Source organism: Arvicola amphibius, chromosome 4 (assembly GCF_903992535.2).
Source record: "Arvicola amphibius chromosome 4, mArvAmp1.2, whole genome shotgun sequence".
Lineage (NCBI taxonomy): Eukaryota > Metazoa > Chordata > Mammalia > Rodentia > Cricetidae > Arvicola > Arvicola amphibius.
Genome location: NC_052050.1, coordinates 160714523 through 160858701, shown reverse-complemented (window position 1 = coordinate 160858701; position 144179 = coordinate 160714523). Strand labels below are relative to the sequence as shown.

The 144179-nt window shown below is 37.1% G+C and overlaps 1 non-coding gene across 1 annotated transcript; it reads left to right on the top strand.

Annotated features, from left to right (window-relative positions):
- Window positions 1–139774: 139774 nt before the first annotated feature.
- LOC119813770 lies at window positions 139775–139878 on the top strand. The gene has a single exon (XR_005285230.1). It is a non-coding gene; the product is annotated as a U6 spliceosomal RNA (small nuclear RNA).
- Window positions 139879–144179: the final 4301 nt, after the last annotated feature.

Here is a 144179-nt window from a genome sequence, read left to right as displayed (position 1 = left end):
AAGTTGGTCACATTTAGATTTATTTGAAAGCCTGGAAGCCTATAAATACTATAAAGCCTATAAATATAAATATAGTGCTGAGTAGCTTATGCCTTTGGGCCAACACTTTGATTGACATCTCAAAAAGTGAATGTTTTAGAGATTATTTGTATAAGGTTTGTGTGAACTCTGAGAAGATATCAGATCAAGTCCAATCTTTGACTAGGGTCAGAAGTCTGGAATGATGTCTAGGAATGTGGCAGGGTCCAGGCAAGGTAAACCTGTCTCTGTTTCCTGCCTAGGTGGGGGTAAGAAGATGATGGATTGACAATTTGTTGAAGTTCTCTGAACTTTTTGTGTTGATGATATTTGGTTTGCATCTCACTAAAGTTGGTGACTACAAAAACATTGTGCATTGCTCATTCTTAACCACCCACATATCACCCTGACTTATTCAAGCATAATTTGGCTTTGGTTCATTAAAAATATTTCATGATTTCCCATTGGTAACATAGACACATCCAACTGAAAGGGAGTAGGAACATTGGAGGGTGATTTCCTCTTGATAAAGAAGATAGAGTATTTTGGGGGGACTCCTGACAGTGGGAATGGGGGTGTCTCTGGCTCTTTTGTCTGCTTTTGGGAGGTTTTTCCTTCTAATAGGTTGCCTTGCCCAGCCTGGATGTGAGGGCGTGTGCCTAGCTAGTCTTATTGTAACTTATTGTGCTGTGCTTTGATGATGTCCTTGGGATGTCTGCCCCTTTCTGGGGGAAAAGTAGGGAGTAGATCCTGGGAGAGGGAAGGTGGTAGGAAATTGGGAGGAGTGGAGGGAGAGAAATCTGCAGCTGGGATACATTGTATGAGATAAGAATAAATAAAAATTTAAAAATAAAAAAGAAGATGCAGTGTGAGACAACACTTCAAGCAGATTGACACTGGGATCCCAGAAGGGATAGAAGATTTTGGAAGAACTGTGTGGCTATTGAGCCTGTAAATAAGAGAATCCCAGGCTATGAGTATGCAGTAATCTTCTGCTAAACAGGGAGTTAGGGGCCTCTGCCTATCTTACTTGCTTGAGAGCCTTGGAAGTGGTTAACCAATAGCTTCATTATACCCAGAGTCACAGGTCTGGCTCATTTGTTTTCTCTGACTTGTACACCTGTCTTCTCATTCAGATTGGAAAATACTCAGAGGGTACAGGAGTGATGTATCAAAGGCTTCTACCTAAGGGCATCCATATTTTCTCTACTGAGCCCTTTGTCCTGACTGCTATTATAAATGGCTTCTCCATGCTATCTTTATCCTTATGATGTACCCATGGGATGGATTTCTGATGTTTCACCCTGATGTTTTTTACTCTCGATATTCTTTTGGCTTCTTTGGTCTTGAGAAACCCACCTCCCAGCTCCTAAATAAATCACACACAGAGTTTTATTCTTTCTTATAAATGCCTGACCTTAGCTTGGTTTGTTTCTAGCCAGCTGTTCTTAACTTAAATTATCCATTTACCTTCTGCCTCAGGGCTTTTAACTTTCTCTTATTTCTGTAAATCTTACTTTCACTCTTACTCTGTGGCTGTCTGGGTGGTTAGGTGGCTGGCTCCTAGTATCCTCCTCTCCTTGTTCTCTTTTTCCTTCCCTTTTCACCAGATTTCTCCTTCTATTTATACTCTTTGCTTACCAGCTCCTCCTATCCTTTCTTCTGCCTTATTATTGGATGTTCAGCTCTTTATTATATCATCAGGTATTTTAGCAGGCCAAGAATCACGGCTTCACAAAGTTAAACAAATGCAATGTAAACAAAAGCAACACATTTTTACATCATTAAACAAATGCTTCACAGCATAAACAAACATAACATTCCTTAAAATAATATTCCACAACACCCTTACTGGGGTTTTATGGGTCCAACATCATTTATGTTTCCCTTTATGAAATTCTCTAGCTGGTGTAGGACAGGGAATCTTGTAGACATGACAGACTAGCAGGGAAGTTTACATCAGAGTTGTAGGGTGGAGAGAAGGGGCATTTCATAACACACATAGTCTCTTAGCTTTTCAAGGAAGACATATCTAAGAGATGCTGCTACAAAGGCATTTGAAGAGATTTACATACCCAGTAAATCAACTAATCAAAAGACAGACTATGCCCCTGTAATGAAGGAAGATTGTGTTCAAAGGTTCCCAATAGCTACTAGGCCTACAGTTCTGCTTCCTTCCCCCTGGTTCTTCCGTCTTCACTTGAGAGTCTGTACAAAGCAAGCTTCAGTACACACCATGGTGTCCTATTTGCTGGTTTCCTGAATACTGCACAGTGGTCTCAGGACTTGCTTAGCTGGTCCTCCAGCAGTTTGAGCCACCACCAATCTTACATCCTTTGTTGTTGAACCCATACTTCATCAGGTTGATACTATTTCACACATGTTTATGTATATAATGGAGACTGAAGAGATAAACATCATTACTTTGTTTTGCCATTAATAAAATTCACGAGATGAAATATTAGGCTTTACTGCTAGAGGATCACAGATTCTGCCCTGAAAAGATGATAGAGATCAAATAATAGCACCAGACCAGAATTCTGAAGGCAGGCATCAAACATATCTAGTTATTCCTGTAGTTCCATGCATAGGTATTACTAAAAGGGACAATATGATTTCTTCAAAAATTGATGTCACATTTAGTTACAATACTTTTTATATACACAGGAGAAAATGTATTCTTATTTTTCTGTTTCTGTTTTTGGTTTGCTCAGCAATAGAATGCAAAAGCCATGATTCATGGTCTTGTCTCAGCATGGCCCCTTGCTTAGATTTCTTGGCCAGTATATTTAAGAACAGTGATTCAAGTCACAAGTGTATATATCAAGTCAGTCAGCTGTGCTCTTGCTGCATGGCAGTAGAATACCACTTAGGATGATTAGGTACTCTTGGCTTACTGGGCTGCTTAAATTGGGTTTAAGCAGATATAGTAGACAGGACTTTGTATTTGACAAAGTAAGATCAAAAGGTCTGAGGTACCTCACCTGGGGCAATTTATACTCTTAGGTCAGGTAAATAAGGCTTTCCTATGTGGGTAGAGAAGTCAGCCCTCATGAAAGTGAGGGATCCTTTATAGACATGGGTATGTATCTTGTGAACCTTTAATGCAGTGATGAGACTTTGAGAGATCCAAACAGCAAAAAGAGGAATTTTGATTTTTTTTTTTTTTAGTTGACTCTGGTTTCTGGCAATAGGAAAAATGTCTGGTAAGAAAGTGCTCAATTACCATTAATTAAAACACAAAGTTTAGAGTCGTTTGCATATCCAGAAACAGCAAATCGGCAAGCAACTTTATCAGAGAACAGTGGGCAGAAATATACCAGCTCCTAAGTCATCCTTGAACTCAGGTAATAGGACTTTACTTAGGAAAGTATTGGGTTTACTAGGCTGTGTTAAGAGCAACACTCTGACTCTGAAATCTATCAACTGCTAAAATAAGAGAAATCTAGTCCGGTCTGTGGCATTTCAAAACTTTTCTCAAAGAGGTTTCCCTAAGGTATAACGTAAATTTCTTCCATAACTCTAAAGAACAGCTACCATGGCCAGGCTTGACTTCAGGGATTCATTTAGCAATAACTTCAGTTTGATTGTTTTTCACAAGGCCATAATTACCTGGGATGCTTTCAGTCTTTCTAAGTGATTTTAAGGTCATTGGGGGTTTGCAAACAGCTATAATGGCAGAGATAGTATTGAGATACTGGGAGGCTCTGGGCAGAGAATCTCTGGGGAAAGCTGTTCCACTGTTTCTTTTGTGATCTCCAGGTCTGGGTTCAGCCCTCTTTCTGTTTGAGCATAGACTTGTTTGGACAGCCAGATCCATCTTACAACCTCCCCATTCTTTGTTTTCATCCCAATGTTAGAGCATTAATTAAAGATTCCCTCTCAATTTATTTGGGCAGATTCTGTCTGAAAGTTCAAGGCTGTCTGCAGAAATGTGTCATCATGCAATTCCAGTATCCTAGGAAAATACCAATAAGCACACTAAACAAAAGAGGAGTTAAGAGGCAATAAGACGCATTTTCTAGATATGGGCCATTTACCTCCAAATCCACTTTAATATCCTTCAGGTTACACTTGACTTGAGCATATAAAGTGTGTGCAAACAAGAGCTGAAATATAACAATTCAGAGTAAGAATGTAATGTGGCAAGGTTCTCATGCCTGAAAATGGAAAAGAAATCAATTGTTTGTTCTGCTGGGCTAAGAGAATAAATTGGATCTCTAGAACTTTAATTTAGGCAGGAAGACAAGTCTTTTGTAAATAAAATAAATGCCATTGCTTATCAATTATCTATGAAAGATCAAAGAATGAGATGTGGGAAGGATGACTATACACAGAATCCTGGCCTTTAGGTGCAAAGGAAGCCTGAAGATGTTTTAAACAACCTACTTAAACTTTTAGCTACTCAAACTACCTATACTTGAAATGGCAAACCTATAATCATCAAAAGCATTTTCTAAGTACCCAACTGTGCCTGGTGCTGGGGAGCTGAAAATGAAAAAAGGAGAACTATAGCATTCTAAAAGAGATAAAATCTTGATTGACGTTAGTATATTTGAAAAGTTGTACATTAATAAAAATATTTTATCTCTATTACATCATTAGTTATTTCAAATTCCAAAGTAGACTAATATTTAAATTAAAATGATATATGTATACATACTATATATCCTTAGATTAGATCTCTGTGAAAATTTTGATAGGCAAGACTATCCGTGGTGTAGAAGAACAATACAAACTGATAGTACAGAGTACAGAAGTTCTTCATTCTAAGAGCTATGGGCATTTCATGTTTTCTGCTCTATTTAATTCCCAAAATGAGTTTATGAAGTTGAAGCATTTTTGTGGCTCTTTAGAGTCAAGGAAGCAAAGTGTGGAGTGAGTACTTAACACAATGAGACCCAGGTGGTAGAAGTCAGCCTCACAACAGGTGCTGACTCCACCATAGTCTGAGCTCTAGCTAAGACCAGTCCTCTTTCCTCCAGAAAAGCAGATGCATGGAGACCAGTGCTGTGAGTGACATGTGTGGTGCTAATTCCTGAGCGGCTTGAGCAGCCTACCCTGAAGAAGGTACCACATCAATGTTGATTTACTCAGGGTTTAGTGACCTTGTCATTTGTGTGTGTGTGTGTGTGTGTGTGTGTGTGTGTGCGCGCACGCATTGGCTTTTTGAGACAGGTTTCTCTGTGTAGCCTTGGCTGTCATGAAACTCACTCTGTAAACCAGACTGGCCCAGGCTGGCCTCAAACTCACAGAGATCTTCTTGCCTCTGTCTCCCGAGTTCTGGGATTATAGGCATGCACCATCACTGCCCGGCATACCACTTTGTCATTTGTGCCAAAATATGAGAAATGGCATACCTGTTTTGCCTCACACCAAACTGAGGAGGGGGCATCCAGTCATGATCTGGCATAAAACTCCTTTAATAAAGTGATCTGGGTGGAATAGGGCTACTTTTTCCACCTTGTCTATCTGCACTGACAAAAAGTTATGGTTTCTTTCCTGAGTGAGGCTGTAACTATGATAGAGCACTTACCTAGCATTTGTGAGTCACAGTTTTAATCTTTAGGACCACAAACCAAACCAAAGCAAATGAAGACAAAATCTTCACACTGTTAAATTTTTCACAGTCCCTGCAATTGAACTTGTTTGGACTGATCTGTCCCCAGGAAAGGGAAAAAAAAAAAAAGAAAACTCTTTTGAAAAAAGGAAGTCAGGACCACGAGGGGTGCATCCACCCATGGAGACGAGAGGGTGGGACTAATCTAATGGGAGCTCACCAAGGCCAGCTGGACTGGGACTGAACGAACATGTGATCAAACCGGACTCTTTGAATGTGGCTGACAATGAGGGCTGACTGAGAACCCATTGATAATGGCACTGGGTTTTGATTCTATGGCATGTATTGGCTTTTGGGAGCCTAGTCTGTTTGGATGCTCACCTTCCTAGACCTGGATGGAGAGGGGAGGGCCTTGGACTTCCCACAGGGCAGGGCACCCTGATTTCTCTTATGACTGGAAAGGAAGGGGGAGGAAGAGAGGATAGGGGGAGGGAAATGAGAGGAGGGGAGGAGGTGGAAATTTTTAATAAATAAATAAATTAAAAAAGAAACAACAACAACATCAAAAAAGAATGGGAAAGTTGAATAGGAGGCTAACAGCATGAGGAAAGCTACTGAGACTAGTGAGAATTTTGCCTGTCCAAATCTTTCTTTTCTTCTTTGAGTGTGCTCTACTTGGCCAAAGTGTATGTGCTTCAGGCATAGGGACAACTTAAACTGTTCCATAAAGGAAACTTTTAGGTTTGTGCTGGCTCCACCAGTCCTAACTGGACAGTTTGAAGCAATCTACTTTAACATTCTGCATCTCACTTTACATAAGCCTATTCTTCAAAGAGAGAAATAACTTTGTTGGATTGTTGGTAGAGATAAATAAAATATGATGTGTTAAGCACTTTGTGTTATGCTTCCACAGTTAAGTACTCTGTCAATGCTCATTTCTTCCCTCCTTTTAGCTTCCTTTAAGCCTTTAATCCCAAAGAGTAGATTTGGGTATACACTATTATTTTGCCAGCACTTCAGGGCAATGTGTCAATGAAGCTTTTCTAGGTGAGTGAAAATAGGGTGAGAGAATATAGGGAGTTGAGGAGGAGAGTGTGTTCAGGGAGTGGATTAGTGTAAGAATAGTCTATTGAAGTTCATATGATATGTGAACCAAAAGAGACCTTGGAATGCCGTTCATGTCTTTACCCAAGACATAATCACAAAGATTAGAGGCTAGATACAAAGAAGGGAGAAACGTGGGAACTGGGATAGGTGTATAAAATGAGGAAGGATTATTTAAACAAATAAATTAAAATAAAAATTACCTGAGTAAACAGAAAGTACAAAGCAAGTAACTTCCAAAACTAAGAAATGACAGAGATGCTTGGCTGTGTTTACAGTCACTCCAAGGTTCCCCTACAACATTAGGGCATCCATCTTCAGCCTACATGCTTAGTCTATCTGACAGACTTTTCTGTGAAGCAGGAATTTTGAAGGACTGTCCTACCTCATCTTAGAAAAAATTGACAGTTGCCTTCTTGTGTGTCCTGCTTGTCCAATTTGGGACACATATTGTCAGTAGTTAAGGCAAGGACAGTTTCTTTGCCTAATGGCTAACTTTGCTACAAATGAAAGCAAACTCCACATGGAGGTTTTTTGATGCCCATAATCCACCCCCCATTTTGAAGGAAATTGGTGCTGCCAGGAGCAGATCTGTCTCACTGTCATGAAAAGCTTTATGTTATTAAAACATTTTAAATGTCAAATACTCTGAAGTATTTGAAGACCATTTATTTATCTAAAATATGTCACTGTTTGACCTTGAAAATATACCTAACATGACTACAAGCTTGATTGTTATAGATGACTAGCTACTCATCTGCATTTCTTTATTATCATAAATAACTTTAAGGACTAAAACTTTACATTGTATTTTTAAATGATTTGCATAGGTACAATACATCAAACTAGAGGAGAAACATATATAAAGTTTAAAAAATAACCTTTAGTTTATATAAATATATAACAATCCATAGAATGTAAATTATTTGAGAAAAGTAGTTGCTTTTTATCTAATAGTATATTTAATAATCTATCCTTTTGCCTATCCTTTCCAGAGTTCCCTTTTTTTCTTTTCAGAAGGAGATCCTTGAATTCAACCTCCCTTCCTTAGTCTTTTTCCTGACCAATAAAAGCAACATATATGCAGAAGGGCATACCACACCAACTCTTTATACCCATTTTCTTTTTTTTATTTAGCACCTAAGCAACTTTTAAAAGCATATTGTACCTTTTTAGAGATTTTTCTGTGCCTGGAACAGACTTTCTGTTTATCTGCAGCTTCCTCTGCACACATGAGCCAAATCTTAAACTACTGGGTTACAGCTGCCTGGCCTGTTCAGCACATGGTGCACTGGCAGCTGGTTCCACCTCCTTGGGGTCCACAGGCAGCAGCAGGAGCTGCATATAAGCCCAATCATCTCAGATCTGCCTCACTGTCCAGCCCTGGGAAGCTGCTGTGTCCACATTGCAGGCAGGCACTTCAGTAATGTGCAGGCTGCTCACGTGCTTGCCTGTATTATAGGGGCAGCATGTCCATTTGCTGCAAGCACCCAGCCTGCTTGAGAGACTGAGGTCACCTGGAAGATGCATTTGATTCCATGTCAACAATTTTTTTCTTTAGATTTTTCAGACTCTATGTGGATTAACTTGCCAGACATTAGGCACCATTTGCGCTAAGTCTTTCTCTTTCCTATCAGCCAGCTCCCAAATAATGATATGGAGCCTTCTTATTAATTGTGAAAGCTTGACCTTAGCTTCGGCTTGCTTTTTAACTAGCTCTTACAGCTTAACTCACTTTTTAAAAATGTATGCTATGTAAAGTACCACCTAACCCAATTCTTCTGTGTCTCCTGGAATTTCACATGTGCCTCAATTCATCTCCCATTCCTCTCTCTCTCTGGCCAGATGTCCCACCTATACCACCTATACAACAGCTATTGGCTGTTAAGCACTTTATTAAACAAATCACACAGATATAGCTTCACACAGTGTACAAATATAACACAACACAGATTTATAATGAAGTCTGGGGTGAATCAAGAAGAGGGCTGAAGATCATGCAAAAAAAATTTAGAAAAGTCATTAAGAAGCCTGGCATTGGGAAAACAAACCAAGTTCCTGAGTAAGGTCCCTAGGCTCAGTTGTCACAAGTAACATAGGACATAACGGACAGCTCTGTGATGCTCCATGATTAGTTCAACATGTGCTCAGCTCTTGCTCACATGTTTTTTACTGTTCTCACCCACTGTGTCTTCCTCAGCTCTCTCTCACATGTGTATCAGTTCCATTTCTAGTGCCCACATTTGTAGCCCTAAATGACTGTTCTTTGCTAACCCACAGGTAACATTTAATTCATATTCTCAGTGATGAAGTGCCTAGTTCCTTAGGCACCAGGCAGGATGTATCATTTCCACTTATCTGTAGAAATCCACCTGCCTGAAAACAAAATCTATTTACTCTTATGTGAAAAAATGGTAGCAGTTTTCTAGGGAGAAATATCAGTGACACAGCATATAGATTTGTGCCATCTCTCTCCACCTAGTATTCTGTTTTCTGAGTCCCCTTTGTGATCATATGAGCCTATGAATCCCCCTCTGGTGTCCTGAAAAAGGATGGGGCAGAAAGGTCAATGAATTTAAGACTGTCAATAATTCCATCCTAATTCTTTAGAGAAATAAGGGCAGGGGGCAGAAATGACCCAGCTAAGAGTTCAAGAATGTGCTCCAATCTCTTGTTTTTGTCATTTGGTCTGATTTGAATGCCCCCTTGACACTCTTGTTTTAATTGATATGACCAGATGTCTTTAAGAGATGATTAAGAATGTTTTAATACCATTATCTCAGGAATGGGCTTATTATGGAACCACGTTTATTCCAACTTTTCTCTGTTTCCTATGTTTTAATTTACCTATCTGCCCTGTAGAAGGCTTCTCCACAGACACTAAATCCATGCTCTAGAATGTTCTAGCCTTTAGAACTTTGGGGGAATAACCTTATTTTACTTATGATTTACTTAGCCTGAGATATTCTGTTATAGTAGTAGAGTATAGATGAAGATATCATTCTATAAAATACCCAGCTTCTGAAGAAGGTTTTCACTGGATTCATTCAGTTTTCCCTAGAGGATGTACCTTTCTTTGTCTTCAACCTTTCAGTATCTTTAGATAAATACAATATTGGCACTGCAAACTTATATGGCATGCCTTTCTGTGTCTTCCCTGGACACTTAAAAAATGGAAATTGAAAAATCTTCCAACTATGATCCATGTAAGATTCATATTAGACTTGAATACAGATTTTCAATGTTATCAGTTTGTTTCACTGAAAAACATCGTCAAATTCTATGAATGGCTAACAAATTTATGTCATGCCTTATCACTTATTACCATGATAGAAAATTGAAATCAAATTGTAATTCATTTTAGAGGGAAAAAATCAAGTAACATGTCATTATATGTTAGTTTTATGTTATTGTGATAAAATACTTGAGATAATCAACTTATAAGAAGGCACTTACATGTTTCAGTCTACTCATGCTTTCTCTACTGTTTTTTGCTTATAGAACACTGTATTGGTCATATGTGATGGAGTAGGTTGGTCATATTTATGAAGACTCCTAAGCAGTCAGAAGAAATATAGAGGGACTGGGGTCTTATTGTCTCTTTCAAGGGCATGTCCCAAGAGGTCTAACCTTCTTCTACTAACTCCACTAGTTCTTAAAGATTCCAAAACTTTTTTGGTACACAGGAGATGGCTTCATTGTGTAACGATACATTTACTCAATCATTAAGACCTGAGTTTGCATCATCAGCACCCAAGTAAAGAGCTATTTATTTGTAGCTTTAAGTATGTTTGTAACTCAATGTTGTAGATGCTGAAAACAGAAAGATTTCTGGAAACTGTTGCTGGGATATACCAACCCAGCAACAGGTTCAGTGAGAGAATCTATCTCAAAGAAATAATGTAGAGAGTGATATATCCAAACACTCTTTTATATATGTACACAAGAAGGGGAACACATGTCTTCACACACATATGATCACATACACACACACATACACACATGCAAACACACACACACAGTCCTATCATTTCTTGAAATTTTAGATAGGGAATTTTTTAACACAAGGATCTATGGAGGACATTCATGATCTAAATTCTAGCTGCGACTTTTTACATTAAAAATCTACACTAGTTTATATGCTGTTTAAGAATTTTTTAATTTTAAGATTGTTTTAGGCTGATAGCACCAAGTTAAATACAATGAAAACATGTATACAATATTCTATTCTTGCACACTTGTGAATGCTATTAATTTGGAAGATTATCTTCCAATAAAAAGTACTAAAGACTGTATTTGCCTCCTCTCTTTTATATTAAATAAAATGCCATTTTGTTTAGTGTATATTGTTTAAACTACAAAGGGATTCAAGAGACTGGACTTAGAACATCTGAGCACATGGATTTTTAAGATACTGTATTAGGTCAAAAAGAGGAAAGAAGAAGACATTGTACTTTTTCCACAAGTGCAATATACCAGTCCTCTGGCTGTTTCCCATGGGACATGCTTTTGAGACACACAAGACCTACATAATCTCTGTACTTTTAAAATCCAGAGCATATCATTCAAAACCCTCAAAAACGCTAACTCTGCTATAGCATGTAGTCTACTTGTGTCTTTTTTTTCATCACATTGCCCCTAATTCTCAGGCATATAATCAGAGGCAGGGGTAAACTCCTAGTTTCAAGCCAGGTCTCCTATTCCAGTGTCTCTGAATCTGAATCAATACAAATGTCTGTCTGTACATTGGTTACAATTCTGACACTAGTCAACCCATCACAGAAGACTGTGCATAGCAAAGTAGAACAACCCCAGGACTTGGGGAAGGTAAAAAAAAAAAACCTTCTTTATCTTCTCTAGGTTTAGAAGCTTGCAGTTGGATATTCATGGAGAAATTCCTGCATGGTGACACAGGTTGCCATTGACACTACCTCACTGGTGGCCTTAGACTCTGATTGAACATAGAACAGACTCTTTGTCAAATTCCTCTCCAGAGTTGTTGTGTTAGACATTTCTCTGCACTAATTTAAAACTCTCAACATTTATGAGTCAGTATGTTCAGTGTGACACCCCGAGACCCTGCTTTCTGATTCCCAGGAGGCCCTGAAGACTATCACAGCTCTCTTGCCTTTGTGTCACAATAACCACAGTCAGTGCATATGATCAGCAAAGGGCAGTAGGAAGCTGAGTTCCTTCTGGAAGCTCATTCAGGACCATTTAAATCCAGAATTACCACAGGATAGAGAAGGAAAGGAGTGACCCATCGGTTATTTATCAGTGAATTAATTCTTTACTGACACATCCATTCTGAGATTTCTGGGGAAACATCTCTGTCCACTAGAACTTTCCCCCCTTGACATGACTGTGTAACACAGTGAATGTTATCCACAGGCGATCTCCTACACTTAACATGTGATTCAGGCAACTGGGGAATGTCTTTTAAACTTGAGATGACTATTAAATTTAAATTCAAATATCCATATTTGGAGAATATAGTTTATAGTTTATATGCTGTTTAAGTTTTTTTTAAATTTTAAGATTGTTTTAGGCTGATAGCAGCACCAAGTTAAATACAATGAAAACATGTATACAATATTCTAATCTTGCACACTTGTGAATGCTATTAATTTAGAAGATTATCTTCCAATAAAAAACACTAAAGACTGGATTTGCCTCCTCTCTTTTCTCCCATGCCTCTTTCCATTTTCTTTCCCTAATCCATTACAAGCTCTATATAAATCCCCAAGAGGAATAGACTTATAATAGCAGAGGTTACAGAGGGGAAGGAGGCAACCCATAGGTGGCCATGTTTAAATTATCTTGAATTCTGAAACTATATTTAGACATACTGATGGGTAATTGTTTAAAGAGCTATCACCAGAGAGGATAGATGTGAAAGTTAAATATCATTTGTCCAGAAATATGACTAGAAGATTCTATACCTGGGCTCTGACATTATCAGAGCTGAGAATGAAATGGATAGAAAATAAAGGATTGGTTCAAACTGCATCTAACAAGCACTTTCTCTTGGTAGATATCTCATCGATTTTTCTATTTCAGAACAAAGGCGTTGGCAATTCAGAATTTATCTTTGGATGAAACCTAGAGGGCTTGCCTTCAGCTTCTATATATCAGTTGGATAAACTTTATCAGAAAAATTAGGAATGCTGGTGAGAGGTGGGCACCCCAGAATAGAATCTTCACTGATGTAGCTTTAGAGGTCTTCAGAACACTTGTTCCCCCTGTTTGTCTAATCAGTCTGCAAGCCTGTTCACTTTGAAGCCCCAGGATAGCTTCCCTTAGCAGAGACTACTCAAAGAGAAAAAATGGAAATAGAGAGTTATGAGCCACCTGAAGTGCGCCGATTTCCAATTTCCAAAGAGCTAATAAAACAAAAGCTTTCTTAAGAATGACATGACCCAAGAGACAAAGACTTGACCAAAAGACAAAGAGAAATGTTGTACTGTGCTAATTCCACATCTCCACAGAAAGTAACTCTTGAGTCCTAGTCTGGGATACTGTTGTGCCTTGGATTGGTATGACCCCCATAGGCTGAGGTGTTTGAATGCTTGGCCTTATTGAAGTAGGTGTGGCCTTGTTAGAGGAAATATCACTGTGGGGGTGGGCTTTGAGAGCACATGTGTTCAAGCTATGCCCAGTGTGAGACACAATTTCCTTCCTGCTGCCTGTAGATCAAGATGTAGAACTCTCATCTCCTTCTCCAGCACCATGTCGACCTGCTTACTGCCATGTTTTGGCATGGTGATAATGACTAAAACTCTGAAACTGCAAGCCAGTTCCAATTAAATGCTTTCCTTCATAAGAACTGGCATGGTCATGGTGTCTCTTCACACCAACAGAAACCCTAACTAAGAAAGATACCTCACTTTTGAATGGCTTTCACCTGTGGGAAGGATAAAGCTTGACCTCTCTTTCATAGCTCTTCACAGAATACTGTAAATGTGCTGTTATTTAGTTTTAGTGCTTAACCTACTGTCAACATTTATAAAATGCTATTTCATGATAGTCCATAAACAGCATTGATTTTTAATGATATGAAGTCTGTGATGGAACTGCGGTACAGAGGTAAGGCCTTCATTATTCATATTCTATATATAGGCTGAGTAGTTAAGCTCCAGTACTCAGTATGGGCAGCAAGGAAAAGAGCACTATAAGCCTGGTATTTGAATTTGTAAGTAGAATTAATTGCTAGAAATATCATCTAGAAGTTTAATTTTAAAACTATAGAAAAATTAGAAAATGATGTTATTGAATAAATTTGTAACTTCTGTCAGTAAGTATATAGACATCTGTGAAGATAATACAAAAAAATTTAAAAAGCCATCAAATCTATGTGTCTTAGGAATGAAGCAGTGCAAGCAAGGGTAGCATAAATAGAACCTGGGGAATATTGCTGATTATTGTCAATTTCTGAGTTATACATCCAACTTTCAGAGAATATCTGAAATCACAGAATAAATTTTAAACATGTGAAGAAATGGTCAACAGACAAAACTTTAAATGTCTTAGATAATGGTGCTCATACTTTTTTATTGCAAAATCTGCATCAGTTGATGACAGGATCAGCGCAGGAGACACAGGAAGAGAAGCAACAATGTTTTTATTTACATGCTATGTGTCAGATAAATGGTTTAATTCATACCAACATCACTAAGTCTGGAGCTTTACTATAAATATTCCAAGTTCTAACACATTTGATTTATAATGAGTATATGAGATAATGTTTTTAAAGTATTTTAATCTAAATAGTACTTCTTATATAATCGTATAAAGGCTTAGGTAAAGGATATATACAGCAATCATAAATTTAATAGCTATCATGTTAGTCATTTTTCCTGTCCCGTGACAAAGCGGGATTGTGGTTTAAGAGAATAACACCACAGCAGGGAAAGCACACTGAAGGATACACAGGTGCTGGTCTTACTTCATTTGCATTTAAGAAACAGAGGAGATGAGTGCCCAAGCAGCTTCTCCTAGTTTCCTTCAGCTCAGAGTACAGCACAGGGGACTGTGATATTTATATTCATTATGGGTCTTCTCACTCTACTTAAATCTCTTCAGAAACTTCTTCTCAGACATACCTGGAGGTATAACTTCTAGATAATGCTAAATCCTATCAAGAGGACAAGACTAACTACTATAGATATTAAATTTCTGTGTGCCTTACTAAGTGATTTATCATATTCTGTCTTATATAGGTTGATTGGAGATATTAGTCAATGATTCCTATTAGTCTGACTTCTAGTCATCTTTAGCCATTGTGCCCACTCTGTTTCCTGATTTTCTCCAATGTTGATAGCCTCCTTTGTCTCTACATGTTACAAGTTTTTAGACTTATGATCCTGAAATACATGTATTTTCTAATTGCTTTGAATTTTCAGTGATAATAACCAGTAATGGCATCTGCAGACAATGTGGAACAGGTGCTGATTGCTTTCTTTTGAATATCATTATGAATGTTAATCCCATCAACTTGATAAGTAAAAGTATCTCTGAGTATGTACTTGTTTTATTCAAAGTCACAGAGGTAAGAAGTGGATCTGAAAATTCCCACCTCGGGTCTTTTCTTTTCCCTAGCACATAATCTGCCTTGTTCTGAGTATTTAAGACACAGTATGATCACTGAGGTGCCCATGTGTATAGTTGACTAAGTTTCCTTTGTCATAGTCATGAGGTAGGGAGAGACACTTGTAAATAGCATTTCTGTTAATCACAAGACGGAACACTTTTGAAAACTGGGACAAATTTCTATTATGAAGAATAAGCAATTTATATATAGGCAGATAGATGGATACTGTAGATCCTTCTAGCTTTGCGTGACAATTGCTTTAACCTGTGATATGGGAAAGTCATTTAAATTCTCATACTCTTGATGGCCTGATCTCCACACCAAGTTTGCATGAGAATCACCTAAAAAAAAAATGGCCATCAAATGCCTGTCATGAATTATCCTCATTAAGTGCTGCCCTCCTTGTCTCTTCTGCTGTATTCTCAAGTCTTTTTTTTTCTTTTTTAGTAAAGGTACAATTTCTCCTAAACATACTATGATTTCCACATTGAATTATCCTGCTTTTAATTGTTACTCCCTGTGTTGTTGTCTAGCTTCCTGTTTGATTAAAAATGGCTGCAAGCTGCTTTCCCCCTTGTTTCTTCTAAGCAGAAACACTTGTATGGCCAGAGTTGAGCTTCTATAGGCCAAGGAAAATCCAGGCTGGGGATGCTCCCATCTTGTCTCCTTCAACTCCCCTATCTGAGACAGGTCTTCATGTTCATGCATGCTTGGCAGCCCACAGTGACACGAATGAATGCCTTTGTACACAGTGTAGCGTCTCTCTGCTTATCACCGACAGAGTCAGCAGGCTCATTGCTCTTCCTGTCTGTAGTGTTATCCTAAGCAGACACTTGTTAACCTTGACGGTGACTCTTGCAGCAGCAGCAGCCACCATGTGGCATGCTTCAGTTCCTGCATGCTGGCTCTGTTGAAGAAGAAAAGAAATCCAAGCCCAAAACAACATTCTCACACTCAGTCAGGAAACCTTCAGCCCTAAACTTGTTTTAATAATACTCATTTGGCCAGTAACTTTTGTCTTGCACAATTTCTTAAGGCAGATTTGACATATTTTGAAAGGTTGAATGACCGTGGTATTTCTTAAACAGCAATATCTCTAAGTAAATTCAGTTTAAAGTTATTTTGGAAGTGTTTATAATGTTTCTTGTAACAGTGAAGTCACAGAGAGGCATAAAGAAATGTGAGTGGTATTGTTTTCTCAGCACAAATAAGGACACTTGGGGTGGCACTCTACAGTCTGTCCCCAAAGTGAAGTACATCAGAACAGAATGGTCAGGGATTACTGAGATGCTCACTTTCTTCTCTTATTAAGGGAATGCTGTGTGGTGGGCATTGAAAAAAATCACATTTAAATTCTGTCTTCACACTCCAAAGGACAGAGCAATGAGCAAATAAATAGCACATGAGACATAGCAGTATCGTGAGGGAAAGAGGCAGAAAAATACTTTCATTTCCTGGGGGTGTTACAGCAAATTACCAGAGGCATGATGACAAGACAGCATAAAACTTCTCCTGCTGTTCTGGAGGCAGAAAGTCCAAAATCTAAGGAGCCAGAATGACTGTACTCCATTTTCACAGCTCCGTACATCATCTGGTATCTAGCGGCACTGTTTGGTGACCGTGACTGTAACACTCCCATGTCTGCCTCACTGTTTCCAGGCAGCCTCCTACAGCGATATTCACCATTGGGTTTAGGTATCACTTTGTGGATTATGGAATGATCTCATTTCAATCTTCTGTAATCCAGTTTCATTATCTGGGATGTTTTTACAAATAAAGTCATATTTACAGGGACAAGGATGTAGACATATGTTTTATGAAGACTTAAACAGGCAGTTGGGGATCAGTAAAGGAATGTTCTTAAAAGGGGTGAAGGGGGCTCTCTGAAGAGACAGTGCACGGCGGTTCTTATCTGAGGAGTGGGCATTGTAAGGGAAGGAATAGCAAGTACATATTATACGAAGTTCACAGGGCTGTTGCTCTTCTACAGATAAAAACGTAAGTTGGAATCACTGAAAGTAAAGACAAAATGAGGTCATAGATAAACCATACATGGAGAATCCATGGATTTACCAGGCACTGTGTGCCCAGCCAATGGAACCCTTCTAAAATGCCCTAAATCCATGAACACCATGATGTCTTGGCAGTAAGTAATGCTTGCTCTTCAGATGTGCTGTCATAGATTCTCATCCCCTGCCTTCTAGCGCCCTCTGTCTATCGGTCATCGCTTTAAGAGAACAGGCGAGAAGCCACTCTGTGTACCACCTGGGACATCCAGGACATTTGGTAGGACTGGGATCCTGTGTATTCATCATTTGTCTCTCATGTTCAATCATCATTCTTCATGAACCCCACCCCATCCAGACCACTTATGTGGGGGGATTGAACCTGAATTCTCAGGCATTCATTTTATTTGGAACACAAGAGCTGAGTGAAATTACAGACTTTTTCTTTCTTCTTCTTGCTATTATAATTATATATATTATATTTATATATTATATCATAATTATATTTGCTATATATTCTTGCATTTATAAAATGAAAGGAAGAGGGAGTAGTTATATAGTTGTATTTTTTACTTTTACTTATGGACAAACATTTATTTTTTTCAAATGAGTTTAGTGTAATTGGCACAAAATGCATAGTTATGTAGCTAAATACAGATTACATCAGAAGACTTCTATCTAAAACAGAAAATAGAAAAAGCTGGTTAGATATGAAATATGAATATGTTTTGTTGTTAGAAGATTTTAGTGAGTTAAAAATTGGTTCTAAATCAATCTTGAATTCAAGAACCTTAGTTTAAAGAGTAAGAGCTTGCTGCTCATGGAAAACAATGAACATGTCTGAACCTCAGTCCCCAAAGGCAGCAAGGTCACAGGCCCCAAGGGTTTCATTTTCCATCTCTCATTTTGTTTCTTTTTGCATGTTTGTTCTTTCTCATAGTGGTCTTCTGTGGCTGATCTCCCTTCATTAGAGGTGGTAAAGTTTTAAACAATGAATATTATATATATGAATATGATCTATATATATATGTATATATACAACTGACAACATTGAAAAATAAAAGTGTTAACTGATGGGGAGTGGCATAGATGGAAAAGGGGAGAGGAGAGCAGGGGAGAGGAAAGGAGAGGAGAGGAGAGGGGAGGGGGAGGGGAGAGGAGGGGAGGGGAGGGGAGGGGAGGGGAGGGGAGAGGAGAGGAGGGGAGGGGAGGGGAGGGGAGGGGAGGGGAGAGGAGAGGAGAGGAGAGGAGAGGAGAGGAGAAGAGAGGAGAGGAGAGGAGAGGAGAGGAGAGGAGAGAAGAGGAGGGGAAACTGCTTTGGTATGTAAAATAAATGAAAAATGTTAATTAAATAATAAAGTTTATTTAATAAAGTTTATTTAATAGTGTTTAGGTGTCAATTTTGATAAAGTTAAGAAAGACATTTTGACAAAAGCCTTGGTCTCTGCTCAGAATTAAAGCTTCACTCAAATGGCTCATCAATACATAACTATAAACACTAAGCTACACAAAACAGATATCATTACCTGCAAAGAGGAAGCAGAGAGAGGAGAAACCTTAGATTTCTTGTGACTAGGTCTGAGGAAACGTCCCAATGTACATGAAGTCTACTTTCAGTAACACACTTGGGGAACCCCAAAATGCACTTCAGTGTTCCTCATGTACTTTGAAACATGTGACTCATTGGGCTAATGGCTTAAATAATGGCCTATCTTAACGAGAGAACTCCATCTATGTTCTTTCAATCAGCTCTCCCGTGTTTCAGTGTGTTGTTACTTGATACACTGTCCAGTTATTCCTGAGACCCATAAACAAGAAATGGAGGGGGCACTGAGTTGGCCCAAGGCTATTCCAAGAACTGCCCTGAGGAGTGGTTCAACATCAATTATTCAGAGAAAAATTTCAGCAGTTTCATAAGAAACCTGGTTTTTATTCTCCAACTTAAACACAATCAGAGGGCATTTAGCAGACACAAAGTGGGCTAATGCTGTAAACAAGAAAATATCCTGATGTTCTAGCTAAGTGATAAAGAGACATACATTATGGTGGCACAGAAGACTAAATGCTACAATCCGGAGCATCATATGTTGCAGGAAGGTAGAAGAGACTAAGCCAACAGCTGCAAAACATTTTTGTGTTGTTAAAAGGAGAATATAGGGGCTGGAGATACAGTTCAACAGTTGCAAGTTCTAGTTACTTTTCTATGAAACTTGGGTTTAGATTCCCAGCACTGTGGTGGCAGCTCACAGCCATCTGTAACTCTAGTTCTAGGGTATCTAACACCCTTCTGGCCTCTGGGGCACTGAATGTGTGTGGTGCAGAAACATAAATGCAGGCAAATCACATGCACATAAAGTAAAAGTAAATAAATCTTTAAAAGACAAGTATTCTCAAAAGAAAGAAAGACATATGTGTTAAAGTCATAGCACACACCTTCAGTCCAGGACAGTAAAAAAATGTAAAATTTGAAAAGATTCAAAATTATAAATCTTTTTACCTTCAATGGTATAATTAAACACAAATATTACTGAAGTACAAGAATCAAATGGATTTTAGAGTTAAGTAAATTATAAACTTCTCTACTCAAAGTATTCTTAACTTCCCCTTTACTTCTTCTTCTTGAGAAATGAATTGTCAATCTAAGGTGAAGTTTCAGCAGAAAACATCATTTCAGTCTGCTTCTGCTGTGAGCAATCCATTGATCAGTGGATACAGAACTTTTTCTGGTTTTACAGTTAAATGCCTGATTTAAACTAACCAAACTAACAAAGACATCCCCTGCATCATCCGACAAAGGTTAAAAACATATCAAGTAACTTTCAAGAATTATTATTCATTTGAAAAAAAACTGGCTCTCTGAAAATCAGAAAGGAAAAATTGTACTCAGATAGCAGCAGTAACTATGGCCAGTCATCTTTGCTTCTCCAATGTCTTTTCTCTTATGTGATTTAAGAGAAAAAGACAGTCCGTATATAAGCACTTTAATCATATTCATATTTGTTTTATGATATGGAAAAGTGTTAAATGAAGCTGAAAAGAAGCAACACTTTTTTTAAAGGAATTTAACAAATTACTTAGGCAATGAGTAAAAGAAAGGGAATTTTTACAGAAGAGCTCCTTAGACCAGAACTATTATTACATGCAATGTCAGTTGCTTGGCAGTTCATGAAGTTCATGTTCATTCATGACTTTCCAAGTTCAAACTAAGTGTAGAAAATTATGATGATGATACTGTAGATAACGTGGGGTTTCCAATGCTTGCTGCTTAAAATTTCATTACTCATCATTTATCTTTGTAATTGAATTGTGGTAATGTGCAAATCAATGACATAGCCAAAAAACATGTCAGTAAACACAAAACAACAATAAAGCCAAAACAGAATGCAAGTGGACTGACTTTAGAGCAAGATGACTAGTACTTGCACCATTCATTGTGTTGCATGCTGCTCTATATTATATATAAGAGTGTAGCGGAACTTCTTGGCTCAAAATAAAACAGTTCTTAAAAAATAATTTCTTCAGAGCCCAGAGCCATTGTCCTTTGCTTCTCAGTCAGCCCCCGCTGTTGGCCACATTCAGAGAGACGGGTTTGGTCGCATGATCCATCAGTCCCATTCCAACTGGAGTTGGTGATCTCCCATTAGTTCTGTCCCACCGTCTCCATGGGGAACCCTGATGGCTCCTTGGCCTTGAGAAGGAGGGAGGGGAGGTATGGGTGGAGGGGAGGGGAGGGAAGGGGGAGAAGGAGGGGAGGGAAGGGGGAGGAGGACGGGAGGGAGGGGGGAGGAGGAGGGAAGGAGATGGAAATTTTAATAAAAATAATAATAATAAAAAAAATAATTTCTTTCTCTTTAGGCTGTTCTGAAAATGGAAAGGAGTCACAGAACTGCACGTCAGTGACCAGAGCGTGTTGATGCAGTAGGTACTTGTTTTATCTTTTCTTCATAAAGGACAAGGCAATAGCTAGCTGTTAGGGTTAATGAACAAAATATGTGCAAATAAATTATTTGAAAAGAGGGAATGAAGCAGTAGTGATAGATAGAATTATGATGCAGAGTGAGTAAAAAATGGGATACTCAAGATAGTCTATAGGAAACAGAGCAGAACTCACAGGGTAAAGCAAAGGCGAGAGCTGGGAGTGATTATTGATGTCTGTTGCAATGATGGGTACAGCCATGTTGAGACATCCTTTCTTTCTTGCTGTCCCAACATGTCTTGGTCTCTAGGTAATTCCAAAAAATGTATTTGTTCCTAGAAGCTTGAAGAAGCAAGCTAAGCTTTCACCCCCAGAGAGAGTCCCTTGTCAGCAGCAAGAAACAAAAGGCAAAAGGCTTCAATATTACTCTTTGACCTTCAATATAACCCATAAAAGTTACTAAATTTTCTTAAATATGTGAATCAATTCAGCAATGAAACCTAATCCTTTTATTTAGTAATAATTCAGTTTTTTTTTCATTTCAGATCTCAGTGGCCTGTCATAGGGGCTTGATTGCAGTCATCACCCAGGGCTTATTACACTGTCCTGCTGCATGTCTGGGTCAGATTTCATAAATGACTTTTCTGTCATTTCTTTGTTTTTATTTAGATATATCACTTTTTAAATACTATGAGTATCCTTTTAATCTAGTTTCTTAAGTGTTTATGTAATATATTATAATTTGTTTATTATTCTGATAATTTTTATAACACAGGTACTAACTATGAGAAACTATATTAGAAGGTCTGAGCTTGACTTTTCCCCCTTCTCTATGGTATAAGCCTGGCTGGACAAGTGCTTGTCAGTGTTTTACTCTGGTCACAGTGTAACAATATCTTTACTTCAGGTTTTTTTGTGTGTGTGATTAAGGAAAGATTTAAGTTGAACAGATATATCCTCAACAACAGAAATGCACATGAATTTCCTGGCTTGCTTTGGGAACAGTTCTTTTGCACCAAAAGAAAGAATTTGTGGATTGGCTACCAAGTTTCTGCTTTTTGAGATTTTATATTTTTATTAAGTAGAGCCATGAGGTAATAAATAAACTTAATTTTAAACATATGTGGAACTGAAATGCCCACAATGAAAAAAATTTAAAATATAATTTAATTGATTTTTTTTCTTACCGAAGCAAAGACAGATCAATTATAAAGTCAGTTTCAGTTAGGAAATTAATCTCTGGACAACTTCCAGGAAAATCCAGCAGCCCCTCATGAAATAGTAAATAGTTTAAATGCCTGACATTCAACTGTTTGATACAAATAAGCAAATGCAAGTGAGGAATATTATTTTTCTTATTGTTATTTTGTCATTTAAAAGCAAAAAGTTGTACTTTGTTAAAGACTGAATGCTGTGATGGACTGTTCGGGCAAAGGGGATTTTTAATCTCATTGAGCTAGCTTGTTCTAGAAAGTTCAGCCAGGTCAATTTCCATTCACTCTTGGTTTCCTGTGAGTCAAGCACCTCATTAAGTCAAGGGAATAAAAGATGAATAAGAAATATTTGTGCTCAAGAGGCTAATAGTTTTGTTAGGGAAATACAACTAAAAGCAGAGAGTTCTGCATAGAAACATGACACGGGAAGGTCCAGCCCACAGGTGTGATGGACTGAAGTAACTGTTGTTTCATCTGGTCCATCAATCAATCTGGAATGGGAAACATAAGTCACACCTGGAGCTGAGGAAGGGTTAAGGCACATAGGGAGGGTGCACGTTGAGAAGGCAGGGAGCCACTACTGAGGAAGGACAGGGCTTGGTTCTCATGACTTAATTCCAAGAGAAGAAGCAAAAGATGAGGTTAGACTCAAAGGTGGGGTCAGGTCTTGGATGGAGGTCCTTTTGTAAAGTCCTAGAGCAATAATGAAGTCAACAGAAATCTGTGACGTGATCATCTCCCACTTGGGAAAATAAATGCATATCCCTCAATATTTTATAGTATTATGTTTTTCTTTAAGCCAGAACATATGACATTTATTCAGTTATTTGTCTTTTTATTTTGTACTTCAGAACTTTTGATCTCACAGAAAAGGCAGATAAATCAATCAATTACCAAAAATGCATCTAAAATGATAATATATTTATACTATGTGCTGAACGAGCTCTGAAATGTTGGAGAATGTTCTTCATAAGGTCTCACTCAATAAATGAGTATATTTCTAATTTATTATGGCATGAGTATTGACTCAATAAAATCCTATAGATCATAGTCATTATTTGATAGAAAGTAATTAAATGCTGAAAACAGTTGAAATTAGTTTTATCTAGAGGTGACCTGTATGCTCAAGTTCCAGAATGACTGACTTTTCCTCAGCTCAGACAAATGCCTGCCTGCGTCCAGGCTGGGAGATTTATCTCTGTCAACAATGTCCTATCAGACATTTGAGGGGTTTCATCACTGTCAGCTAAGAACCATTTGTAACACCGAATGAGTCCAACTTTGAAGCTATACCTCATGTAATTCAGTTTCAGCGCAGATGGAAATGGGAACAGGGATGATGGCAGAGCTCTATTATAGGATATACAGGGCAACTGCAAGCAAGGAAGGAGAGAAATCCCCCAAGGACGTCCTGGAAGCAAATTACCTGTCCAATGACTGAGTCCCTTGCTGGGAGGAAACTAAAACAGCAAATAGGTCGCTTCAGGTGTGACAATTAGGGACAGAGCAATAAAGGTAATGCCCTGCTTTGAAGAAATAGAAGAAAAGGGAAGTCATAACTGGGCTAATCGTGGAACACTCCTGTATGGAGATATTAAAATCTTAACATAATCACATCTATTTAGGTAACTGTTTTGAAATATTTCTCACATTTCTTAACAATTGTTTTGTCTGTACAGTACAAAGAAATTCTTTAAGGGGGTTTTCAAATAAAGCATTACTTAGATCATTTCAAATTTTTAGGGGTGTTTGGAGATCTGAGATCATTTTTAAAATAATCAATCAACATTATCACATGCATAATAGAACTAAACCCTGTATGAAGGTAAAGGAAGAAGAAAAGCATTTCTTTTTTGTGTCTGAAATATTTAGGACACTCTTAAAAAGTACAGTAAGACCTTAAGTAAAGAAAGCAATAGACAAATGATTGTCATAAGCTCATGGATGCATGACAACATGAGGTCTACCTAGTATTTGGGGTGTTCAGTCCCAGGGGTTGAGATATCTGTGCTGCTTTTGGAATTGGCAATATCCAAATCTGAGACTATGGTCATTTGTTATAGACTCAGTTTGGTGTTGAACTGTAACTCCGTTGGTAGGTTGCTTGTGAGTCCTGTTACTGAATATACTGAACAAAAGTAATCCTACCAATCCAGAAGTAGAGCTAGGAGGATCAGACATTCAAGGGTTATTTAGAATTTCAAGGCCAGTCTGGGATACGTGAGATTCTAAAAGACCTGGGGAGATGGCTCAGTGGGTAAAACAACTGCCATGCAAATTTGAGGACCTGAGTTTGAAGCGCAATTAATTAAAACTCAGGGTCAGAAATTGGAATTTAACCTGAAGGTCCAAAAAGCTAAACAGTCGACCACTGGCTCTTATCTCGACCTCAGTCTAAAATGGTGACCCTGTCTCCTGGAATCTCAGAAGACTGTATCTGAGACCAGTCTCACCTCTCACCTGTTTTCTATTCCTCTCCAGGGCTGGGATTAAAGATGTGTACCACTGGGATTAAAGGCACGTACCACCCAATTTCTATGGCAACTAGAATGGCTACTGGGATTAAAGGTGTGTGTTAGCATAATCTGGTCTGGAAGACTGACCAGTGGGACTGTTTTACTCTCAGATCTTCAGGCAATTTTTACTTATTAAAGTACACTTGAAATGTCACTACATGAGCTGTAACACCAGAACCTGTTATCCGAGGGCTTAGAAAGAAGGATGAGAAATAGAAGCAGTAGAATTTATGGCATGCTAGAGTAAGCTAACCTGACATATAAGGTGGTGAACAGTAAGAAAATCTATATCAGTTTATGAGGTGATGACCATTTGAAATGTTTCTGTCTGCTCCATTTCCTACTCATCCCCCAGAACACACACACACACACAGAGAGAGAGAGAGAGAGAGAGAGAGAGAGAGAGAGAGAGAGAGAGAGAGAGAGAGAGAGAGAGAGAGAGAGAGAGGCAGAGACAGAGAGACAGACAAAGACAGAAAAATAGAGACATAGACTGAGACACAGAGGTGTGCAATTTTTTTTTTAATTACAGAAATTAACCTATGTATTTTCATATAACAGAAATTACATGAATATTTCCTACATAAAAAATAAAGGGGTTAACATATTTAACTGCAATTTATCTCCAGTGTTAGTAATGTTGTATGCAGTAATTTTAGTCTGTGTTAGTCCTAAAGAGAAAGAAATTCTATATTATTTACTGAGTTTCCAGACTTGGATAAGAAGCCCAGAGAAGATAGTTTTATTAATACATATAAATAAGTCTGTCATTTGTTATTTTGTTTTTGAGACTGTGGGCTTGCAGAGAGCTGGGCAGGGGTATTATTGGTTTGTTTTATTTGGTTTGAACCTCTACTACCTGCACAGGGCTACAGAAAATGAATTTGGTGTATGATATGCACCTCAGTGTAAAATGAATTCACTTTAGTTTTAGCAAATTCATCACACAGTGATCACTTTTAATGCACACTTCCCTGGAAGAGCTGCTAGTGTGCCATTTTATTTTGCACTTTTATTTTCTGGTGGAAACCTATATGTGCTATGGAAACAATCAGAATATTTTAACAACAGAAAGGAAACCAAGGAGTGGATTGAGCTATACATTGATATTGTGTCTTTGTTCACTTACTTCTTTCCTCTTAAAAACAAAAAATCCATTTTAGAGCCTCTGGCTAGCTGACCAAAGGGATTCATTACCTCATGATTGTTTTGGGAATTTGGACAGCCCCATCAATCCAGAAAGAGAAATGTGTCATAATATAACTGATCCCCAAGAGCTGGGGAACATTTTCTGTACATGATGTCTGATTAGGATTCACAAGTCAAGCCTTTACAGTGATCATTCAGAATCTATATGCGGATGGCTGCAAGAAAATAAAAGAAATGGCTTCAGCTATTGTTCAATGATGCTACTGACTAAGGGTGATATTTTCAGTAAGTAGAATTATTTGAATTATCTTTAATAGTCTTGCTTTATCTTTTATTTTATTATTTTTAGTGAAGAGGAAAGAATTGGGATAAGAAAACAAAATCCTAAACTTAAGACAAGCTTCTAGTCTCTACTTAAGAAGAGTATCAACTTAATGGGAACATTATATTAGGACTTTTAAACAACTCTGTTTAGATTGCACATTATTTTAATCAACTATAGTTTCAGCTTATATAATAAGATAGTTCTGGGTTTTCAGGACAATGTTAAGAAGCCAGCTTTGTAGAAAACAAGATTTGCATATTTCATTAGGAAAATATTTAGACGGGAAGGCAAGCAAGATTTTTTAAAAGAAGTAACAAAATATTTTAATTTAAATTATAAAAGAAGTGTTAATTTATTATTATACCGGTGACATGACCTGAACAAAAGCTGTCACTGAGAATATCCTTTTAACTACGCACCTGTCTAACCAAAGTCTCATCTGTTGCACCACTAAAAGTAAACAGGAGCCACAGTCTCTCACCCAACAATGTGAAACTATTTTCTTTTTTTGTTTTTATTTATTTATTTATTTATTTTATTATTTTTTAATTAAAAATTTCCGCCTCCTCCTCACCTCCCACTTACCTCCCCCTCCCCCCTCTACTCCCTCCCCCTCTCCTGTCTGAAGAGCAGTAAGGGTTCCCTGTCATGTAGGAAGTCCAAGTTCCTCCCCCTCTCCATCCAGGTCTAGGAAGGTGAGCATCCAAACAGGCTAGGCTCCCCCAAAGCCAGTATGTGTAGTAGGATCCAAATCCAGTGCCATTGTCCTTGGCTTCTCAGCAGCCCTCATTGTCCGCCATGTACAGGGAGTCCAGTTTTATCCCGTGCCTTTTCAGTCCCAGTCCAGCTGGCCTTGGTGAGCTCCGATTAGATCAGCCCCATCATCTCGGTGGGTGGGAGCACCCCTCGCAGTCCTGACTTCCTTGCTCATGTTTTCCCTCCTTCTGCTCCTCATTTGGATCTTGGGAGCTCAGTCCAGCGCACCAATGTGTGGCTCTGTCTCTATCTCTATCCATCATCAGATGAAGTCATGCTCAACCTCCTTAGTGATCAGGGAAATGCAAATCAAAACAACTTTGGGATACCATCTTACACCCGTCAGATTGGCTAAAATCAAAAACACCAATGATAGCCTTTGCTGGAGAGGATGTGGAGTAAGGGGTACACTCATCCATTGCTGGTGGGAATGCAAACTTGTGCAACCACTTTGGAAAGCAGTGTGAAGGTTTCTCAGGAAATTCGGGATCAACCTACCCCAGGACCCAGCAATCCCACTCTTGGAAATATACCCAAGAGATGCCCTATCATATTACAAAAGCATTTGTTCAACTATGTTCATAGCAGCATTATTTGTAATAGCCAGAACCTGGAAACAACCTAGATGCCCTTCAGTGGAAGAATGGATGAAGAAACTGTGGAATATATACATATTAGAGTACTACTCAGCTATAAAAATCAATGACATCTTGAATTTTGCATGCAAATGGATAGAAATAGAAAACACTATTCTGAGTGAGGTAACCCAGACCCAAAAAGATGAACATGGGATGTACTCACTCATAATTGGTTTCTAGCCATAAATAAAGGACATCGAGCCTATAATTCATGATCCTAGAGAAGATAAATAAGAAGGTGAACCCAAAGCAAAACACATAGTTATCCTCTTGGATATTGGAAGTAGTCAAGATTGCCGGGCAAAAATTGGGAACTTGGGGGTGGGGTGGAGTGGGGGTAAGGGGAGATGGGGAGAGAAAGGTGTGAAGGGAAGGATGGGGAGATCTTGGGTGAACAGGATGGTTGGGATTTAGGAAGGGTGGATATGGGAGCAGGGAAGCATATATCTTAATTAAGGGAGCCAACAATGTGAAACTATTTTCACCTTGTCTGAAGTACAGAGAGTTTCATCTTCCTTTTTTATTTTAAAATTAGGAGAATCCCTGAATCCTCTGTTCTGTTAAAAGCCGTTCACCCATATAGGCTCCTTGGATCATGGGCCAAGTAGCATCAAGTCATTTCCTATCAACTGGTTCTGGTTGCTGCATGTGGGAGACATAGTTACCCAGACTTTTCTGTCTCCTGCCATTCCTGGCTCTAGATAGTGGTGTGGGACAGACTCACTCAGCTGGCTACAGCACATGTGTGTGGACTGCACAATCTCAGAGGTAATCCAGGCCCTTGCTAGGCCATGAGCCATACTCCCTTCAGCATCCGCTCAGCAGCAACAGAGGCTGAGGTTCAGTGGGCCCAGCATCATAGCTCGTCGGGGTGGGAGGCAAAGACAAGGCCACCAGCACAGAGGGGGAGTATATTATTTACAAATTCTAAAAATCTCTGCAATTGTTTCTGCTCCATTTCAGCTCTGCTAGCTATCAAAATACACTCATGAAACTGTGCAGATAGCTGAATATGATGCCCTTGTCCCACATTTATAATTATTATTTCTGACCCACCTGTGTACCAACAGTTTTGCAAGTTCATTTTTCTTATTGTGTTATAAGTAATAATTTTACTCATTAAAAGACAATACCCAGGGATGGAGGATTATGTACCATATTCTTGACTATTATAATTAAAAAACTAAACAAGAAGGGGAATAGAGAGACAACACACACACAGAGAAAGAAATAAAGAAAGAAAGAAAGAGAGAGAGAGAGACAGAGAAAGGTATAGACAGAGAGACACACAGACTTACTGAAAGGTAGAGGACAGTAAGAGAGAGAGGGGGGGGATGAGAAGAGAAAGAGGATCAAAAAGAAAACAGTTTGAAATAACTATTAGCTGATGGTAAAGTACACCATTGTGTAAAATTTAATAGAATTCTCTTACCATTCCCACAAAAAGTTAAAAGCCCATGAAATTCTATTTCTTACTTACTCAAGATTCCTAAATTGGCTGAGAAACTGGCATCAAAAGAAGAATGCTGCTCTTTTGAAACAAGCACATGCCTTAAAAGATATTTCTCTGCTAAGACAAGTTGAAATTTCATAACAAGGAGAAAACAGAAACTTCCTCTACTGCTAAAATATATGGCACCAAATGAATTATCAGTTTCTTTTACTTGAAAGATCATAATAACTCAAGTGCAAAACTAAAACAAAAATAACTATCTCCTAGAAAAATCATGTACTGATTATCTGTACATTGAATATGTGACAGTGCTCAGTGTTACTACCTAATAAAACATAACACTAGACTGGAAAAAAAACCCACCAGTTTCTTAAAATATGGTAAGGAATTGCATTGTGCTTTGAGCTGATCAGGATTTCCCCCCATTAGACACATGCAACTCTGCATCTATAAATATCCTCTCCTTACTTTGATTTCTTAGTCAGATTATTATTATTTAAAAATACATCATCTTGGTTTCTCAGTCCTCCTCCACTGTCAGCCACATTCAGAGAGTCCGGTTTGGTCCCCAGTTCCATCAGTCCCATTCCGACTGGACTTGGTGGTCTCCCGTTAGATCTGTCCCACCGTCTCAAGGGGTAAAAGCACTCCTCGCGGTCCTGGCTTCCTTGCTCATGATCTCCCTCCTTTTGCTCCTCATCAGGACCTTGAGAGCTCAGTCTGGTGCTCCTATGTGGGGCTCTGTCATTTTCTCCATCCAATGCCAGGTGAAGGTTCTATGGTGATATGCAAGATATTCATGAGTATGACAATAGGATCTGGACATTTCTGGCACCCTCTCCTCAGCTGCCCAAGGAACTAGTTGGGGGTGTCTTCCTGGACACCTGGGAACCCCTCTAGAGTCAAGTCTCTGCCAACCCTAGAATGGCTCCCTTAACTAAGATATATAATTCCTTGTTCCCATATCTACCCTTCCTATATCCCAACCATCCTATTCCCCCAAGCACTTCCCATCCTCCACTTCACACTTTTCTCTCCCCATCCCCCATCCCCCCATCCCACCCCACCCCCATGTTTGGAGAGGGGTGGAGTGGGAGTATGGGTGGAAGGGAGGGGAGGGAAGAGGGAGGAGGAGGGGAGGAGATGGAAATCTTGAATAAAAAAATGAGAAAAAGAAGAAAAAAAATACATCATCTTTCTTCGTTTCTTCTAGGTCATTAGCTCACTATTTCTTACATCTTCCGCTGCCAGAAGAGCAAGATCATAGAAATTAGTGTTTTATTTTTCTGTGTATGCAAAGATATGCAGCAAGCCATGCACGTGTAGGGGGCCTGAGTTGAAAGAAGCTGTAACAATTTCAGGATATTAGCAAATGGTTCAAATAATTATGGCTTCAATAACATTGCTGTTCTGTCTTATTACTGCTTTGTCCTTTTCCCTCAGTTTTATTCTGGACCATGGTTTAGAAACCTGCATATTGATAAACCAAGGCTGGATTTTTTTAAAAAAATAATTTAGTTCATGCTGAAATTGCTAGGTTCACATTTATTTTTACTTTGTTTGGCATGAAAAGAGTGCCATTTTGCAGTTCAAAACCCTTCATTTCTTTGTCTAAGAAATCACCTTTAATAGTTACAATTTACACAGTACATTTTTTATCTGAGTCATGTTATGTATAAATCCTGTCTTAATTTATTATTTTAAAATTTTACCTTAAAATAAAGATAGCAACCAATTAAGGATTTTATAAAAGTGAGAGATCTCCTTAAGAGCCATAGTGAACAAAATCAAAGCAAACACATTCTGGTGACTCCTCAAAGCCTTAACAAATGGGGCTAATCACCAGAGTGACTCTTCTCAGAGGGGTTAATGCCATCATCACCTGTGCTGTTTGGATGACTGCACTGTAGGAAGGTGGGAGAAACCACTTTCTGTTGAGATTGCTCTGAATTGCAGGTAAACATCTTGGATTTTGATAAGACTCTCACAGAGTTTGCTTTAGATATGTAGGAGAGGCCATCTGATGCCTCGTTCTTTCCTGCAGCCTTTCAAACCTATAACAGTGCTCTCTGGTGTCTTGTGTCCTTAGGGGGCCACAGTCACTAAACATCACCTTACAACCCATGGAAGTTCTGATTTGTAGTGAGGAGAGCAGGAGAGGGGACTTGTTTACTCCATTGACATCTAACTTGTATTTACTTGGTTTAATTGTTTATGTGACTTGGTATCACTAAGAACCACCAGATTAGTTCCTGGCCTCCAATATTCTGCAGATACCTATTTCTACTTTTGTGTGGTTCATATTAGGCATTAAGGGATGTCTGTGTTATATTTCTATTTTAGCTTCAGTGTATATTTCTGACTGAAAGTGATTACTTATACGCAAATAACAACTAGAAGGAAAATAGAAATAATAATAGGTAACATTTAGCCAATGCTAAGTAAACATATTATTTATGTGAGGACTTAATGAGCTGAAATTTGTGAATGCAAATTCTTAACAAATGCTAAATATTGCTAGTACTATACTTACTGCTCTAAACTCATCTATGTATTTTGTACAACATGCTTATATTTACAGCCTACTTTGCCATATTACCTTGCTCCATAATTTCTAAAACTCCTCTATCATCTTAATTAATTTTGTCATTGTATGTGCTTATTTTCAAACTTCTATAATTAATTATTAATTCTTTCCTTTTGAGTCCAAGTAATAGATGGGGTAGATTCTGTAATGCTAAGTTAGACACCCTTGTTCCAAGAAAATTAGCCATTACATTTGTTTATATATTGCCAATGAAGCAGACAGAATCAGTTCATTATGTTTTTGCTGAGCAAAGAGAAAAGAATTAGGAAAAGCTGCTACATACTTAGTGATTGTCAAGGAAATTCAGTAAGAGGAGTAATGTAAGACTGTAGAATTCACATCTAATTTAAACTAAGTGGAAGTTGACAAAGTTATATATAAGTATGTACCTGTGGTTAGAGGGCAGAGATCACTGCTAAATTGCTGTGATATACTATATCACTTGGATATCAATCTTCATACTCACTAGTATCTTCCCTATACTTTCCACTGCCATAAAATTGTATTATTTAATTATTATTAATTGTTTGTATTTTTTTAGTTTTGGATACTGTTCTCTACAAAGGCAAATAACATAATTAAAGGAAGTAGTTGGAATGGGGAAATCTCATACATATGCATGTTTAGGTATATTCTTGAATACATATATATGTGTGTGTATATATATATATATATATATAATTTGTCTATTATATATCTGTCTGACAGTTATCTACCCATAAATTTATTTAAAGAACTATCAATATACTGATCTATTAATATTTTGCTTACCTTGTTATTTCAGCAATGTGTATCAGGTTAACACCCAACCAAGAAAGAGACAACAAACTGAATAAGGAGCAAAAAAAGACAGAAAAACAAATCAAAATAATGTAGTCAGTTACTCGAGCTATTCCAAATATCCTCTGAGATTTGTTTTTTCCCATTAAAAATAATAAAATAATGTGAATCAATTAACAGTGTTCTTGGAAACAAGTTCCCACAAGACCCACAGTGTGCACTGCTGTATCTTTTCTGAGTAGACAAAAGGGTAGGCTGATGAGGTCAAAACAAGAGCTACTCATTCCAAAACAACTCTCCAATTGTGGAGCTGCCAGTTGTCACAGTCGTGGCTGATCCTCTGCTCACCTCCGTGTTTTCATGGAAATACCTGGAAGGGTGGGTAGACCATTTATTCTCTGAAAGTACTCTGGCATTCAATTTTTCTGAACTGATTTCTGAGAAGCTGGTGTGTTTTCATGTAGCCTTGGCAGCAATGGGCTCTGGGAACAGCTGATCAGTGTTGTGAGCCTGAGTTATCACCATGGGTCCAATAAGAAGGAAATTTACCCATGATTGCTTGAGATGATCTCATTATTGTGCTTTAAAGTAGGCCAATATTTGAGTTAAATGATTGTCTTAAATTTGTTGTAGTGAATAGACAAATAGGTGGCTGAAGTCCAGAGATTTTAATCTTTACGTGGCATGCATAGCAGAGTTTGAACCTGGAAAGCCTTCAAGGCACATGTAAACGGATGCCCCTTATGACTCACTGAACAGCTCAGTGCTTCTTTGGAAATAGTTTAAAATGAATGCTAGTCTAACCAAATGTTACCTTGTTAAAATGGACTATTATTCTTAGACTATTTAATCTTTAATTCTTTTTATTTGTAATTAATTAGATAGGACTGATTCACATGTTCAAAATTTTCTGGTTATAAATAATAAAAAAATAAATATGTATAAAATATTATGTGGAAGTCTTATTTTCTTTGTAGTCAGGGCATGCTATATGCAACCAAATTAAATACCAGATTTTTAAAAACCAAGTTTAAAAGAAAAGAAAGAGTATTGTTCTGAGTGCTAATTTTAGACAGAAAATGTTCTTGTTAAGATGGGACAGTGAAAATATGAGGAAGGCATATGCCATTCACTTATTAGGAATGAGGTTTGAGCTAAAATTACATAGCATGAGCTACGAGTGATACTTATCCAGTAGATCAAAGGTCCAACTACAAATATTCTGTATTTGCTTCTGATTGGTCCAACAATCATTAATTCAAAAAATTGTGTGTGTGTGTGAATGTTTATTTTAAAATGGTATTCCATGAATCGAAGTCTTGAGTATCAATCCACACATATATGACCTGACTTTTGACAAACAAATATATATACATACACACACACACACACACACAAATATAATATGGAAAAAGGAAAGCATATTCAAAAAATGATGCTGGCAAAACTGGAATACATGGCATGGCACAGGAGACCATTTCCAAAATATAACTCCAGTAACACAGACACTGAGAGCAACAACTAATAAATGGGACCTCCTGAAATTGAGAAGCTTCTATAAAGCAAAGAAGATGGTCAACAAGACAAAACGACAGCCTACAGAATGGGAAAAGATCTTCACTAATGCCACATTGGACAGAGGACTGTTGTCCAAAATATACAAAGAACTCAAGAAACTTGACATCAAAAGAACAAATAATCCAATAAAAACTGGGGTACAGACCAAAACAGAGAACTCACTATAGATAAATCTAAAATGGCTTAAAGATACATAAGAAAATTCTCAACATCCTTAGCCATTAGAGAAATGCAAATCAAGACAACTCTGAGATTTCATCTTACACATGTAAGAATGGCCAAGGTTAAAAACACTGATGGCGGCTTATGCTGGAGAGGATGTGGGATAAGGGGAACACTCCTCCATTGCTGGTGGGAGTGCAAAATTGTACAGGCACTTTGAAAATCAGTATAGTGATTTCTCAGAAAATTAGAAAACCATCTATCTCAAGAACTAGCAATACCACTTTTTGGGTATATACCCAAAGGATGCTCAATCATACCAGAAGGATATGTGCTCAACGATGTTCATAGCAGCATTATTCATAATAGCCAGAACCTGTAAACAACCTAAATGCCCCTCAACTGAAGATTGGATAAGGAAAATGTGGTAGATTTACACAATGGAGTACTACACAATAATAAAAAAATAATGGCATCTTGAAATTTTCAGGCAAATGGATGGATCTAGAAAGAACCATATTGAGTGAGTAACCCAAACCCAGAAAGACAAAAATAATATGTACTCACTCATAATTGGCTTTTAGACATAAGCAAAGAAAAAATACCCTACAGTTTACAACTCCAGAGAACCTATACAACTGTAGATTGAACAGCGGGCTGTTCCCGCCACCTGGCTAGCTTTACCCGAAATAATTACACAGAAACTGTATTCTTTTAAACACTGCCTGGCCCATTAGTTTCAGCCTCTTATTGGTTAATTCTCACATCTTCTTTTAACCCATATTTAGTAATCTGTGTAGCACCATGAGGTGGTCGCTAACCAGGAGAGATCTTAACCTGCATCTGTCTTGGAGAGAAGAAGCATGGCGACTGCCTATGGCGACTGCCTGAAGTGTCTGCCTCACTGCCTTCTACCCAGAATTCTGTTCTGTTTACTCCACCTACCTAATTTTCTGTCCTATTAAAGGGGCCGAGGCAGTTTCTTGATTAACCAATGAAATTAACACATAGACACTCCTCCATCACACAACAAAGAGGATCCTAAGAAAGTCATACATGGATCTACATAGGAAGGAGAAAAAGACAAGATTTCCTGAGTAAATTGGAATTGTAGGGGTCAATGGAGAATGTCGAAGGGGAGAGGATGGAAGGGAAGGGAACAGAAAAAAATATAGCTCAATAAAAACAATAAAAAATGAGATTCCACAGTATTCATTGAACATACACTCAGAAAAAAATAAACAAGAATCACATAAACAAATGTTATGCCTGTTCTTTCCTTAAGTAAATAATAACCTAAACCGCACAAACTGTGTGTCTATCATTTACTCATGAACAAAAACATTTATTAGGGCAGTATTCCAAGTTGTATGGATATGCTGGAGAACAGGGGAGACAGAGGTTCTGACATTGAGTGCTTCATCAAAAGATAACTGGGTTGGGAAGGGAAGTGTAAGAGCTTCGCATACTTACACTAAAGAAGAGACACCGGGATTATAAAGAAACAGTGGAAGGGCTAGAGAAGACTCTGAAAGGAATGGTTCTATGGTCCGTTAGCAAGAATATAATAGGATATCACACGTTTAGTCACTGAAATAATGGAAATCTATTTTCTCATATTCCAGGAGGCTGGAAATCTAAGGTCAAGTCTATGGTGGTATGGTTGGTATCTGGTGAAACTTTTCCTTCTAGATTCCATGTGTCTAGTTTGTCTTTACATGTCGTTTTATGAACTATGACGTGGAAATGTGGAGTGGAAGAGATAGGAAGGGCATTAGATAGGCCGGCAGGCAGAGGGACAGATAGATGATGATAGATAATAGACAGATAACAAGCTATAGATAGTAGATGATAAGGAAATGGAAGATATGTAGGTTATAGATACAAATAGATGATATAAAGTTGATAGATGAGAGATGACACAAGATTATAAATGATAGATAGGTGACAATAGATGGCAGATGATGAAGAGATGAAAAATATAGATGATAAGTTTAAAAAATACATCAAGGACTCTTTTGTACAAGAATACCATCCTTATCTGGACTAGTAAAGATCTTATCATCTTATTTAACCTTCCCTTATAGAACCAATCACCAAATAGAAAAATTTAACATATGCATTTGGGAAAGACACAAATATTTAGTCCATAGTGAATTAGTAAGAATGTGCTTAAAGAAAAAAAAAGCCACCAATGGTTTCCCAGTTGCTATTTGAATGTAGTAAAGTTAGAAATATTTATTACACTTGAAATATATAGGTGATTGATGATTTTGGCACAATCAACTTTTAATTGGCATAAGAAGGGAAAAATCCAAATTTACAGACTGAAATGGGCCATGCATTGAGTAGAAACTTAAGAAGAGAGTTAATGAGCTGACAATGTTCAAGCAATGTGGTCCTTTAAGAAAGCCGCTATCGGAAAGTGTGGAAAGGGTAAAAGGACAAGTACAGGTTGTGTTTCTCTGTTTTTTTTTTTTTTTCATTATTTAGTTTAATGGAACATACTGAGCCAGTTTGTGTAAAGAAGTAGTACTGGCATCAAGAGAGGGACTGAGAGTTCAAAGAGAATTCAGCCAAAGGTCACTCCAGTCTGGTCCCACAAGGAGTTAAGTGGACACATTCTTTAGGAGAAAGGTGCCTATTCTGTTTCCACAAGAGGAAAGAAATAGAACATGGGTAAAATTCCGGGAGATGTGAGAGTAATGTGAGACAGAAGGGAGGAGTGTAGGATGAGGAATCTCGGATGGTCTTTCCAGGAATAAAATTAAGTTTTGTTAAGGATAAATGGTTATTTTATCAGGGTAGTGAATGTAACTTAGAAAAACATTAGGCATAATTTAAAAAATATGAAATGATTATCAAAATGGTGGAGGTAGGAAAGACATAGGGAGAAGGAAAGAGGGAAAAGATGAGAGACAGAAAGGGAAAGAGACAGAGAGACTGGTATTTTACTGATGTCTAGATTGAGTTTGGAGCATTGACTGATGATAAATCACCTCTTGTGTGATTTTATCCAGCAATATACAGAAATCAGATGCTTATTAAATAAATGTCTGCCTTTAACTTTTCAAGTATGAGAGAGGGACAAAGAACAAAAAAGAGTCTACTTAAAAGGAATTGACCACAATGTGGATGTGAATGCCACCCCAAAGAAAAGAAGGAAATAATACAGAGAGGAAAAAGGGAAAGAAACAGAGAGATCAACCTTTGAAGGTTTGCATGGTATTGAGAAGCAGTTTGTTTTTAAATTATTGTTATTATTAAAGGGCACACTTATAATAGATACTTTAAGGAGAAAATCTAGTGTGGTTATTAAATTTTTGACAGTGAAACCATTGTGGCATAGAACAAATATTAAGCAGTCCTCAGATGCAAACTCGGGTTGATCTATCTTTTAAGCTAACAAGTCTACAAGCATGGGGTAGGAGATAACTGAAGTAAACCTATGGTTTACTTTTAATGGAATTGGTAACAAAAGTATACTAACTTTTAAGAGATTTTGATGTACATGTTCAAATTTTGTTTTACAAGTCAATTTACTAGTATTTTTTTTAAAAAAAGATTCATTGACTGAATGATCGACAAGTCATAAAAGTTTTCCAAAGTTCCAAAGTTTAACCAAAACATAATTTGTAGGCACAGATTTTTTTAAAAAAAAATAGCATTTGAGTCTTTTTAAAATGCAAGGACTAGATATATACATTCCCTGTAAGGGTCTTATTTACCACAGATTTTTCTGATGATTAATAATGGCAACTTATGATAGCTAAGAAGGACCTATATTATTAATTCTGAACTTATTCTCATCTACATATTGATGATACCCAACGTAAATGATCTAAATGAACAAATTGAATCTCTGTAATATGGGAAACTGGCCTTGTCACAAATACTTTACTTTCAGACAATTACTTCTGACAATGAAGCAAAATTAAAGTGTAGTGAAAAATCCACTCCAATGCCTAGAAATATTGGATAGACCACAGAAACTTACCTTAAAGTGAATAGAGGACTTGTTAAGTGAATGTTATGAATAGATTTTTAAATATATAATAGGAATACTAACCAGGCCAATGATTAAGATGGCTTCAAGCTGATGGAAAAGCCAGCTCTGATATCTCAGCTGTCCTGTATTGTTTCTACAGATGGCAGACAGAATGTGGGTATTTTCTTGGGGATGCTTGCCTAAAGAAAACTGCCTCTTCCTCCTACAGCAATCACCAGTAACTTTTCAGATAGGGTTGAATATTATGAGCTCCTGCCCTGCCTCAGTTGTGATTGTGACTGATTTGTTCTTGAGGTCTTATCCATGCAGTCAAAGCTTCTGTGAGTTCCTGGGTGTAATGACCCTGTTATGTCCAGCAAATAATGTTTCTAAGTGGACCCCTACTATTTCTATTGCAGTCTTTCCTCCTCATCTCCCGTGATGATCACTGTGCCTTGTGGAGAAAGATATGGTGGTTTAGAAGAGGGTTAAGCAGAGTTCCATTCTTATAGATGGCTGAGCAGCTGAACTAGAACCAGGCTTTAGGCTAGTAATATATAAAAGATAGTTAAATAATGGAGCTGAGTTTTTCAACACTGATTGTGGGTAGAAAACGGTAAATACTAAGAGAGTGGAGTCACTGATGGGCATGCAGTATACTGAGTTCTACACGTATAGACTTGGGCTAAGTGGCAGTTGAATATAAGCAATGGTGTCATTAATAATGTGCTAGTGAAGATAGAAGCCATATGGATTAAAAATCATTATATTAAAATTCACACTAGGATAAATGAAAGGACAATGTGTGTGCACACACACACACACACACACACACAAACTTTCATGGGCTTTTTTTCTGGTCTTCCTTTTCTTTCTGCCTCTTTTCTTTTCTTCAAATCGATACCTTAACCAAAAAATTTAGAAGGGGCTGATATTGAAACTAAAAATTTAGAACACACACACATCTTGATTAAGGATGTGTCTTTGAGAAGGCCTAATCCTGAATCCAATATTCAAAAAATTCTAGCAAATGGAGTCATGTTTTCTTAAGTAATTAACTTAGACCTGCAAGGTTGAAAGGCAGTTATAATATCAAGGTATTTGGACATTTGTAATGGAAGGAAAGTTGATGGGAATGACCTGTATCTATCAAAGCAGAACAATAAATTAAAACATTGTGAAACACTCTAATGCAAAGAATGTTCCAGTCGAGGAATGGATGTAATCTTGACAAATAAGAAAAAGGAAAATAAGAGACACCTAATCCTGTTAATCTTTTGGTTTGATCAGTTAGAAAGGAGCTTCGGTGGAAAGAAAGACTTGTAGAGTAACTTAGCAGTTCTGGGCAGCGTGCTGAATGGAGAGCTGATCAAATTACTCTGGCTAAAATCCATGAAAAGAATTTCACACTGTGTCTAGCTAAGAAAACAGCTTTATCAAGTGCATGATCTTTAGTGTGCCAAGATCGTTTTTTCTTTCCTTTTTCCACTGTCTTGTTTCAGTGAGCATGCTACCTGAGAAAGTTCAGGGCATTGTTGATGACAGCAGCCTTAGAGGAAGACAAACAATGCCTGGTGTTAATGGACTGCTTGCTAAGTCTGGGAATACACTGAAAGCCCGTGCATTTCTGTTTATTTTCTGACACTAGCTTTATCTCTCATAGTTTTTCTTATCTTTAAAATGTTAAGGCCAGTATGTAAATGTATGAACATCTAAAGTCTAAAGTACCTAGAATATATATATATATATATATATATATATATATATATATATATATATATATAAGAGAGGGCTTCCCTGTGTAGCTTCGGAGCCTGTCCTGGAACTCTGGAACTTGCTCTGTAGACCAGGCTGGCCTAGAACTCATGGTGATTCACCTGCCTCTGTCTCCCGAGTGCTGGGATTAAACACATGTATCACCAGAGCCCATGAAAATATGTATTTGTACATATTTTTTACTCCCAGGGATGCGATGAGTAACAATTTTTAGGTTTAGATTTAAAAATGAGCTATTTTACACACAGTTTGGAGAAGTGTTTCCTTAAGCAATGCTTCAGTTAAATAATTGTCTACCGTGTATCATAGGCTTGCCCCCATATCATACCCAGATCTTTCCCCAGCACCTGCAGTAGGAAACGATGTACAGACTAAGTGGAGAGAGCCCATTAATTTTAAATTTTAGATCCAAGGGATAATATGAGGGTGAGTTAAGGATAAAGAAAACTTCCCAACGTCAAGTAAGAGACTGGATAGTCAGCACCAGGATGATGTTTGCATTATGTATGATGACTTTCAGGAAACTCATCTTTCAGACTATGCATAGATATACAGGTGTTGTACCAAGGCAAGGATGTGGTTTTGCACTATTCCAAAAATAAGTTTAGGAGGAAAAAATACCATTTTTTTCTGAAATATTATGTAGATACTTAGAATGGCAAAATGGGTCCTTATTTTTAAATAATATTTTCATCTATTTGAGTGTGGTATAAATATGTGTATGCATGTTTCAGTGAGTGTGGGCACACTTATACACTTGTAATGTACAGACCAGAAGCTGATTTTGCTTATCTTTCTAGATCAGCGGTTCTCAACTGATTGTGTTTCCCCTCTGTATGCTGTGATTACCATTAATGAATAAATAAACTGCGTTGGACCTATAGCAGGACAGAACTTAGTTAGGAGGGGAAAACTAAACTGAATGCTGGAAGGAAGAAGGCAGAGTCAGGGAGAAGCCTTGGAGCTGCTGGAGACAGATGTGCTGAAACTTTGCTGGTAGGCCACGACCTCGTGGTGATCCACAGATTAATGGAGATGGGCTAAATTAATATGTGAGTTAGCCAATAAGAAGCTAGAGCTAATGGGCCAAGCAGTGATTTAAATAATATAGTTTCTGTGTGATTATTTTGGGGCTGGGCAGCTGGGAACCAACAAGTAGCCTTCTACTTCACTCAACCCTTCAAATATAAATATATATATGTGTGTGTGTGTGTGTGTGTGTGTGTGTGTGTGTGTGTGTGTGTGTGTGTGTATGAAGATATCCTTCATATATACTATTCCTAACATCATTAACAAAATTATAGTTATGAAGCAACAACAAAATAATTTTATGGCTGGGAGTCACCTCAATATAAGGAACTGTATTAAAAGTTTGCAACATTCAGAAAGTTGAGAAATACTCTTCTAGGTCAATTTTTACTTTATATTTTGAAACAGAGTCTCTCACTTGTGCCTACACGCTGATTTGGTTAAATTACCTTGCTTAGTGGATTTCCTGTCTCTGTCCCTGGGGTTTCAGGTAGGCAACCATGCCCACTAAGTGTTATACTGGGGACTTGAACTTAAGATCTCACACTATCATGGTAAATGCTTTACCTAATGAGTTGTATCTTAGCCCCACTGTGTCCATTTCCAGATGACAACAGTTGAGAAATGTGTGCTCGAGTGTGTAGCCAAAGACGCTGGCAAGCAGGACTAGAACTGTGGAATCCACTGACTCAAAAAGCTGGCAGCAAAGAAAAGCTAAATGTGTTTGTGGTAATAAAGAATACTAGCTTACCAATAACAAGAGAAAACAAACAAACCTCATGAGCCAACAAACAAAATTGTTTTCTAATTTTCATAATGGCAAAATTGAAATAATCATTGGGAGAAGATGCATAATACACACGCCCCAGATTAAGAACAAAACAACAAAACATGTTCTCTCTCTCTCTCTCTCTCTCTCTCTCTCTCTCTCTCTCTCTCTCTCTCTCTCTCTCTCTCTCTCCAAACATTTCATTCTACCACCCAGGAAGGTAAAACAAAGAAAGAGACATGCACAAACAGATCAGTTTAGAACTAAAGATCAGTGTTTTCAATTTTAATCAAACTATCCATTTATGGTTAGGTTCTAAATGCTTTTTTATTGTATTCTGAACACTAGATGTTTACAAAATGTATAGTCTGTAAATGTTTTCTCTCACATTTAGATTTTCTTTCCACTTTTCTGGCAATTCTTATTATGCATGTAATCATGTACACATGGGAGGGCATGTGTGTTTATGGATGTACATACACATGTGTGGGTATACATGCCTATGTGTGTACATGTGAGTGGAAGTGAGAGGTAACCAAGTCCATTGTTACTGAGACTGTGTTCACTTTGTTTGTAGAGACAGTATCTGTCACTGACCTAAAGCTAACCAGCAAGTTCTAGGATCCTCTTGCGTTCACGTCCCCCCTAAGATGACAAGTGTGCAGTATCACACCTGGCGTTAACCATGAGTTGGCTATTGAATTCAGTCCAATTATTTACTTTCTTCTCTTTGTGTTTCTGATGTTACATTTCACTGATATCAGCCAAATATATGGTCATGAGATCTATGAATTATTTTAGAATAATTCATTAATAAGGTAATTATTTGTCTTTGTCTTGATCATCATCAAATACCAATTGACTATAGACATCAGGATTTGTTTTGAGATTCTTATTCTCCATTCATCCTTAGTATGATGCCACACAGTGTTTGTTATTATAATTTCACTTGTGTTTTGAAGTCAAAGAATGTGTGGCCTCTGACTTCTCATCTCTTTTTCAAGATCGTTTGGGGAACTCTCAGTCTTTGGGATTTTTATATGAAGTTTAGAACTATCTTGCCAATTTTTACCTGGAAAGGTAGCTATGTTTAAGCCACAGTCATATTGGAACTTCAGCTCATTTGGGGATCATATGTTTTTCAGTAATAATAAATATTTTTATACATGGACACTAATTGTGTTCCTAATTATTTACAGTGCATAGATCCAGTAATGCTCTTGTTTCATGTACCCCTAAACAAGTTAACTCTGTTGTTAAGGATAGTTTTCTGAATTTCATTCATGCTAATGTGTCTGATATTCTTAATTTGATTTTTGTTTGCTGATCTTGAAGGCTGTAATATCATTTAGTTTGAGCTGCGTGGTGATGGTACATGACTTTAATACCAGTACTTAAGAGGTAGAAGCAAGAGGATCTTTGTGAGTTCAAGACCAGCATGGTCTACAAAGCTACACAGAGAAACCCTGTCTTGAAAGACTAAAAAAAATATTGTTTAGTTTGTTTCTTAACTCAATACTGTTATGTATTATTTGTTTATTAGCTAATATTTTGGGGTAGGACTTGAACACAAGACCTAAACATCACATACAGGTAATCTACCACTGAGCTACATATTTAGTCTTTTTTTCTGCTTTGGCTTCTGATCTTTAATTCTGTTCAAATCTCCCCTCTTGCTTTCTATTAATTTTATGTTGTCCTTTTTGTTTTATATTTTTGAGTATATGATTCTGTTCTTCCCATAGCACCAAGCCTATAATAGTGTTTATGTCCTCTGAGATCTTTCTGAGAATATTAATTACAATCATCTTAATTTTTTTCCTGTTGGTTCTTATTTCTTAGAGCAGCTATCCATTATTTTCTCAAATGTTCTCCTTTATTATTTATGATTATATTTAAATGAGATTTTGGTTTAAATGAAATTAATAACTGGAAGTGTATTTCCTCAGACTAAAGAATAATTGCTTTGCCTGTCAATGAAAATAGCTTTAGATTACAGATGTTTTTCTCTGAGTGCTCAGGAGGATGAGACTAAGCAGAGATTCTTCATATCTTCTGATAGAGAGCCTTCAGATCAGAGAGGGCCTTTATGTACTGTTTTCCTCATTCTGTCAAAAAAGTCATTTAGAAAAGCAAACAGAGTCATACACCAATCGAGTGTTAGTACTGGTGCTGTTTAATTTGTCATACCCTTTAGTTATATGTACCAACCTACTCCTGGCTCCACTATCTCAGTTACCAGAATTATTTAATAACTTGTATAAAACATTTTTCTTTTCATGTTGTTTGTATTGCATTTATAGAGATAATAGTGCTTCATTTCCCCATTGTGTTTCATTGGTACTATTCTTATCTTTTGTAATTTTTAAAAAAAATGACTTACATTTGTAGACCGCTAGTCACATAATACTTCATTTCCCAGAATTATTAGGAGCTTATTGTAATCTTCATTGTATATAAATGTATTAAATTATGGATGCTATTTTAATATAAATATTAGTTTACACACACACATATATATGTATATACGAATGTGTGTATTTTTTCTGTCATAGAATGGAGGTTTTAGATGAGGATTTCTTTGACCATCACATTTAAAATAACTCTTTTCTTTTTCATTGAATTCCTGCCTCCATTCCTCACTTCTTTTTTTTTTGTGCCATGCCCTCCAGTGGTAAACTCCTTTTCCTTGCTTGTTATCTTGAGCTTGTGCATGAAATAAGTTCAGTTTTACCCATCTCTCCATCTAACATAATGGCTGCTGTGGGCACCTGACAGCCACGTTCTTTTCAGCTTGATTTCACCCCATCCTTACAGACTGTCTCTCTTCCTACCACATGCTATTCATGCAAGATTGCATCAGTATGGAAGTATTTTATTGATCTGGGCACTGTAGAAAAGTATCGCATAGTAAAACAAAATGGTGTTTTTTAGAATTGAATGAAAAACAAGTCAAACATCTAAAGAAGATGTCACACTTTGTTTTCCTTATTTCTTTTCCCATTTCTAATTCTAGTTTCAAGGTTTCTTTGTTGTCCATAGTTCACAACTACAACGTTTTCATACTGTTTTCTTCATTCTTTTGTCTCTCCAATGACTCATTAGAAATATTGAGTTGACCCATTCTTTCATGTCATAGTTTTAAAATACTTCCAAGGGAGACATCTACAGATATCTTGTTCTCTGTGTCTGTTTCTTCTCTTTTGCTCAATCTCTCTCTCTCTCTCTCTCTCTCTCTCTCTCTCTCTCTCTCTCTCTCTCTCTCTCTCTCTCTCTCTCTCTCTCTCTCTCTCTCTCTCTCTGTCACCATGACCAGCATAGCTTGAGTCCTAGAACCCTGGTTAGAGGTGGCAAGAGAATGAAGAATGGACTGACTCACATACATGTGTACAATAAAAAAAAGGATCAAATAGGAGTTTTCTAACCGACCACAAACTGGAACCTCATCTTGTATTAAGTACAGCACAGTGAGAGGGGTTACTTAGTCTGATAGATGACTGTAGGTGAGCAGTTTCTCAGGCTGTAAACATCTGGGAGGAGGAAGCTGCAGTTGCTAATCTTTGCTCACCCTGGTCAGTTGCCCATAAACACTCATATTCAGGCTAAAGAGTAATGTTTGCCATGTCTCTTGAGCCTGGCCCATATGGACAAAGGCTCTGACAATTTCCCGTGAGTCTCAGATCTTGGAGTCCTTGCCATGGTCATGGCAACAATTCATATTCACTCAGGGCTTCTTCTGCTCTCTACAGTCTCGTTTTCTTTGTCTGCCTATGACCCCCCCCCCTCTCTCACCCACACACACAAAGCAACAACATCAAGGATGTCTGTCTGTTCCCCTGTTCAACTGTCTTATTCTTCTTTGCTTAGGTATCAGCCATGTAAGTTTAGAGGTCTTGGAGGTGGCTAAGGTTCATCTGGCTCTGATGCCCACGAGCTTTTCCAAAGACCCACAATAATTAACTTCACATTTGTAACAGACGTAAGTTGTTTACTTTTTTATGTTGTGAGAACTCCTTCAGCCAATAAATAGCTCTTTAGATACCATCCCATTTTGGGCATGGTCTGAGATACTATAAGCACAGACAAAAAATGTTCATGGACCCCTTTTCTGCTGAATTTGCTTCCCAGCTTCCAGTGCCCACAGAGGACCGCAGATCTCTAGCCTTACTGTGAGTTTTGTCCCCAAATAAATAAACCTTTGTTATATTCCATTCTGAGCTATTGTGGACTCCTTTAATAAACCTACATTTTCAGTCATTTTTGAGTGATTTGTTTTGTAGTCACTGTTAGCTAGGAATCTGTATTGTATGAACATGTTTCATTGGTTTTATACACAAGAGTATTTCTTATATCACTCTGAAGTGCAAACAAATAATGCTTTTCTGTTTGAAATGACAATGATCAAGAAATTAGATGGTTTTAGTTTAAATGAGTGAAATGATGGCCAATAGTTGAATATTTAGAACCTTAAGAAAGGTTATTTCACCCCTCTGTTTAGGGAATGGCAGATGGGTGGTTCCTGCTCTGTGTAGTGGACTAACCATCACTAAACAGATCTGATATTGTCAGACTATCTCCACTAGTGAGGTTATCATGTGATCTGTGTCCTTGAACATCATTTGTAATTACAAAGGAAGAGGCAGATATCATCTGGGTCCTGAAAAACATCGCTGTAATTAGCTGAAGAAGAAAATCAATGCCTCTCACTCCTGGGTATAGATCAGCAATTCTCTTCATAATTTCTCAATTCTTAATACTACACACTTCTCTTTTATAGAAAAAAAAACAGAAATAAAGATGGAACTCCCAACTGAGCTGCCTCCACACGCCCTTTAATCATTTCTCCACTGCTTTTTCTCCCTTCTCTTTGCTTTGTATTAAGTGGAGTCTTGCCTGGGCTGATTATTTCTTTTAGTTTACAACTTACCCAAGGTTGCTTGGCAAAAATAAACTGCTTCATTCCTAAATTTGATATGTATTTTTAATTACTGCAGAGCCCACGTCAAGGAAGCAGTTCTGGGTGTTGGCGAGGAAGCATCTTACTCTTGCCTTAGAACTGTTTTCACTCATGGAAGCGATGACTTGAGTTCTGTGAGGATTAACTCTATGGAGCCCATATGTAAGTTATTCTCTTTTTACATGACGTTCTCTGTAATAATCCAGGGCTCTGTCTCTCTGTTTTCACCTTTACCTTACTCTCTCCTCATTTATGTTATGAATAACCACCCAACTGCATTGCCTGCTCCATTCATTTTGTTCCTGTCTTTCAGTAGCATTGCCCCCTGCTGTGGACGGGTATTAATTGAGGAAGGCCATCCATAGGGTGTCCCAGGGTGCCCATATAATCCCTTGCTTTTTGAGAATATTTTCTTTTAAAGTAAATATCTGCCTATCTTGGCATTGAAATTTCAAAACCCTTATGTCTACTTTGGTAGAATTTTCATGTTTTTATTCTATTGTTACGTTGTTTCATTGTAGTAAGATTTAACCCTTCATATTAATAGCACAAACACTGCCATGGGAAAGATATTTTAAGAATCGGGTAACATGACTGTAGAGGAAGTCAAGTCTTGAATCATTTGGGCAGGTGGGATACCTTGCTGAAAATTCAGAGAACAATTTATGTTCCAACCTGGAGCCAGTTTTACAGTACAGTAATTGGAGATACAGGTATTTTATTTTTTCTTGCTCTTCACTGTTTGCAGAGCACCCAGCCTTGCCTGCAGCTCTAGGTTTAGAGCAATAGTTTAAAATAAAACACATGTACATTAAAGTAGTATATAAATATATATATATATGTATAATTTACAAAGCTCCATGATATATTTTTTAGCCTTGAGCTCTCTGTTGATTTAAGTATTAATACAAAATGATACTGAGACTACTTAAATTTTTATTCTGATCATAGTTTTCTGATTTTACCAAGAATTAATAAACATATGGAATATCTTTCTGTTTTTTCCTCTCTTGTTTAAAAACTGCATCATTACTTAGTATTTTCTCCAGAAACCTTACTTATTAGTGTTTGATTTTTTTTTTGTGTGATCTCTAAAGCTTGGTTTCATCTTTTAATATCTATCATTTCCTGACAGCCAATGAGAAAGACTAAAATCAGTACTCAGCTATGTTCTTTTTTTTGTGTGTGTGTTTTTTTTTTTCTCATGGCTTATTTTTTTTATATTTAAAAATTTCCATCTCCTTCCCTCCTCCTCCCCCCTCCCTCCTCCCCCTTCCCTCCCCTCCTTCTCCCCCTTCCCTCCCCTCCCCTCCACCCATACCTCCCCTTCCTCCCTCTCAAGGCCAAGGAGCCATCAGGGTTCCCCACTCTATGCTAAGACCAAGGTCCTCCCAACTCCCCCCAGGTCCAGGAAGGTGATCGACCAAGCTGAGAAGGCTCCCACAGAGCCCGTCCATGAAGAACAATCAGAGCCCAGAGCCATTGTCCTTTGCTTCTCAGTCAGCCCCCGCTGTTGGCCACACTCAGAGAGACGGGTTTGGTCGCATGATCCATCAGTCCCATTCCAACTGGAGTTGGTGATCTCCCATTAGTTCTGTTCCACCGTTTCCATGAGTGAACGCACCCCTCTCGTTCCTGACTTTCTCCCTCATGTTCTCGCTCCTTCTGCTCCTCATCAGGACCTTGGGAGCTCAGTCCAGTGCTCCAATGTGGGGCTCAGTCACCTTCCCCATCTGTCGCCAGCTGGAGCTTCCCTCACGGTCCTGACTTTCTTTCTCATGTTCTCTCTCCTTCTGCTCCTCATCAGGACCTTGGGAGCTCAGTCCGGTGCTCCAATGTGGGGCTCTGTCATTTTCTTCATCTATCGTCAGGTGGAGGTTCTTCTTATTATCTTCTCAAGGATCCCAAATTTATAGGCTCGATGTCCTTTAATTATGGCTAGAAACCGAATATGAGTGAGTACATCCCATGTTCATCTTTATGGGTCTGGGTTACCTCACTCAGAATAGTGTTTTCTATTTCCATCCATTTGCCTGCAAAATTCAAGATGTCATTGTTTTTTACCGCTGAGTAGTATTCTAGCATGGATATATTCCACAGTTTCTTCATCCATTCTTCCACTGAAGGGCATCTAGGCTGTCTCCAGGATCTGGCTATTACAAATAATGCTGCTATGAACATAGATGAGCATATGCTTTTGTTGTATGATTGGGCATCTCTTGGGTAGATTCCCAATAGTGGAATTGCTGGGTCCTGGGGTAGGTTGATCCCGAATTTCCTGAGAAACCGCCACACTGCTTTCCAAAGTGGTTGCACAAGTTTGCATTCCCACCAGCAATGGATGAGTGTGCCCCTTACCCCACAACCTCTCCAGCAAAGGTTATTATTGGTGTTTTGGATTTTAGCCAATCTGACAGGTGTAAGATGATATCTCAAAGTTGTTTTGATTTGCATTTCCCTGATAGCTAGGGAGGTTGAGCATGACCTTAAGTGTCTTTTGGCCATTCGAACTTCTTCTGTTGCGAATTCTCTGTTCAGTTCAGCGCCCCGTTCTTGGTACTGGGCCACCTGGTTTGAAGTTAGTAAGTCCTGAGAGCCTGCTCAGCATTCTACATAGACATACCACGTGGAACAATTCAAAGGGTTAAAAGAATAGAAAGTAGAAACTGAAATATTTTAGATATGTGGCTATCAAGACAGTAAAGGGATAGACAGAAAGGGATATGGAAAATGGTTAAATGTCTGCAATCAGGTGACTGGGATCTGGACTTCCTTGATCGAAACTGGGAGACCTGGACATGGTGGCTTATCTTTCTGAATTGTCATTTCTTCATTGAGAAAGAATGGGTTTATTTTCTCTCCCAGGTTGTGAAACTAAGCTATAATAAATATCACTTTATTTTCTTATGTCTAACACCTACTTAAACCTAAAATTACAACCATAGTTTTGTTTTCCATTTTCTTTATACCCACATAATATATCACTTGGTTTAAATTTGTCCTGTTTCAGTATTTGCACAGTCAAACCACAGGCTCATAATTTTATATAATCCTTTCTTCTATAGAACAGTCTTATAAAATCTTATACTTCTGAATTTACCCTGTCATCTTGCTTCTTAGCTTGGTGACTCATTTTGGTATTAGTACTATTTTTCAAAAAATAAAATTTTCATTTTCTTTAATGTGGCAGTAGCTAACACTGGGAAGGACAAAAGTGTCAACTGTCATATTGGTTCTGCTGGGACTGACAGTCTAAGAAGAAGTCTTGTCATACCTCTCCTGTTACTCATGGAAGGGTAGAGACTACCATAAATTGACCTGAGGCGCTAGAAGCCAACGGTAGGCCATGATTTGCTTAATAGAAAACTCGGATTCAGTCTTGTGGATTACTGAGCCTCTGGTATATCTAATAGTACGCAGAGAGCAAATAAGCAAACCTGACTGATGACTGAACAACGTGAATATCTGAGACAGAGAGGAGAATGCAGATCTCACATGAAGAATGATTATTATTTCTGACATTTGCCATAAAGATGTGATGAGATGGTGATAAGTTAAAAAAGTGCCGGCGAGTGCCAGGCTGGTTACATTTTCCCTCTAAGACAATTCCTTGCATATAGTTGTACTTGGATCAGAAAATTCCTACTTAAAAGTATATTGGTAAATGATAAAATTTGTGGGTCAAATGTCAGTATCAACATATTACAAAGTGCTCTGTAGTATCATGACATACGGTACTGATTTATTTTATTGAGTTTCTAGATATTTATTAGGACTATCCTCACTGGGTGTTTTATAACTGAAAATACAATTAAGATCTATTTATAATATCTGTCCAGATAACATATTTGCAGATAATAGTCACAGAATTTGCTCTACCAAGACATCTTTTGATTAAAAACTGCATAATTTTGTACATAGTGTACATGTGTAATGTCTCTTACTTAGGCACCTGGGAGATATTTGCTCATCATTTACCAAGTTGTGGGGATCAGAGGAGTATGGTGGGCTTTTTAAAGGTCAGATGGGATTGCTTCAGAAAACTTAGTTTTTTTTTTTAACATTCTATAAAACAAGAAATTTCTTATTGTTGGTAATCCAAGTCTTATTGAAGATTGTAGGACACTGAAGGATAACACACTTATTACAGTGATCTTATATTTTTATTTACAGAAATAAGCTGTTTGGGGAATAAATTCACCGAAAATTGCAAAAATCTGTGCATACAGGAACCTAGAGAACTAAATAGACAAGTTATCAGTTTATGGCCACATTTGAAACATTTGTACATAGGTTAAATGCATGAATTCTTAATCTACACTACTATCTGCACTGTTTTAAATGGTTACTCTGTGCTACTTCACTGAATGTCCTTGAGTATGTAACTGCTAAAGTTCATAGTTAGAAAAGTTTAGACAAATGTGAGGTGAATTGATCAAGAAGTTAGGAGAAGCAAGTGTTACAAAAGGGTATGGGAAGGACAGAACATTCTATCCTCTAAAAACATTGATAGATGACAAAGCAGGTGATCAATACTAGGCCTGGAAGTAATTTTTCTTCTTTATTTTTTTATCAATATTGTTGTAAAGGACATGGAGGAAAACCAGTCATTAGAATAACTAGGTTGGAGTACTAGCCCTTCTTCAAACTTTTTTTAAAAAGGGGTTATTTATTAAATTTTTGTGAATGCACGTGTGCCTATGTGAGTTATATATAATACATGCATACCAGTGCCATCAGAGATTGGAAGAGAGACTCAGATCCACTGGAACTGGATTTATAAACAGTTTTGAGAACTGAACCAGGGTTTTCTGCTAGAGTAGCAAGCTCTCCAAACTAATGAATCATCTCTCAAGTCCTGATTTCTTCAGTTTCTACTTTACTATCAGTTTAAATATATTACTTAGGATTTTTTAAACTACAAAATTTATATCTTTTTTTTCTCATGGTTTATTTTTTTATATTTAAAAATTTCCATCTCCTTCCCTCTTCCTCCCCCCTCCCTCCGCTCCTCCTCCCCCTTCCCTCCCCTCCTTCTCCCCATTCCCTCCCCTTCCCTCCACCCATACCTCCCCTCCCTCCCTCTCAAGGCCAAGGAGCCATCAGGGTTCCCCACTCTATGCTAAGTCCAAGGTCCTCACAACTCCCCCCAGGTCCAGGAAGGTGATCGACCAAAATTTACTTGGAGGTCATGTATTCCCAGCTGGAAGATGATGCTAATTTGGAAGGAAAGATTCTATGTCAATTGGTTTGCTCATTGATTAGATGGTGAATCAAAAACATGTATCCAACCAGCCCACAGAGGGAACAAGTAAACAGTGACCTATATCATATTCCTTGGCTGCCTTAAAAATCATAAACATGTCTTGTATGTTTCTAATTTGATTTATATGGATAAAACTCAAATACTAGACTTTGTGATAGAATACATAAGGTATAGAAAAGACTCAGCTGAAGAAAAAAATCACTCAACCTTAGTATTCATCACTTTCTAATTTATTTCAATATTAAAATTATTTTCCAAGGGTTGAATCTAAGCAAAAATATGAAATTAAAAATATGACTAATGATATTAATATAATTAAGTAATATTTGATTCTTATTCACATATTCATAAGGTTTAGAAATCTGCACTGTTTAATACTGTACTGTTAAAAACTGCTGGAGTGCTCATCAAGTCTCCCGTGACCTATGCTGCAACTCACCTCCCAAGCCTCATCATTTTTTACTTCTCAGAACCCTTCACTCTTTCTTTTTATATTTAGAGCATTGATTTTTACTTAAGGACTTTCTCACCTTATCCCAAATAATACAGTTTATTATGTTATTAATCCTTATGGTCTTAGGTGATATATGACTTTGACAACCAGAAGGTTAAATTGCTTCCTCAATACTGCTTTTTTGAATTTTTCCAAAAAAAAATGAATTCCATAGAAGTACACTTTATAGTTTGATTTAGTCATTGACTAGATAGGATTTTTATTTTATTCTACTTTGATGATTATGTGTATGAATTGATGCTGTGAAATTGGAATTTCCCTTCCTTGAATAGGCTCAATATTCAATGGCAAGGCAATTATTGCGATACGTTTAACCTGACACAGATGAGGTGCCCTCAGCATCGCACGTGCTTTTGTAAAGCATGAAATTGTACCTGCATTCGTTACCTTGCTCTATGTACTTGACTTTCTAAAGATACTCAAAGACACGACACAAGAGAAATAAAATCTTGTTTCAGTTCAACCAGTATCTGGATAATTTCTAATCAGATTTCATTTGCAGTTGTGTAACACGATGATATGCATTAAAATGATACTTTATAAGAGAAAGAATTTAAATAATGATTATACCAAAAGCTGGCAATGATTGAGAAACTTGAATTGATCAGTGTTTATCTTTTCTAAGGCTCATAGCCTTGTGAGCTGGGCAATTACTACCATTTTTATATCCAGCAGCAGGTTTATAGACTGACAAGTTAAGAAATTTGTCAAAGGGTAGGCAAGATAGCTCAGTAGGTACAGGTATTTGCTGCCAAAACTGATGACCTGAGCTTAATTTCCAGAATCCACATCATGGAAGGAAAAAAAAAAAACAACTCCCAAAAATTGTGTTCTGATCTCCATAAGTGCATCATGATACACGCACAGTCACACACCTCTTACACAAATAAATTAATGAATAAATGTAAAAGCATTCCTAAAAGGCAACAGTGGTGATATTTTGTTTGTGCTCTAACAGATAAAGTTTGTCTTGAGATCAGAGTGTGGAGCTAGCCACTAGTTAGCCACGGAGGACAGGGAGTGCTGGCTCTCATCTTTAATCCCAGCACTTGGGAGACAGAAGCAGAGGGATCTCTGTGAGTTCAAGGCCACCCTGGGCTACACAAAATTGATCCAGTCTAAAAGAGAAACAGCCAGGTGGTGGTTGCTTATACCTTTAATTCCAGTTCTTGGGAGTCACGCACCTTTAATCCCAACACTAGGACTTGGAGACAGGAAGGGATATGACTAGGTGGAAAGAGGAATATAAGGCAGGAGGAGACAGGCATTCAGTCTGAGGACGTGTAGAGAAAGGATACCCCATTTGATCTGAGGATTTCATAGAGATAAGATCTGGTGCCTGGTTGCTCTGCTCCTCTGAATTTTTAGTTTTCATCTCCTAATACCTGACTCCAGATATTCACACTTCAGGCAACCTGCAGAAGATGACACCAGTACTAGAAAAGATGAAAGACCATTTGATTCCAGCTACCCAGACCACGGGCTATTATGCTAGTTACTTTCTAGTCTTAGTGGTGATGTGGGATTCCCCTCTGTATGCTCTGAATATTATTGGTTAATAAAGGAACTGCTTTGGCCTATAGCAGAGCTATAGGGGAACAGATCTAGGTGGGAAAAACGAAATGCTGGGAGAAAGGAGGCAGAGTCAAGGAGAAGCCATGGAGCTGACACCAGAGACAGATGTGCTAAAACTTTGCTGGTAGATCACGACTTCATGGTGATATACAGATTAATGGAGATGGGTTAAATTCATATGTAAGAGTTAGCCAATAAGAAGCTAGAGCTAATGGGCCAAGCAGTGATTTAAATAACATAGTTTCTGTGTGATTATTTCATGGCTGAGCAGCCAGGAACCAACAAGCTGCTCTCTCCTCCTACATAGTGGTGAAGTCCTTGAGATTTAATCTGACTCCTCGTTCTGACAAATGTCTTCCATCATGGTGGAGAAAACATGGTGGCAAGTGTGTACTCATAGTGCTGATGAAGAAGCAGAAAGAAGAATGTAGACACTTACCTGGCTTCTTCCCTCCCCCTACATTTTAATTTAGTCTAGATCCTAGCCTGCTGGGTGCTATTAGGCTACTCAAACACATTTCTCTGGAAATATCCTCTTACGTAGTTTCCAAATTTTATTTCATGGGTAATACAACCTGTAATCAAGTCCACAGTGGAAATAAACCACCACAGTTACCTTTGATCTTTGATGTTTATTCGAAAGCCAATACTATCTGCACTACTGATAATCCTGGCCCATGCAGAATTCTCACGTAGGAGGATTAATCACAGTGACTTGTCAAAAATTTTCCTAGTTTTAGCACTGACATTTTTTTTTGCAAACAACTTTTAAAATTTCTGTTTATTATCTATCTATCTATCTATCTATCTATCTATCTATCTATCTATCTATCTATCTATCTAACTATTTATTTTCTGGCAGTATTAGACATTGAGCCAGGGCCTCCTGTGTGTTGTGCAAGCATACCTCTGAGCTACAGCCTCAAAGCTTATTCATTCTTCATACCCTGCTTTAAGTGGTATGGCTTGTGTAATAAAGCTTTCATATTTCATGTATGCATTTTTATGCCCTGAATGTTGCAGATAAATATCTCCCAGCATGAGAAATCCCAGAGGAAATTGAAGAAAGTTGGCAATGACTATTTATGTCTTACAGTAGAGATTAAAGACAGTTAGACTAGAAGAAACCTTAGGGGAAACAGCCTATTTATTTTATGAATTTGGAAATCAAGGCATCAGGATTATATTACTTCCTTTAGTATCTAGCAAGTTTGTAGCAAATGTAGGCTCAGAACTTACTAAGAATAATACTTGCAATATTGGCTTTAATTAGTGTTACATCAGCAATTAATAAATATATGTTATCTTGAGAGAAAATTTTAAACTGTCACTGAAAAATTACATGATGTCAGATGCTTGTTTAAATAATGATGGAAAATGGTATTCAGAAATCCTCAGCCAGGATATACTGAATTTTTTCCTATCTACTCATGCTCAGGCAGCATAGTCAAGTAGCCGTAGATGGATTAACATTCAAGAGTTATTATGTTTTGTATTTGGTGTGGACTTTGTACCATAGCGCTCACTTTACTTGTAGTTCTATAGACTAGGCTGCATATGAACAATGGGACCAACGTAAAAATCTATGGTCTTGGTACACACTGGTATTTAGCCTACAGCACTTATAAAGATCTCTCTCTCCTCTCTCTCTCCCTCTCTCTCTCTCCTCTCTCTCTCCTCTCTTCTCTCTGTCTCTCTCTGTCTCTCTCTGTCTCTCTCTGTCTCTCTCTCTCTCCTCTCTCTCCTCTCTCCTCTCTCTCTCTCTCTCTCTCTCTCTCTCTCTCTTTCTCTCTCTCTCCTCTCTCTTTTGGGGGGCTAGGAGTTGGCATTGAGTATCTTTGCTGTATTTGGTCTTCACCTTCTTTTGAGACTGGATCTCGTGATGAACCTGAATCACATCGGATATAGCACAACTCGTGGACTAAGGAGTCTTTGGGATTTAAACATGTGGGTTGTTCCTACCCTAGTGTTCAAGTCACAGGCATGCCAAGTTTTGAACATGAATTCTGGGCACCTGAGGTCAGGTCTTCATGCCTGTATGACAAGCACTGTACCAACTGGATCATCTCTTGGCCCTTTACTTTTAATTACAAAATTCTTTCAAAAACAGTTCTTTTCCTGGTTAAAGTGAATGATAAAGGCATGGTATAATTTCTGTGGCTAAAACATGAACGTGGCACAAAAAGGGAATCTGGGGTACTCTCACAGTTGTGTAATTGTTCCTGTCAGAGAAGAGGAGGGAGATTAGGGGCAAGGGTTCCAACTCATGAGAAATTACAGACCTGAAGACAATTTGGAAGGGAATGGAGCCACAATAAAATCTACATGTCTTCATTTCTAATTCCAAAGTGAAAGGCAGTAAAATAAGGCTACAAAAGTGTTGGAAAAGTCAGCAACATATATGATCACACTCTCTAAGAATTGTCTCACTGCATTGTGAGAGCTAGGAATTTCTATATCTACCATCAACAAGCTGGAGAACCAGGAAGTGTGGTATGTTTCTGGAAAGGAAGATGAATTGTAATCCCTTTTACCATTTATTTTTTCTGAGTTGAATCCTGAATGACCAGAAGGTAACAGCCTATTACTATTCTAGGGGTGGGTGGGGGTGGTCCCTTTCCCTTAGTCTAATCATTAATATTTTAATCTCTTCTTAGAATACTCCCATAGGCACATTCAGAAATATTTGACCTATTTTTGGGGTATCTGTGATCTCAGTCAAGAAGGCACACAGGTTCAACTATTGAAGTTCTCTGAGAGGGAGTACAGGGTTAAGCACTAATGTAATTAAATTTTATCAATAAAAAATCAGGAGTCAGATATCAGGCTAAGAACCTGCAAGATCCGAGAAGCAGGAATCACTTCCGATCTCTACCATTCTTTGTCCAAAAGGGCGAGAGATTCTCTCTCAGTTCTGCCTTACTACTACTTCCTGTCTCCTCTCTGTCTGCAGTCCTTCAAACCTCTATGATCAGCTCCTGCTACCTCTGCCCTCTGACTCCAATCAAGCTTTATTTGTCAGAACACAATCAAAATATCACATACCAACAAGGTGGTATGAAAAACACAGGCTTGGAAACCCAGAAGCCTGATGCTTTCTAGCTGTGGAGCTCAGGTAAAGCCCAGGGGAACTTTATCTCATCTTCCTCACTTTCAAATGTTTACTTTTTAAAGAGGAATAAATTAGTTAAAGAAGTAAAGACTTATGTGTAGCTACTGACTGATAGTGATAATCTAATAAATATTAGCTGTGACTACATTAGGGAACAAACTTTGGGCAAAAAGGAGAGTCTGTTAGTACATCTGTTGTCCTTATCTGAATGTGAGTTAATTATCTGACAGGCAAGGTTAGCCTTCTTTGTAAATTGCATTAGTTTCCTTACATGACCCCTGACTAAATCAATCTTTAGTAAAAGATACACGATTTCTGTTAAAGATATTATTTCATCTTTAGAGTCACTCTGATTTCAAATATATTCCTAATGCATCATTAATTGTACCATTTCCCCCTAATTATTCTGAAAATCCCCCTTAATACTACTAACGTAAATTCTCAAATGCAATTTAGGGTCTTTACAGTCAGGTGGCCTTACTTTTGTCCTAAGTAGCGTCTACAGGTTCTGCTCTGGATGATCCAGGCTCCTCAGTGGAAGAACTGTTCCTTAAACAGAGTTTAAGAAAACCAATTTCTTGTTAGAATCACACGTGTACATTTGAGCCCTCCACAGTGACCTGAAGGCATATACTTCTGGGCTGATGCCTCTCTCTCCTGCACATTATAGAGTCTTCCAGTTTGGACACATGGGGTTTAGAAACTAAGAGAAAAATACCAGAAAACCATCAAGATTTATAAAGCATGTTGGAGACACGTGATTGATTAAAGAATGTCTGGGACAAGGGGTTGAAAATCAATACTCAGGAGAGAAATTCCCACTTACTTGGCAAAAACATGGGAGCAATATTGGGAAGAAAAGCTTCTTAGAATGATGATTGGACAATAACCACAGACATGAGCAGAGCAGAGCTATACAATTACAGATGTGTTCTGCCAACATCCATGGTGCCTGGATGAACTAATTCACAAAGGAGGAAGTATGCCAGCCATACACATGGTGGCCGCCACACAGAGTGCTGCTATCCAAAATCATCTAGGAAGGCAGGCCTAAGATCTAGCCTCGCTGCTATGGGCTGCTAAGAAACCACAGTTACATTGTTTTAATTTTTTCCCCTAACTTTACATTCCAGCATATAACACATAACATTGCTAGCACAGGCAGGACTGGAAACTGGGATATTCCTCTGGTTGTCAGGCTGATGGGGGACATGAGACCAAGCACCAATCCTGTCTAAAAACATATGGGGATTATCGGGAGTCTGTTTCCTGAGGGCTGTGATGCCCCACACAGACACACTAAACACATGACTGAGATCTTTGTTTCTAGGCTTTGCAAGATTAATGCCCTGTTGAGATTTGCTGCTTGACAGCGAAGCAGACTCCAGCAGGGATCACCAGAATAAAAATTACATATGAGACAAAGTATTTGGAGCCTTCCTGAAGGGATGCAGAGATGATATCCATCTCATATGCCAGGGGAATTCACTTAGAAGATAAAATATTGAGCAAACTGCATTGAGGAAAAAAAAATCATTCTCCACCAAGAAAAGAAAAATATGACATGTGTTATAAAGAGTTTTATAAAGGTGGCACTTGGCTTTGAAAGAAGGAAATTACAAGGAAGAGACCCAAACCGAAGAGTTGGGGCGGGGAATGAGTCAATGGGGAGAGAACTTGGCGGAAGAAATATTTGGAAGGAGATAAGGGAAAGGCGACTTGGCAAGAAAACAAACAAACAAACAAACAAACAAACCAAAAACAACAAAAAAAACCCACACATTCCTACACTAAGACAACTCCTAACCGGCTCTGGAGGAAAAAGGGAGTCACCTAAATAGTAGAGGTTTTTTTTTTTTTTTTTTTTTTTTTTTTTTTTTTTTTTTTTTTTTTTTAAATAAAATGAGAAAGGGCTGCTTTAAGAACGTGACGTAATTGATTAAGCAGCTGAAGATGGAGCTGAGCAGTGCCTCAGCTTCACTAACATTCCCTTGTTGTGGTTGCTCCTAAGCTTGATGTTATTTCTCTGTCTTACACAATTACAGTTTAACAGATGGACCTGGGGGGGGGGATTTCATGGTAATTTGTAAGGGAGTGTGTGATAAACTAGGCTTACAGATTTACTTAAGGTGTGTGATAGGAGAAAAAAGGTAAGCTTCTGGTGAAGAGGATTTTCTAAATAAATTGAGTGTTTCTGTTTTTATTTTCAGGATACCCGTTTTAAACAGATGACTCCAATTGGACTTAAGGAAACAGTTTGCAAAGTGACACAAGAAAGATGGAACTGGGCTGGTGCCCCAATTTGATGGAGGAATCTCATTGGTTAATAAAGAAACTGCCTTGGCTTTTTGATAGGGCAGGATTTAGGTGGGTGGAGTAGACAGAACAGGATGCTGGGAGTGAGGCAGACGCCTCCGGCAATCATCATGCCTCTCCTCTCTGGGTCAGATGCGATGAAGCTCCAGCCCAAGATGGACCTACGCTAGAATCTTCCCGGTAGGCCACCACCTCGTGGTGCTACATAGATTATTAGATATGGGTTAAAGCAAGATATGTAAGAATTAGCTAACAAGAGGCTGAAACTAATGGGCTGGGCGGTGTTTAAATGAATACAATTTGTGTGTTGTTATTTCACGTGTAAACTAGCCATGTGGGATCCGGGAGGGAAGAAAAGCAGACCTGCTCGTCTCATTGCTACACTATTTAAATAACTTAGGGAGGTCTAGTCATTCCTGCAGAGTCTGTTGATGTTGGAAAAGTAGTAGTAACTCAGAATATGCTTCTTCCCTTCTCTTTAACATCACCAAATGAAAGTAACTCAGGTGAGGAAAGTAAAGACTTTGTGAGGCATGTACTAAACACTTCATCAAGAAACCTCGTTTTTTTAAACCAATCTTTGTCTCTTATGGGAATTGGTTCATATATATTATTTACCTTTACATCAGTGTATAATTCAGATCACCTTTTTATTTTATCCATATCTTCAACAACATTGAGCCCTCACTTTCCTAAAACCATTATTTCAAACACATCTAACTGGAACTGATTTCCATGTTGTTAAGTGACAACTGAGAAAACAAACTGAGGAATTAAAGGCCCTTACTCTGATGATAGGCTATCAGACTTGCTCCAGTCCTCGGGTGAATACTACAGTGTAGACGTGTGCACACAAATATGCAGATAGGGCCTTGTTTATAGTAACAAACTTGTACATGGAGGACATTAAGACATTTAATTAATATATAATTTAAAATTTAAATTAATCTGTGGGGGTATGCACACACTCAGGTGCACAGCACATGTATAACAGTATTTATGTGGAGATCAAAGGAGAATCTCAGCACTCTCTTCTTCCCTTCCCCTTTAGAAATGAGAATTTCAAACATGGTCACAAGTCCCTCTACCTGCTTAATCTCATCAGGCACCCCAGCAGTATATATATATATATATATATATTTTACTTGTGTTTCTTTTAATTTAAAAAATTTCTGAGTAAATAGCACAAATAAGAAGAGGTAAGCAGTTTTTACAGACACAGTAAAAATTAGCAATATGTTTACTTAGCTTTGTTTATATTTAATCCTATTTACACTTTTGCTATCCTAAATAAAATTATGTGCTCTTAAGAAAATACAAATGTACTAGAAGTGTAATGGGCCACTAGACTGGAAGCAGACATAGTATTTGTGAGCATAGAGTAGCTATATTTAAGCTTTCCAATTCTGCATACGTTATAGAAATAATGCATATGTTTAAGTAACAAATTCAGGATAAAATTATCCTGATTTTATTACAGTGATATAAATAAAAAGTCATCAGTGATGTATTATTTAATATATCAGTTAGTTCCTTGGGCAGCTGAGGAGAGGGAGCCTGAAAAGGCCAGTTCCTATAACCATACTGATGAATTTCTTGCATATCACCATAGAACCTCCACCCAGCAGTATATTTTATGACATTTCATTACACAAACTTCTATATTTCCATACTTTTCATGTCTGTATTCTTCTATGATTCTAACATTCTAGATCTTTACTAGCAATCCCTGCATCTGCCTTTTTCTAAAGTTTTGATGTGTCTATGTTTGGTGTCTAACATCAATCAGATAGGAAGTGAGAGGTGGATATTGGAACTGAATCAAACTTCTTGACCACAAGCCCAGATGTATTAGCCTTCCAATGTTTTTTTTTAATGCTGACTAATAATGCTTCACTATTTAGATTTTTGTTGCAAACAAGTCTATTGTAGAAGAGAAGTATCAACAATTAGAATTTACAGTCATATAACCCTAAATTTTGAAAGAAAAACGAGAAGAGGAGAGGTGGCTAGATATCTCGACATGTCTGTATGAGATCACTTGATGGAGAAGTTTTGGATTTTGATTACAATAATTCAAAACAATAAAATAAAAAAGTAATGTATTTCAAAAGGGATCACAAATTATTAACAAATACAGATTGCTTTGGAAAAATTTTATGTGTATCTGTGTGTTTGTGTGTGTATAACAAATATGTTCTGTTGCCTACAAAGACCAGAACAAGGTGTTGGATCCCTGGAGCCAGACTTACAGGCAACTGTGAGACACATGACATGGGAGCAGGGAACTGAACTTGTGCACCCTAGAAGAGCACCATGAGTTATTAACTGCTGAGCCATCTCTCTAGTCCCTTACCCCAAAATTAAATGTAATGGCCTGAAATGTAGCCATATTTCATTTGTGTTTTAATAAATGGGTTCGATCTGAAAGTAAGAAAAGGAAATTAGCCAGTTGCTGGCACTTACCTCTATGATGTGAGAGTACCCTCTGTGTGCTGTGATTAGTATTAATGAATAAAGAAACTGCCTTGGACCTATAAAAGGGCAGAAGTTAGATAGGTGGGGAAAACTATATGGAATGCTGGGAGGAAGAAGGCAGAGTCAGAGAGATGCCATGGACCCTCCACCAGATATAGATGTGCTGAAACTTTGCTGGTAGGCCACAACCTCGTGGTGATATACAGATTAATATAAATGGCTTAAATTAAGTTGTAAGAGTTAGCCAACAAGAAGCTAGAGCTAATGGGCCAAGCAGTGATTTAATTAATACAGTTTCTGTGTGATTATTTTGGGTCTAAGCTAGTATGGTACCTGGGAATAACAAGAGCACCCTCCTTCCTACATCTCTACCTCTGTCTCAAATGGTAATTCTGCCATTTGAAACCTCAGAATGAGACTGTGTCTGAGAGTTGTCCCCTTCTATCTTTTATTTTTCTCTAGGACTGGGGTTAAAGGCATGCACCACTACTACCTGGTTTCTATGGCAAACCAGTGTGGCTACTGGGATTAAAGGTGTGTGTAAGCATTACCTGGCCTATAAGGCTGACCAGTGAGGCTATTTTACTCTCTGATTTTCAGACAAGATTTGTTTATTAAAACAAATACTTCTGACTTCTAGTCTAAAGATTTCAAAGAGGTAAGAGCTCTCTAGTGGTTTGACTGCTTTTCCTTTTCTGATCATCAGGTTGAACCCCAATATCTGTCTCTAGGTTTTTATTATTTGTGCTACATGGAAATAATGTTTTGTAGGAGAAAATCAGAAAAGACATATATTGGCTGGGCTTTTTTAATTTTTAAATAATAAATAAAGATAATGAGGCAAAGTAGCCATGTTTAGCTTTCAAGGTGGTGACAGAAATACATATTCAGACTCTAATATTAATAACTATTTATGAAGAATAATATATTTAGGGAAAAGAATAATCATAATGGGATAGGACCCACTATTATCCTGGCCATATTTAGGGTCATTCTCAATAAAGAAAAGAAACAGGAATCAAGGTAGAACACGTGCTCAAAAGAATCACCTCTCAAGGAAATAAATTGGAAAGAGCAATACCTACCTTCTCTTTGAAGTAAACATACAAGTGGATTTCTTAGGAATTCCAGTCTTGTGCCTGAATCCCTTTGGGGAGTACAGGGAGGGAAGGACCAGGAAAGCTACCATCTGATTTCTCTTCCCTTTCAGACTAGAGACATGAGAGGATCTTACAAGCCAGGTTTTGAGGCTAAATGCCCTCTGGTTTGAGGGCGGGTGTCTGTGTTTATATCCATGGGCCCACAGAAGTAGCATCGTTGTTGAAGTTACCAGAGACTGTGCAATCTTTCTGTGTGCTCAATGAATTTATAGTCTAAGAAGAAAGCTGCCTTCCCAGACTATTCCATGAGGACATCTGGATTCTAGAGTCAGCATTTCTTCAGCTTCCTCCTCTGTCTGGCTTCTAGTGGGAGAGGCAATTGGACTTACATGTAAACCTGAAAACTCAATTCATTTCTAATAGTTCAAGTTCCATGATCTAAAGGGACAAAAAACACTGCTATCAGTAAATAAAGGTCACCCATCTGGCAGCAGCGTATCTATCTGGCTCTGTTTTGTTTTTATACTCTGTGTTATAAAAATATTACAGTCTGGTATGACATTAAAAAAGTGTGACATCTGGGCTTATGCAAAATATAAGAGTTGGCAGGGGGACTAATTTTCCTTCTGAAAAATTGCCATGGCAGGGAAGAGACAGAGGACAACCGACGGCTGAGAACATGGCTCAGTACCCTGTTGTAATTCAGCCAGACTTACTTTGGAGCTTAGCAGCATCCTTCAGAAACCCTGCATGGGAAGGGGAAGTGGACCTATTTACCCCAGAGGATCACATTGATGGATTGCTATGGACCTCTGAGAATAAAAAACTATTTTAGCACAAGAGAAAAATTTTCTCTACTTACACTACTAGGTGGTCATGCATTCAAGAATTAAATGAGACTACTTTAAAAAAATTCTCTTGGCGTGGTAGTCATAAAGCTGGGCAGCTTTTCACTGGGTAGAGATGTTAGACCATGCTCTTTGGAGGGTTGAAAAATGTATAATTAAAATTTGGCATTGCTTTTAGGTGGTAATGGTTTTTATTAAATTCTTTTTAGAGTAACCCCTTTTATGAGTTCAAGACAAATGCCCTATTTATTTTCCCCTATGTTCTCTGGGTACATTTTAATGTACTGTAATTTCAAAGATATTGAGAATGTGCAAAAAGAATACATGCATTGGACAGGGCCATGTGTGCTCTCGGTTGGAAGTTGATTTTCCCCACTAAGAAATAAGAGAAAATAAAATTAAAAAAAGATATCTCTGCTCATCTCTATTAATTCAGTTTGTGGAAAGACTCAGGTACTATCAATGGCTGGTGGTACTTGTATAAGTGGGAAATTATAGTGTCAGTTTTATTTTAAATAGGGCTTAAAATAAATCCCTAAGCTTTAAGAGGTTTAGATAGTTAAAACTATAATGGTTATTCCAGAAAACAGGAGTTAATATTGTTTAAATAATCCAACATTATTGAAACAATGAAAGTCCAGAGAGCTTGTAAAAGGCTCCATGGGAGTAAACAGATTTAGGAATGGGAATGTTACACAGAGTTTCTGACTTTTCTCAGGTAAGAAACAGGCAAAGATGCAACATCAGGAGATTCTCTGTACTGCTCTCACATCTACTTTGCCTACCCATCCTTCCTCAATCTGAAACAGTCTCTGGTTCAGGTGTGTCCTGTTGTGGCTCTGGCTGCTCTCAAGGCAGAGAGAGCAGGACCTGCTGTTTCTGTTTTCACAGGAAGAGCATAAAGAAAAGGCTTCAGGGAAATACCAGGTCAATGAGCCATTGGGGAACCATGCCTGGAGGTCAGATCTTTAGGATGAAAACTATTAGCTCTTCCCAGCTAATTACAAACACTCAGACCATGGGGTCTTGTCATTTGTCATTTATCAGACTCAATAATTTCCATTCCTGTAGTCAAGGGACCATGTGCATTTTCAGTTTATGGATATGGTCACAGAAGTCCTGAAGAGATGCAGGCACTGGGTGGAGCTGACTTTCTGGGATGGGATTCACCAACTGATAATAGCTTCACACAGGACTGGCTTACCTCACCCAGGACTTTTGTTACTTGAGAGAATCAGCACGTGCTGTGAACAGATCAGCTGATGCACATATTTGGCGGGGACATTTTTTTGTCCTCTATCAGACGTGGCTGCTTTCCACTTTGCCCAAATTCCCTGGCCGTTGGAAACTGCCACTGCTGATTCTCTGTCACTAGAAACATTCTGGGGCATCCGCATCAGACACCAATCCTTTGGGACAAAGGGCTAGATTAAGTCAACAGATTCTTCCTTGACCCCTTCCTTCACTGGGTACCCCTTGCCAATCTGCTGTGTTGTTTCAGTCTGTTTTCTTATGTGTGAAACGAATGTGATACTCTAAAGAAAATACAGCTTAATGAGATCTTGATTTTCTTCTAAATAAAGAAACGTTCCCTGTCCTTTCGTTTTCAACTATGCTTCTACTAGGGTGTTGGCCTTCTTTTGCCTGCATGTAGAGCAGATTCCACAGGTCTTCCCATTCATTCTGCTGCAGAATTCACAGTGCTATCTTCAGGAACCAATTTGGCTAACCCCATTAACAAGCTCTGACTTACTTTTTGAATGTATCCCATGTGTTAGTGAAGTCTAGTTCTGAGAAAATGCAGCTCCTCTCTCTAGGGTGCCTGTTGACTGCCAGAACCAGCATAGTGGCCTGCTGAATATCCTCAGATATGGATTCTGAAGATACTTTTCTGATGCCACACTGCTTTCTAATGGCATAGATGAGAGTGGAGCAACCTGAGTGTCTTCCCTTATCCTGAATTGAGAAACAATGGAGGAAAGAAAAAAAATCTCAATATGTATTAAACATATTGACAAAAATTTATAGACAGGAATGTGGATCTGTACTACAAACTGAAAATACTGTCCTGCTCACTCCTTAGGATACTGTAAGATAGACAAATTTTTGTCTAAGTGGGAAGACAGAGGCTCAGAGATATTCAATGATTCATTAAAATTATATCATAGTAAAGGGTACATTTAGGGTCTAGTCTTAGATAAAAGTGATATAAAAGTTCCTATTCTTTCCTAGACACCTTGAGCTCAGCTCCATAATCAATATTTTACTGTAACCTTCATGCCACATGAGTCTGGTTTTATCAGTTCTCTCTAGGCTGTGCTGTGTTCAATGAACAATCTCAAATCATAACGGCTTACAACAACCACAACTGATCCTCGCACTCAAAACTGTATCTACATCCAAGTTATACATTTTCTCCCTGTGGTATTTTGTTGAAGAAACATGTCCTACTTGGGATACTAATGCTAATGCTAAAGGAGTGAACTTCTTTGAGCTTCTACTTTAGTGCATGGCTCATTACTTCTTTTTTTTTTTTTTTTTTTTTTTTTTTTTTTTTTTTTTTTTTTTTTTTTTTTTTTTTTTTTTTTTTTTCTTTCTGCTGTTTATTGGGCAAAGTAATTCTTTGAGGGTGTTCATGGCAACCTTTCAGGGGTTTGTGGTCTATAAAACCATATTAGTCTGGAAGCAATCCATAGATTAGCACATTGTAAATGGCTGTTGTATTTGTTTTTTTTTTTTTTTTTTTTTCTCATGGTTTATTTTTTTTTTTATATTTAAAAATTTCCATCTCCTTCCCTCCTCCTCCCCCCTCCCTCCCCTCCTTCTCCCCTTTCTCTCCCCTCCTTCTCCCCCTTCCCTCCCCTCCCCTCCACCCATACCTCCCCTCCCTCCCTCTCAAGGCCAAGGAGCCATCAGGGTTCCCCACTCTATGCTAAGACCAAGGTCCTCCCAACTCCCCCAGGTCCAGGAAGGTGATCGACGGTGGGACAGAACTAATGGGAGATCACCAACTCCAGTTGGAATGGGACTGATGGATCATGCGACCAAACCCGTCTCTCTGAGTGTGGCCAACAGCGGGGGCTGACTGAGAAGCAAAGGACAATGGCTCTGGGCTCTGATTCTTCTTCATGGACGGGCTCATTACTTCTGATCACACCCATTGGCCTAATCACTGGTCACTTGTAGCAGTGAATCATTCTGGTGTACTGAATAGAAGAAAAAGGTAGTGAATATTTGGAACAAATAACGTAACTCGTTACATCTAACTTCACCGTTATGCATACCACGGATTTAGGGATACCACATCTTTCTCCATGTTCTTCTACTTCTCTAGCTAGTGTATCTCTGCCTCTTTTTATAGATCTTTCTTTTTTTTCTATCAAAATATTAGTGTATTCTAACATATATTCTTGGCCCTACTCTCTCTCTCCACCCTGAAACTCGGGTGACTTCATCCAGCAAGGATTTAAATGCCATCAACATGCTGATAAGTCTAATTTATCTTTTAAGTCCTGACCTCTCTTCAGGCTCCAGATATCTTCTGTTATCTCAACTTGGAATCCTAATACATGGCTCAAACTGAATATTTCCAAACTGAGATATCTGATTCCTATTTACCTCTCTCCTGGCTGGCAATGTTCCCTGTTGCAGAACATGGTACCATTCTCCACTCAGTTACTCAATCAGTATTCTAGGTTGCCTCCCTTTCCTTCCTACACCAAGCCCATCAGAAACACAAATTATTTACATCATTCAGATAAGTTCCCAAACACCCACATCTCTGTGTTGCACATGACAGTATGCTGACTTGAGTACCATCACCTCTCACCTTGAACAAAGCAATAATAAGGTAGCTGTTTTTTTTTTGTATTCTGTTTCTTTTTTCCCTATAATTAATTATTCATGTACTAATCCAAAATATTTTACAAAAATACAGTTAAAACCCTACATTTTCTAAAATTCTAATTACTTTATATTGCATTTAGGAAAAAAAAATTACACTATCCAGGCCCTGTATAACCTAACGCTTGTCCATTGTGCAGGATTGGATGGTGTTTACCATATTAATTTTCACCTAGAACCTCAGAGGGAGTTTTTCTTCAGAAATAGGATCTTCAAAAAGGTAATTAATTATGTCACCATGAGGTTGGACCTTACTAGCATACCATAAATCCATCACAATGGTATTGCCATAAAAGAAGATACAGACACATAAAACTAAAACATGAAGAAAGATTTATGCAAATAAATACAGACGATGGAGTGATGCAGCTATACGAACAGGAACACTAGTGGTTCTAGAGCCCACAGCCATAAAAAGAGGCATATACTGAGTATGGTAGTTTGAATGTAATTGCCCTATAAAATCTCATGGTGTGTGGCACTATTAGGAGGTATGATTTTGTTGGAGTGGGTATGGCCTTGATGGAGGAAGTGTATCACTGTGGGAGTGATCTTTGTGATTTCCTATGCTCAGGATACCACCCAGTGTATTACCTCACTTCCCGTTGCCTTTTGATGTAGTCAACACCATGTCTGCCTTGCTCCTTGCCATGATGGCAATGGACTAAACCTCCTCCACCTCAATTAAATGTTTTCATTTATAAGAGTTGCTGTGGTCATGGTGTCTTTTCACAGGAATAAAAACCATAAATAAGACATTGAGTCTCCCTCAGAACTTCTAGTAGGAGCCATGAGAAAATATATCCCTATTATTTTTTTTACCTTTCTTCTGTAAATATGGGATTAGAACTCAAAGCCTTCTGCATGTCACAAAAGCATTTACTTTTGAGTTATATCTCTAACACTTAAACATCTGATTTAAGCTATCAAGTCTATATAAGTTTGCTACAGCAGTCCTGACAATCTAACAAAAAACTTTTTGGCTCATTCATTCCCTTATAAAATGTTGTCAAATGTCTTTCTTTTTCCTCCATAACCTATTCTTCTTCAGGGCCTTTAAACCTGATCTTTTCTCTGTGTCCCACAGCTTTCCTAGGATTGAATCCTTCCCAGAGTATATGCTTCTGCTCCTCCTTTAATATTCTTATTTGAGTATATTTGGAAGGTGTTGACATCATCTATTCTTGTCATCTATTTCCATAAGTAAGAAATTTCAAGTAGGAGAGGCATTTGTGTCTGAAGCCTCAGTACCAATGACAGTACAAGTTTCTGTATGAAGGATAGCACACTGAACTAGATTGGCTACTTCCACCCCAATTCTTGTTTACCTGCAACATCAGAAAGAGATCCTATTAGTGATAGTCTTAAAGGATGGTTAACTCCAACTCAGGGTGAGACTTCTAGAGCACTAAGGGTTTACTCGCTGTTTGAAATTCACTATACATTTTTATTCTCTTAAAAAACTAAAACAAAATCAAAACTGGCAGCAAGCAATCTTTCTTTGCATTGTTATAGGGAAGAAGGGGCCATGTCCTTCACAGAGAGGAGTTTCCAGGTGATTTATCTTCCACTTCCAGAGGTCATACATTAGAAGATATTCTGGTATTAACGATGCAGTTTTTGAATGACTCCTAAATTGTGAAGTAACTGATTTAGATTAGAAGTGTAGATATGAGAATTGTAGGTATGAGAAGTGTAGATATGTAGATATGAGAATGGTGTGACAGACTTCCAGGCCAGTTTTTCAACACATATCTCTAATAACATGGAGTTCTGATGATAATGAGTAACTACATGGTTCAGATGGTGGGCTTGACAACACAATAATGACCCTAGCACCTAATTAAGAAAATGGAAATGTAGCAATATGAGCATTATTTGTAGTTTGTAAACACAAAGCTCTGTAGTTATAATAAACTAAACAGCGTAGAGTATTCATTTCATATGGTTGTGAGATTACTTTCTAGAAGTTCTTAAAACATTAATAAAACAAAGAGCCCCTTCATGCTCCTTACATGTATCAAAACGGAGTAACCCCTAATAGTTACAGGTTAGTATCCTAGGTCTCAAAAAATTCATAAATGGAAGTTTATAATCAGTTGCATGTTTTTGAAAGGACACATCTGACATCTCTGAGAGCAAGACCTAGAAAGGGCAAATGAAATGAGGCCCAGGAGAAGGTATAAATTTATCATGTAGATCTTCATGTGATTAACATGTATTCTTTCTCCTTGCCAAGAACCACAGCATTTGTCAATGCTAATCATTGATTAGCATGCTAAACTTCTGTGGTATCTAAGTTCATGAGTTCTTTTTTTTATTTTTATTTTTAGTTCATGAGTTCTAATGAGCAAAGAAAGAGTCAGCCTGAGTGAAGTTCTTCTCATTGCTGTCTGTCTTAGTTAAATTGCTGTGACAAGATACCATGACAAGGCAACTTATAAAAGAAAGCATTTAGTTGAGGGTTGGGTAGGGCTTATATTTCTAGAGGGTTAGACCCCAAGACCATCGTGCAAGCATGGTTCTGGAGCAGTAGCTGAGAATTTACTATTGAGAAAACAACAATGATGTAGAGAGAGTAGGGTGAAGGAAATTCTGAGTTTAGAAGTGGGCTTTTTAAACCTCAAAGACCACATTCTGTGACAACCCTCCCCACAAAAGACCACATTTCCCTAATCTTTCCAAAATGGTTTCATCAACTGGGGACAAAGCATTCCAATAGATGAGCCTATGGTAGGGGAGGAAAGAGGCATTCTCATTCAAACCAAAACAGTGTCCTTGATTGCAGGTTGCCGATGGGCAACAATACGAACATGATGAGAATTAAAAAGGGAAAAAACACAGATTGAAAGTATGAAGGGTTGTGTGAACAACTAGGTACAATAACAAATTCTTTGTGACAGAAAAATTTTCATCAGATTTTAAAAGTGGAACATGTAAAAAATGCATAATTCTCTTTCATTATAAATCTGCTTCCACTAGGGACCCCCATGATGGAAGTCATGTAACACATGGTCTCTGAGGGCTGTTACAGACTCATTCCAGAAAGAATACTGTTCTCCATCCTGGAATAGAAGGCAGCCAGCCCTTCAGGCAATAAGCCCTGTGAGGGCATTCTGCCTACGTTTTCTTTCTCCCCAATTTCCCTACCAATTCTCTTGATTATTTACTTCAAATTCTATCTAAAAAAGTGAGCTAAAGCAAACTAAAATTATACAGCTGAATTTAAAATAAGCAGTGCTCTATTCTTAAAACATTTTAAAGAAAGAAATCATGTCTTTGAGAGCTATTAATCAAACCATAGACCTGATACATACAGGATGCCTTTAACTTCATTTGTGCTCCTGCCAGTTGCTTTATTTATTCATTTTTATTTCTTTATATAATTTTCAGTGTCCAGTTCATTCCTATTCTTGATTCCTTTTTTAAATATTTCATCACTGGTACATGAAAATGCTTCTGATTCTGTGTGCTGACATTGAATACTGAAATCTTTGCTGATTTTCTTTTTTTCATGGTTTATTTTTTTATATTTAAAAATTTCCATCTCCTCCCCTCCTCCTCCCCCTTCCCTCCCCTCCTCCTCCCCCTTCCCTCCCCTCCTCCTCCCCCTTCCCTCCCCTCCCCTCCACCCATACCTCCCCTTCCTCCCTCTCAAGGCCAAGGAGCCATCAGGGTTCCCTACTCTATGTTAAGACCAAGGTCCTCCCAACTCCCCCCAGGTCCAGGAAGGTGATCGACCAAGCTGAGAAGGCTCCCACAGAGCCCGTCCATGCAGAAGAATCAGAGCCCAGCACCATTGTCCTTTGCTTCTCAGTCAGCCCCCACTGTTGGCCACATTCAGAGAGATGGGTTTGGTCGCATGATCCATCAGTCCCATTCCAACTGGAGTTGGTGATCTCCCTTTAGTTCTGTCCCACTGTCTCCATGAGTGAATGCACCCCTCACGTTCCTGACTTTCTTTCTCATGTTCTCTCTCCTTCTGCTCCTCATCAGGACCTTGGGAGCTCAGTCCAGTGCTCCAATGTGGGGCTCAGTCATTTTCTTCATCTATCGCCAGGTGGAGTTTCCCTCACGGTCCTGACTTTCTTTCTCATGTTCTCTCTCCTTCTGCTCCTCATCTGATTTTCTTTACGGATGTTCACAGTTTAAAACCAAAAAGGTTAAAACTTTAAGATTGTTTTCAGCACACATGCACATATAATTATATATGCACTCATATACATGTATATATCCCTATGTTACTATGATTACTGCCTCTTAATTTAATATTAAAGTATTACTTTAGTAGTAAAACTGGTATATTATAGAGACAATAATGATGATATTAGTAAAATATGACTATGAAGATATTTTAATTATTCTGTGCACCCACTAATAAGTTGTTTACATACAGAAAGAAGATCACTAAATTCACATGAGTAGGTATATCTGGGAATAATGACATTGTTAGTATGAGCATAAACACTATATCCTTGAAGTTTCTGAGCATCACAAGATCTGAAGTAGAGACTGCCCTCAAACCATGGTTACAATGGAAACACGAAAGATCGTGGATGGCATAACTCTTTTTAATTTGCTCATTTATTTCATTAAACTGCTTCAGTGGTCTTCACATAACTTAAGATACAATAAATCATAATTTGAAGTATGCTGTGCTTTTGGCCGAATTCACTTTTGTTAACTCAAATTGTGACTTAAACCATGAGTTTTATTGCACCTGCTTTAGATCAAAAAGGGTCACACATTTTGCTTTTGTTTAAGTCTAGACTAGGCATGTATTTTTATTTTGCACCATGGTAATCATCTAGAGTTCCGCATATTCAAACATGTAAACTTAACCCCAACCAAAAAAGAAAAAAAGAAAACTTACTAAATGAGATATTTTGGTTTGGGTTGAAACTGGATCTCCTTTTTCACTTAAATGTTTATATGTTTCTGAGATTCATCTGTTGTAAATTAAATGATACATTTATAAAAATGAAGAAAAACAAAAAAATAATTTCCTCTCAAGAAATTAAAGTGTTGTCAACTGAACTTTCTGACCTAATCATAAACTACCTTAACCCCATTCATTCTCCCACCTGTGTTATGGAATCCCCAGACACTGGCTTGCTCACAAGACACTCTGAAGTTGGGGAGTTCCAGAACTTCTTTGAGAGAATTCCTCGTGCCTTGTGTACATGATTCATATTGATAGATTTCAAATTGACATTTCATCATGTGTCCCACCAAGCATTACGTTAGTCTGTGACTCATTGATGTCATTTGGAAGTTACCTCAGAGCTAAATTATTTCATATTGACCGCATGTGCATGTGGCTTTTGCTCTCATAATTTTTCTCAATTTGCTCCAGCAATTCACAAGGTCCAGATGGAAATGAACATATTGAACACTTAAAAAGAAATGTTTGTGTTGTTTGTGCAGGAAGCAGGACTCATTTCATAGCACACAGAAAAGGTTGTTTTCCTTTTTATTAGAAGTTCCAAATGAAATAAAATCTTGGCCCCTCTGTTCCCCTGTAGTAGTTAAGCTGATGCAGCAGATACTTTGGTTTTAATTATTTATGGATGAGCTATGAGAAAAGCCTGCCAAGGGTAGCAAAGGAAAACTAATGGCTGGCATTGCACACCTGACCTTGAATCCAGCTGATAGAAATTAATTACCCAAAGTTTTAAAATCACAGCTTCTTCTATTGGTGGTAATGTCCTTCTCAGGTGGTAATGAATAACCCCACTTTCTCACTGTGAATACTGTTTATCACAAATATTTATTTCACAGTATTTAGTGCATTTGACTTGGCAGAAAAATAATCTTAATTTGTTTTATTTTTCTCCCTAGTTTTTGCCTACTGTATTATGCTGACTTTTAGCCTATGACCCTCTGTTAAAGTGTTATTATGTGAAATGTTTTTTTAATTTATATAAATCTAGCTATATTTGGAGCTGAACTCTAAAATATTTTGCTCCACAGAGGAACAAATTGATTGACTCAAGTCTTTTCTTGCATGGACAGTAGTGTGTTCTGAATGAGATCATCTAGACAGGGAAATTTATTTTTATTCCTGCTAATTCTAATTAGTCTTTAGAGGAGAAGGTATCTGGTGAGAATGGGCATGGTAGTAACTCATGAATACATATTTAAAATATGGTGGTTCAAACTGTTTGTTTTTATGTGTTAATACCTTAACCAAGATGTTGCCATCAGCATTCCAGGTTTCCTGTAGTATTTGGTCAGTACCTTGGGAGCATATCATTGGCAGCTAGGCTAGGGCAAACGTCCACAACAGAAACTTCACTTGCGAAGGAATGAAAATCGCCACACTGGAATGCCAGAAGAATCCATGTATAATAAACAATAATTAAACAGGGATTATTAGGGTGGCACATTTACAATGTGAGAATTGAAGTTCTGTCAACACCTTATAAAGCCCAGAAAGTAATTCAGAGGAAACATTTGCTCTGGACTGAAGAACAAGGTTTTATTCTTGGAAAGAGAAGGAGGTTTGCTGATAGTCTCCTTTGGTCTTCGTTATTTAGTGTGGCTTTTCCAGGGTTTAAGATCTTGTAGTGTTATGGAATCTGAGACTGTTCTTGGTGGAAAGTTTCTCATAGCCAGCTTGGTCCTGTCCACATATTTCTATAAATATGTAAGTAATGGAATATTTTGTTTCAGATCAAAATTGCAAGCAAGATGACAGTCTTAGAACGCCTTCTTGTGAAGGTCATATTTCTCAATTTTGTCTTTGTCATCTATTATTTTTTTTAATTTATTCTTCAGCATACTCGCATTTCCTATCATGCCAGCTAATCTGTGGCCACAAATATGAGCAAGGACACTTCTGTAGATCCTCAACATTTATTCAAACACTCCCACACTCTTTTTCAAAACCATGTTGAAGCTCAGTTGGTTTGAATGAAAAACACCCTGAAATGAAATGAATTCATGAACAAGAGGTAGGAAGATAGCTTTCTGTTCAATGTGCTTACATCTACTTTATGTTCAAGAAGCATAAATATTTTATTACTTATATTTCTCTCTTCTCTCTCTCTCTCTCTCTCTCTCTCTCTCTCTCTCTCTCTCTTTCTGTGTGTGTGTGTGTGTGTGTGTGTGTGTACTGAGTAGCATGCATGTGCCACGCTACATGTATGAAGACCAGATAACAACTTTCAGAAACTGGTTCTCTCCTATCATATGAATCCTGGAGGTTAAAGTCAAGTCATCAGTCTTAAAGTCAAACATCTTTACCCATTATTCAGCCTTGTACAAGGCCCATTTGTACAAAATTCAATCCTCAATAAAGAACAAAACAAACTGACAAACCAAGTTCCAGTGACAGGTGAGGAAGGAGCAAGTATATAACAATACGTTTTACTCCTTGTTTCTTTGAGGAGAAGCTCTCTATTTTTGCATTGTACATTACCTACATATCCAACTTACCCTATACTGTTGTAGTAACAACTCACTTTAATAAAATCAGATTTGAGAGAAAAGATGTTGCTACCAACACCAATTTTCTTAATTTGCACTTGAAATTTATACAATCTACTCCTCATTAGAATATGGCTTAGTTAAGAAACAGGTGCAAATGAGTCAAAGTTCCAATTAATTTGCATTTGTCTTGTGCCTCTTATATGCCAGGAATGTTTTAGTAAGTGGGAACTACAAAAATAGGTAAAACAGAAAATCTACCTTCAAAAGGACTTTAGTTAGGAAGGCCATCTACTTCTACATTTATTATTTCAAAACTCACAGGTTTTCCTCTTAACTAAAGTAGAATTAAGAGATCTCAAATACACAAATATTTATGTATATAAAAGCAGAAATATCCTTTGTGAAGTTAATTCATGATAAACATTAGGACTCAGTCTCTGTGTGTTTTTTTCTGGACTTGAAAACTGGGATATTTCTCACAAAAAGAAGAAATAAATATATGGCCTTTGCAGAGAGATGTATGGTAAGCTTTTAACTGCATCTTTCAGGAAGGTTATTTATATTTAATCTAAGGCAGGGAAGTTGACACTGTACTAAAAAGAGAAAAGAAGCTCATCATGCAAATTTAGGGGCAATGGAGATTTGGGCTTCATCTGCAAATTTATAGAGACTCAAGTAATTTCCAGCACTCTGGGAAATGGATGAACTCTCAGTGCCAGAGGTCCCATAGTGAAAGACTTAGGACAGAACGGCTGGTAAAGGACAGAGAGGATACCTGTAGAAACCAGTGTACGTATTGATATCTCAAGCCATGGTACAAGAGACTCAAGGGTTTTGGCTGAGTGGGTTTAGGAAATAAATAGTTCTCTGATTTTTCTTTCTTTAATAAGCTGGATAACATATGTAGACCAATAAACATTTGTGGACCACTTTTTAAAACTTTCTTACCTCAAATATATAGTAGTGGTTAAAGTTTCTCCTGATTTCTAATGTTGAAACTTTTATTTGTCTTTTTTCCTTTTTATTTTGGATTTTTTTCCCTAATAGTTCTGAGTGTATATCTCTGGATTCCCTAGAAAAAAAAGTTATAAAAATTTTAGTTGGGATATACAAAAGAATTCTGATGTCATCTTTTTAAGCTTTCTTAAAGTAAAAATAATGTGAATTGCTTGTGACAGTGTCTTTAACTCAATAGTGCCATTTATCCCAGTCAATGAGAGTTATTCATAGTACAGTCCAATGGTCATTGTTCTTACATGGACATCAGAAAGATCTTGTGTGAAAATCTAGTCTCAGTAATACTGTCTTAATTTCTTTACCTGTTGCTGTGAAAAAATATTGTGATGAAAGCCACTTAAAGGAGAAAGACTCAATTTTCAGATGTACAGTCCATCATGGTGGAAAGTCAATGTGACAGGGACTTGAAGCAGCTAGTTACATTATATCTAGGATCTAGCAAAGAAAAATGAATGCAGGCATGTTTGGCTTTCTCTGTTTTATAAGTTCAGCATCCCACCCAGGGAATGGAGCCTCCTTCAGTGGGTGAATCTTCCCACTTAAATTTACATAAGATAACTCCTCACAGGCATGCCCAGAGGCCCATCTTTCAGGTTATTCTAGATTCGGTCAAATAGACAGTTAACACTAACCTTAACAATCACAAATTGTGTAATCCCCCCTATGTTTCCATTGTAGACACATGGGCATATTCTGATTCGATTCCTTATTTTTCAGCTAAGCAACTGCATGCTTTTCTTCCTTAAGATGCTAGAGAGCACACTCCTTCAATTTGCTTGAACCAGTAGACTTACTGGGAATAACTGTTGTCAGAAAATTAATTACAATTAACATTCAGTGTACATTGAATTTACACTATGCCAATTCACAAGCTATTAGAAAACTTAAAGTAGCTAACTAGAATTGTTTCTAAGTATACTGCTTCTAAAAGTAAAGGCAAAGAAGATGAGAAGAATGCAATGTATTTACGTTTTCTTTTGTTAATAATCTCATGTTACTGGCAATATCCTCTAGCATAATATGTGGTATATATTACATGACTTTTTCTACTTAGAAAAATTTGAGTCATTCTTTGTTCTTTCCTGCATCCATTTGTTTTCTATATTACAAATTTTCTAAATAAGATATTAAGAAAGGGTTTTATGTTAAATACTGAAAATTATAAAATGATATGTGTCTTTCCCATGGCAATATATTATATATCACATATTACATGTATATATGTGATATATATATATATATTTGCCATTATTCATAGAGAAGAGTTAAAGAGGCATTATGAATAGCCATATTTTTGGATGTAAACCCAAAGCAAAAATCTTTCAAATACCATATACAAATGCAAAGCAAAACCATAAAATGCTTGCTGATTCTTGAAAAGTTGTAAGATAAAAATTAGATAAGCAATTAATATTCATTGGGTCTGTATTTAAAATCAGTCTGCTATGTGTGTTTTTGAGCCAGTTTAGGGAATTACAATTAACTCCCTGAACCAAATACTAATATGCAAACAAATATGTTTGAAAATTACTGTACTGGTAGAAAAAAAAGAAGGCGCAAACAGGTTGAACATGAGTGAGAAATGTAGATGAAATTACCTTTTGGAAGTTTCACTCTATGAGATGTCACAGAACTTAAAATGATCTAGGCAAAAGGTGATGAAAAATGTGTAGCAGCCACAGGAATGGGGAGGAAAAGATAAACTTGAGAAATAAGGTTTTATTGGGAGAACCTCATCTCAGATTGTTTGTGGGAGGCAAGAGAAATTGAAAATTCAAAGACAATTCTCATATTTCCAATTTTGATGCCTGGGTAGTAGGAGACGCCATTGATAAATGAAGAGAATGTTAGAGATAGAGTGAGCAGGCTGTGAGTAGGAAACAAGGGAACTGATTTTTGGAGAGATTCCATGTGAAATACAACAGCTGTTATGGAATAGGCAATCTTGAATATGAGCCTGGAGCTGAGGGGGAAATCTAGCTGAACATAGATTTTGGCTTTCCTCTGCATACCTGTGGAGACCATCACCTTCCTATGGTGAGAGTGGCAAGAGATAGGAGAATGACAAAGATGACTTTCCAGAGGAAAGTGACTCTTTAGAAGGCATATGGAGAAACAGATCTAAGTAAAGACTGATGGGGACTAGAGACAGGATATATATACCCAGGAGAGCACTATGCAGGGGGAATGTAATTCTGTGCCTTACGTGAATTGATGCAGTAGCCTCATCAATTGCTCTGTTTGAGTGTTGATGTCTTCAAATTCATATCCAGATATGAATGCCATAGTGAATATTTCTTTCAAAGTAGATATTTTTTTCCTTTGTGATATATGTTTAATGGCTTCCATGTTTTCCTGTTAATGTTTTACATGTGGTCCTCTACAAATTTCATATATTTTCTGTCACATGTATATTGGAAAACATAGGTTAAATAAGAATAATGAACATCCTTCCATGTTTGAGTTTCCATGTTGAGGCCTTATTTGTGAACCCTCCCTTTCACAAATATTCTCTACTGAATGATCAAAGGTCATTATGTTACCAATTTCCAAACACTGTCTGTTATCTATATAACCAAAATTTTATCTAATTTGTTCTATCATGTGCTTATCATTTTATCACTATATATAATCTATTTCTTTCTATAAAATCTATTGTATGGCTTTTTGTCTGTCTACTATCTATTTATATCTACCTATCATCTATGTATCTATCATCTATCTTTCTATCATTTATTTATCATATATATATCTATTTTCTATATTTTTGCCCTTAGATCATCTATCATCTATTTATATATCTATCTTTGATCTATCTACACATTTTTGTTCTTTTCTTGAAATCTTAATTTAACAGCAAACTTTTGGCTTATACTATCTACTTGGCCCCCAGTAGAGATCTTGGACTTGAACTTCCTCATTTTTCACAACATTAACGTTTATTCTAAGAAATGTCACCAAAGTAAATCATGATGTTGCTTATAATTTTTTCTTTATCTAATCTCTAATTTTAAAACATAATATTGTTCATAGATCTTCAATCCAAATAACCATGTATTTAAGAATGTCAATAGGTGTCATTTTTATGTTGCATTAGTGGGGGGTATGTTCATTCTTTTATGTTTATGTTTCCTAAGATTATGTTTAAATATATATTATTGTTAGAATTTGGCATGCACAGCTATGGAGGCCAAGATATATTAATAGCTGTGGTTGGCAAGTTAGAGACTTAGGAGAACTCAGGTAGAGTTCCAGTTTGAGTCAAAAGCTATCAGAACCAAGCAAACTTACGGTTTTGTTTCCAAAACATGTCTGTCTAAAGGCAGGAGAAGGTCAATGCCACCATCTTGGAGACAGGTAGAAAAAGGGAATTTGCCCCTTTCTCCCTTTTAATTCTCTTTGGATATTGTAAAGATTGCAGGTGCCCCACCCATCCCAATGAATGGCACAAGCTTCACTTAGCCTACTGATTTAGATATTCAGCTTATCCACAAATATCCTCATGGACTCACACCAAAATAATGTTAAGATGTTGAAAATAAACCATCAATGCTCTCCCAACCCTCTATATTTAGTGTCTTGTTATCCAGTTCATATGAAAGAAAATTTAAAGAAATTATTCAGATTATATTACTCTCCATCCCCCAAACCCTCCAATGAATTAATTACCTGTAACCTTAAAACTAAATCTATGCTTCCAGCATAGATTTAGTGGTCAAGTCTCCTCAAGATCTGAGGGGGTGAGTGTCACATTGTTGATCATGGGTTTCCAGGCCGCACAACCATGTCTGTATTCTGCACTGGGTCTTCTTTGCAGGCCTCAAGCAAGATAACAACTTTTCTGTTTTAGGGTCCTAAGGTTTCAGTTTCTTCTGTCCTATCTCTAAAAGTTTTGTACAACTTACAAATAATTTCTCATCATTTTACTGCAATCCTAAGCATCATCATGTTGGTTGCAGAAAATTCTGTAGACATTATCTGATTTCAGCCTATCTTTGGAAGGTTCCTGGGAGTATCTTTGGCTGGTAAGTCTAGAAAATAGTGGTAAGGTGTGGCTGCCAGAATATTTCAAACCTGTGTGTTCAGCTTACATCTGGGTGGCTTGTTAATAAAAACTAGTGAATCTTAGTCTTATGAAATAGAAAGATGAAGAACTATGTAATAAACAGTTACCATGTGGGCATTAGGAGCGGAAAGGTTAAGCACATTGTCACTTTTGCAGAGCACCTACTTTGGTTCAGCTCCAAGCACCAATAGCTCACAACTATTACTCCAGGTCCATGGAATGTGATCTTCTGACCTCCATGGGTACCAGACATCCGTGTGTGTAGGCAAAATATGTGTACACATAAAATAAATAAACCTAAAAAAACAAAACAAAAATTAAAACAAACAAAAAAAGCAGTCACCCTGATCCACAGCCTAGAAGTTGACTGCAAAGTGTAATTTATTTTCTATCACTCTTTCCCTTTTTCTTTTCCTCTTTTCCTGGAGAACTGCAATTTATTTTAAGGATCATGTCTAATATCTTGTCTATATTTACCCCATTTTCCAATTTCTCCAGTTTAACTTTATCTCTTGGAATGCCAGATATTCAGATTACCCAAGGAATGCATTTGGGATGACTCTCTGCCTAGAAAATTCTACTGATAGCCTCTGAACTTTGTCAGGAGACTGTAGAAGTTAGGAATAAGAGCTAATACATCAAATATCAGAGGAATTTCTTATAGAACATAATTATCAGGGATCCAGAGAGATTTATTGCCTCAACCCTTTTTTTATTTCAGACCTGCCCAGCTCTTGAGATTCATTGAATACAACCCTAACCCACCTATGAACTCTTTGCTTTAATACTGAGTGTGGATGTCTGACTACCATATGTGTACTTTAAGCAGAGGTCATCAAACAATCACCCATGGGCCAAATTTGGCAAGCAGCCTTCTTATGTAAATAAAGTTTTATTGGAAAGCAGCCACATTCATTTATTTACATATTGTCTAAAACTGCTTTCACACCATAAGGGCAGAGTTGAGTAGCTACAACACAGAACATATGGTCTGTCAACCCTAAAAGATTACTGGTTGGTCCACTACATTTAAGTTCCAAGATTTCTGGGTTGTAATATACAACCCTTTCTGGTGGCATCTGTTTAGAAACAACTATGGGTTGGGCACTTGCTGGTTACCAAGCTATACACTAGATCCTGAAGGTTATCGCAGGGAGGACAGGAGACTCTTCTTAAACAACAGAGAATATCCATCTACCACTGTGACATAGAGAGCCAATTACCCAGTTTCTATCATTAATATCCTCTTAGAAGAAACCAGGAAGGAAAGTTAGCAACAAACAAAACAGGATATGTAATGCAAAAGCGTTTTTATGCACGCACTTAAAGTTTATTTTTTTCACCGATTCAAGTTTTCTTTGTTTGAAAGTTTCCATGGTGATAAGTTATGGGAAAAGTAGTTATTATTATCTTACTAGTCCAGACTCTGGGCCTCAGCAAAGCTCTGGTGCCTAGGATTGATTAGAATGCAATGTCTCAAAGACAATTTTCATATAAAACAATTGGCTTATTAAAATGAAGTTTGTTTTGTTTTGAAATCTTTAATATTTTGTTATGTGATCAGTACATGATTATACAGGCCTCAGATTTAAAGCATAACTTTCTTCCTGGTGTACAGGATAGGCATGAATAGAAAATACTTGCAAACTTGGCTCAAGTTAAGAACATGTTTATTATTTTGCTTATACAAAAATGTTGTTACCAAAGAGTTTATTTTGAAATATCCACTTAACTCTTAACAAAATAAATAATTTATGTGAATCTAAAGTAACTAAATTTATAGCATGAAAGACATAATAAAACATCCACACATTATGCTATTTTCAGTCTGCTTCCTATGGCTCTCACATCTCAAAATAGATAGCAACAAATAAAAATTCAGTATTTTTTTATACATACACCTAAATTACCTTATTTGAGAGAATTAATTTTTGAGACAGGCTGTCATGTAGCCGAGGTTGACTGTCTGCTTTCTATGTAGCTGAGAACCTCTACCTCCTAAGAAATGGGGTTATAGCTAATGGACTATCACATTCTTGTTTAGGCAGTTTGAAGAGTGTCAAACTGTTCTTGCATAAGAGAATCAGTCTGCCAACTGAACTACATCCTCCAACCACATGGATAACATTTTTCATGTAAAAAAAATGAGAGAAGATAATCAAGAAAATAAAGTCACATGCGAAATAATACATTTAGAAGACTACAAATTTATTAATGGAAATTAATAAGAGATAAATAAGAAATTTGATAGATAAAGGTATTATTGAATTTTATCTTAATGATTAGTTAATGATAAATAGCTTTTATTTTCTTGAAACTTCCTAGTTTTCTTCATTTTTACTTGAGATCTTTGCCTTCTGTTTTACATATCGAAGATTTTAATGTATAAGAAGATTTAAATTAACTTTAACTCTCTTCTGCAGTGTTTTATGATTAAGAGAAAGCACCATCAGACTTGGAAAAACTCAGTGTGGGGGTGTTAGGGGCAATGGTGACAAAACATGCTGTCATACTGTCTGTAGGCGGAGACTGCTCGTTCGCTTCCCATGAGCTGTAGAATGTCTGGCAGTGTTTTCTGTGAGGCACGAACCCTGAAGGACCATTCCATCATTTGGGAAGTTCAGCAAACACTTTTCTGTGGGTCCTGTGTGTCCATTCCATACAACATATCATGAAGCAGTCCAGGCAAGAGCAAATAACTACCTTTCTTGCCCAAATAACTACCTTGTCACATTCTAGGCAATTCCATTGTAAGTTTCTTCAATGCCCATCAACCTCTCTGAAGTAATTGGTGCTGCCAGAAGCAGACATATCTCACTCTCAAGAAAAGTCTAAGTTCTTAAAACATTTTAAATGTCAAATTCCATACTGTATTTAACTATATATTACATTTTTAAATGAGATATACAAACACAATAACTTATACAAGAGCAGACATACATATACACAGTGTAACAAAATTGACCTTAAATTTGTAGCAATAGTCAAGATCCATACCAATCAAAGTATTCTTCTCTATATCACCTGTCCACTGTGAATCCTAGATGTACACACACAATCTTTCTTTCTGCCTCTTCTTTAAATTGAGAAGTTCCCTTTCCTCACTTCCTATTGGTGAGCAGACAACTAACCATAACTTTTCTGAGTCTTGTTGGGACAGGGAAAGGCTCTTCTGTGTCTATCATACACTGTCCAGCCTATTCAAAATGGAGATACTGGAGGAAGGACTTAGTTATTGGCAACATACAAAGCTTGGATAGTAGATAACTCTCTCTTTTCTTGCTTCTAAGTCCATTGTCCATCTCTGTATATCTTTTATTTTTCTGCTTTTTCTGAGATAGGGTTTCTCAGTAGCTATGTAGGCAGTCCTGGAACTCATTGTGTAGACCAGGTTGGTCTTGAACTCACAAATCCCGTGCCTCCCGAGTGCTGGGATTAAAAGTGTACACCACAACTGCACAGCTCTTCCCTGTGGCGTGTTCATCATTAGCATACTCATTTGCTATTTTTCTTTGCATTTTAAACTAAAAGGTTATGACTGCATTGTTATTAAACATAATTGCAATGATCATGGCCTCCCATTGTGCAGGATATTGTTAGGTCATCTGAGAAAGAAACTGAGTTTTCTATACCAACCTTCAAACTGAGTTTAGGACTTCAGAACCAATGCATTTCTATTTCAGTTCCCATCTTTTGTACATGACCTGTGAAACGCTATTAATTTTCTATCCTATTACTTCACTAAATTTTTATGTCTGCCTTCTGCTACTTGGTTTCTATTCCATTTTTTTTTTTTTTTTAGAAAAAGCTCAATAATTCTCTCTTTGTCATCATGGTGGTTTGGAAATGGCCCCCATAGGCTCATATATTTGAATACTATGGTTCCAGTTGTTAGAACTGTCTGGGAAAGATTAAGAAGTATGCCTTATTGGAGGAGGTGCATTACTTGGCTGGGGGGGGGAGCTTTGAAGTTTTGAAAGTTCATGTGTGCCTCTCTCTCTCTCTGTCTCTCTCTCTCTCTCTCTCTCTGTGTGTGTGTGTGTGTGTGTGTGTGTGTGTGCGTGTGTTTGGTTATGTCTCACTCACTCTTCCACTGTCATGTCTGCCTGCCTGCTGTCATGCTCCCCACTATTATTGTTATGGACCTAACCCTCTGAAATTATAAGCTACAAATAAAAACTGTTTTTTTTTTCTTTTGTGAATTTCTTCGGTTGAGGTGTCTTAGCACAGCAATAGAAAAGTAGCTAAAACAATGACCTCCTTTAGTTTTCTTTAAAGCCGCCAAAGACGGTTACCTTATTTTGTTGTGGAACATTTGTAACTATGTAAATATGTGTTGAATTTATTTAATTATGTAAAGATGGTTTACTATTTTACCTTGCTTGCCTAAGGCACCTGATTGATCTAATGAAAAGCTGACTGACCAATAGGAGGAGGTATAAATGGAACTTCCTGGCAGGGAGAGTAAGCAGAAGAAAGAATTTAGGTTTGGGGGAGAAAGAAAAAGAGATGCCAGGGAGACACCAGGGGTCAGCCAGCCAGATGCAGAGGAAGCAGGAAATTAGGACATACAGAATGAAAGAAAGGTAAAAAGACTGGAGGCAAAACATATTAAAACAGGTGAAATTAAGTTAAAAGAGCTAGTGGTACAATCTAAGCTAAGGCCAGGCATTCATAATTAAAAATAAGTCTTCATGTCTTTATTTGGGGGTTCAAAGAATTTTCCAACTACATTATTTTATGTGTAATTTTGGTTCTGAACAATTACTAAATTCACTCAATTGTCATCATAGATGATTTAGGTGACAAATCAGTATTGAGCATAGATGAAAATAAAGGAAATGTACAAAGTATTTTTTAATTATCTTTTAAAATTTTTTAAAAAAGAAAACAAACTTTTTTTCATTATACATACCAATCCAAGTTCCCACTCTCTCCACTCCTCCCATTCCCTCCACATACCTTCCCATTCCACCCCCATCCAATCCTCAGAGAGGGTAAATAAGGCACATTGCTTTGGAGAAGATCCAAGACCCTCCCCCCACTACTGTATCTAGGCTGAGCATGGTATCCATCCAAAAGGATAGGTTCCCCAAAAACCCATACATACAGTAGAGATAAATCCTGGTTTCATCACCAGTGGCTCCCCAGTCTGCCCCAGCCATGCAACTGTCAACCACATTCAGAGAGACCAGTTTGGTCCTATGCTTGTTCCTTCGCAGTACGACTGGAGTTGGTGAGCTCCCATTAGCTCAGATAGACTGTTTCAGTGGATATAGTCATCATGGTCTTGACCTCTTTGCCCGTATTCTCATTCTTCCCACTCTTCAGCTGGACTTTGGAAGCTCAGTCCAGTGCTCCAATGCGGGTCTCTGCCTATTTGTCCATCAGGTGTTGGATAAAGATTCTACTCAGATATTTAAGATATTCATAAATCTGATTACAGGGCAAGTCAAGGGAGAGAATTCCTTTACATAATGTAGAGAGGATGCTCTATGATATTCAGGGTCACTTCCAACCAAATATAATCTTGCTTTTTAGTCTTCTTAAATTCTCTGCTTTGTTTAGTTATGGATTTCCATCTTCTTTCTCTCTCTCTCTCTCTCTCTCTCTCTCTCTCTCTCTCTCTCTCTCTCTCTCTCTCTCTCTCTCTTTCTCTCTCTCTCTCTGTGTGTGTGTGTGTTTGTGGTGGGGATGTGCAAAGGAAAACCTTGTATACTGTTGCTCTAGAAACAGACAACTCTTCTTTACAAGCAGGATTAATACTTTTCTGGAACATTCCAAGTCGAATAGACTGACAGGCTAGGGAGCCTAGATACTCAGTTGTCTCTGATTCTTCATACTTTGCTTTTCTCACATGGGTTCTTGGAATGGAACTCATGTCCTTTGCTAGCATGGTAGGTTATTTACTCACTGACCTGCCTCCAACACTGTCATACTTTTTCTTCAGCCTCCTGTTTTCTGTTCTCTGCCTCTTTTTTTCTCTCTGATCACTCATCAAAATCGTTTCCTTTACTTTCCTCTGTCTCTGTATTCCGAGCTTTGCTCTGACATTATTTACTGGTTTTCCTTGCTGTTTTACTGTTCTCCAGGACTACAAACCTTCAAAGTTTACATACAATTTTCCCAATCCTCAAATATAACATGTCATTTATAGATAAAGAAAAGTTTTGTTTTTTTTTTTTTTTTTAAAAAAATCAGAAAACTTCTTTGACTACTCACAGCTGGTGTTAAAATTGGTGCTGAGTTTCAATGTGTCCTGTGATAAGTTTGTTTTATCACATTGGTTTCACACCTCCCCCCATTTTTTCTGGACTAATTATTCTTTCTGGCTTAATGTATTTCATGAATATTACAATGCAAGCAGTTGGGTTTGGTTTGATGATTTCATCTGGAGAGATGAAGGGAGAAAGTGGGATCCCAAAGCCAATAATGAGTTGATTGTAAAACCATTGAAGTGTTTTTCCAAACAAATAAATGTCTAAATTTTGCAATGTCTAGGGATTAACTGCCATTACTTCCAGCAGAGCCTTCCAAATGTCATCAGCGATTAATTCCCTCACTATGGGTTAAAACACTTTGTAATAGATCTCTTGGATGTCTCCTGATTAGGGTTCAGCTATAAAATAAGTCCTAAATGAGAGGAGAGGTGGAAGACAGAGGCAGAATCCTTTTAATTTTTTTTCACATTAGGCTAAAATCATGGTTAGTAAGTTGAATTTGTTTTATATTTCCACTCTCTCCTTTATTTCATCTGACTATTAGCACATCTAGGACGACTGGATGGGGCCTACAAGCAGGAAGAAAAATGTTTGTCCTGTCTTTCTGTAAATTTAAGCTCATTTCCTCTTGTCTTTTCTCAGGGGTAAACTTGTATTTCCATTTTAAATACAAGCTCCCAACGGGCATTAACAATGCCATTTTTGCTCAACTGCATTTTATTTTCTTCACTGTGATACCTCACTCACATAATTGATCTGTGGCTGTAGGAAGAAAATGATGAAACCTGCATTCCAGTCATTGTAAGCTAATATTTTATAGGCCACTGTAATGAAAATTTTGAGCACTGTTATAAATCATACCTGTACATATATAATTTCATGCTTGTGTTGACAGTACCACGAATATATCACATAACACTAGGCATTTGAATTGAACTCTCCTAATTGGGGTTCGGAGATAATTAGCTGAAGTAGAATAATATTTACCTCTATACTCTTTATAAAAGAGGACATTTATAGCCAAAGAATTGATAATACAAACAAAGGCAGGCAGGATAATTCACCAATTTGTGCTTTATTACAGAAGTAGGTTATACTGCTGGAAATGCTTGGTAATGACCCCATACATATTTTAAAACATGAAAAATGTTAGCATCAGTTTGGCTTCTAAAGTCACAACAATTATAAACTTGGGAGCCATTAAATTCTAATTTAAATTATCTCTATTATCTCTTACAATGATACCTACAAATATAAATTTACTTTCCTTGTTTTAGTGCAAATTAAATTATTTTTATTTAGATATATTTTCCTATTCCTTTCTTCTTTTCTTTCTTTTAGTTTCTTGCTTTTTTCCTCTTTCTTTTCATATTAGAAATTATGAAGTAAGCATATATTAACACATTAGTTTATTTTTTCTGAAAATTTGAATTTAATGGTAATGTGGCCATTTAGACTATGTGTGTAGATTCCTACTGCTTAATTAAGAGAACATAGCTTCACTCATTCCTTTATCTTTGAACAGAGGAGTAATTCGTTTTAGTTTCTTATCTTATCAAGTTTAGATACCCTTTCTGCAGATTTAAGGGTCTCTGTTTCCCATGCCATAGAGAGTTAAATATCTACCTTCCACAGTTGAATGAGAACTTAGTAGGTAGGTGACTGGAGAGAGTAGAGATGGATGGTGGGTTACACAGCTTTTAAATGGATACTGATTGTATTGGGTTCATTTATTGAATTTGAAGAATGCATTTGAGCAGAATAAAATTCTTTAGGGTTGCTCATCTTATTTTCTACATCTTTTGTTTCTATGGATGTTTAATTGATTTTCTGTTGTTCTTTCCCCCACTCCATTGTTATTGATGGCTTTATTCATTTGTACTCAGTTAAACCTCTAGAGATTAAAAAACAAGAGATGGGCAGTTATCCCTTTCTGGACAGATTATCATGAATGAGTAACCTGACTTTTAGGAACATGCCTATTTCCTTCCTTGACTACCTCTAGTAGGGATCTAACTGTGTCCTTTGAAAGTAAATCAGTTTGACTGTTAAGTATGGTTTGTTGACTTATGAGATCTGGCACCATGAGTCAACTAGAATACAGCATTTTGAGTTTGAATGTGTTTGAAAGGGAACATGTAACTATTGCTATTATTTTTCTCCTTGTGACTAAAATCTGCAGTTTTATATATTGTATTTTTATCTCCTAAGAAAAAAATGAGCTGCCACAGAGAAGATAACTTTATACAGTGAACAATACAGTGTCTACTGGAATTTTACTGGGAGAGAAGATTAGGCAAAATTTGTAACTGAGGACCATACCAATGTGTTGATTGATATGCACCAATGAAATACAAACTCAGGTCTCTGGTGCAGCATGGCAAATTCTTTTGACTGTACTAGTCTTTCTCCCTTATGCACTGTACTTCATTTTTATGCCATCTGAATGATGGTAGGCTGGGTGTGATGATTAACCTATGTAGAAATCTGTAAAATATTTCACAGTGGCAGTCTGTATGGGTCTACTGAGGACAGTCATCAAAACTGAGATGCTAGGTCACGCACTGCCCATTGATCAAGGAGGGTGAATTGCTGTTTTAATTTATTACTCACATAGTTATGCCTTTTGTTCCCAGATACCATGCAGGATAGATTGCTACAGCCATTTATAGGATGCACTTAGGCTCAGTAATTTGGCAAAAACCTTATAAGGCGTGGGTTCTTTGTTCAGGTGGCTTTGATTTGGAATTTGTTTAAATTGGTGAAAGAAGCAAACTGATGCATCTCTCTGGAAAAGAAAGGCATCTGGGTTTTCCCTTAGTAATTTGCCTTTTCCCAACTCTAGATTTTCTATACCATCTATGGCTACTAAGGAATGAATGATGCTATGTATTTTATGTCTCTTTTTATACTTGTTCTTTTTTGCAAGACAAAGGTTCTCAACCTGTGTGTCACAACCCCTTTGGGATCCAATGATTCCAATGAACCCCAATGAGGGGTTGCCTCAGACCATTAGAAAACATAGATTTTTACATTATGATTCATAATAGTAGCAAAATTAGTTATGAAGTAACAACAAAAACAATTTTATGGTTGAGGGAGTCATCACAGTGTGAGGTACTATAATAAAATGTTACAGCATCAAGGGTAAGAACCACTGCTGTAAGTAAACAATGTACAAATATTTTTACAGTTATATTTTTAAATTTCCCTTTATGACACAAAGCAGAGAATCGTTGGTCTGAGACGTGTGTGATACTAATATTTACCTGTGACAAACCAAACAAAAACAACAGGGGACTATTCAAGTTTCATTTTATTGCTAAACACTAAATGCTAAAACACTCTGAAAATAAAGCAGTGTAGGTGAGGAAAGAATTTATTTCAGCTTGTACTTCCAGGTCACAGTACATCATTGAAGGAAATCAAGACACAAACTCAATTAAGAACTACTGATCTAGAAATGCTACTTCCTACAGTGGGCTGGGGCTCTCAAATCTATCAAGACAATCTTTCATAGACACAGACACAGGTCAGTTTTAATTAGGCAATTTTTCAATTGAGATTTTTTTCTTCTGAGATACCCCTAGATTGTGATGAGATGACAATAAAATCTAACATAGACAAGAAAGGATTCATATTCATTATAGTCTAGTTAAGACATCTATTGGATTCTGAGTACAACTCCAACAGTCATTTCAAAGACATGGTCACTGCATATCCTAGAACCTTAAGGATGATTTTCATAATGGTAGACCTATTTTTGCTGTATCTTCAGGAGTCTCAAGACACTTTCAATAAGATCCCTAGGTTCTGGGATGGAGAAATGCCTCAGAAGTCAAGAGCAGCTTATGCTCTTGCAGAGGATCTGCTCCCCACCCCCACCCCCCAGCACCCTTATCAGATGGCTCCTAAGTACCTGTATCTCTAGTCTCAGGGGATCAAACATCTGGTCTCTATGGGTACGCATATATGTGGTGCATATACATATGCACAAGCACTCTCTCCTCTCTTTCTCTCTCTCTCTTTCTTTCTCTCTCTCTTTCTCTCTCTCTCTCTCTTTCTCTCTCTCTCTCTCTCTCTCTCTCTCTCTCTCTCTCTCTCTCTCTCTCTCTCTCTCTCTCACACACACACACACACACTAATTAAATTAAAAAAAGGGTCCCCAGCTGTTTCCTGTTTTTCTCCCGTTGAGACCTATTACCTATGGAAGGGAAGTGATTAGCAGAAGGAGGAGTTGCCAAAATGGTTAATGAATTCTCATTGTTTCAGGCTCAGTATTAGTCAATTCTAATAATTAATTCAGCTCTGAAATCAGATTTCGTCTATGGAGGAGATGCCCCCTGCTGCTGTCACAGTGCTCTCTGTTGTTGGTCTTTTCTGTTTTTTTTTTTTTCTGCTGCTTGTGCAAGTCTCCCTCTGCAACTTATTTCTGCCTTGTTTGAAGATTGTCCTGTCCACTTTAATAACTTTTAAGAAATTGACACTCAATTTGATTGCACATTATCTTTTTTATTTAAAATTCTGTTACGAGTATTGCTCAAAGTATAAGGTCATACAATGTTTGTGATTTATGTAATGTCCTTGGTTCTTTTACTTGACTTTAAGAAAAAGATTTTAAGGTTGGTCAGATTACTAGAGAAACAAATGTACCAAGCATTTCTCCTTATTGTCTCTGCTTCAGTTATTTGTAACAGCTTCTTGATGAGAACAGGTCAGATAATAGTGAATTGGACTCTCTATTTGCCTCTGTCCCTGACAAATGAGAAATTTCATCCTGTGTTCCTTGACGTATATGTTATACTATGAAACTATTCTGCTTTCATTTAGCACCAATTTTAGTATATTTAACTTATCATCCTAGAAAATCACATCTTAGGAATGAGGGTTTTTTTTTTTTTATTTTATTACATTGGTGGTTCCTTTGGATTCTATTTAAGGCATTATTCTACTTTGAAATGGACCATTTATTTTATACCCACTACTCTACATATTTTTTATGATGGAAACTATCTCTAGACCCGTTATATTAATATAAGTATATGGAAATTTGACAATTATTTTAGTGTGGAGAAAAATATTTTTTATACTAAAATATCTTTACTTAGAATGAGCAATGCCTTTTAAATTTCTCATAAGTTGAAAGTGTTTAAGTTGAAAGAATTTTGATTTGTTTAGCCTACTAAGCATTAGATTAGTAGTATACAACCCTGCAAGAGATGAGCCATTTCCCCCAAGTGCTTTTTTGGCTGCCTGGAACCTGTGACTAAGGGAAGCTGCACAGTGCCGAAGCTCTATCACTAGTCTAAGAAAGATCAAAGCTCAGAATTCAAGATATGGATCCTATTAACAGGTATTGCATTGCTCTCACACCATTAAGGAGGATTATATGTCAATCTACCACAGATCAGAAGAGACAGAGGCAGACAGACCTCTGTGAGTTCAAGGTATGGTGGCATACACCTTTAATCCCAGCACTTGGGAGGCAGAGACAGGTGGATCTCTGTCAGGTCAATGACAGCCTAGTCTACAGAGTGAGTTCCTGGACAAAGAAAAACAGAAACCCTGTCTCAAAAAGCCAATAAGTAAAGATATAAGAAATAGAGGTTAAAATAAAGCCACATTAAGATGAAAAATACACAGAGAGTTTGGATACTGTACGTTATTATGTCCTCTTTGAATTGTTTGAATGCTGAGGAAGGAGCAACAGCTGCTAAAAGATATTTGTTTATAAATGCTGCTGAATTAATCCAAGATAGGTATTTTGGAAATACCTTGACTTCAAAATTGAAGTCAAAAGGTATGTTACTTTTGAGAAGAGGTTTTGCTTTTGTTTTAACAGGAAATGAGAGGCTGTGAATTCATTCTGAGTTAAGAATAATCATGTTTGGTCAAGGAAAACACCTGAGATATTGCTGGTAGGAACAGATGGCCCAGATGTTCGAGTTCTACATCCAGAACAGATTCAAGACTGCTGCCTGAGATGATCAAGACTCACAGGATACTTCAGCCAGGAATTGATCATAATTCAAAAATTTCTTTAGGTCCCCATAAGATTATCAGTGCCCCCAACCAGCAGGAAGTAGCCTGGAATACTATGCCCACATTCCCAAAAAATGGACTATGGATATTTTTCTTTGTTTTAAAAAATATGGGCAAGTGGTGTGGGACAACTCTGTATTCTGTCAATTACATTTTAAATAAATGCTGATTGGCCACTAGCCAGGCAGGAAGTATAAGTGGGACAACCAGACAAGAAGTAAAGGCGGGGCAATGAGAACAGGAAAATTCTAAGAGTAAAGCCCATTCCTCTGCAGTCATGCCCAGACACAGAATGAAGATGTGACCTACCCTGCTGAAAAAGGTACCTAGCCATGTGGCTAACATATACGAGAATAATGGGCTAATATAACTTATAAGAGTTAATAAGAAGCCTGAGCTAATGGGCCAACCAGTTTATAACTAATGTAAACCTCTGTGTGATTTTCTTTGGGACTTAATGAATGCAGGAACTGGGTAGGACAGAAAACTCAGACAACACTCATTCCTTCCACTGTGCGTCTGGACTTTGGGAGCTCAGTCCAGTGCTCTGATGCTGGTCTCTGCCTCTGTTTCCATCAGTTGTTGGATGAAGGTTCTATGGTGATATTTAAGATATTCATCAGTCTGACTACAAGGCAAGTCAAGAACAAGTCCCCTCTCCTCTTTTGCTCAGGGACTCAGCTGGTGTCATCGTTGTGGATTCCTGGGAATTTCTCTAGAGCCAGGTTTCTGCTAACCCTATAATGGCTCCCTCAATCAAGATCTCTTTTCTTGCTATCATTGTCTTTCTTCTTTCTTGACTATCCCATTCCCTCAAGTTCTCTTCACCCCTCCCCTTCTCTGCTCTTCTTCCCTTTCCACCCCCCCTTCTTCCCCTATCTCCATACTCCCAGATTTGTCAGGAGATCTTGTCTGTTTCCACTTCCCAAGTAGATCTATATGTTTTTCTTAAGGTTCACCTTATTACTTAGCTTATCTAGGATCATGAAAAGCTCAATATACTTTGTTTATAGTTAGTATCCACTTATGTGTGAGTAATACTATATTTATCTTTTGGGGTCTGGGTTACCTCACTCAGGATAATGTTTTCGAATTCCATCAATTTGCATGCAAAATTCAAAATGTCATTGTTTTTTACTGCTGAGTAGTGACATCAAGCTCCATTACAGAGCTACAGTAATAAAAAAAACAGCTTGGTAGTGGCATAAAAACAGTGAAGTTGACCAATGGAATCAAATCAAAGACCTGGATATTAACCCACATGATGTGGGAAGGTCTTCTGTTTTAATAAACAAACTGCTTTGGCCAGCCCTTAGGTGGGTGGAGTGGACAGAACAGGAAAAAGGAAGTGAGGTAGAAGGCTCAGTCAGATGCCATGCCTCTCCTCAGAGAGATGCGATGGAGCCAGCCGTTCAGACATGCTGAATCTTTCCCGGTAAGACACCACTTTGTGGTGCTACACAGATTATTAGATATGGGTTAGTCAAGATGTGAGTAAGAGGCTGAAAATAATGGGCCAGGCAGTATTTAAAAGAATACAGTTTGTGTGTTGTTATTTTGGGTGTAAAGCTAGCCGGTGGCCAGGAGCCGGGCGGGATGAAAAGCAGGCCTGCCCGCAGCCCCACACTACATCCACACACCTATGAACACCTGATATTTGATAAAGAAGCTAAAATTATACAATGGAAAAAAAAGTATCTTCAACAAATGGTTCTGGCATAACTGGATGTCAACATATAGAAGAGTGAATATAGATCCCTATCTATCTATTCTAATCCACAAAACTCAAGCCAAAATGGATTAAAGACCTCAATATAAATCTAACCATACTGAACCTGATAGAAGAGAAAGTGGGAAGTAATCTTCAATGCATGGGCACAGGAGACCACTTCCTAAATATAACCTCAGTAGCACAGACACTGAGAGCAACAATAAATAAATGGGACCTCCTGAAACTGAAAAGCTTCTGTAAAGCAAATAATACAGTCAATAAGACAAAAAGACAGCCTACTGAATGGGAAAAGATCTTTACCAACCCCACATCAGACAAAGGACTGATATCCAAAATATATAAAATTTAGAATATTTATTCTAAATAACCCAATTGAAAAATGGGGTACAGAACTAAACAGAGAAATCTCAACAGAAGAATCTTAAATGGCCAAAAAATACTTAAGGAAATGTTCAACATCCTTAGCCATAAGGGAAATGCAAATCAAAACAACTCTGAGATACCATCATATACCTGTCAAAATGGCTAAGATCAAGACCACCATTGATAGTTTATGTTGGAGAGGATGTGGAATAAGGGGAACACTCATCCATTGCTGGTGGTAATGCAAACTTGTACAACCACTTTGGAAATTAGTATGATGGTTTCTCAGAAAACTGGAATCAATCTACCTTAGAATCCAGAAATATCACTCTTGGGTATATACCCAAAAGATGCTCAATCAAACTACAAAGACATTTGTTCAATTATGTTCAGTGCAGTATTATTTATAATAGCCAGAACCTGGAAAAACCTAGATGTCCCTAACCAATGAATGGATAAAGAAAATGTGGCACATTTATACATTAGAGTACTACTCAGAAGTTTTTTTTATGATTTTTAATTATAGTTTTTTAAAACTGCAAATTGATATACATTCACCTTGCTGTGCTTGGTGTCATTTGATAACAATTGATGAAGAAAAATTTTTACCCCTTTCTAGAGTCTTCCCTGATTCTTTAACTCAAGTGTTTTTCTAAGATAAATTTTTAAGATGACTCTGGGAAATGGAAACTGCATATAATCTCATAATCTAAGAATTCTGAAGCAATTAGCGTTTCCTTGGACAAGTGGCAGGGGCTGTTGGGTTTGAATAAATCTTTGAGCTGAAGAAAATAGCTGGAGAAATTTTAATTCAGAGAATTTTCTTTTCTTTTTAAATTACTTTTGGATGACAAGTAAAATGTGTTTATAATTATGGTTCACATTGTGATCTTATGATCTATGTATTCATGTGGAGTGGCTAAATCAAGCTATTTAACATACATATTATCCATGACTTGTTATTTGTGGCTGGCACACAGCATCTACTCTCAGTTAATTTCAAGAATTCACTGTGTAGCCGGGTGGTGGTGGCGCACGCCTTTAATCCCAGCACTTGGGAGGCAGAGGCAGGCGGATCTCTGAGTTTGAGGCAGCCTGGTCTACAAGAGCTAGTTCCAGGAGAGGCTCTAGAAACTACAGGGGAAACCCTGTTTCGAAAAACCAAAAAAAAAAAAAAAAAAAAAAATTCACTGTGTTGTTATCAGCTATAGCAACCACACTATACAAAAGATCTCTTGAAGCTATTCCTCTCTGCTAGCTGAAACTTTTTGTCCTTTGTGTGACTCTTCCTCTACCCACTCATACCTCATCCCCTTTACTGTCTCTTTTATGGGTGCTACTATTGTAGATTCTGCCTTAAGTGACAATTCTGTTTTACGGATCCTAAAAAGGACACGATGCACTGAATCTGAAGATTGAGAGCTTACATTTTTGCGTTTGGGATGATGTGGGAGAAAAAAGAGATGAACATTTGTGCATCTGTCTTTGAGGGCTTCGGCTAGAATCTGAGTCTACAGAAACTCTTATGCATAGGGGAAGAGATCATTTTAGAGATTCCCTAAATTTAAAGACATGGGATAAATCTATATTTAAAAAACCCCAAAACACAAACAATTGCTGATAAAATTTCTTTTAGCCAGGCAGTGGTGGCACATGCCTTGAATCCCAGCACTCAGAAAGCAGAGGCAAGAGGATCTCTGTGAGTTCGAGACCAGCCTAGTCTACACGAAATAGTTCCAGGACAGGCTCCAAAGCTACACAGAGAAACCCTGTCTCAAAAAACTAAAAAATTATTTTAATAGGATGTCTATTCTTCATATAAAAATGAAATTTATAATCTTGCAGGTGAGTGACTGGAAGTCTTTTGATCCACTGAGACACTTGACAACATATGGAGATAGTTTTGGTTGTTACAAGACGTTGTGCTACTTCTGTCATTTAGTGGGTTACAAAAGATACTGCTAAACATCCCATGATGTAGAGTGGCCTCCATGATGAGGAGTCAGGCAATTATGTGGTCAATAATGCCAAGATTGAGAAGCTCTGTACTGGAGATAAAGACCAAATTCTTCCAATGGGAGAAGAATCAGAGTAGTCTAAGAACTTTCATCTGCAGGATCATGTCCTAGTTACTTTTCTATTGCTGTGCTAAGGCCCCATGAGCTTGACAACTTAGAAAACATTTAATTTTGGGTTCACAGTTCCAAAGGGTCAGAGCTAATGAGTATCACAATAGGAAGCATGACAGAAAGCAGACAAGCATGATAGTCAGACAGAGAAATTATGAATGGCATAGGGTTTGAAACCTCAAGATCCACCCACAGTGACATACCTCCTCTAATAATGTCATACGTCCTAATCCTTCCCAAAGAGTTCAATCAATTGGAAAGCAAGTATTCCATGGAGTTCATTCTTATTCAAACCACCACAGACCAGACACCACAAGAAGACATATAGAATCCACATCTTGAGAGCAAAGAACTGAATTGTGGGAAATATTCCTCTATTAAACTTGAAAACAAAGTTGAGGAATTATAAAAACATGTTAATATGTAATAAACTGTCAAGAACAAATACTTCAAGATGATCTTTAATATATTAGTCCTTGAATTTATAGTACAGATCTAAAATAAATTCCAAGGATATATTCATGAGATATAATGCAATAATTCTTCAGAATGAATAAATGCTGATTACGTTCTTTTTATTAAAGCCTTTGAATAGGTAGAAGTATTGAGAAATAAATAATTTCCAAGATTTCATGAGGAGAGAATTCTAATAGTCTTATCCTACAGGAGTGTTGATGAAGAAATGAATAATTCTGAAACGCATTCTGGGGAAGTAGACAAAAAAATTCATTTGAGTCCAATGTACATAAATAATAGCAATTACTGCAACTGAAAAAAAAAAACCAGTGCTTTCAAATTGAAAAGAGGGGAATGGATTAGATAGATGTCTGATAGAAACAAGAGGCAGAAAAGAAAAATACACACAGCAAAGTGGTGAGATTGAAGCTTAGAGTGGTTTGCCTAAACCTGGAGATTTTGGAAGTGGACTGAATATTTCGACCAAATAATAGAAACTCTATAAAATAGAGATAAATGATATGATTCGTTGCATATGTGGTTTGGTATTCAATAAGTCTGTTTCAAGCTCTTCTTACACATAGCCAAACTATACATAAAGCTACTGCAGATGGATGTGTCGCTGAGCCCAAGTTCTGTCTAGTGAGTGGAACTCTAAACAGGTGTGGTAAACTTTCATTTCCTTGACCAGACACATCTGCTTGTGATTCCCTCCTTCCTGAGTTGGTTGGTTTTGGTAGTCAGCTGATTCTCACTGGTAAAATATCATATGTATCATTTTAGTTTTTCCTAGAGTAAATTAAGTGTAGGATATTCTGGGGAGAAGAGTTCTGCCCAAGACATATGTGACATTGGCCAAAGGATTGATGGGTTTGGATGAAGGAAGAAAGTCAGCCCACAAGGAAGCTGTAAGACTCTTTCTTGCTGAGTGAGTATGTTTATTGATTTTGTCACTCACTGATACAAAACTCCAGCTTCTTCATCTTTTAATGAAGAATCAATAGAGGAAAGTTCCATGCTCTCATTGATGAGTTGACTCTGCTAAGATGTTCTGAGTTGACTCTGATAAGATGTTCTGTTTTCTAAAATAGGAACCTGCTTCTCTGCTTCTGCACTATATGCATAGCCACTGTCAGAATGACCAATCCCTCACTGCTTTAGGCTAATCAGTAAGTTTCCATTCCCTTCCCAGTGCAATTCCCATGCTCACTGAGCAGATTCAGGGTATCCAGCAGTGGCTCTGGAAGCCCTAGCATGAGACATTACAAGAAGCAAAGGTGTATAGAATCCAAAGTCCCTAAATGAATGTACGGCACTCCTACCTGACATCTGCCCTGAACTGGCATTAGCAACAGGTGAACTTTCCCTGTGTAAAGTCATTGCGATTTTGGTTACAGTAGTTAGTGAACTTGTTTCAGTCACATGTACATATAAGTGATTATCTTCCTGTTAAATCCATTGGGATCTTCCTGATATCACTGTCAGTAATTTCAAATAATTAATACGGTCTAGCCATAGAAGTGAAACACTATCAAAATCTGATTTTGTGGCTTTAAATATGACAGCTCCCTATGAATGGCACTGAGGTTCAACTATCGATAGAATAAGTAATGTCTGTTTCCAGTGAACCAATAATTACACTTCTAAGAATTAGTCCTAAAGAAATACCCAGGAATATTCTAAAACATAGAAACGTATAAATTTATTTCATTTTAAATAAAAACTTAAAGTATATCAAAAGTACAGTAGAAAATTATTTAAATAAATACTGGTATCCTTATTATTTACAATTAGAAAATTTTAAAGATCACTGTGAATATGAGTGGCTTGAAGAGAAAAAATTTAAGTTATATATTGTCTTAAAATGGCAAGTTACTCAGTAATATGTTCAGCACATTGTCATATTGAAAACCAATGTGCCAAATGCTAACGACTTTCTTTCTCTATTCATGAAGCTCCTCCCCCCTCAGTGAATTCTAAGCTTTCAAAGATGAGCAGGTTTTGCTTTTGCAATCCAGGAAACTAATAAAATGGATATCTTTATACATGTCAGTTCATTAAAATCATTCACAAAATGCATGGGCGTTTTAAAATGCTGTTTTCAGTCTCCTTTATACTCTGCTGGGAACTCAGTTACAGAGAAAGTCACAGTGATCCAGCTGTGTTATGGGTCCTGGACTTTTACATTGCATAGTTCTTCTTCTATGAGGACTGGTTTTTACAACTAACACCTTAAGGAAATAACTCATATCAATAAAATTACTCTCAAAAATCCCTTAGGAACGTCCTGTAGAGAGGAAATTTTAGAGTTCCTTTTTCAGAATTATGTGAAATCCCTGTTCTTTAACTGATTAAAGGTTCACTTACAAACAGATGATTGTGCAGGAAGTGACTGTAATGGGACAGCCTTAGAGGAGAGGCCAGGGAGGGGACCAAGAGGTCCCTGCATCCACACTCAAGACAAGCATTTTCTGAGCACAGCAATGTAAAGTGTCACCATACTCTCTCTAGTCATTTTTTTCAGGTCAAGCAGAGAACTTAATTGTCAAAAGGTACAACTTCAGGTGTTTTGATAGCTTCATGCTGTTTTCACAACCTAATCTCTATTAAAATGAGATATCATTGATTTTTACATGTTTTGTTGGTCCTAGTGTAGTTTGTGGGAAATGTTTGAGCTAGCCTTTGCTAGTTGAGAAACATGCATTTTAAACCAGACATGAGAACTTTAACAAAAAAACTATGAAATCACTTTTAATTTAAGGTTCCATACAAATAGCATCATTCTTGATATAATATTTATTACTAGGGGTAGTCTAAAGCCTTTCATCTTCACCTCACAATTTATTCTTTGTCTTGTCTAATACAACATCTGAATGAAGTGATTACAATTAGAAGGGATGATATGTGAATGTCCATCATAACACAAGGTCACATATATGTGTATTAGAATTCATGCACTCATTTTTGTTGTTTCTTTAAATCAAGCATGTACTGCAAAGTTTAATGAGGTACCCGAGTTTAGAATTTAATACACCCTTCTGTAATTTCACACCTGTGTTGCTTGTGTTTTTGGTAGAGAAAATTAAAGCTTCCAGCTGCTGTTACATATGATGCAAAAGTTCCCAGCACACTTACAAATGGCATTTCCCTCCACATGGAAGAGATTAGGACAATATCTTCTGCAATTTAATTGAAGGGCAGGGAGGAGATGGTATCTAGAATCATGCCACACCAGAGAATAATAAGAGAGAACAAAAGGCCACTACCCATGGAGGAACTGTGTTTATAATGTTCTTAAGGGACACTGCTTAGTTGGGTTGGCTGAATTTTCTTAGTAATATGAAAAATTATGTTTTTATGCCTTGCAAATCCATTCTTGTCACCTATACACAATATTAACAAAAGCTTACAAAATATTTTGGCTAGAAATTAAGTTGAAACATTCATTTGTAGCATGTGACTGTACTGTGGCCTGGGTTTGAAACTCTTACCACAGAGTCATATTATTTGAACACTTGGGCCTTGGCTGGTGGTGTATTTAGGAATGTTGGAAAACCATTAGGAGGTAGATCCTTTCAGGAAGAAGTCAGTAACAGGAGTGGGTGGTGGTGTGAATTTTTAATATCCTGGCCTCACTTCCTGTTCTCTCTGCTTTCAGTGTGACTAGTTGTCTTCCATTCCTTCTGACATGCTCCCCCACCACAATGGATTGTGTCCCCTAAAAGTATAATTCATAATAAACCCCTTTTCCATAAATCACTTCTTGTTAGGCATTTGGCCATGATGAGTAAAGAACTAATACAGATAGTTTATCAAAAGCACTAAACGTTGTTGGTCAAGATCAGGATCAGCCCGTGACAGAATAGCTCAAGATAAAGGAGTGGTTGGAATGTATGTATGTGATTCAGCAAGAGGACATATTTGAGGAGATGGGCATGAATTCAGTAGGTCTAATGCAATGTTAAAGTTAAAACTATGACTTAGTTACAAAAAACATCATTTTTACAACTTGTACAAATATAGGTGAATAGTAAATGTGTTTTCTTTAAGGACTATTTCTCTAAATGCAGTAGTAAAGACGTGTAGACTATCATAAGTCACTTTGATGGTCTATGTAGTATTTTACACTGACTTTTATAGATTAACCTTCTGTAACATTTCACAAACAGCCATGACTGTAATTGTTATTATTTTAGTGTCATTAGCTGTTTAAAATGTGGTTCTCCTCATATCTGGGTTTTTCCTTTCAAAACTTTTGAATATTTATGCAATCTTTTTGGAGTATATTATGTTCTTGTAGAACATAAATTTGGATGAGATTTTCAATAATGAGAAAGACGAGGTCATCCTAGGTTTGTGTTTTGTCAATAATTATTATATTGCCATTTTTATTACTTTTGACATTATTCACAGGACTCTTCCAGTTGCCTGGTTTTCCATTTGATAATTAAGGATTTAGGGCTCTGCCTCCCACTGATAGTGAGCAAATAGCCAGGAGGAACCTGAATACTTGCTCCCTATTTCTGAGTAGCACGGATGTTTCAGTAGTGGTGACTTGACTTTGTGAATGTGAACTTTTTCATTGATATCTATTTTTCTATTATGAAACTGCTTGATTATACCTTTATAAGCAATGGCTGTGGTGAGTTCTTCTACTTATTTTTTAGAAGCCTCTTTAATAACATTTGGCAGAATATGCTTCCATCTTAATCAGTGTCACAAAACATCAATTCTTGTACTCAGTGCTACAGGACTCAACTTCTGAAATTGTCTATGGGTCTCTAAGATATCCAGAGAATTGAGGGTTAAAACAGAATCTGGACTTTAGATTAAGGAAAATAGGAATTATATTTTATGGTTCAGAAAAGAATCACTTTGAAATGACTGCATATGAAAGTGCCTTGGGTTGATCACATTTAAACAGCTGATAGAACTTGCTGCTTCTGTATTCTTATTGTTCCACTGGTCTTCTTTCTATTACTACCTTCAACAAGTTTCAGGTGGTTCAAGTCTGGACTAATGTTTATTAAGACTTAGAACTCTTTTTACTTCTAAGAAATTCATATTGGGTTCAATGAAAGGCATTTTCAAGGACTTTGCTTCAGTTTCAAACTATGGGGAGAATGTGTTACATCTGTTCAAACTCACCTGGTGACTCTTCTTCCATGTGTGTACCTGAAAGGAGCTGTGTGAAGAAAATGGGCCATTCATTTTCTTCTTGGGACAAAGCTAAATATGAACCTTGGTGGTTTCTTTAATTGATGAGAGACAGTTGAGAACATCTCTAGACAATGGATTGCAGTTTTTTTCCCAATAAATACCACACCATCTCCCAAGGAGTGGAAAGACTGTTATTTTGATAAATGGGATTTTCTGGAAAGGAACAATATTTTGGGAAAATGTTGAAAGATGTCAGTATACAATTTTAATTTCAGAAATCAAGAAGCTGAGTCAGGAGGACTCTGAATTTTCACATCAGTTCATACTAGCATGATCGAAAGTGTCTTGATCTACAAAACACGACACTACAAAAAGTAAAAGCAAAGCTAAACAAATGAATTTCAAGTTTTGAGGACGGATCTAAATTTATTGTGACAAGCAATTCCCAGCTGTATATGTTTATATTAGGATGAATAGTGGTTTGATGAGTAGGTTCAAAGGAAATAAAATCAAAGACATAAGAAACATTTACAAATGCTAGACAGAAACGGCGAGTGACCTAAGTGAAAAGGAAGGAACAGCATATAGGATGTGTTGCAGAAACATCAGTGAGGAAGTTGTCAGTGATATTGAAACAGCGTGTTGTGCAACAGTTTGCATGTAAGAAATAATTAACAAAAGATCATGCAGTTGAGATGGAAATGGAAGAGCATGGGAGGCACTGGAGTAAGGAAGAGAGGTGTGGAGATGATGCACATGCAGTACACATGTAGGAAATTGTCTAAAAAGTCCAATGAATGAATGGTAAACATTACTATTGAAATTCAGGGCAGACAAGTAGAATGTTTGACTGCCTATTTAGACATGAGGCAGGAGTGGCATGATAGTGGTAGAGGGTAGCTGTCACAGCATGAGGGGAAAATTTTAGAATCAGAATTTATCAGATGTGAAAGTTACTGAGCTAAAGCCTTCTTGTTATGGTCACTTTCTAGCCTTGAATCCCATCCAGAGAGAGTGTGAAGGGAAGAATAAGAGATACAAGGAAGGATAATCAATAAACAGAAAGGAGAAATTGAAAGTGTGTGAGTGGTAGTAATGAGGTGGTTGGGAGGGTTAAAGATCAGGAGCACGGGCTCAGAAAAAGAATTTCATTGAGTGAGCAACAACAACAAAATAAATGGACCACACAACTTTTGAGATTATGAAGGCAAGAAATTGTCTTTTTCCTTACACCAGGGAAAAATAAGAGGCTCAACCTTAAATTGGAAGAAATACTATCATCTTCAGAATAGGTTAATTTTCTATCATGCAAGCGGAATGGAAGGAACATTGGGGAAAGGCTGAAGATACTAAAGATGCAACCAAATGACTATTCCCAAATAGAGGTTCCACAGGATATGAGTTACTGTTGTTAGTGTTTGAAAAGGAGGAGAAATGAGGGACTAGACAAACATGGGGTTATAGAAAGCAATATAGGATAGATAAGAATGGGAAAATGATGTCTAAGTCTCCTGAGATAAGGTCCTCCACTGGTCTGGTCTGAGATAGAGGCTGTTTTTGGCAACATGTTCTTGTCCTTGGGCTGTTGGTGAAGGCAGCTTTGGTTATCATCCCTGCATGCACTGTAGGGTAATAGCTTGAAAGGAAAGTCATCGATTATGTGTTTCTGTTCTTATTTTTAAAAGTAGTGTTTTCCCATTATTTATAGATGCTCAAGGCATTTCCTCAACAACATCCTTACAAATGAGCAGCTTACAGGTTATCTTGGATGCATTATTATAGAATCTCATATTGAAAGACCATTCTATGTTACATAGAACTCTGGAAGCACAGAGAAAAGTTACGGTGAAGTGACTCAACTATTTCTTTCACTCTTCTCAGTGATAGTTCTTTCATTTGATCTCCCTTACATTTGAGTGCGCCTTGTGCCTATTCGCTCTGTGATTGGGATTTCTATACTTTTAAATCCAACTGCATTTAAACATAGTTTTAATATGGTACTTTTAGTTAGTCTTTGAAACTTTCTTCCATGTATACAACATATTCGGATCATATATATTTTAACAAAATTTCATGAAGGATCCCAATCTTTGAGTTCACTGAATGTAGAACTGTGCTCTCATACCAGTTACAGAAAAGAGTCACAGTGAAATTCAAGATATTTAAGACTGTAGAATTGTGGACACTTTGGAAGTCATCACAGCTTCAACTGATGTCCCATACATTTTACCCGAGTCATCCTTACTGTAATTTGCTCATTACCCAGCTTGATATTTCTGTCTTGTATCCCATATGATCATGAACTCCCTGATGAAGAGACAAATTCCACGCATTTGTGCTCCATGCTCTGGATATGAAGCGCTTCCCTTAAGGAAGAAGCTTCTACTCCACACATAAAAATTTGTATTGCAGCTCAGTTTTGAAATGCCTGTGGGTACACTGATGAGTGGAAAGGTTTTGTCATGTCTCCTCACATGCTTGTATGAAAACCTACTGTCTGACCCTGGATTTCAGAGAAACGAGACTTAGTACTAGACAAAGAGATCTCTGTGAAACAGCATAACTGTGATAGCAATTAAGACAAAAACAGGAAACACAGCATCCATGCCTTATATAGTCAGAACCGTAGGACTTCATTTGAGTGGCTTTGTCTCATTTGCCAGGAAAGTCTACTTAGCTATTAGCTAGTGCCTAAACTTCCAGTGGGGCTATACATGGTCTCCACCTGTTTTAAATACTCTGCAACTCCATTACAAACTTAGGCTTGTGAAACGCTGGAGTCTTGGAATCTATGTTAATGCTAATGTTTAGCTGTAAAACAAACCAGTTAAATTTATCTTTCAGAGTATACGTAATACTCTGAGCACTGGCACTTTGGGTTCCATTAGCAGTAACTAGCATCCTAATTTTTCTTTTTCTTTCTATTTTTTTTAAAGTTCATTTTCTTTTTCAGTACCATGAAATACCAAACTGAACTTGATCCCAAGCACACTCTTGGTTTCAAACTGGATATGAAAACCACTTTAAGAATCATGTATGAGTCTGTTTCATGGAAAACAGAGGGGTTTTAGAAATATTTAATCATTTCTGAAGTGTTCACATGCATCCAGCTATCGAGCGATACATACTGGATAGCCACAGATCCAAAGTAATCTGTGGAGCTATAAACTGGACACAACTGTCCTGCAGTATGTATTTCCATTTCTGAAACACAAAATTACTGTATTTATAGTCACATTTATTGCCAAGGATAATGTTAAGCAGTCAGATGGGTTACTGTTTCCTCACAGGTGTGTGTCTATTGTGGTCATGCTCACAATTCATGAAGAAATAAAATGTCTGGCTGGGTTTCTGGAATGAACAATGAAGCCAGCAATAAATATATTTTTATGTTTATAATTTAAATTATGTCCTGGTTACACAATACACTAGAGGAAAGGGGAAAGTGGGCATGTAAAAGTAAAAATGTGGTCAAGAGAAGCAAGGAAGTCTTCCAACTGAGGTGGTGGCTGTAGTGTTCAGAGCATGTGATCTGGGCAGTTGGCAGATCTAGTTGCATCATTTTCCATGGCAAAAAGACAGGCTTGCATAACTGGAAGTTTAGAATTTCATCTTTGAGAAAGTCTAGGATAGATGAGACTTACTACAGAAGGTTTGAGAATTATTTTAAGGTTAGTACAATGCAAAATAAAATGCATGTTTTTAGCATAAGTATATTCATCTTTTGGGGTCTTCTATAAGCAGATGCATATTACCTCATTTCAGGACTATAATTTTTAAATATTAATTAACACAGTAGGTAGTAATGCTGATTCCCAACTTCCTTATAATTTTATATAAAAACAAAATGAAATAAAATTTCTTTAAGGCATTTTTTAAGTACAAAGGTATTATATTCATCCATAAAACCAATGAAATATTGTCATATGTTACAGTGTGGATGACTCTGGAAGACATTATGCTAAATAAAATAAGCCAGGCACAAAAGGCAAGTATTTGTGCGTGTGTGTGTGTGTGTGTGTGTGTGTGTGCAGCTGCCTTTATTGGGTACTGGGAACTAGACTCCAGTCTTCTACAAGACCAGCAAAGCAGTCTTAACCACTGTCCCATCAATTTTATGCATCAAATAAAAATAAGTAAAATAAAGTAAAATGTAACATAGATTTAAAAATTTGAAAAATATTCTGCTACAAAAATCAGAAGGCTGATACAGTTTGGACATCATAAAGAAGTTGTAAAAATGGCCTCACAGCTAGGAGCTATTCTTCAGCCTTTGTTCATAATTCTGGAGATGGATTGTACAATAGTTTTTCTTGCATTTAAAGCTATTAATTTGTAGGTTTGAGACTTAAATTTTGCTTGATACATTTTATCACAATTATAAAATAGGCATCCAAAATTTTAAGCTTGACAAATGTTTTGAAGCAACAGTGGGAGCAGGAGTTGTCTCTGACATTTTTTGCTGGCTCTTTGGACTTTTTCCTTCATATTTTCTTGCTTTTGTCAGCCTTTTTCTTGATATGATGTGTTGAGTTGATAATCATGAGAGACCTGTCCTCCTCTGAATAGAAACAAAGGAGTACGGCCGGGCGGTGGTGGCTCACGCCTTTAATCCCAGCACTTGGGAGGCAGAGACAGGTGGATCTCTGTGAGTTTGAGGCCAGCCTGGTCTACAGAGTGAGTTCTAGGAAAGGCTCCAAAGCTACAGAGAAACTTTGTCTTGAAAAACCAAAAAAAAAAAAAAAAAAGAAAGAAAGAAAGAAAGGAGTGGATAGGACACCAGGGCAGAGGAGGTGTGTGTGTGTGTGTGTGGGGGGGGGGGGGGTTGGAAGGAAAGGAAGGAGGCAAAACAGTGGTTATGTTGTAAAATAAACGAACAAAGAAAGATGTGTAAAGGAAGATAAACCCATGAATACTGCTGATATTGTTAAAATCATTTAATTACATTAGACCCTATAAAACATGTCAACTAAAACTACAAAAGTCAATGCTCCCTCTTGTAATGTCTAAAAATGCAGAGGATGAAAAATGAAAAAGACTCAGTATAGAAAATACCCATGAGAAAGCAGAGTATCCAAAGCCCTCACACATAGCTGGTCAGAATATTAGGTGGCCAAATTTGTGCCAAAAATTTTCTAATGAAATTTGATATAAAAACTGACTCTCATATAAAAGTTAAAATAAAAGATCATGTTTCTATAAAACTTTGTAAATAATTGTCCACCCAGTTTTTTTAAAAGTAACTTTTCTGTGCTGGAGAAACTGTTCAATGGTTAAGGTCATTGGAGTGATTTTACAGAAGTCGTTCTGGCTAGTTTTCATGATGCATTTCTATGCTGCTTCTTGTGTAATTTATAAAATAGAAAAACAAACAATATAAGAAGTCACTGTAATTCAAGTTCATAGGAGCTCCTTGTAAATTTGTAGGTAGAATCAACCACCTAATCATATTTTCATCTGATGTGGGACTCTTTGGAGGTAAAGAAAAAATGGTTAGGAAAGACAAACCTAGTGTTGACTCAATAAGCCAGGCATGGGGTGTGAACTCTGAAAATGACTGTGATCCAGAAAGAGGAAAGTGACCAACGTAACATCTAAAGATGGAGGAACTGGAAGAAAATCCAGACAGTCACCACTCTGGCTTCATTTTTGTTTCTCCGTCTCTAAGTGGTATCAGTATTGGTGGTATTAGTATTGAGGACATCAATGAAACTTAAAACAATGCACATTAGCATGGTGAACGTTCAGTGTTAATATCTACAGGGTACATTCACTTGAAGTATTATGCTACTCCCTCAACTTTCTTTAGTCAAAATACCTGTTTTGCATCACTACTTATTCAGGCAAAATCAAGATATTACTTATATAGTTATTTATTGGGAATGGTAATCCAAGTTTGCAAGATTAAATTAAGTTCTGGATATTGTCTATACAGTAATCTCCTTTCTTTTAATATTTCTAACTTATAAACTAAGAGTACTTATGGTGCTAAATGTTGTTCTATATTTTTTACCAACACGAAAAATGAAGATTCATCCAAGTTTTGCAACCATTTGTTGTCAGTAGCTCTTCTGCTAGGGAAACCTGCTCATAGGCTATTCAATGCCTAATGGTCAGAGCTAAACACATGTACTTAATACAACACTAAACAGTCTCAGAAGGTCAGTCATTATGTGTGTGTGTTTGAACATACCAATAGTAATTATTGGATAAGGGGTTATGAATTTGAGAGAGAGAGTTGGAAGGGGAGAATAAAGAATAGTAAGAATGTAAATAGATTACATATATATATGATTAATGAAAAGTAAGAAAATGAAATAAGAAAGGAAGAAAAGCATGTAACTACAGAATAGGAAAGTTTTAAAGGTTGGTATAGTACCAAGAAGCTCTGTAAGATTGTACAGAACTTGGAGATAGTGAATCCTGTGTGTTTCTAAGCTGCCCTTAGTCCTTCCTTGGCAGTGTCTTTCAAATCTCCAGCAACATGGCTTTGAGAAATTGATTCTTTGGCTCAAATAGCCACACAGTAAGTTATTTTTCTCTCTTTTTAGTTAGTGAGGCCAATGCATCAGACATATGCTCTACATTTTACTCCCAGTAGTCAATCCCAAGTTTTGGATTTTAAGGGAACATGGAACCACAACTGTCCTCCAGCACCAGAGGATCTGAAGCAACAATTAGATTGGGGTAGGACAATGGGTAGAAAACATGTTAAAAATCTACAGGAAACAGGTGTGAAGAAAAGAGATTTATCTACGTTGCTTGGATCTCCACCCTTCTTGCTAGCCTAGACAACCTGTACAGGAAAGGGGTCTGTACTGGAGCTATACAGAATTTACTTTCTCTGCTCAATTCTCCCTCTCTATGAACACGTCTTTATTGTGACTTTTAAACAAAGGAACCAGTATGTTGATTCCTTTTGTTATAAGGATCATAATTCTAACCTTTATCATTTATGTTTACAGTTATATGAATGTTTCAAATTTTAATAAAGCTTTGTTAAAATTTTATAATATAACAAGGAGGTTGACTTGAGAGTACTGTGATGGTGAGCAAACAAGAGTCCTGGTAGCCAGGGGCAGGCGAACTACATTTCAGAAAAGCCCTTGTGGCAAATTCAAGCCCAGAGAACTCCATGACTTGTCAGTAACTGATATCAATGAAAGAACAAAACAAAACTTGTATAAATGTAGTGACTGACAAACACAAATCTATTTTGAATATTATTTCCCTATAAAATTAAATAATAAAACTCTCGGTTATTATTAGTAGGGCCCAGTTGTGTTGTCAGTGCTATTTAAATATTGGCGTGGACTTTTACTACATAACTTGCATTGTTGATAACAAGTTACTGAGATTGTATGATGTTGGAGAAGAGATGGAGTGGGGGCACTCAGCAGAGTTGGAGGGAGGTAAGGGTGGGTGGATATGATCAAAATACATTGTATAAATATATGAAATATCCAAAAAGAAAAATATATTTAAAAGATGGAATATTAAAATTCTTTCTTTAATCATTTCTCATGATTTCAACTTCTTGTGAACTGTACTATTTGATGGAGATAAAAACCAAAACAAAACATATTACATGTATTTTCCCTATTGAAGTTATTTACAATTTCTTCCCAGGGCATTTCATATATATTCTTTTCTGTTTTCTTGGGAAAGTTATTGCAAAATATATTTACTGAATATATGTATGGTTTTATTTAAATATACTATGTGGTATGTTTATTTTTTCAAAGGAGTTTTACATTTACTTTGTGAGTGAGTATGTGAGGGCACATGTATCACTGCCCTTGTGCAGAGGTCAGAGGAAAATGGTAGGAGTAGTTCTTTCTTTGCATCATGTGGGGCACAGAGGATCAAACCCATGTCCTCAGTGATGGCAGCAAGCACTCTTAGCCATTGTGCCATCTTTCTTGTTTATGCTATGAGATTTGAGTCCCCCCCCTTTATTAAAAATCAAAAAAATAAAATGAAACTTCTAGAAGTTATAGTATAGATTTATTTATGTACTATATTTATTTATATAAAAATCCCAAAGTATTTTACTCTCCAAGACATATTTAAAAGAAATATCTTGGCAAATTCCAGCAATGAAGTAAAGCTACAAATCTGACAATGTGTTTAACTCTATTTAAAATTTAATCATTACCATAATAAAGACATCATTATGGAATGATAATCTGAATGGTAATTAACATTTCTATTTTGTTGCTTTAGGGTCAACATGGTGGCCTAGCCGCCTGTTTTTTCCTTTGCTTTGTGACAATCCATTTCTTCACGCTAAACATTCAATGCTAGATTGATTTGACTTTTAGCCTTTCTCTCTGAGCTGTATTTGAATACTCATGGTTAGAGTCAGGGGAATTAATGAGTCTATCCTTCTACCTCATTTTCTGCTCTGCTCTTTAAATGATAATTATAGTGACAACACTCATATTATTATGGGTAAGCATTTCCATTAGAAAACCAGTCTTTCATCTATAAAAACAGTCTACCAATTTAAATGGGAAAAGATAAAAACCAATAATGGAAATCTTAAGCTTGAGATCAGGGCTACCATGAGATAGTATAGTATGAACTGTACAGAAAAAATTCAGGGAAGCCATTCCCACAGACTTGCTCATATGTAACAGGAGCTTTATCATTATTGCTCTATTCTGGGGAGCCTTAGGAGGCTAGGCTCAGCCACCTATGCCCACAGACCAATTAAAGAGATGAGCAAACATGAAAATCAGAGACTTGATCATTGTGGCCCCATTGGGAAGAACAGAGAAACTTAACCCAAATCAGGCTTTCCTGTAGTTACATGAGCTTTTGGTATACATAAAGGAAGAATTGTGATAAGGAAAAAGAGGATGCATAATGAGAGCCAGGCTTAAAGAGGCATGCCTATCACTCTTACACTAGGAAGGTAAGGTAGGGGGATCTCTATAAATTTCAGGCCTGAGCTAAGGGTTTAGTGAGTTATAAGTTGGCAAAAGAGTGGGGTTGTGTGTAAGACAGAATAAAGAAAACCAAAACAAAACCACTGACTTGGCTCTGGTTCTTCAAGATGGACAAACTGGTTCTCAGAAAGTGATTACTCTGAGTTGTGATGCAGTCTTATCCTGATAGAAAAGATAGAAGAGTGGTCTATTCTTTGGGATCCTGATGGTTCACATTTTCAAGGTGACTGGGCTTAGGGAAATGAATTATCTATATGCATGAAGATGGGGTTTTAGGTAGATAGATCAGTAATCAGCAGCTGATAGCATCCTTATATGCAGAAGTAAGTGGTGACCTTATATTATTTATTTCAAAATAAAGGGGGAAGAAGACCAAAGTTCATTGCCCAGTAACCACAAGGCAACTAACGATGATGCAAAACTCCAAGTCCATTGAATCTAATATCTTCTTCTGGCCTCCTCAGCTCAGCATCTACAAACCATTTTTACACACACACACACACACACACACACACACACACACACACAACACATGCATGCACATATACAATAACCCTTAGCCAATAATTTTACTTAGTGGGTTATAAAAAGGCATCCATTTAGGAGGGGTTATGTTGGAGGAGTATGGGGCAGTGAAGTAAATGATGAACATACATAATCACATTTAATTCTATATATGTATGAAACAAAATTAAAAAAAATAAGGAGAAATTTGAGTCAGTAGCACCTAAGGAATGTACAAATGAATAACAATAAAATCAAATAATGAAAAAGTAAAAGATAAAGCTTTTTAGAAAATTAAAACAGATTGTTTGACTTTCACCTTCTTGTAGCTGCCATGTAGAGTAGTGGTTTTCAACCTTCTAATTTTGCAGTCCTTTACTCCTGTTCCTCATATTATGGCGATCTCTGACCATAACATTATTTTCTTGCTCCTTCATAGCTTTAATATTGCTACTGTTATGGATCATAATATAAATATCTGTATTTTTTGATGGTCTTTAGGGTACCTCTGTGAAAGGGTTATTCAACCTCCAAAGTGATCATTATCCACAGGTTGATAACCATTTATGTAGGCCTAAGAGATGAGTTAATGCTTTTTAGTAGAAGTAGCATCTAAGTACCTGTTGCATAGTCAACTTTCCCACATTCTTTACAGGAGTAAGTCACTGAAGCAGTCTAGGAATGAAAATACCTTTAAGATAGACTGAAGGTCAATCTATGGATGAATGTTTTCTTTAGAAACATTAGTTAACCTTTTAGATGGCTGTCAAAGCCTAAAAGACAGTTTCTCTAAGGTGGTGGTGGGTGAGATAAGCTTAAAAGATTCTATAAGCAACATTACGAGAGCTAATGACAGGACAGCCGAATGGTCCCAGTGAGTCCTGGAGGAGGGCGAGGACTCAGAAGAGGGCAATCCTTTCCTTATGTTTCACTGCTGTTTGTAACTAGGACATCAAGATTCCTTGTCTGATTCAGGGCATCTGATAATGTATGTCTGTTGCTCTGAACTGTTGGAATTAATGAGATGTATATATTTAGAGGTTAATTCTTCTAATAAGACAGATGTTCTCCCAAATATGGTGTTGTCTGCTTTTTAGAACATAATTTCTAAACTTCTACTTTTTTAAAAAAAAAGTTGGTCATGATATGAGGTGCTCTGAATTTCTATACCACAGTAACACTAAATAAGATATTCTGAGTAAATATTGTTAAAATAGGTGATTTAATATATTTATGATATACATGCTATTGTAAAGGTGCACCAAGGATAGCACTTTGTATAGCTCACATTGTCTCTGCTACAGTGTTTTAAAATATTATTCACCTGCCTTTTGAATATATTTATTGGATTCCCTACTGAAAATGTAAATAAGTTTCCATTTGTTTTACAGCTGGAAATAACTCAGCTGAGAACAAAGACCATAACCCCATGGGCAGGTGAATGAAGAGATAGTTTATGGCATAATGAACTATGCAAAGGTCTTCAGGAAATCCCCAAACTGTCTTCTCTGGACAACAGCTACCCGAGAGTAAACACCTGAGTTTCCAGGGAATGTTCTTTTTCTCTCTGAAATTCTTTGGGCAAAGAGTCCAGGGGTAGCTAGGGAAAAAAGATAAAAATCAGAATCCCTTGATTTTCTCAGGTCCCATAGGCAGGGCTGTGCCTCAGCTTTTTTCATAGTTTCACCTGGGACTTCTTCCAACATTTTCTGGTTGCCTAAGGAATGTTTCTGGAATAAATGAATAAATAAATGTCTCTCCAAACACATTGTCTCATTTATTTTGACAATAGTTTCCCTTGAATTTTATTGCAATAAATATTGCTGAGCTTAGTGAAGACTGACAGACATGATCAAAAATATCTCTTTGATATTAGTTGGACATCTCTGAGTTGTCAGTATCTTAGGGGCCCAAAAAGGTGTCTGGGTTCAGCAGAGTAGCTGCATCCAAATCTATGAAGATAACAGGGGGTTGAGAAAAATGCCAGGTAACAGCTAATATTGTATGCTCCTAAATCCTGAGGGTGAGCGTTCCTTAGGCTGAGTGAAGAAGCGTATTGGAAGAGATTCTATATCTAGACCCATTAGTCACCTAGTCTTGTTAGTCTTATTCGGATGCAGACTCTATAGAGCAGGTAGGCAGTGATATCTGAAACTGACTTTGCATTTCTAATAGACCCTAGTGATGTGGATAATTTTGCTTCATCAACTTCGCATTGGGTATCAAGAATGTAGAAAACAACCTGCATTTAGAAAAATATTTGTTACATTCAGAGCTCTGTTTTTAGTGATGTAGGCATGTGCTCAGGAAATATAGAGATAACTGGAAGGAAACATATTTGAGACTCTTTCATTTGTATGTCAGCTTCTAAAAGTGTCTATTTGTGCTGAACATATGTCTCCCTCCATCCCTCCCTCCATCACTCCTTCCTCTTCTCCCTCCTTCCTTCCCTCCCCTCCTTCCTCTCTCCTTCCATCCCTCCCTCCATCTCTTTCTCTTTCACACACACACACACACACACACACACACACACACACACACACATGTGGGGGGGTGGGGGGTGGGTGTATGACTAAATATTATATACATGTATTTGTTTGAGTGTTTCTTCAGTTTTCTACTAGTGGTGATTCACATTATAAACTAAGTGAGGTGCTAAGATAGGATTTGGGTAACACACAGGCAGAGGTCAGAAAGAGATCATCATCTCATTGTTCAGACCAAGACAGTGAGGTTCTGAAATGTTATGGATTTGCTTAGGTTTACAAAACTGAGGTATGAACATAGACCTTCTGACTCAGATATTATTGATCTTACCCCTCCATGTGCCTAGGGCACTTGGCTAGAGGACAGAGTCATATAGTAATCCAAAGCACAAGGGAGGAACCTCACCTACAAATGCACCTTCCTTCTAACCTCTCATAAAACGCAAGCAAAAATGGGAGGTGTAAAAGTGGATTGTTTTGCTATTTGGGAGAGAGCCTTCCTTGCTGCCAACTCATTAACCACCTTATCTCTTCTCTTCCCTTCTGATTCCCTATCCCAGACCAGCTACAAACTGTTTGTGTCTGTTCCACAGCTATCTAAAGTTCATTTAACATTTTCAGAGCTACTTTAAAGAGATACAGATGAAGTCAAATGGTGTGAAACTGCAGGATGTAGCTGAGCAGCACACAAACTTTTGAAAAATACCAGAATGGTCTCCTGTCACCTTATCATGCCAGATGGATCCTTAAATATGACCAGTTAGGAGTTGGTGCTAGTGAAAGAATAAAATAATATAATAATGATTCCTGGGATAGCAAACATTATTCATGAAAGTCTTGCTTAATTAGGTAACTTGCAAGTGAAATGTTAAAACAAAACTACTTTTATGTGAACAAGCATCATGGTTCACATTTTAAGCTTATAATTAGCTTTAGTAAATTAACCTTATCTGATATCGCCTGAGTCATCATCCCCAAGAGAGGGGAGAAAGAAACAGAAAGCCACCCCTACCTACCTAGCATCACTGGCTAGTTAGGGCAGCAGATAAACACATGATCACTGTCCAATGCATTGCACAGTGACATAGAACAGAACCAGTGCACAGAGGTACTGGCTTGAGACCCTGAGATTTTAAGAAGTGGAAGAAAATAATTCAGAAGGGCTTAATGATTTCTTTGGACACCAGAAACCTCCATAATTTAGGAAGTCTAATAATATTTACTGAGTGTTGCACTATGTTACACATAGAGACAAATTTTTCCGTATATGCCCTTGTGGACACTATGTATGTATACAAAGTATGTACTTAACTTACAAATATATATGCATACATTTCACATTTATATTATATTGTAATATAGACAGTAATTGAAACATATCTTTACCTGTCACTCCTCTGTTTCTTCCCTTGTTTATCTTCTGAAATGTTCTGTTTTGTTCTTGGGTCCTATAAATTTTGACCCCCTTTGAGTCCATGTTTAAGTGAGAAAATGTGGGGGTTTCTTTCTGTGCCTGGATTATTTTAATGACATAATGTCCACCAGGTTTATCTTCACTGACTTTCAAGGTCATTTATTTTGTCACAAGTGATCTTTTTTTTTTTAAAAAAACAAGCCATTATCTTAACACATTTATATTTTAAAATATCAAACATCTAGATTCAAAGGTTGGAGATACTGCTGTATTCTAGAAATTCTAAAACCTTATCAATGTGATCCTGAATCTGCTCACTACTTGCTCTGAAGTGAACAGTGTTTCTGACATCTGTTCCTTAGATAAAAGACATTAGGACAAGTGATTAATTCCTTATAATTAAGATTCTGGATATATCCAATGGAGTTATTATTGCTGTTTCAATTTCCTTCATGGTAGCTCTGTGCTTATTTCCTTTGTGTCTGGATTACGTCTTAGACTCTGAATCACACAGCACCAACGTATCCTTTTTCTTAGCAGATGGACTGCCAGTGAAGAACTATCAACTCAGGTCAACAAATGACCTATGCCTTACTGATGCAGGTTTGCATGTAATTTCTCTTTGGGAGCTTCTGGATTTCAGACAGTTGTGTTAATAATTCAGAAATCATATTTTAGAGTGATGAGGTGTGGGGGTCAGGTGGGCGGTGTTAGGCATGTGTATATTCCAACATTCCTGTTGATTTTGGGAACATCTTGCTAAAGCATGGTCCTTTATTTCTGATTGCTATAAACTTTATTCTTTGTATCAGCCTTTAATATCTCTGTAGGAATTCTGAGATTACAAATGCATGCAATCACATTTTTTTTAAAACATGACTTCTAAGTGTTAAACTAAGATTGTCAGAATTTTCTATTTTCTTCTACCAGGTTCTACATCCTTCCAGTGTAATATCACCTCTGCCTGCTATCTTGAACTCATTTATTCTCATAGCTCATACTGTAGTCTTCAGGTTCCCTGAAGGCAGGAGATAGTGCTCTATTCGCCTTACCAATTACCAATACCAATAATCAAGAAATTACAAAGTGGTACTCCTTAGTACCTCCTTGTTGTCAAAAGGAATCCTTTGAACTTCACTAAAAGATGAACTCATTGATAGACTCTTCACTTTTGCCATTGGATCTGGCAGCCTACTTAGGGGTTTCAATCAGAGCCTGTGTGGTGTAAAGAAACAAGAGTCAGGTCAAAGCCACCACTGTCACCAAAATGGTAAGTCCCTGTAGTGACTGTGTAGCCTCTTGACTCTACATTCTCATTTGAAGATCATAGAAACACAGATAACCCTTAGTTCATCAAAATTGTGTACAAAAGTGGGGTTCAGATGCTGCAAGAATCAGGGATATTTAATATAAAGCTGCACTATAGAGCTTTATGGAAACTCAGTCTTTACAATTTTAGAATCTACTATAACATCGCAAAATGAAAACTTTCTCCTATCCTTTAAAAAAATCATTGTGGTGCGGTACAGAAAATCACTGAAAAGAATAACTCTGCTGAGCAGGCTCTCAGGCCCACGGCCCTCTGTAGTATACTGTGAAGTTTTCTGCTCTTATTTGGAAGGGAAATTGGAAAATGATCATGAGCTTAGAATCAAGAAAAACAGCTTGTGTTCTGACCATGACTGTTCTACCACATCGCAGTATTTATTTGATAAGGGTTAAAACATCTGGTTCTAAATGTCAGCCTGGACTCTAAGAAGATCATCATCCTTGTCATCAGGCTTTGCTCCACGGTGATGCATTTTCAGACACTTTCTTGTCATTGTAATGAGATTTCTGCCACTAAAATGCCCCACTGACAATTGGATCTACAAACCGCAGTTCATCAATTGATTGCAGGTGTTTCCCCTTGGAAAACAAAAACTGCACTGCATACTGAGAGGAGAGGGAAAATCGATTTTCAACAGCCACACAAGAAATCTGAAATATGGCTTTGGGGTACAAATCTTCCAGTATTTCCATATAGAATACATTGCATTTATAAAATGTCTTACCAAAAATGTCAATACTAATAAGATTTTGTAAATTGAAAATTAATTTTAATATACTTAGAAATGGAAAGGACAGACTCTTTTCTTAATTACTAGAAAATAAAATCTCAAGCTACATACTATCCAGTCTTATTCTTATGGAAATCATTATTGGTCCCATTATACTTGGAAATTCACATTATAAAATATTTCTTAACATCTATAGAAAATGATTTGATGAAAAATAAGTCTGTTTCCCATTTAGGAATCTACTGTTAACATACATAATCTTCCATTCCCCATGTTGAGAACATCATTCCATAGCTGTATTGATTTCCTTTTTCATATTTGATGTTTGACACAGTTCTAGCCCTTTGGGAAATCTTTTAAGGTCTGATTTTCTTCTGGGGCAGCATCGCTTAACTTCTCGTGAAGATCAGATCTTCTCTCTGTATCCTTTTCCTTCTCACTGAGGTCTCTTCTGGGGGACCGCACCAGCACAGGGTTCTCTCAGTGCTGTGCCATGCCTGTGCGGAATGCTTTAGGGTCTAAATCAGCCACAATGTGTGGGAAGTCTCACTAACAAAGTTGAAATAAGTTTCATCTGGTGCTTTTTTCTTTTCATTTTGATTCTGAGTGGGCTTTTCAAACTGGAAAGATGTTCCTCATTGTTTGCAACATGGAGTTCTGTGCTACCAACACTATACATGAGCTGATTGATTGATGTGTGTACGTGTGCATGGATAATGTACCTGGCCATGCCTGTGTTTATGTGTGAGAGTGCAAGAATGCATGTGCCAAGGCATGTGAGTTGAAGTCAGAGGTCAGTCTCCATTCATGCTTTTTACCTTCCTTGAGACAAGAAAGGTCTACTGGTTACTTCTTGCTATAGCAGACTCATTGATCCAAAAGCTTCCGTGGAGGAGGGTCCTCTTGTTTTCACATTTTTTATAAAGTCTAAGGAGTACTTGGTTTGAAGACATGTTCTTTTGTGGTTGGCTTTGCTTGGGTTCTGGGGATTCAAATTCAGGTCCTCGTACTTGCCCAGGAATTGCTTTACCTACTGAACCACATCCCCAGCTCCTATACATTTATTTTAAGTATTGGTAATACATGCAAGTAATATCAAAACTTTAAGGTAAAAAGTCCAGACATATGATTCTAACATGTTGAGGTCATTCTTCATGACTGTGAACCCATTATTTCTGTGCCCTGATAAACCCAATTTAAAACTCATTCTTTCCACAATGGCTTCTTGATGAAATTGACCTTCTTTCCAGATTGAGTAACTCTTTCTCTGAAATTTTCTTCAGAGCCAGCTTATGAGTCATTCAAGGAAATAAGTCTCATTACTTTGTAATCACACCTCATTTCAACCCTAAATAGAATTACATAGCTTGATCACTTACTTAATTCTCCAGCTTTGGCTCTAAAAGACTTCCATTATTTCTGAACACAAAAGCCATGCTCTGAAGATGGAGACTCATCAGCACTGACGATGTGGAATGACTGTTGCAGTCTCTGAAGATGCTTCCATCTTCCACGTTCAGCATAACCAGATGTGGGCCTTGACCCAGCACTTCAATTGCTCCTCCTAAGGCGCCCATAGCTGCCCTGTGGCTACAAACAACAATAACTTTGTCCCCTTACTTATCATTCATCTGAGAGGCAATAAAACAATTTGTCACCTTTTTCCTTTTAGAATACTTTCTTCCTTTGGTTTATAGAGTCCCCTTTGATTTTCTTGTATCTTTATCATCTGTTCTTTCTAATCCTACTACGTATTATGGAAAAAAGTTAAGAACTTAGAGAGGATTATCATTTATTCTATAACTGAAAGGTTATTTACTTATTCTCGTGATTGTTTTATGTAAGTTTCTGGCTTGACATATAGTTTAATGTTGATTTTTACCATGCAGGCTTTCTCAACTGAATTTGAATTTTAGATTTTTATCTCAGGATTTTTCTTTCTTCTTTGACTATTATCAATGAAGTAGGACAAACTCAGTAACCCAAAATGAACTCTTGATGCACTCTCTTTCACCAGATACCACCTGTAGTTTTCCTTGAAAACTGACAAGGCAATCCCATCTTTCCATTTAAATGCCTTGATCCACATCCTTTACCCTTTGTCTTCCACATGCTTTGGTTAATGGGGCCTTGGATACTTTCCTTCCACTGTGTTTAATCGTCAGGATGTCTGTTTTCAAAAAATTTCCAGAATATGAATCCCTCCTTAATACTTTTACTTCTGCTATCACCTACCCAGAGCTACCCTTCTTTTAGAGCATTCTAACAACTTCATGACCTTCACAGTTTTACTGTTAGTTCTTGGTGGTAGGTTGTTATTGTGGTATTCAGAACATTTCTTTTAAAAAGCTCTTTGGATAATACTGCTCCCTTCTGTTGTATCCTACTTTGTGTTGCTGTGAGAATAGAGTAGTGCCAGAATCCTCTAAGTGAGTACAGGATTCACTGTGGCATCAATAGTGATGCAGCAGAAAGGGAATCAGCTGTATGTGTACATGGAGGTGATCAAGGCATGAGGTAGTCTTATGCTACAAATGGTTTGGAGAGATGGCTCAGCAGTTAATAACACTGACTACTCTTTTAAGAAACCCAGGCTTAAAAAAAATTTAAAAGTCACTGAATATATTGTCTAGCAGTAAATACATAATCTTATATCATGCTCCTGCCCTCTTTTCAGTAGCCACTATATATAGTCCCTCATATATACCTCCTGGGGAATATCGCTTTATATCATTTAGATGGAGCTTTTCAATAGATTTTCCAAAATTTAAATATGTGTGCAGATGTATGTAGCCATACACACACATCCATAGATTTCACATTTTGATGTTTATGGTGCATAGTAAGGTTGAATGTATTTATGACTTGCTATTAAAATCTATCTCATTCTTTATGATGAGTGTATAATATTCATAGAAGCAATATACCACAACTTATTGCTCATGACAGTGTTGAGAGACATTGAAATATTTCCAGTTTTCCAAATTTATATCCAAGGTAGAAGTGAATATTTTAAGTAAATATGTCACTGTTTCTTCAGGACAGTCCTTTGTGAAGCAGCACAGTTGGATCAAAAGTAGCATGTGTTCTGCATTTTATCTTTGCTGTAAAATTGGCTACCAGTTTATACTGCCAAACACTAAGAAGTGTTGTAATCTATTTAAGACATTAATCAACCTAATTTTGGAAGGTAAGAATAAATTTGTGTAACGGTTGGCTTCTTATTTTTTTATTCTTTGATATTAGATGAGTTAGTAAGGTTTTTTCTATATACCTACTAATAAATACATGTCTTTTCCCACAATTTACCATCTTTTTTATTTTTTCTCCTTTTATTATTTACTTAAATATCTTTAAGACAGAGAATTACTTGAACAAAGCTAACAGTGACAGAGAAATAAGGAAATTATATATTTTCTAGCATTCTTTGCTCCCCTTTGGAGAAATAGGAGAAAAGTCTAAAATCTGGAGAGGCTGTACTAATGATGATTAGCCTTGGTTTTGTCCTAGATGTCTCATGGCATGTTTCATTTTGGCTAGACTCATTTTAGTATTGATGTCTAACCTTGGCTCCAGTGAGATTGAGTTCACATGGGGTGAAACCAGAGAATTTTTTTTCTCTCTTTATTTTCTACTTCTCATGTGTTGATGCCAAGAACTAGAAGTGTCATGAAGTCATGAAGTCATGCATTCTTCTGGTTTCTTCTCAAAGCCTTACACAACCAATTTGTAAATGCCTGGGACAGAAAGGTTTAGCAGAGCCTTGATTTAGATTGCTTGGTGGGTAGGGGACTCATGGCTGCTTTCAAGGTATATTTCTGGTTACCTCTCCTTTACTGTTTACCTAGTCCACATCAAAGTTAATCTTTGTTTACTTATTAAGTGAACAGAAAACAGAATGCATATTTATCAGATTACCTCCTTCTAAAAATCCCAGTACACACATATGTCTATTTGCTGTTTCTAAATAGATTGTAACTTCTCTCTCACTGAGCTTATTGAAGGACAGGTAACAAACCCCACTTTTACACAGAATGAAATTAGAGAAAATTAGAACAATGATTTAGTATCTAATTTTAAAACAAGTTATTTTGGTTTTATATGTTTTATATTTTCTTACACTTATATCTGTGTACCTTGGATATGCAATATCCACAGAAGGCAGAAAATGGTATAAGAATCCCTGGAACTAGAGTTACATGTGGTAACTATGTGGGCATAGGAAATTAAACAAAACTCCTCTGTAAGTGTTCAGCTATCACTACAGTTCCCAAACATGTATTTATAAACCTCCATTAATTATCTAAAGGTAAATAAATGTATATATTTTGTAAAGCTTTTTATCCCTAAAGTGAATCTCAATATGTAAAAATAAAGTCAAGTATTTGGAAAATTTTAATGCAAGAACATTACAGACACTTAGGTATTATCACCAAAATTTATCTGCACTTAAATCACCCAACTGGCTGAAACAACCCCCACTAAAAACTCTTTGTTTCAGTTGAATGCTCATAGCACATAGGAGTAATGGAACTGTAATTCTCTGGATGCATTAGAGGGAAAAAAACATACCTGCATGCATTAGTTTTGATTTATTTTACTGATCTGTTAAAGGCTTCAGAGCTGATGAAGTGACATTTCTGTTCTGTTAGTGACACCCTCTTAAAATAACAAGCAGAAGATTTTATTAGTTACTTGCATCTTGAATTGTTTTTATTTATTCAGGGTATGTTAAGGAAATTTCACCAAGAGATCTGGGTGACAAATGTATCAACAAATGTGAACATTACAGGCTATCAGTCTGAAACTCATTTGTTCTGCAGCCACTTATAAAGGCATGCTTTTAGTCAAACTACAAAACCTCAGTTGGTTCTAATATTTTTTTGTTTTTTATTACTTGAGCTAAAGTAATAAATATAATTGAGGACAAATATAACTAAGCTAATATTAAAACCCACTACACTCTTTTCTGTGAAATCTACCTCAGGAAGTACTATATGTATCTTGAATTTTTTGAACATAGAATAGGACTGTTGTTATGTGTGTCAGTGTGTGGTACAACTCATTTTCAAAAGTATGTTTAGCATTAGTGAAATATGACATTTAGATGACAAAATTACAAAGTGCATTTTCAACTAACTTTCTTTACTTCATTGGTATAACATTCTCCAGGTTATAAACAGGAATTTTGTAATGCTTGGAATGGAACTGTCTAAAGGAATTAAGATGTTAATGGTAATGGGGGAGATGAGGGTAATGAATGTACTTACATAATATAAGATATCTGCATGAAAATGGACTTTCATGGTAGGTTGTTGAGGGAGGCTATTCATTCATTCCAAGCTTCCCAGACCTGAAATAATCACACAGAAACTGTATTAATTAAATCACTGCTTGGCCTATTCGCTCTAGCTTCTTATTGGCTAGTTCTTACATCTTAAACTAACCAATTTCTATTAATCTGTTCTGTTCAGCGTCTTTTCCCAGCAGAGGCTCCATGGCTTCTTATTGACTCTGCCTTCTTTCTCCCAGCATTCAGTTTAGTTTTTTTTCCACCTAGCTCTGTGCTATAGGCATAAAGCAGTTTCTTTATTTATCAATGGTAATCACAACATACAGAGGGGAATCCCACACCATATCCCCCTTTCTGTCTAAATGAAAAGGAAGGTTTTAATTAAATGGTGTGGCAAGTCCTTCTGTATGTGTATTGCTTTTATTGGTTAATGAATAAAGACACTGTATGTAGTAATGGGAGCAGTGGGCTGCATTCCCGCCCAGCTCCTGCACAGCTAGCTTAGCCCCGGAAATAACAACACACAAACTGTATTCCTTTAAACACTGCCTGGCCCATTAGTTTCAGCCTCTTATTAGCTAATTCTTACATTTTGCTTTAATCCATATTTAGTAATGTGTGTACCAGGAAAAATTCAGCATGTATGACCTGGTGGCTCGCTCCGTGGCTTCTGTCTCCGAGAGGAGAGGCATGGTGTTTGCCTATGGTGACTGCCTGAAGCGTCTGCCTGACTCTGCTTTCTTTCTGCCACAATTCTGTTCTCTCTACTCCACCTACCTATGTTCTGACCTATCAGGCCAAGCAGTTTTCTTTATTAATTAACCAATGAAACAACAGATATGCAGATGACCCTCCTCCATCACTTGTAGTATAATGCATATAAAATTCATAGAAAGCATCCAGAATCAACTGAAAAGATAGTCATACCAGGTCCTTTAACAATATATTAATGCATAAATTTTGGTTGCTGTTATACTTTGTCTGGTTCTGTGGTCTATTAGCTCTCATAGCTAGTGGCCCCTTCAGGTATAAATAGTTTCATCAATTAGAATGTAAATGGGGTAATCATTAAATTATGAATTACAACTAAATGGTGATTCATAGAGATCTCATGTATCAGCTTTTCTTATAATCATATTTGTGGCTTAAAATGTTAAGTAAATGACCCTAAAAAGATATTGACACATGTAGAATTATTTCTAAAGATACAAAATTAAAAGTTTTAAAGTAAAATTCCAGGCACTATAGTTTATAAGTTCATAAACCCAGTCATTGCTTTCTTTTCCATGCCATGAACTTGGGACTGAGAATGGAATGTTCTATGGACTACCATGATTCAGTCCTTTCTTTCAGCAATTCTAGTTTCAGAAAAGTCAATTTCTTTTTTCTTTACCTTTTTGTCATGTGCAAATTGTCTATACCTGTAGCATTTTTCATCTCTCCTCCCTTTTTTCTTAGTAAATTGGAAGCAGATATTGTGGGGCACTTGACATTTTAAAACCATGCTTTGCTTCTGGTATAAATGGGTGGGCTCCATAGTCAATGAAATCTCCAGAATACTTCAAACTCCACCATACAATCATAAAATGAGGAATATCTACACAAAAGAAGACAGATATCTTTGAATTGGATGGGAAGAAAATTAAATGGCTCCAGAGTAGTATGGATTATATCTTTGCAGAGGTAAAGTAGAAAAGCTAAGAATCATATACAGTAGCTCCTAAGAAGTTTAATAAATCAATCTTTTAATTCTTACATAAAACTTCTGATAGTACAGAGTGTGTATTATAACAGTTGTCAGGGAAAATATATATTTACTTTATCGTGAAGCATAACAAATCTATAAGACCTAACTTTTTCTTAGCAACTTCAGCTCTAAAGACTACTTCTCATTTTCAGGGTTGAATTGTGTGTGGTTTCGAAAAGGCAATTTTATCATTTTTACACATATCAGCTTTTTTATTGCTGTTAGGAACTTGGTTATTGCATTTCTATTTATATTAAGAAAATGCTTTAATTTACTCATCAACTAAATCCTGAAAGATAAAAAGTATGTATGTAATTCTTGTTATTATATTAATATCATTCAGTTAGGAACTGACACTGACCACCAAATACTCACCCAAAAGATAAATAGCATATCTTTGTCTCCAGCCAGAGTCTTTGCTGAAGACCTTCCCAATTAAACAACAACTAACTTAATATTAAGGCCCTAGATGATTTTATCCAGTGTCTCTATAGTCATATTATTGTCATAAATGACTTAATCTATTTTCATTAATTTATTGATGATTAACTTTCTGTCATTCCAGTGTTACAGTATATACATAGTACTCAGTGACAAATGATAGTTAATAAGACAACTGCCTGCTCTTGAGGAGATGAAAATAAAGGACAATGGGCTATATAATATTCTCTATCTCAGTATGCATTGCTTCTGTGTAAACAGGTAGTGTAGCATCTTTCTTGGGGAAAAGGAGAAATGTCACAGTGTTCTGAAATAGAAACGACCTCTACATGAGTTGAAAAGGAGCCTCAAACAGAGGAAGATCTAAAATGACCAAAGGGATAAAGAATCACTATGGGTGCAAGGAACTGTGAGCGCAGCTGAATTCTGGACCCCAAGTTGAGAGGCTAAGATTGCAGATAAGACTGTAGAGGTTTGATGGGGCACATCATAGGGCTTCAATCACCACCCCATGTCATCTGGGTTTTCCCTTTTAGATGACCAATAGTAGTAAACTGGAAAGATTTACAGGTCACAAAACTGAATATCTGAGACAGAATTGATGTTTTAGTGTGGCTTGTGATGATAAGTTCCTCAGATGCTGTAATAACAAATGGGTACCTGCATTTTGTTGAGTGATGGTGGCCTATTGGGGTAATAGATTAATGTCAAAGAGTGTGAGGAGAGCTTCATGCTGCTGTCATTGAGAAACAGAGAAGGAAAACATTTGTGCATACAATCAAATGATAAGATAAACAATGATACAGTGCTATTTAGGAAACATTGAAAATAGTCATCTCTCCTGAGAAGGATTTTCTTATTAGACAATGCAAATATACAATTTAGGTAGAGGGCTGTCCTTTCGAGGACTGAATGGAGAAATCTAATGTATGGGAAGACATTAGTTGGATAAATTGACTTGGGAACTAAAAATAACTAATTGCTATAAAATAATCTTTGGTACATTGTGAAGATATGTATTTGATAAGGTGATAAGATATGCATTTGATAAGGTGATTTAACTAATACAAGAGCTGACTTGCTGGTAGCTGGGCAGGAGGTAAAGGCAGGACAGCCAGACAGAGGACATTGAGAGGAAGAATGGTGGGAGGAAGTCTCAAGAGTCTTGAGAGATGCAGAGAAAAGTAAGATAAACTTGGAAGAAGATACAGCCACATGGCAGAGGGTAGATAAGAAATATGAGTTAATTTAAAATGTAAGAGTTAGTTAGTAACCATCCTGAGCTATTGGCCAAACATTTATTATTGATAATTAATCTCTGAATGGTTATTTGGGAGCAGTTGCTGAGAGACAGAAAAACTACACCTATAATTAATGGAATGAGGTGACTAATGATCAAGAACTGAGCCTTTGTTTTGTCAAAAACAGTGAGATGGGGAAGGAGAAATGTTGATGGAGGCTGCTCATTCATTTCCCGGTCACCCAGACCCAAAATAATTACACAGAAACTATGTTAATTACAGCACTGCTTAGCCAATAACTTATACATATTTCTTGATAACTCTTATATCTTAAATTAACCTATAATTCTTTTCTGTGTTAGCCATGTAGGCTTGGTACCTTTTATCACTGAGGCAAGCTTATTATACTTCCTCTGCATTTGGGTGACAACTGCAGACTGATCCTTTCCTCTTCCCAGAATTCTCATATTCTTGTTGCCCTGCCTATACTTCCTGCCTGGCTACTGGCCAATCTGAGTTTTATTAAAGCAATACAAGTGACAAATCTTCATGGGGTACAGGGCCATTGTCCCACAGAGAAAAGTTTCAAAGTTTTATTTGTAACTTTTGTTTCTGTGTTCCTCCAAGGAAAGATGGAATTTCTGAAAGTGCTTAAAAGGAATAAACTAAGAAAGTAGACATGAATTCAGCCAAGAGTTAATTTAACTGACAGTTCTGTGTGTGCAGTTGTGCTAATGATAAAAATTAGCTAAAATAAAACCAAGCTATCTTGGTTTCAAGAAAGGCAAAGTGTTTGCCTAGGAGATAGTATGTCACACAAAAAGGATCACTAAATTGCAAAGCGCTGCTTTCATTTGCTGCCTGCTGTCATTCTATGTCCCTATCTATTGGAAAGTTCCGGAAGGCATCTTAAACTACTTTCTGTAGTGTTCATTCTAGAAATGTCACTGAATCTCTATTTTCTTTATACCATCTTTCCTAGAATCTGAGATAAAATCTTGTTTGGTCCTAGACAGCAATGTGACTGACTTTGAACACAGATGGGCAATGAAACAATGAAAAAAAAATGATTATTATTCAGTCTACATAAAAATAGCAGAGTGCACTCAATATTACAGTTGCTAAGTGTGAGAAATAATGTTTATAAAATTGAATGGCTTTTACAAAGGTGATTTATTAATTGAAGTGCTCTCATATCAACTCACTTAATAGTTCAGGTTGGCTATTAGAACCAAATTCTGCTTGGTGATATTGAGTAGCCAGCTGCTCACATCATGATGAACATGACTTTCCCGAGGTTTGACAGTGCACTTGAGCACATAAGTTCTTACTCCCAGAGCCCCTAACATTCTATTTCTGTCTCTCTTGAGCCTCAGATGACAATCATGATAAATTGTATCATACTGTGAGGTGGTTTGTGATGAAAACACATTTCCACTGGGGACTGGAATATAACCTCCAAACTCAAGCTCTGACAAAACACTTAGAAATGTGCACTTGTGTCTGTTTTCCTTTGTCTTTATAGCAAATGAAAACAAAGCCAGTTAACTACACCAAAACCTCACTGAAAGTGCAGAACAATAATTTTTACAAAAGTCATAGAATTTGTATTACTTTATATGTCCACATTTGTCTGTAATTTATATCTTTATAGTCCTCTTTATATATCTAGCTATTATAGTCTAGATCTTACTTTTTACTTTTTAGTACTTATTTATTTTATGGGTATGAATATTCTGCCTACATATATCTTTGTGCACCACATACATGTCTGGTGTTCATGAAGGCCAGAAGAGGGTGTCCAATACTCTTGAAATGTAGTTATACAAGGTTGTAAACTGCCATGTGGGTGATGGGAATAGGGCCCAGTTTCTCTGCAAGAGCAAAAAGCACAAAAGTATTCTTAATCACTGAGATAAATTTCCAAATTTATATGGTCTAGGTCATAAGTGTCCTATGAATGATAAGGTCACCTGATAAATTATTAATTGTGAACTGTTGTGGTATTAGGAATAAGTGAAGCTTTTAAGATTTAGAGCTCAGTGGAAGAAAGTTAAAGCATTGATGGTATGTCTTTGACTTTAAAGGACTTCTAGGAATCTTGCTCAGTCTCTTTATTTATTTTGTTCACTGAAACCACTGCCATCCATGCTTGTTCTGATGGACTGCTTCACTGTAGGCCAAGCAAACATTTTATAAAATCATGAGTCAAAATAGTTCCTCTTTGTGAGTTGATTATCTTATGTGTTTTTGTCATAACAGTAAGTTGACCAATATACTACTCATTTGTTTTAAACATTATTATTCAATTTTAAAATACGCAAAGAATTTAAATGGAAAAATGTTATAGTGTAAGGTAGCTACATTGTTTTATTTTTAAAATAATGAAAAGTTTTCTCTTGGAAATAAGACTTTTTTTTTGCACATAGACCCTAGTGGTTTATGTATATTGATAAGATTATTTTTATCTGAAGGACAAAGCACTTCATTGCCTGAAAAATGGAGGCATTTTAGCATAAATTGGATAATCAGAGAATTTGTAAATTAATCCTGCTGTTTTGTCATAGTGAACAAGAAACCACTTCAGAAAAGAAACACATGATATGCCATTAGCACATTTTTCTTTTGCTTTTGGTCATTTAAACAGGAGGCATTCTTATCTTTCTCTCTCCTGAGTCTGCTCAAAACATTAGGCCCATAACTTCCCTGAAATTTTGCACATCAGTAAGTAAATTTTGACAGCTCTGGAAATGGGAAAATCTCAGTGTAAGATGAAGCTGCCTGTTAGATTAGTATTAATTCCCACACAGTGTCTCACAGTAAAGATTCCCACATTAGCAGCTCTTATAAGTCAAGGCAAAGTTTGTGTGAATATTCTGTAAGTGTGAAAGCAGTGTGGGCATTCTGTGAGCCTTTAGAAGGTGCAGGTTATAACTGCTAGATGTGGTTTCCTGACCTGCTTTCCGTTGGTTCTCAACCTGTGGGTTATGACCACTTTGGGGTCATGTATCAGATATCCAGCATATGGGATATTTACAGTATGATTTATTATAATGGCCAAATTACAGATTTAAAGTAGAAATAAAATTAATTTATTCAGGGTCACCACAGCATAAGCAACTGTATTAAAGTGATGAAACATTAGAGAGACTGAGAAGCACAAGCTTATTTGACTATTCTGATTTACTGTTCCTCCATTGGGTGATTGCTCTTAATTGGTTATGCTGCATGAGTACTCGGGGCTTACAAAGATATGGATTCCTTAGATATCAGTCCTCTGAAGCGAAAAATGTTTAGGGTTATTTGTTTTTTCCCATCATATCACTTTTATCTTGAAAAGCTGAATGACACTGAATCCCCTGGAACATGACTGCGGGCCTATGGGCATTCAAGTAAATTTACATTTAATTGACATTTAAAAATTCAAGAAATTATTTTAATAATTAAGAAATCGTCAAGAATTATCAATAAGGAAAAACAATTATGAATGAGGCAGAAAGGTAAAGGCCAAAGCATTAGTGAGAAAAATAATATGAAATAGTGAGTTATGAAGGATGGTGAACATAGTTTGATAATGTTTGCTACTGAATCCTGTGATGAAATTCTACTACTAAGGACTACAGGAAGTGGAGATGTATAGAGGGCCTTGACTTGAAAGAATAAATTGAGTCAAGTTGATGTTGTTATGGTAGGATATAGTCTTGTCAAATGTGAGTTCTTCCAAGGAAGGATTTGGACACAGACATTCAGAAAAGGAAGATGATATGAAGGCATGGACAAAATGACCATCTGCAAGTCCAGGGAAACCACCTTGCCAATGTCATGACATTGGATACACAACTTCCCAATCGTAATAAAATAGATTTCTTTCTTTTTTTTTTTTTTTTTGAGCCACCTAGTGTCTGGGTTATTATAGAAACTGATAAAGTAATACTTTATTAAAAGAAAACTAATAAAGTATTAAATTTGAAAACCCAGTAAAAGAAAGTTTCTGAATAAGTAACATATTTCTACCATTATAGTAACTATGTAGTAGAAATTAATTTTCTAGACTGTAAGGGTCTAGAAACCTATTTCTCAGAGAAATAGAGTGACCCAATGAATACCTGATGCATACAAACATACATGCACACACACACACACACACACACGAGAGAGAGAGAGAGAGAGAGAGAGAGAGAGACATACAGAAGACTAAAGTCAAATGGGAATGGCTTTTATGATTGGAGGCAGGGATTTAAACATTCGGAGAAATCACAATAGTGATGATGATGATGGTGATGATGGTGGTGATAACAGCTTCTTATATTGACCTCTTTGGACAATGCACAGCCTCAAGTGAACTTCTCTGTTTTCAGGGTATTTTTCTGCTATAGTTGTGAATCTGAAGCTCAGAGAAGTTAAGTCTTTTATTCACTGACACTCTCACAGCTAGAATTTTCAACATAAATGTATCTGAGCTCAAGCTTAAAACTTCCATGAGCCAACAGAATTGTGTGGACACCTGCTGTTTCGGCAATGGGTGATGGATTTGTTCAAAGGATCAACCAACCTCAAGAAAGGTTATTTCTGTTCCATATAGCTCATCAAAGCTCTCGAGTCTATATTAGACATTGAAATCTTTTCATAGTTCTGAAATTCATTATAGTTCATCATGCTATCCTGGAGAATTTGGCACTTAAGCCTAAATACATTCCTCTGGCCTAAATATTTCAGATTATTATGAATTTGCTTTTGTCCCTCCTGAAACCTTGCTCAGTCACATGGAGAGAAGCTCACATTAGACTCTTCTGAATCCTCACAGTTCTAAAATAGAAGGAACTGTTGCTAAGGTCTCTCCAAGGTCATAGCCAAATATATGAAACAGTCAAGAGGGCCACATATTGATTTGCATAAAATATGCCCAAAATTTGCATTCAAATGGATTTTAATCTGCATAAAAGTCTATTATTATGTCTTAAGAGTATAAATTTTCTAATTGTTCTTCATTTCAAGCTGTCATTTATTTTTCTGTGTGTAGCCACACCCCCTCACTTCTTTCAGTCCTTGCCAGGATTTCTACATTCTTTGGAAAGCCTTCTTGGTTAATGTAATCAAGGCGTACTGAAGATTTGGGCATTGTTTACATAGAGAGCTCATCCAAGGAATTCCCCATCATTTTCTTTATTTAGTGTTTGTGTGTGCTTGCATGCATGTGTGTGTGTATGTGTGTGTGTGTGTTGGCATGCAGTCAGAAGACAACTCTTGGGAGCCTATTTTCTCCATATACACTTGGATCCAAGGATTGAACTTACATCCTCAGACTCATGCAGCAAACTTCTTTACCCATTTTTCCATCTTGCCTGCCCTGCCCATCCATTCTTTTTCACCAGCAGAAAGTCTATTACAAGCTTATGTTCCTTTTCCTGACAAATGCCCATTCTCCTTAGTGATTGCTTTCTATTGCTGACAAAGATAAATGGTACATTTTCTCCATCCAATGCCATAGGAGCACCAGACTGAGCTCTCAAGGTCCTGATGAGGAGCAAAAGGAGGGAGATCATGAGCAAGGAAGCCAGGACTGCGAGGAGTGCTTTTACCCATTGAGACGGTGGGACAGATCTAACGGGAGACCACCAAGTCCAGTTGGAATGGGACTGATGGAACAGGGGACCAAACCGAACTCTCTGAATGTGGCTGACAGTGGAGGAGGACTGAGAAACCAAGGACAATGGCAATGCACATGAACTCCACAGCATGGACGGGCTCACTGTGAGCCTTGTCAGTTTGGTTGTTCACCTTCCTGGACTTAGGGGGAGCTGGGAGGACCTTGGACTTAACATAGTGAAGGGAACCCTGATGGCTCTTTGTCTTGGAGAGGGGTGGAGTGGGGGTATGGGTGGAAGGGAGGGGAGGGAAGGGGAAGCAGGAGGGGAGGAGATGGAAATCTTGAATAAAAAAATGAGGAAAAAAAAAGATAAATGTTACAGACAGAGCAACAAGGCACACTTGAAGGATAGGAAATAAAAGAAAGACAATGAGCTCAACTCTTACACACTAAATCGGGCCGAATTTTAGGTGCTAGGATGAAATGGGGGAAATTGCTGGTGATAGTATGGGAAGTTGATTGGTAAAATTATGCCCTGTATATTCTTACTAGGAAATTTGGACTAAATTTTCTCCTAAAGACTAGGAAATAGTAGTTCTAACCTAAAGACTGTCTTTCTGCAATGGCTCTCAGATCTACTGTTTCTCAATTGTCCATCTGGGAAGAGGCTGGAGGATAGAAAAAGAATTTATGATTATAAGTTTTCTAAAATTATTCTGTGGAAAAGGCTGCCATGACTGTAGTATCAGGAATAAACCTAATCACATTTAGGTAGGCTAAAGATCTCAGACCAGCAGGTAGAAGTATAATCATTGGCAATTTTATTTACAGATGTCTAATCTCATGCCTTTGTCCTTCCTCATAGTACCCCTCTTCTTTAACACCTGTGTTCTGTAGGGCTTCCTATTTTTATTTTATTAATGCAGTAAATGGAGAAAATCCCATGATGTCATTCAAGTCATAACATCTGTCAGGTATGGAATTCAAAGAAAGTAGCTGCTTTTCAACATAGTGTGCATTATAAGATTACTTTATTAAAGTAACCTACCTATCAATTAACTCTGACCAGGAGCTGGTTCACTTTAAATATGGAAGAAAGATCTTGCTTCTTTTATCCCCCTTAGTTTTCAAATGAAAATCTTTAAACTTTATATTTTTAACCTTCTTTTTAATTTATTTTTTATTGCTTTATAAATAATGCAATTCAAAATTTCCACTTCCTCCCCTCCTCCCATTCCCCTCTCACTCCCCCCTCCCACTCCAGTCCTAAGAGAGGGCAGGGTACTCTGCCCTGTGGGAAGTCCAAGGTCCTTCTGCCTTCATCTAGGCTTACAAAGGTGTGCATCTAAATACAATAGAATCCCAAAAAGCCAGTACATGCAATAGAGACAAATCATTGGCTTCTCAGTCTGCCCCAAGTGTCAGCCACATTCAGAGGGTCCAGTTTTATTCCATGCTTGTTCAGTTCCATTCCAGCTGGCCTTGGTGTGCTCCCATTAGATCAGGCACACTGTCTCAGTGGGTGGACCAACCCCTTGTGGTCCTGACTTCCTTGCTCATATTATCCCTTCTTCTGCTCTTCAACTGGACCTTGGGAGCTCAATCCAGTGCTCTGATGTGGGTCTCCGTCTCTATCTTCATCTGTCTCTGTATGAAGGTTCTGTGGGGGTATTCATGATAGTCATCAGTCTGACTATGGGACTAGGCCAGTCAGGCACCCTTTCCTCCGCTGTCTGCTGATCTTCATAAAGCAATGGTTTTGCATGATCTTTAGAGTGGAGTAACTGTGTTAAGTCAGTGGTAAAACACTGGGAGGCATGAGATGCTTTATGGTCTGGTTCTTCCATTCTACATTAGTGACCTTGGGGAGGTTAGCCCTTGTGTGGTTGAAGGTCCTCATGCTTACAAAATGGATAGCACAGGATTGTAGCATCATTGAATTTTATGAGGAAATGGCATATGAACAGCCCTTTAAACACATCTTGTGCATAAAGAATCACCCGAAGAGCACAAGCAATCATGATTCGCTGGCCTTTCTGGCTTCTCCCTTATTCTAAATCTCCTAGTTTATTATGATGAGTAGATTTTTATTGAAACATCATTAAGTCACCCAGAGTGTTTGAATTAATTAGAAACTTCAGCTAGGTGTAGGACTGCAGGAAGAGTGATGTGTGAACAATGGTTATAAACACTTCTGAGTTTTCCTCATTCTGTCCTGCAGGTTAAGTCTTACTTCCTTTATCTCAAAATCCTCATAACATATGGTGAATGTACCTGTTCTTCAGGAACGACAGTCATCTCTGCAGCAATCTGATCCTCAGGTTGTTTATTCTTTGCTTTGTGATGTTTCTGAGAACAAGACAAAATGAACATCTGTTTCTTTATACAACTACTGCCTCTTTTGTTGATTTTTTCCTTCTTCATTCTCCATAGTTTCTTTTCTTAATAGATGATACAGTCATGCTCACAGCATTTACACTTGCATGTTCATATCTTCAGAAAAATGTCCCAGGCCATTACAGTGCAAAAGGAGTCACCCATCACATTCCATTGTCCACTGCAGACTCTTAGTTTCTTTTCTCTCCCATTCTAGGATATTCTGCAAATCATTTGCCTCATTAATTCTACACTCTTTTAGATATTCCTACATAAATAAAGAAAAAATCATGTCTTTATTATTTATATCTACTTGCTCCTTGCAAGGCCACATAAAAGTTTGGTCTTTTATATATAGGAATGGTTGAAAAATTTACCATACTTCCTAGATTTATATACTAAATTAAATTTAAGTACATAAGATAAAGGGTTTTTTATTATTTGGACAGTGTCACGCCTATTTATAACTGTAAATAAATCAAATGATCAAAATTTTCTTATATGCCCATGGAGAATTTGAAGAGTGTACCAGTTTTATTTCTTTTCTTCACAAATGCCAGTTTCTTTTATTTGTAATCTTTTGGAGGAACAAAGTGACTAACATACATGCCAATCTTTAATATAAACAGTTCAAAGCATCTCAAAACAAGCAGATTTACATCTCAATTGTTATAATAATTCTGAGTGCTTTGTTTGCTCTTGTATATGTGATACTGTTAATTTCTTCTGCTGAACTGAAACACAAATGTAAAAGGGGTTATCAAGCAGTAACCGCTGCCACTCAGCCTCTCTGTAGATAATTTGGGCACTGTTCCAACAGATCATAATCTGCAAGGTAATAGCTCTGCTTCCACTTTTCCCAGCTGTTCTTACTAGTGGGGACAGCTGTGATTGTTACACTTGGAAACTTCATCCTTGGCAGAGCTGGAGATGCAGTCTGAAAACATGTTTTTCTGTTTGTTTGTTTATGACTTTCTTCTGCATGGCAAATTAATGTTGGGAATCAAATCAGGAGCAACACATTGTTATCTAGTTGACAAGAAGACCTATGAGAAACTGGAGGCAGTCAATCCCACTAAATACTCACACCTTAGAATTTCCTTTAGAGTGAGCCATTTGTGTCATACTTTTTAAAATCCTTTTGTCTTCTAAGTAAAAAAGAAGTAGAAAGAAAGAATGTATTTAAGGGAATAAACAGATAACCAAACCAGTACTCTGTCATGAAAGTCAAGAGCAACTCAGAACTTCCTGTTACATTCTCTTGATAGCTATTTCTAGTCAGAATTCAAGTTCCTTTTGTAACTGACACCAAATGAGGAAGACATCTGGATTTGTTTACAAATGTCTACAATACAACAATGCCCCTGTTAAGCTTTTCTTTATCTGAATCCTGGCCACCAACAGGTCAAACAGGCAAAAATTGGCCACATTAGAATCAAGTTCTCCCAGCTGATTCTGGCAGTAATTAATACTCAACATGAACACATTTCCCTAATGATCAAAAGTAGAAGAAAGTTGACTCAAATCTAGTATCTTTTTAATTGTAATAATATTGCACTGAGGAATAATTGCTATGAAGTAAATCATAAAATGGCTTTAGCCAACTTCCGTGAAGTTGGATACCCAACTTCAGGAGCTTTATATATCACCCAGGGCAGTTATCTTACTGTAATTTTATTTTATATTCTAATTTTTTTCCAAGGACTTTTTATATTTTAAACCATTTGCTTATCTTGTTTCAAAATAGTCCAATCTTCTCTTCCATGAGAATAGCAGAAATCTTGAACAGTAATTTCTTATAAAATGAAACATGTTCTAAATTCAACCGTGCCGGACACTGCTAATGACTTCTTGTGTTTTTTCATTTCTCTTTCTAGACTTTTTGCCTTAGAACACTCAAACTGAAGTTTGAGAATCTTCCTGAATGCCAGTTGCTTATCCACTCACTGAAGATATTTCAATTTGCATAAAGCTGACATTCCATCAAATTCTAGTCTCCCTCCTATCAAGGACATTTTTTCTTAAAGTGATTTTCCCTTTTGGTTTTGGATTCTACTGGTGCAACTTTCTTGGCTCAGTCACTAAGGTTTTAAATCTAGGTCATGATTGCCTGTCAACTTCTTTCTAGGCTCTGTGCTCCTTAAGTACCAGAATTGCCATTCTTTATTCTCCTATGCCTGATGCAGCTTCTGCCACACTAGAGTTGTTGAACAAACATTTTTAGAATAAATGAATATATATTTTAACCTTTACTTACTCTGCTACTCTTCTTATGACTAAAGAAATTGAATATGTGATCAAAGAGTTTGAATGCAAAAATGAAAATGTATTAAAAGAGCAATCTTTGGGTCCCAGTCCCACCCCATCTGTACAGTCCTCCCTTCCACACTAACTTGGGCAACTGTGGTCATCAGTTCTTTATGATGACTTCCAGTTTTATTTATTAGGTGTAATATATTCAAAACTATACACCGATATTCTTATTTTGAATGTAGCAAATGCAAATTATCTGATAATGTTTTAACACTCGTGTGTTCTTTGAAGTATTTGGAAGATAAATATTGTTACATTTGAATACAAGTTTTAAAGTCAAAGCATTACTTATGGAATTGAATCTTTTCTTCTACTGTTCAGTTGTGCATTGCTGCAAGCATCCTTATCTGCTGAGTCTTCTTGCCAGGAATGAACATAGTTATTTTCTTACTTTACTTTAAACCTCATGAGGTATTGACACCATTTATTAACCATTTGGGATATGTGGTGTGACTAGGGATAGAAGTTTCTTCACTTACAATCTTGAATGGCATCACTTTGTACAGGTGAATTGTCAGATATGATTGCTGGCTTCAATTTCACAATGATGCCACTTTCAAGCTGTTCTGAAGGGTGATACTTGAGGACCCAAAATTGTAGCAAGTTGTCAAGACTAATTATCCAAATATAATTCTCTTTTATCCATAAAAATATTAGTTAGCATTTTACTTACTATGTATAAGGCTGAACATCTCAGCTGAAATTTTTCTCTTTTTTTGCATGTATGGAATGCTAATACCGATTTTATTAAGTTTTGTCCCATTTTATGGAGATACATGAAAGGATGCTTTGAGATCTAAAAAATGCTATGTAATGTCAAATAGTATTATACGTGCTGAAAACAATATAGATGTTCAAATTGAAGCTCTCCAAATTATCACAGAACATGTCAGTCTATTGAGAGCTTAATTATCTACTTTTTAAAGGTTGATATTACTAACATAATTTTACTATTTTCCTTCATTGGACATGAATGCCTAAACATCATCATCATGGACGATTGTGTGTGATTGAGTTTGTATGTGATGTGTTGAATAGTGAAAGAATATTCTCACAATCTTTCCCTGTACATATTTGTAATTAAAAGGCATTCCCCTGAATTCTCTTTCAACAAAATAAATAATTCTTATACTTTTGTCTTAGTTATCTTTCCCATTTATTTCTTCTCTGTGCAGTGAAAGGACTGTATTGATTCCTAAATCCTTTCTAGCTTTAAAGCTGATTCCACTGTGATCTATAGAACTGTCTCCAAGTTCTCCAGGTACCTTTGACGTTTCTGGTCACATCCCACTGAATCAAATCACACACTGATGACAACTTGTCCAGTGGTCAACACTACCTTTAAAGATTTGATCAAGGACATTTTATAATAAAAGTTAAACTTAAATTCTATATCAAAGCTAAATGAAAATCTTTATTTGAAATTAAAGAAATCAAAACACGTTTTAAGAAACAGTAAGTAGCCAATTAGCAACTAAATATCTGTGGTGTATAGAAAATAATTTTGGAATCTCGTGGAAAATATAACATAATAGTATATACAAATGTACACCCTTAATCAAATACTAAATTATTTATATCTCAATTTTTGAATTCTTATGAATTTTAACTTAATGACTTTTATTGAAATTATAACTTGTATTCTAAAGTTCACCTAGCTCTTTAGTCTTTCTTCCTCCTTGTCCTCTTAGATATTGAGCCTTGAGAGAAGCTTTTGATGAAAACATTTCATTTAGGACTTAGTGTGCCAATGTCTCTTGCTCTCTGAATATTGTCCAGCTGAGGGCCTCTGAGTCAATTGCCATCTTCTATAAAGAGAATCTTACCTTGCAGTGTTTGAGTGATGCACTGTGATTAGCAATATTACTATGTTCTTTTAGCAGAATAATGCTGGTAGAGTTTTCTCTAGGATCCATGTTATTGGCCAGGTATGGTCTCCATCTCATAGTGTGGACCTTAAATCCAACTTAGAAAGTACTTGGTGAGTACCATAACAATTATGCCGCTGTTATTTGTACCAGCTTTCCCCATGGGTAATTTCTTTGTTTGTAACAGGCTTCTCAGTTAGATCTGGTTGATGATTACTTTTCTTCTCTGTTAGTTTGCATAGTGCCTTTCAGCCTCATGGATGGTGGTTAGCAGGGGTGAAGCTTCTAGATGGGAACCAGCTTGATTTACCCATATTCATTGTTATAAGTGAGTGATGTCTTCTGCACTGGGACTTTAGTTTCAGGTTGTGTATATGGGGTAACCAATTGTCTTAGGAATATTCTGTAATTTTGGATGTTGTTTGTGGAATCCTTTTGGACAACAACCCAAGAAGATATTAACTGTTGTGGGATAATGCTTTTGTGCACTATAAAGATTTGTTACTCATACTGGTTTAATACAACGCGGATTGGCCAGTAATCAGGTAAAAAGTATAGGTGGGACAACCAGACTAAGAATTCCTGGAAGAGGAAAGGCCAGATGCAGTTGCCGTGCAGAGGAAGCATGATAAAAATGCTGCACTGATAAAAGGTACCAAGCGATTTGGCTAAACATAGACAAGAATTATGGGTTAATTTAAGTTGTAAGAGCTAGTTAATAACAAGTCTGTGCTAATAGGCCAAATCATTTATAATTAATATGAGACTCTGTGTGTTTCTTTGGGACTGAATGGCTGCGGGACTGGGTGGGACAGAACTTCTGCCTACCATAAAACATTCTGGGCACTGGAAGTTTTAATTTTGGCATAAGATAACTATTTGATTTGTTTCTTTTGGCAGCACATATACTAAAATTGGAACAATACAGAGAAGATTAGCATGACCTCTGTGCAAGGATGATACACAAATTCATGAAATGTTTCACACTATAAAAAAAGAAAAAATATATATTTGGGACATTTTTCCTTCATTATATTATGACTGAATTTAAGCTCCTTTTATATGTACATACAAAAAGTTCTGAACACCCATGGGGATTGTTGAACAAGCCTTTCATCTGGGTCTGATGTTAGATAGTCTACATATCTAATATTTATATTATGATTTATAAAAATAGCAAAATTGCAGTTATTAAGTAGCAATGAAAATAGTTTATGGTTGGGAGTCACTTCAGCATTGGGAATTGTATTAAAGGGTCTCAGCATTAGGAAGGATGAGAACCACCAGACTATTCAATTTAGGAAGCTTCTACAATTTAAAAAGCTTTCCAGACTGCTTTGCCAAAGGCTTTTAGTGTTGATTATTCCATACCATATTGCCTTCTTTTTCTATCCTCACAGCCGCCTCTACATTTAATCCCCTTAGTTTCTTCTTTATCTCTTTTATAACACTATATTGTGTTACTCCTTCCTTGGAACATCCACCATACCTCCTGGCACCTTTCTAATTACCTAACTTCTATGTTTATTTGGATTGAAACACATATATAAAGTTTAAAAACTAGCATCTGCACATAAGAAAAAAATGTAGTATTTGCCTTTTTGTGTCTGAATTACACCACTCAAGATGGTTTACTCTAGCACCATCTCATTCACCAGGAAATTCTGTTAATTTTTAATAGTGGATTATATTCCATTGTGAAAATGTATCATCTTTTTACTACCCATTCACATTATGATGGACATCTAGACTGTTTCTAATTTAGGCTATTTTGGTTATATGGATGAGGCAGTATCTCTGGAGTAAAATAGAGAGTCTGTTGGTATATGCCTAAGAGTGGTAGACAGTCTTCAAACTTCCGGAGGAATCTCTACACTGTTTTCCATAGTGGCAGTACCAGGTTTGTACTCCCTCCAGCAACGAATAAGTGTCTCCTTTTTCCCTCATCATTTTTCTATCATGTGCTATTGTGTGTTGACAATTCTGAATGAGAAGGGATGAAATCCCAACATAGGTTTAATTTGCATTTTCCTTATGGCTAAGGAGGTTGACAAAATTTCAAGTGTTTTATTCTATAACTCTCTATTTTGTTCTATGCCCCATTTTTCTATTTGGTTATTTGTCTGGAATTTCAGTTGTTTTAGTTATTTATCTATTCTAGACGCCAACCCTCTCCCAAGTGTGTAATTAGCAAATATTCTTTCCTATTCTATAGACTGCTTTTTTGCTTGCATAATAGTATCTTTTGATGTATAAAAGCTTTTTAACTTAGGAGATCCCACTTATTAATTGTTATCTAAATGCCTGCAGTTTCGTACCTAGGTCAGAAATTTCTCCTCTGTGCCAATGATTTCAAGCCTATTGCCTACCTTTTTCTTTCAGATTCCAGCATCTGACCTTAGGTTGGGGTCTTTGATGCATTTGGAGTTGAGTTTTGTGCAGAAAGATATATGAGTCCATTTTAATTCTTCTACATGCAGCCATTCAGTGTGTTGAAGATGTTGCCTTTCTTCAATGAATATTTTTGTCCTCTTTGTCAAAATTCAAGTATCTATAGGCATTTGGCATTATGTCTGGCTCTCTAATTATATTCTGTTGACCAACATGTCTGCTTTTATGCCCATATCAAGTTGTTTTATTAATGAAGTTCTCTGCTACAAGCTGAAATCTGAGAAGATAATGCCTCTAGTGAATCTTTCATTTCATTATTCAGCATGGTTTTAGCTATCCTGTTTTTCTTTTTTTCTTTTTTCTTTTTATCTTTTCTATTCTCTTCTTGTTTGTGTGTGCTTACATAAAAAGTTGACTATTGTTTTTCAATTTTTATGAATAATTCTGTTGGAATTTTAATAGAGATTACATTGAATCTGTAGATCTAGTTTGGTAGTATGGCCATTATTCACAATAATAATCCTATCAATCCATGAAAATGTGAGATCTCATATTTTGGTATATTTTCCAATTACATTTTCTTTCTTTAACATGTTAAAAGTTTATATTATACAAGTCTTTACTTGCTAAACTAGAGTTATCTCCCATTTTTTTTTATTTTTAGCTATTTCAAAAGGCACAGTTTTTCTGATTTCTTTCTTTGTATGCTCATCAGTTGTATATTGGGAGATTACTGATTTTATGTTTTAATTTTTTCTTACTACATTGCTGGAAATATTTAGAAGTTGTAGACCTTTTCTGGTAGAGTATTTTTTATGAACAAAATTATATCATGTGCAAATTAGGATGTTTTGATTTTTTCCTTTCTTATTTGTCTTATTGTTCTACAATATAAGTACTATATTGAATAGGCATTCTTGTATTATTCCTCATTTTAGTGCAAATGAGTTGAGTTTCTTTTCATTTAAGATAATGTGGTCTTGCTGTACATTCCCTTTACTATCTTAAGACATGTTCCTTGCATCTCTAGTCTCTGGTTGAGAGCTGTTCTGGGGCCAGCAGGAGTCACAAAGGGATGAATATGGACTAAAAGGAGAGGATGAACGGTATTACAGGAAAGAATTAACTGGGACAGTATGGAGGACAAAGTCCCATTCTAGTGTGATGCTGTGGTTCCCTGGTAGAAAGCAGTTCTTCCAGTCAGTGGAGTCTAAAGAATTGGAGACAACATTTAAGAAAAGACTTAGAGGTTCAGAGAGAAAGACACAGGGGAATCCTGGGTCTGCTCAAAGAGATACAGCTCTAGTGTGTGGAGGTAGGCTACAACATGAAATATTAAGAAAAAAAAATGTTTTGTTGAAATTTTCTGATACGAATGCACTGTGAGAAATGCTTTGGTCAAATATGGAAGTTTTTCTTTTGAGCAGATGAAAACATTCCTATAAAAAATTTCAAATATAGTATAATAAAAGAATAATTGGTCAGGATTCAGTAAGAGGGAGAGCATGTGTGTATACCAACATGCAGTCATATGTATTAGAAAGAAACAAGTTTAACTTGTTAATTTCACCTTCAAGAAAACATGAAGTGTCAATAAAACTATTTAGATTTAGATTATATTTTAAACATTGAACCGTGATTATGTTTTTGTTAAATTCTAACTTCAGGAAATGCCAAGGGGGGAGCAATCTCTTCCTATAGAAGGTCTGTCTCAGAGAGAAAATAGCCTTCCTGTCAGAACAGAGCATACAGGGTACCCCATCAGTCTGTCTTGCTGGCACTCCTGCTGTGACAGCTTCTGTCACCCTAGAAATACAGAGCCAAGAGTTACTTGTATTGATGCCAGTGCAGTCAATGGAGTTGGGGGTCAGAGAGCACATCCTGTTTACTCATGTGCCAGCATGAGGAGTCCTCAATATTAGTGTTCCAAAGATTGGACTAAGAGTACAGTGGCTCCCTGATCATCAAGCAAGTTAGACAGAGAGACAAAATGATGACAGAGCTTCCTTATTGGAACTAACCATTTATATTACTCTTCTGTGGAGATTAGGATGCAGTGCATCAAGGCAACACAGATCATGAAGTGAATGATGTAGTTCCAGTAATCATCTTGTTCATGTAGTTGGTAACTTTTATTCATTTATTCTAATTCTAAAGATAGAGAAACGAACTGCAATTTGACTGCTTCTTTGCTATTTTGTTAAAATCAGTAAAATATAGGTCTTTCATTAATACTGTTTCCATACAGAGGATTTTTTTCAAACATATAGCTCTACCTAAAATTTTAGTAACAACAACTTGAATGGTTATTAAATATTAAGATATAATCTTTTCCAGTACATTAAAAATATAAATAAAGAAAAGAATTACTCTGAAGTGCTGCGGGAGCTCCTTCCGCTCCTTCAGCCAATAGCCTTTAAGATACCAACCCACTTGGGCATCCTCTCTTTAGCTTGAAAAAGCAGCGGTAGCCCTGCTCTCGCTCTCTTGCTTCGTACTCTGTTCTGGCTACCAGACACTTTTCCTGGTTGTGCAGAGGGCTGTTGTCTAGGATGGTGATCTGTAAGTTTTTCCTTTAAATAAATAACTCATTTATTAATCATAATTCCAAACTGGTGTGGGATTGTTTTGTGACTTAGTCCTTTACTGAAGAAAACAACAATCAGATCATCTGATCAGATTCCAGAAGTGTCTGTAGAAGATGATTAGCATTACTTGAACTAGCCTCTTAATGTTCACGTGGTGCTTTCCTCAGTGAAACATTTCAAGTGCGTAATAGTGAATGTTTGTAAATAAAAAATAATTGAGGGGCTTGAAGCATGGTTCGCTGGTTAAGAGCACCTGTATTCTTGCACACAACCAAGTTCTGTTCTCAGCATGCACATTTGACAGCTTGGGACC